The sequence below is a fragment of the Cavia porcellus genome, unplaced genomic scaffold (assembly GCF_034190915.1).
Source record: "Cavia porcellus strain 051 isolate PalLab524CR breed Dunkin Hartley unplaced genomic scaffold, mCavPor4.1 scaffold_12, whole genome shotgun sequence".
Taxonomy (NCBI): domain Eukaryota; kingdom Metazoa; phylum Chordata; class Mammalia; order Rodentia; family Caviidae; genus Cavia; species Cavia porcellus.
Window position 1 is genome coordinate 2,009,013 of NW_026947495.1, and position 121,896 is coordinate 2,130,908.

Sequence of the window (121,896 nt, forward strand, 5' to 3'; positions counted from 1 at the left end):
AACAGAGAGATATAAAATAAAACCATATATGCTTCCTTGGCTTTGTTTTTCAAACTTGAGCACTAAGTGGTAGCATCATAAAATAAACTTCTGTTTGGTTCTATCTCAAAACCTCTATCCATGTATGGAATTTCTCATTTATAATGTGTATTGTTTTCCTTAAACTATTGATTTGTTTTTCTATAGCCTCTTGGAATTCATTGGTATTTTTTGTTTGTTTGTTTGTGCAGGGTCTTCTTATGTAATCCAGACTGTCCTTGAGCTATGTACATCAGATTGAACTCATGACAATCCTGCTTCAGCCTCCCAACTGCTGGAATTATAGGCATGTTCCACCAGCCCCAGTTATCATTGGTATTTTTAGAAACCATTCTTTTGAATTCTTTATCTGATATTTCATATGACTTAATACTCTGGAGTCATTTGCTATGGAATTATGAACTTTTGGAGTTGTAATTTGCCTTTTTATTTTCTTGTGTTTATGTGTTATAATTAGCATAGTGTTGTTTGGAGATATCTTCTATCTTTATGTGAGGCTGTTTTTAGGAAACAGCTTGTTTTTGATGATGTGTTCTTAGATATTCAGTTATTGTGAATTGTTGAGTGGGTTTCATAGAATAGTTTCCCTTGTTGCTTCTTTGGTGGTGATTAGTATATTTTGATGCAGTACACACTTTGTTGGAACCTGAGGATCCTGCTTGCTACTGTATAAGTGTGAGTGAGGTCTTTCTCTTGGACCTGGAAATTATAGTTACTAGAGTATATATGCCATGCCCTCTGCAATTACTACTCTAATCTTGTCAATAATGTGCATTCCAAAAGGATGTAGGACTGACATTTGTGTAGAAACTGCACTCTCATATGTGCAGTTTCTACAACCTTGTTTTCTCTGTCGCCATAGGTGTTGAGGTCCATGATCAGCTCTTCAGACACCTTCTCCCCAACTTCATATCCACTTTGAATCTGGCCATTGGTTTGGGGGTTTTATTTCCTTATTCTCTAAGTTAAATGTTTGCTGAAGTTTGAATGGGACTGGGTTGTACATAGAACCAAGGCGTGCTGCTTTTGACCTGTGCTTAGAGAGTAGCTCAGGAGCAGCATGTTTGTTCAAAGTACTTAAAACTGTTATGCTTGATCTCTAGCACCATGTAGAAAGAGTGAAATGATTAGCAGTAACAACAACAAATAGCAGTGAACCAGATACAGCAAGGAAAAAATCCAAGTTCCAGTTGTGACATCCTAACAGCATCTATAGGAATGGTGTCATAGTCAGGGTTGTACAGAGATCAATAAGAATCAGGACATGGAGTTTATAATATTATTTTTAATAATGGTCACCAGGAATTAACACAAGAAAATGCAGGAAATCTATCCACAACACCAAAGACAAAGAATATTTAGCCAAGAGCCTGAATCCCACAGCAATGTCCCACATGAGTCCAGATGAAGACCCAAAGATCATGACAATGCCTTCCATGAGTCCTATTGGAGGTCCAGAGCTCACAAGAAGGACTCATGCCAGTATCTTACGGATCCATGCTGGGAAGGCCCAAAGGTCAGCAGTGGAAGCCAGAATGTCCATGCCAATGGAGTGAAGGAGCTGTGCTGGTGGGACTAGGGTTCTACTTTGGACCTGAGAAGTCACACTCATAACAAAGACCAGGGCTGATCTAAAAAGCATCACAGCCATCCTCAGTGACATGGAGGCTCCGAGCTCCTCGGATGATAAGCACAGTTGAGTACATGCAAGGAAGCCAGCATGACAAGTTTATCCTGGACACCAAGCAGCACATGTCTTCCCCTCCAGAGCCAGGAAGCAGTGCTTGATGTGAGGGCCAGAGCTTCTCCAGGAAAGTCAATGGCTCAAACAGCAACATGTAGGAGAACCCACAATGCCTCCACACCTCAAGGCCTAGCTTCTCCTTCTCCACGTCTCTATTTATGCTGGCAACTTTCCTCAGGTAGAACATCTACACTCAGCACCATGCTGATGTAATCCAGCTGGCATTAAGTTGACCACCAGTTCTTAATCCATGATAAATGGTAAGGGCAGAAATAATATATTTTAAATAGCGATGAAATTGTTTTTAAGTAAGAGAAGAAAATGGCAGAAGGAAAGCAAAGAAAAAGAAATAAAGCCATTTTTTGTTGAGTCAGGGTCTTGTTATGTACTTCAGACTGGCCTTGAATTCACTACATAGCCAAGGCTGGCCTCAAACTTGTGGCAATCCTCCTGCTCAGACTATAGGAATGCACTACCACATCCAGCTAATGAAATTTAGAATTTAGAATATTCAAAAAACTAAACAAGAAATCAGAAGAAAGGTAGAAAGTGAAGGCCACCCAGGAGGCCAAGGCAAGAAGACCATGAGTTCAAGGTCATTATGGACAATCCTAAGAGACCCTGTCTCAAAACAAAATAAAACAATAAGCATCAGCTTGCCAGCTCAGCTGTGGCCTAGAATCAATCAGTCAATCAATCAATCAATCTCTCTTTCTCTCTCTATCTATCCCCCCTGAAAAAACAACAAAAATCAAAAATTTTAAATAACAAATAAATACAATGAAAGTAAAAGAATGTTGACTTAACTATTAGAAGAAAACAGTAAAAGTACTAAAGGCATGAAAGTATAAAAAGAAAATTTAATATGTATGTAAACTAATCAGCAAATTAATGAAAATGAAATAATCATCTCCTCTGAGGTGGTCAAATGTGTACAAGAGTGGATATTCACTACCTCTGCCAGTCTCTGCTGCTTTTCACACCTTAGACTGTGCATGCCTCAAGGAAATCAAGGCTGAAGGTTTTTACACCTTCCTTTTGTACTGTTCACTTTTGTACTGGAGGGGTTTGGGGCTGGAGCTGACTGGAGAGACTCTTGGCTTCATTGTTCACCAAATTCAGGTTCCACAGAACAGGACGTTCTATGGGCAGGAGTTTGCTTTGAACATATTAGTTCAGTGAACAACAAAGGACAGGCTGATGCCAAGCTATGTTATATGTTTGGGCTTCTAGCTCCCTTTGAGAAGCCAACTCAAAGGGCAAGACAACCAATTGCTCTAGCTAGAGGAGCACAGCAGGTCCCATGCAGTCTATCACCTAAGCTAGGACTTTCCATGGCCCAGTCTTTGCATGCAGTCACATTTGTTTAGCTTCCAGGTCCTCTTCAGCTGCTTCCACTTCCATTTATTATTCTGACCCCAATCTGTACTATATATAGATATATAGATAAAGATATATATTCCTTAGTGGGTCTGCTTTAGTACCAATTCACTGGAACCACACTAAGCCACAAGGTAGTGGCTAGCCATAAGAGTACAGCAATATTGCTGTGATTACCATGGGAAAGGAAAATTTAAGGGTGTTTGCTTCCCAAAGCAGCAAGCTTGCACTTGACCTTCACAAGATAGTTTCCTGCTTAGTTCTCTGAACCTGTAATAACTTCCACTATTTCAGCACTAGATGGTACCCTAAATCCAGGTTTGCCTTCAGTCCATTGTTAATAGGTTGTCACTCCTTTTAGCACTAGGGGCAATCCTAGCCCAAGTTTGTTCCAAGTCTGCAACTAGTGTGTTGTTTCCACATGAACTAGGGGAGGGCCTAATAAGGGTAGTGCTTTCCTGCAAGCCTTTCTCTGGGGCTGGGGTATGCCCAAATGCCTCACACAGTTACTGGCCTAGAGTCAAGTCCTGGGATTTTGCTCAGCTCAGGTCAGAATCAGCATGGAGAGACTAGCCCCAGGCTCCAGGGCCATGCCTGTGGTCACCAATACTGAAGGCTGTGTTACACCCTGAACTTACAGTTCACCAAGGCCAGCACAACACCAGAGAGGGACCAAGACCCACACTGCTATGAGCTGGGTGCTAGTCTCAAGGTACACTCTGGGACCTTGGCCTTGTCCTATCCTTGACCTGCCTAGCCCAGTTTTAGGAAGAATTCTGCTGAGTCAGTTTAGCAAGTATCCCTCTCACTCTTGACATTTGATCAAATTTCTCATCCCTCACCTTTGTAGTACAAGTTTTTGGCCTCTCACACTTCTGAGTTCAGGAATCACAGGCCTGCAAAACTACGCTCAGTTTCTTTCCCTTGGATGTTAAGCTGGGTTGTGTTTGGCTTTGTCCACAGTCCTTAGATGGAAGTCCACACTCACTGCCGTCCCTATTGTGGTACCACGCAGGCCCGATCCTGGGGCTGAGATAGATATGGTACCATTCACAGAGGAAGTGTGCTCTGGGATGAAAGAGCATGAAGTGCAGGTTGCCCCATGCAGCTCCAGTTCAGAGAGACTCATAGCAGCTCTTGGCTCCCTGGACAAGTTGCCAGAACATGGTGAGTTTTGCAGCTTCACGGTGAACAAAATGATAAATGATTCTGTTTTCCCTGTACAAATGAAGTGGTCTGCAGACGTGATTCTTCTCTTTCCTTTACCAAAATCAAGTGACCTTCCCACATTCCCAGAAACAGAAGTGTGGTATTTTGTCCTTAACTTGAGTAACTACTGAGATTTAAATCAGATACCAGTTTCTCCAAGTTTATACTAAGGAATAGAATGGGACCAGTGTAAAAACCCCAGTTACCAGTTCCTGTTGAGGGCATAGAATGATCTGGTTTATTTTAGAACAGGTCAGGCCATTTTGATGAGGTTCCTGAAATCAGATTCCCTACTCAGATCCTCCAGACTGGTAGCCTCACTAGTCACCTAAAGTTCTGGCACCAATGTTCTCACCTTGCACTTAAGTTCCTATGGAATTGGGCAGAGCACCCTGCTGTTTATACCAGGGAAAGGAGGGGACAGTGCTTATAGTAGGTTTCAGAGGAGCTCAGGAAGATTCTGCTCCTAACTGAACTTTTGGCAACCATCATTGTCACCATGTAGATCAGAAAGTAAAATGGCAGGGAAGATAACCTGCTTGGTGGGGCACAGGCTCTTCTTAAGAGTCCAAGAGAGCCACTCTGAATCATTCAGTGGAATGTGTGTCTTGGGTAACAGACTGTAGCAACCATTGTCTCCCCTGGAGCGATTGGCTGTGAAGAAGGGGGCTGGCAGCAGGTCCAGGTGGACCCTGAGGGTCTGAGCTCTGAGACACAAGGGTGCAGTGAGAAAAGGCATGAGGAGAAGAGTACCAGCTGTTGTCCACACCAAGGCTAGAGCAGTACGCTGCTGACCTGTGCAGAGGCTGAGCTAACTGGGAAATCAGGGAACTGTCCGAGCACTGTCAACAGAAGAAATGTCACTTTTGACCCTGAAGTTCCCATATTGAGCTACAGCAATCTCTGCAAAAATTCGTTGGTAGGATGTTTTTTGTTTTATTTGTTTTGTTTTGTGTTGAGTTGAGAGCATCTCAGAAAATCAGAAGGGAACCTTGTGAAGAAACTCACCAGATTAGGTTTAGGAGAAGACCAGCTGTGTATCTCATGAATGGCACCCTTACAATCAGAGTTAATTGTAGCTTGAAAGCTATTGATGATAGATAACAAGGGAGAAAGCCACCCCCATACCCTGCAGAGGAACTGTGTGGAGCATGGGTACTGTGCCATAGCTGGCTCTATTCCAGAAATCTGACACTCTGGGCCCTCAGATACTACCATTTTGTGATCTGTACCAGTCCTTCCTGAACAGGGTTACAGTGAGCTCATGAGTTCCCTGCAGGGACACCCTTGCATCAGGGCTTAGCACTGGCCCACATTCATGGTGGGGTTTTCTAGTCTACCTGAACCCCTGCATTATAGTGTGGGTGTTTACTGTCAGCTCCTCATGCTGCTCTGCCTTCCATTGTGTGCACATGGCCAGGTGAGAGTTTTCATCTTGAAAAGCTTGTTTCTCCCAGGAATCCCAGCCCAGGGCCCTTAGAGCTCCCATCCAAGACAAAGCTGGTGCTGCTTCTTGTCCAGCTCAGGGTATGCATTGGCAGGCTGCAGGCTTGGTTATTGCCATGGTCCCTGATGCCCATGGAGATGACTGGGTTGTGACTTCTGACTGTGCGTCCTGCTGGCTGAGCCATTTGTCTTTCTTCTTGCCTGCCAGCTTCTCTCTCATTATTTCTAAAATGGGATGAACACGTATTTCCTGTGTAAGAGACTAGGAAATCACAATATGATGCAGAACTATCCTTGTCCTTGTTGTGGGTATGGGCTTCTCTGCAGGCAGTGCCCACAGTGCATGTCCAGCTGCCCACTGATGCAGGCACATGTCTTTTCTCTGGGGCTGTAGGATACAGACATCATCACCCTCTGTTCCGGGAGTGGCTGCCCACTGAGGAGCAGGACATGTCTGCCAAGTTGTCTCTGACCAAGCAGCTGAGGTAAGGGGGTGTATGCAGTGCAGGTAGGGGAAGGTGTGAGTCCCTGCAGGGGGCAGCTGGGCTGTGAGAACCAAGAGCTAGCATGGGTCAGGGAGGGCAAGCACATCATAGGCACAGGCTGCAGTTATTCATGAAAGGTTGAGGGAAGAAAGAGGTGGTAACTGTTGGACCGAAATGCTCTGAAGCCCCTACTCTGCACCTTTTCGAGGTGCACTGAGGTCAGCATCACATCATGCAAAACTAAGCAAGACAGTGAGCATGTGTGCGGATTATTGAGGTGGCAGGCTTTGGCATGCTTCCAGCCCTGTCTTGTCCCTCTTCCTCCCTTCACCTCCTACACAGTGATGGTGTGTCCTGCCTTCATTCACAGGAACTGTGCTTCCTGAAGCTGCAGAGCTCGGGATCTGCATGTGACTGAGTTCTACTTGGAGGAACCCAGGTTCTTCTCCAAAAGCCTCTTATCAATGCCCTAGGAGTGCCCTGCATCCCTCTGCAGGCTCCCATTGCTGCTTCCTTCCCTCCTAGACACTCCATGCTCCTTATTTGGAAGCACAATCTGGAACTCTCCGAATTAAATGACAACCTGATTCAAGGGAGAGGACTGTCACTATTAATAAAGAAAAATCTGGAGGTCCACCTGAGCAGAGGTTACCCTGATACCACCGAGGGCTAGGCTACAGACAGCGTTTGCTTGAGGGCTGGTGGGGCAGCTCATCCACAGCCTGGATCCAGGTGAGGAAGCCCAGGCCCTGAATAAAGTCCCAAGCTAGAGAGATTCTACTCACACAGCAGCCTATTTGACAACTCTTTTGGTGCCCCTGTCACTCCTTAGAGATGTGGAAAATTCAGGAGTGCTCCCAGGGGAAGAATGCACAACTAGGATCTCACAGCATCCCAGGGTCCTTTGTCCCTGAGGGAACCTGGCTATGACCTGGGGAGGCCTCATTCTCCTAGTTTTATGGCTGGAAGGGAGATGTGGAGGGCATGTGATTTGAATAAAGATTACTCTGCAGTTTCCCAAACCCCAACCTCATGGCTTCTATTTCCATTTCCATGCCAGCATGGCCCTGGGGTCTGTGATGGGGATGGGGAGCTACTCAGTGCCTGACTGCACATATGTGAATTTGGTTGCAGAGATTCCAGAAGAGGAGGAGGAGGGAATAGAAGAGCCAGCACCGGCCACCAGGTAACTGGATAGTCAGGGCTGGGATTCATATGGGGACCACCCATGAAAGCAGAGCTGAAGGTTGACAGAGCACAACTTGCACAGGCAGGAAGGCATCCTGAAGCTGGCACTCTGAGTCCATTCCCTCAAGCCAGCAGAAGCACCTTTCTATCAGTGTGGGTCTTGTTCCCACACTGGGAACTCATCTCTACCCAAGTATTCTACTCATCTCTACTCATCTCTACCTAAAACAACCTCACCGGTATTTTGAACTCATAAACAGTCCCCTTTCCTGTTTTGTGAAAACATCCTGGCTGAGATTTGGATCTGGTTCTGTATTGTTCCCCTCAGCTCATTGGCAGGAACTTCCTGCTACAAAACCTAAGATGATCAAAAAATCTCAGTTCCCGTGTCTATGGAAAGAGATTTGGGCTTCACAAAGACATGCACACTCCTTTCTCAGCCACAGTGACTGAGCCCACGTAGAAAAGTCATCCAATTCACAGAAAAGTTGAGCTCTGACATGGTCTCTGGGTGTGCTTAGGGTTGTGGTTGTGTCTGTGGTGTTAGAGGCTGGGTCCTCATCAGCTGGTCATCCAGCCCACTTGCTATGCCTCTCTCCTGTCCCTACTGTCTAGGCAGCTACACTCTGCCTTCCTAGGAGGACACATTCATCTTTGACATTTGTGTGCTGTGTTTGTGACCACTCCCTTACATCTCTCCCAGAATGCTTGAAACCTCAGGTCTCATCTTTCTGGGTTTTCTTGTTCCTCATCCAGCAATGTGAGTGCAGACCACCAGCACTGTGATGAGGAGGAAGACATACTTCAGGCCTCCCAAGGCAAAGAGCACAAGACTCTCCCCACTGCCTGTGAGGCTGGTGACAACCAGCAGCCTCCCTGTGCCACTGCAGCCCAGGTGGATGAGGCTGAGGCCTCTTCTCCACAGGCCCTGGGTGAGTCCTGCATTAGTAAGTGAACTACATACATGTGACCCCCATTTCTGTGCATCCAATGCAAACTCAGTGTGACAGACACAGGACATGCAGAGGGGACTGGTTGAAGACACTGTAACAGCTCCCAGCCATCACTAACCCAGTCCTGGCAGGCATCTGTTCATTTGTTCACTTTTGCTTTTGAAGCTGGAACAGCTGTGGTGTCTTGCAGTATTCTTGCAAATTGCTGCTTCTGAGTGCTTTGACCTTCAGTTACTGTACAAGTATCACTGCACTTGATGCACTCACTGGAGATGATGTTAGGGTTCCTCTACTCCCAGCCAGCATCTCTGTCTCTTCTAGCCCTCTCTCCCATGAAAGGTGTCAGTTCCCTGCCATGACATAAACACTGAGGACTGTGCCTGCCAGTATCATGGAGATGCATCTGAGCCTTGGGAGTCTCCCCTTCTTGGATGCCAGCACTGTCTTCTCTGAATGACTCTCAGACTGTAACCTCCTTGACACTCTGTAGAGTCCTCCATGAATAGACTCAGTTAACAGTAACCACAGCCAATCTGGAACCCTCAGGCTCTTCCACTCTCTAAGGAACATGTGTCTTAGGGGACATGAGGGCTCTGCTCCTTAAAGAGTTTGTTACTTCACTTGAGTCTCATCTTGAGATCTCCAGTCAGCTGAGCTCAGGAGTTCTTGATGAGTCTGGTGTTTCGAAGATGATCAGATGGTATGAGGCCAGTTCCCAGGATATCTTTGGGAAGATGCTCACTAAGCTGTGTCCCAGCATGGAGACCGGGACCCTGTGTTGTTCACCTGTCACAGCAGAGTCCATGTCTGTCCAGGGGCTTGGGCAACCATGCCCCCTGACCTGTCACCCAAATTCTCATAGGCTTCCTGCAGCACTGTCTCTGATTGTCATGTTTTTCTTTAAGTATTGACAATTGTGGGCTTGCAGGGTATGAGGCAGAGATGACAAAAACACACCATCCACCACTAATTTTATTTCAGAAGATCAGAATCACCTGGATTTTGAAGATGCCCTGGAGCAGTGGCCACCAGGTAACCATTATATTAACTATGATGATGCTGAGGCCTGCTGTGTAGACCCCACAAAGTCACATCTCTGACACACTTCCTTCACTCCATCTTCCCACCGCAGTGGATATGTTGAAAGGATGCTGGTGCCTTTGTGCTTTTTCCTGGTATGGAATCCTGATTTAACTAATTTCTGAAATACCTGAATATGCTAGAGAGGAACTGTGATGACCATGGGTTTCAGCACTCTTCTGCAGATGGAGATTTGATGCCTGCAAGATGAAACTCAGGGATGTGGAATTTCCCTCTGCACATGGGGACTTGATTCAGTGGCAGGTTTTCATCGGCAGGAAATTTTGTCTACAAGGAACCACTTTTCTCAGAGTTTGAGGTGCAACTGTGCTCAGGAATTCACTTGATACACGTGCAAGTGCACCAAGTCATATATATGTGGGTCTCAAACGCATGGCAGCCTTCTATTCAAAGGGCTTTCTGGGGTGCAATCAGGAAAGTCCTTGGGTATGTCCTGATCACTGACCATCACCCCAATTTCCTTGCATTGGTTTCCCTCTGTCTTTGAACATGCTGTGTTGTCATTTATGGCCATGTCTAGCAGGTGAGCTCTGATGATGTGTTTTATCCTCCTTTCTCCTCTGTGTTTTTCAGGTTTGCCACTGAAAGTTTCACATATTTGAATGCGGAGCCATTTTCAAAATGGAGGTCCATCATCTTTTACTTAAGACAGAATATCAAAGACATGCTGTCTCAGGATTGCCCTGCGAGGCACCCAGGACAAAGCCACCAGAGAAACCATTTGGGGTGGTGCAAGGTGGCCAAGGACTTTGCCAGCCAGCTTGGCCCAGGTGAGGACTGCAGGCTGATCCTGCCTTGATTTCTGTTCACTGTAGTTATAACATTCAAGTAGGGACTCTGTAATGTTCTTTTGGAGGGCTCTGGTCACTCCTGCCATTTCTCTTGGGATCATATGTCATAGAAAATGGTTATGGGTTTTGAGTAACAGGGCCACAACTCCCATACATAAATGACAGAAGGCAGATAGAGGGTGCTGGGCAGGGGGTAGTTTGTGGACACTGTAGGACAGGCTCGTTTCTCCTGTTCTTGGTGAAAAGAAGCAGAGGACTCGATGGGAGCCATGAGGAGATGTGAATCTATTAGCCATCTGGTTCAGGTGCATGACAGGAGTGAGAAGGATGCCAGTCTCTGCGGACCGAGATCAAAGTAAACTTGGCCCAGTACAACTCAGGGTAGGCCTGGACCAACTTCCCCAAATAGGGACAGTGTGTACTAGAGAGCAGGATGTCATCACAGACTGTTTCTGTGAGACAGCACAGAGGTCATTCGGTACTGATCCCCACATCCATCTGAAAATCATGCACACCCATCCGTGTCCTCATGCTGCAGTAGCCACAAGTGATGGGTGCGGTGGCACCATGCAGTAGTCATCTGGACCTTCCTGAATTTGCTTGCAGAGCACCACTCTGATAGAGACAAAGAAGAAAAGGAGACTCAGTCACTGGATCCCAGGTAACAATGTACGGTTAGGTGCCATAAGCAAGTGTGACAAGAGAGGGGTTGCATAAATCTCAAGACCAAGGTTCAGCAGTGCCCACACATGGGACTCTCAAGAGTTAGAATTGCCCACCAGCTGTCATGGCATCCTTGATCCAGCCATAGCCACTTTTTTTTGTCTTTTTCTTTTTTATTGGTACCAGGGATCGAACTCACGACTGCCTGCTTGCAAGGCAGGTGCTTATGCTGCTGAGCTAAATCTGCAGTCCCCAGCCATAGCCACTTTGACTTGTACAAAGTGCTCTATATCCTCTCAGATGATTAGAGAGGGCATGTGCCCAAGAGAACTAAGAAATCTTGGGACCTGCATGCCTTGAAAGATACCTCTTATCCTTGGAAAGGTTAAAGTCAGTGTTCATGCACCTTGTCTTTCTGAACTATGGGCGTGAGCTTATGGACAGAAAGGACAGTAGATAGAACATCCACAGAGAGCCATGTCATGTCTCGGTATTGATGAGAACAGGCTGAGAGGGCCCAAGTTCTCCTGCAGTCACTGCAAAGCCTGTCATCCCTGGACCTAGGCAAATCCCCATTGTTTCTACACTACCCCTGCCATAGTTTTCCCTGGAAATTCCCTGTCCAGCTGCACCTCAGAGGGAGGCTGCTTTCTCTCCTCCTCAGCTGGTTATGTGGAAAGCGGCCTGAGCAGGGGCTGCTCTCTCATACCTGTGACCCTCTTTTGTCTGCTTCTCTGCTGTGCTTCTCTGTCTCTGTCTCCTGCTCTCACTTACATTCACATAGCAGTCAGACAATGCCCAGGTCAGAGAACAGTTTCCTTCATTCTCTGTCTGGAAGGCCCAAGGTATTGGAATTCACCCTGAAGCTTTGATGGAGGCTCACCTAGGAAACTTCATTCTCCTCCAATATAAATTTTTTTTCAAACTGTCCACACCTAATTCCATGTCAGTGCTGATGTACATGATGAAAAAGTGAATGACTTTTCAGAGATATCAGTGGAGGAGCTGTCCTCCCTGGGTTCTGGGCAGCCCTTTTCACCAGCACCACAAGAACATCCTCTGAGCAGAGACATCCCTGCGATTGAGCCTGAAGCAGGATCTCTGCCTGATGACAGCAGTGAGTACCCCATCATCCTGCTGGAAGCGCAGCTCAACTGTCCAGGCTTCTCAGTTCTCAGGGTCTTAGCTGAGAGAGTCCACTAAAGTTCAGCCAGGAGTACCCTTTGGTTGTAGAGGAGGAATAGAAGTCTGGGACCTCAGGAGCTTCACTGAGTTCCTTGTGCCTGGCAGACTGTGTCAGCCTGGGTCTCTCAGTGCGTACCTCACCCCTGCACATGGGCCAGAATGAGGAGAGGGGAGTGCAGCCTTGCAAGGCCCACTGACACCTGTGCTCTGTGGGCTCAGATCTCTACCTGAAGGGGTTCCTGGTGGACTCTAGTCATGTGCCTCTATGGTCTCTCCTAACCAGTCTTCCCCTCTTCTCTGCATATCTGTATGGCTGGAAGCCTCCCCAGGTCTCTGGAGGCGTATTTGTGAAGCTGAGGCTCCCAGCTCCCAGCTGCTGTCCCGCCACACTGCTGCCTTCCCCCAGAGGAGCCCTAGGGCATCCCTTTCCCTGCCACTGCCGAGAATCCATCCTTCTCCCAGCATCAGTGGTATCTCACCTGTCAGGCTTTCATTTCCACCACGTGTCTCATCTCAGAGTTCTGCTTCCTGTCAGCCTCACCTGACAGAGGACAGAACTCCTGTGTGCCATCACCCCAAGTCCCTGTTTTCTTCAGCAAGAGCCCCATGGCCACATCTCTTGCTGGCCTATGTGGAAATAAACCTCAGGTCACTGTTCTTGCCACCCAAGGTCTTTTGATCTTTTTGTCACAGAAATGCTGTGAAATTCTGTTTATATTTACTCACTGCATGAACTATCAGAGACAGGGAAGCTGTGATATCATTCTGTAAATCTGAGTGTCATCAAGTGGAAAGAGCCAGGACACATATGGTTCCATTTCCCCATGTGGCAGCCAACACCTCTTCACTGTATGATTGTACTATTACTGTCCCTGTTCTACAAACATGGAAGAGCGTACAGAGTGTTCTCAGGTTCCAGGCACTTGAAAACAGGAGTTCAGTACACAGTCTGGGCATGTGCTATGTGCAGAGCCTACTTCCATGTAGCTCCATTTCTGGTATCAGTCACGACATCCTCCAGGTATATTATGTGTGATAATATAAACAAAAACTTATAGACAAGGAGATAATACAGAAACCATTGTTCATTTTCTGTTCATTCTAAATACCCTGCAATACTGTCATTCTCTTGAATGGTTTTACATTGTCTTGATATGTTTGATGCTAAGTTCATGAAGTTATACCCAAAGATTTTAAGGGAAGAGACACTATGGTAACTACTATTATGTCGAGATTATCTTGTGGTGAAACACTATTTTGCTTAAGTGGCTGTTTGGACCTGTGCTGTTTTGTTGTTATGCCCTCTTCTTTATCTCAATTGTCCTTTTTATTATCTACTTTTTCATTTTTATCCTTTTAATTAAGGGAAAAATAAATAAATAGCAGGATATATTATAGTAACCCACTTTGATTTCCTATTAACTTGATTTGAAACTCTGTATTGCTCTCACCATCTTGTTTTGACTGATTTTCCTCTATTCTGTTATGCTTGATAGTACCAAGTTTGAAAGTATAGGCAACAACTATGAAGACAATAAGATTCATTGTGACGCCCATTCTGGTTGACTATTACCTTCTTTTGAAGTCCTCTAATGTCTCCAGTGTTTTGGTTTTATTGGTCTTATTCTTTAAATTTAAATTCTTTAAATTGAACTGTTTGTTCAATTTTATTATAATTGATGATATAGGCAATTCTTTTTAACATAACAAGAGGCATTATGGTAACCATTGTTGATCACCTTGTATTTCGTTTTTACATTGTGTATTATGTCCATCCTTTTGATTTGACTGACTCTGTCCTGGTATGTCACATTTGGTTTTACTTTCTTTAAAAAAAAAAAAAGTAATAAGAACTGTGGGAGTAATAAAACCCAAAATGTGTAATTGTCATTGTACAAAAGAAAGGGAAGTTCTCTAAAAGATATAACTGCATATATATTTAAGTGTATAAGATAACCATATTACTGAGTTTTGTTGGATCATTGAACAAAACTGCAGTCTCACTGCTTGAAAGTCCCCTCTATATGCTTTAATTTTGTAACTTCAAAACTGTAACTATTTGGAAGATGATAATATGTAATTAACTAGTGATTTCCTACTGTTTATTTTTTCTGAAATTCTATATAACTTGTACCCTTTTTCTGTTTTTTTTTTCTTTTTTCTGCTTAAATAAAATTTTAAAAAAATACATCAACCCTTAGAACAAATTTACCAAAAGAATGAAGGGAAAGACCCTTATCAACCAAATCAGAAATAAAAAAGGTAAAATCAAAAGGAACTATGCCAAGCTTCACAAGATTAAGTACTTTTAAAACATGCAATTCAATACACTTGAGAATACTAAATAAATGAATACATTCCTTGACACATATGAATTATCCAAACTGAATCACAAGGCGATGTGGCACACACCTGTAATTTCAGCACTTGAAAGGCTGAGGCAGGATTTCTGGGAGTTAAATGTCAGCTTGGGCTACAAAGTGACTTGACAGCTAGCCTCAACCATACAGTGAAACCCTGTCTCAAAAAGGAACAGGAGGGGTAAAAACAATCTGAATTAAGAAGGCAAAAGCCCAGAAAGCTCCAATAAGAGGCCACAAACTCAAGGAATTAATAAAATACCATCAGAGAAGCCCAGAGTTCAAGAGATTCACCACTCAATTGGATAAGAACTTTGGGAAAGATCTAATGGAAAAAGGCCTCAAAGTCCTTCATGAAATTAAAAGGGAAGGATCACTTCCACCCTCATTCCTAGAAGCCAGCATTACCTTCATTCCCAAACCAAAGGTCAAACTGAAAAAGACCACTACAGGCCACTCTCTTTGACACATTCCCTTAGCCTTGATCCTCCCCTGACACAGTGTGACTGTGCTGCGGGCAGCTTGTTTCACTGGGGCTATAAATCCTACAGCCAGGCTCTGGTCATAGCTTCTTCAAACAGCATGGCAGTGAAAACAGGAAATGGGCATGTTGTGAATGTGGTAAAGAGCACAGATGCAAAAGTCCTCAGCAAGATAATGGATAACAGAGGATAATGGCAAACAGAGGATAACAAAGCAGTAAAGCAGATCATACATCAGGACCAAGTACGCATCATCTCAGCAATGTAACGTGGTTCAGCATACATGAATCACTTCATTACATAATGGAGAAGCAAGTACAGAAATCACATGACCACCTCAGTACATGAGTTAGAAGAATGGCAAAACCTGACATCTACTCATGATGGAACCTGGGAGAAATCAGGAATAGACGGATTTTACCTCATCGTGATAGAAGCCACTGATGACAAACCTGGTGACAATAATCATATTCACTGGGGGGGGGGATGAAAAGCCTGTCATAATATCTGCGAAGAGTGTGTTCATGATCACTACAGGCCTGTTCAGTACACTACATGAAAAACCAAGTACGTAGGAATTAATCTGACCAAGGAAGTGAACGTCCTCTAACATAAAAACTACAATTTCCAAAAAATGAGATTAAAGAGCACATTAGAAAACATAAACAGATTCATCATTTCTGAACAGACAGATCCAACATTGTCAAAATGGCTGTTATTACCAAAATGATATCGGGAATAAACACAATCCCAAGGAAAATACCACAGCATTTTTCAAAACACTAGAAAACAAACATCCTAAAAGTTACATAGAACCAAAAGTCACCTAGAACAGGAAAAGTAATCATGGAGAATAAGAGCAAAACAGCAGGCAGCACAATCTTGGATTCTGAGTTATAGGACACAGTCACGGTGAAAAGAACAACATGGTGCTGGCACAAAAACAGGCAAGTAGATCAACTGGATGGTGTAGAGGACACAGAAAGAAACCTAGACACATGCAGCCACTTAATCTCTGACAAATTGACAATTTTTTAAATAAATGGTGCTGGGAATATTAGCTACACACATGCAGAAGACTGAAACTGGACCCTTATTTGTCATCATGCACTACAATTAAAAATAGCTCAAAGAGGTAAATAATAAAAAAATAATTACTCAAAAATGGCAAAACTCTCAAAGTCATTGGCATAGACAAGGATTGTCTGATCACACAGCAGCACAAAAAATGTCATGAAGACTCAATAAATTGGAGTATATCAAATTAAAAGGCTGCTGTACATCAAAGAAAATAATTACAAAATCAAAGAAAAACCTATGGAAGCGCAATGGTTTCAATCTAACAAAGACACATATTCCTAGTTTCTTAAGTATATTAATAACAGAGGACTACAGCTGACAGAATCATTCACATGTACGACTTTTAAAAATGTGAAGTAGAACAAAACAGCAAACACACTAGAAAAAGCAACTCTTTACTTAAAAGACACCCAGAGAGTGAAAATTTCTCTGAAAATGACAGCATCAGGACCCACAGGCTGTCTGAGCTTCCTCTGGAAGCAGCCAGCACATTAACACAGTTGCATCCTGTAAAGCTGCTCCTAGTGGGGAAGACTCTCCTGCAGAGGAGACAGACAACCCAGCAGAAGCCATATGTGGCCTCAGGAGAAAGCTGGCTGTCCTGTCCAGAGACTGAGTCCCTATCCAGCAACTGGCCACAGGCAGCCCCCACGTTGGTGCACTCTCCTCATCTGCCCCTGACAACAAAGTGACACATTTATAGCCTCAGCTTTGGTACCAGTGACCATTTAAATAACAGGCTGGAAATTGCACAAAACTACCAGCTTCCCTGCACACACACGCCACGTAAATACATAAAATGATCTGTAAGTAACCTTTAGAACTGGCTGACAGTCCCCTGTACTGGTCTAAAGCAGGCTAAACACAGCCATGTCATGATTACCTGGTTCCCCCCGGGACAGCAAGGCCATCCTGGGAGTGCCCACTCCCTGCCTGTCTCAGGAGGCTACAAGCTTTCCTAGGGGTTGGGAACTGACCCGACTCCCTCTGTCTTGAGGATGAGGCCCTGACAGGACAGACCCAGGAGCCCAAACACTGCAAACACAAATGTTGGATCCAGGGTCATCACAGGTGAGGGAGGCCTGGGAGCAGCAGCCACAGAGGGCCCCGCGCCCTACCTTGTGGCAGCACTCACCTCCCACCAACCTCTTATCTGTGGAGAGGAAGTGGGAGGAGGACAGGAAGCCAGGACAGCCTGGTCCTCACCACCTCACCAGTGGCTCCTCAGTGTCTTACTCTTCCCAGGGTGACTCCTCAGAGAGGTTGGGAGGCCACTGGGCTCTCTGCAGGGAGAGGCTGGGAGAGCTCAGTGCCCCTTCCCTTCCTGCACCCCACCCCACTTTACTCCCCAGAAGGATGGAGTGGTGGAGAAGCTCAGAGATCTGGGCTGAGCTGAAAAAACCGCCTGTCTGGGCTGCTCCTCCTGGGCTGGAAGTAAGCAGGATTGGGCACTAGCAGAGCCAGAAGGGCTGTGAGGCAGGAAAGAGAGTCTTTGCCCGGGGGAACCTGAGGCCGCCCTGCAGACCCTGGATTCAGGACTGGCCCTTAGCTTGCAGTCTGCTCACCACATACTTCCACAAGTGCTGGGCAACTTCTTCTCCATGGAGGTGGCCTTTTCTGACCCCATGGACCTTTGCCCCACTGGTCCCTCAGCCTGGGTCAGAGGTCAGGGAAGCCAGCAGTGCAGGCTGGCACAGCTCAAGTCACTTCTGGTCTAACAGCCTCACAGCAAAATGGCCTACAAGAACCACACAGTACAAAGGCCCTAGGGCAACCCCAAAAACCACAATGAGTGATGGGCAGGGCCTTGGACACAGAGAAAGGTACAGCACTGCAATAAACAAATGAATGAATAAATATGGAAAAATATGGCCAGGTAATGTCAAATGTCTGTTCTCAGTATTGCTGAGGCTGAGGCAGAAGAATCCTAGAGTGTTGGAGGCCAGCCTGGGCTACAAAGTGAATTCAAGGCCAGCCTCAACTATATGGTATAATTTTATCATGAAATGATTAATAATAAATGAATGAATGAATGAAAGAAACACCAAACCCCCAGGGGGATACAGTCCTAGGAAACATTCACTGACTAACCATTTGTGCTGCTGCATTTCCTTTCCCTAGCTCTCTGGGTCCTGACACCATGTTTTAGTAAGGGCAGCTTTCACAGAACCAGACAGATCCATAGCACAGAAACTCAACTAACAACTAACAAATAGTGATCCACGCTTTAAAACGCATGGACTTCATGGGTATCTACAGACTGTTCCACACGACACCAAGCACCAGCACAAGGAACAGGTTCCAAAACACACCACAACATAGCCCACTGAGCTTGCTTAAACAAATACAAAAGAATGAATTATTTCCTTCTATAACATCAAATTGCAATTGGACTAGAAAAAAAATGGGAAAAAATGAGAAATTCTGCCAAACATGGCAATGAAATAATGCAACCTTGAATAATAAAGTGGTCTCAGGAGAGATCAAGGAAGAAATCAAAGTTTCTAGATTCATATGATAATGTCCTTACAACATATAAAAGCCTGTGATAAAAGCAATCCTAAAGGAGAAGTTCATTGTTGTGATTGTCCATGGTAGAAAAACACAGCAAGCTCAAATATATAACCAAATGATGTACCTGGAAGGGTCTAGAAAAAGAAGAAAAACCCAAATCCAAAGCAAATACCAGGAAAGAGGATAAAGAGAGCAGAAATTAAATACACTTGATCTTAGCCAAAAGGCTGAGAAACAATCAGAAATTAAATAGAGACCAAAAAATACAAAAAAAAAAAAAAAGTGAGTGAAGGAGCAAGCTTTCCAAAAGAATAAACAAAATAGACCAATCCTTAGACCAAATTTACCAAAAGAAGGAAGGGAAAGACTCATATCAATGAAATTAGAAATAAAAAAGGTGAAATCCAAAGGGACTCTGCAAACCTTCAGAGATTAAGTACTTTCAAAACATGTAATTCAATAAATTTAGACTACTGTGAATGAATGCATTTCTTGACACCCATGAATTACCGAACAGAATCACCAGGTGATGTGGAACATGCCTGAATTTGAGCAATTGAAAGGCTGAGGCAGTAGGATCTCTGTGAGTTCCAGGTCAGCTTGGGCTACAAAGTGAGTCCAAAGCCAGCCTGAACTATACAGTGAAACCCTATCTCAAAAACAAAAATGGAAAGAAAAAAATGAAACACCAACAACAGCAACCACAAAAATGCAATCTAAATCAAGAAGGCGAAAGCTCAGAACAGTCTTATGAGAGGCAACAAAATCAAGGAATTAATTTTTTTTAGACTAGTCAAGTGCAGTAGTGAGAAAGGGGGAAAGAGTAGAACAAGGAGTTCAATCTGTACTGACTGTGAACAATCAATTGAGATAACTCACTACCTTCAGACCAGCCTATCAAGGAATTAATTTTAAAAAACCTAACATCTAAAGAGAAGTCCAGGGTTCTATAGATTCAACACTAAATTGGACAAGAACTTCAGGAAGATCAAATGCAAAAATGCCTCAAACTCTGTAATGAGAATAAAAAGGAAGGACCACTTCCAACCTCATTCCTGGAAGCATTACCTTAACTCCCAAACCAGACAAATATCTAACGAAAAAGACTACTTACTGGCCTGCTACCTGTAGGCCAACCTCTTTAGCACATTTCCCCAGGCTTGATCCTCCACTGATTCACTGTGACACTCCTGTTGGGGGTTTGTACCACTTTGGTTTAAGGACTACAGTCATGCATTGGACACACATCCATGTTTCACTAAGGCTTCAAACCACATGGCAGCGAGACATGAATTATGGTCCTACTGTGAATGTATTAACAAACACAGATGCAAAAATTCTCAACAAGATAAAGGCAAACAGCATGTAACAAACTGTAAAACAGATCCTACATAACGACCAAGTAGGCTTCCTACCAGGCATGTAAGGATGGTTCAACAGACACAAATCAATTCATCATGTAATGCAGAAGCAAGTACAAAAATCACAAGCTCATCTCAGTAGATACATAAAAACAATGGCAAAACCGAACATCCACTCAGGAAAAAAAAAAACATGCAAGAAAATGGCTAGAGAAGGACTTTATCTCATTCTGATAAAAGTCACTGATGTTAAACCTGCTGCCAATAATCACATTAAATGGGGAAAAAAATGAAAGCCTTTCTAATAAAATCAGTCAAAAGGTTGTTCACAAGCACTACTCCTGTGCAGTGTGTTATTCAAAATGTTAGCCTGAAAGATCAAGCAAGAGAACCAAATAAAAGGGACACAAATAGGCAAAGAAAATGTCAAATTATCATCATGCACACATGACATGGTCCTTTATACAGAAAAACCAAGAAATTCTCCTCACAAGACTCCTAGAACTGATCATCAAATTCAGCAATGTAGGAGGATACCAAATGAACACACAAAAATCAATCAAACTTCTGTATACCAATAATGAATTCACAGAGAAAGAAATTAGAAAAAGGGTACCATTAGAAATACCATTAAGAAAAACCAAATACTCGGGGCTGGGGATTTAGCTCAGCGGCATAAGCGCCTGCCTTGCAAGCAGGCAGTCATGAGTTTGATCCCTGGTACCGATAAAAACGAAAAAGACCAAAAAAGAAAAAAAGAAAAGAAAAGAAAAACCAAATACTGAGAAATTATTCTAACCAAGGAAGTGAATTCAAACATGGAAAGTACAATATTCTGAAAAATGAGATAAAAAAGGGTATTAGAAAGTAGAAACACACCCATTGTTTCTGAAAAGGCAAAATCAATATTGTCAGAATGGCCATACTATGAAAATGGTTTCAGGAATGAACATAATGCCAAGGAAAATGCCACCACAATCCCACACACTAAAAACCAAACCAAAACAAAACAAAACAGAAAGTTAAAATTTGTGTAGAACCAGAAGAGACCTGGAATGGGAAAAATAATCATGGACAAGAGAAAAGCAGGCGGCATCACAATCTTGGATTTCAAGTTGTATCACAAAATTATAGGGATAAAAAGAGCAAGGAACTCTCATAAAAACAGGCAGTGGATCAGCACGACAGCAGAAAGGACATGGTAAAATCCCTAGACAGATGTCAACCACCCAGTGTTTGAACAATGGGCCCAAAACATAGGCTGTAAGAAAGACAGCCTCTTTACTAAACGGGGTTGGGAACAGTGGATACCCACAGGCAAAGGACTGAAGCTAAACCCTTTCTTTCAACATGTACTACATTAAAATAAAAATGGATTGATGATCTATTGAAACAAAGCTAAAATATTAAATACTTAGTAGATCAAAGACAAAATAAGTGAAACTCTTGGAGTCAGAAGCATAGACAAATACTTTCTGAACACATCAACGGCACAAACAATAACACAAAGAATGCACACACTGGACTGTATCAAATTCAAAGGCTTCTTTAGTGTCCAGTCTATAGGAAATAATTTCAAAGTAAAGAAAAACCTATGGAAGCACAAAAGTTTCCATCTAAAAGAAGATAAACGGAATTTCAATTTTGTAAGTGTATTAGTAACACAGAACTACAATGGACCAAATCATCCACATGGAGCGCTCTACAAAAGTTTCAAGTAGAACAAATAGCATTATTTCCTTAAAGATGCCCCACAATGAAACTTGATCTGAAAACACTGGGTTCAGGACCAGCAGCTGTCTCAGAGTTTCTTCTGAAAGCAGCTCCTAGTCCTCTGCAGGGAGAGGCTCGGAGGGAGAGGGTGAGGCCCCTTGCACCCCTCCCCTTCCCCTGCTGCTCTCCTGGTGCTCAGCCCTGGTCACCACAGGGGCAGAGGTCACAAAGGCCACAGTGTAGACACAGACAGTAATTCATTTCTGCTCTAACCACTGCACAGATACAAAATGGGCTGGAATGCCACTCAGTGCAAAGGCCGTGGGGCAATTCCAGTAACACAAATAGAGATGTGCATGTGAACAGAGGAAAGGGGTTAGTTCACAGAAATAAATGAATGAATAAATAGGGAAAAAGAGGGCCTGGTGTCTGGTTCAAGGCCTGTTCTCAGGGCTGCTGGAGCTGAGCCACAATGCCAGAGAGTTCCAGGCCAGCCTGGGCTACAAAAACAGCTCAGGGCCAGCCTAAACTGCACAGCATAATTCTATCCCAAAAAGAGCAGTCAATTAATAAATGAATGAATAAATAAAATGGAAACACCAATACCCCCAGGGAGCTAGAGATGGGTAGGGCCAGGGACAGAGAGACAGGTAGATCACTGCAACCAACCAGTCAATCCACAAATATGGAAAAATATGCATAGTGGCAAAGCACTGTTCCCAGCACTACTGAGGCTGAGGAAGAAAGATTCCAGAGAGTTCTGGGCCAGCCTGGTATACAAAGATACAAACTGCATTCTAGGCCAGCCTGAACTGCACAGGGAAACCTGGCAGGTGAAAACCAAAATAAATAAATACTTAGAAGAAGCGTTAAGACCCCAGGGGCCTGAACACTGAGTAACAAACCCTGACTAACCCCTGGTGCTGGTGCACTTTCCTTAGCCCATTTCCCTGGCCCTTTCACCACCTCCCATTTACACAAAAAGGACAGAGACTAAAGTTGGAGAAATAAACTCAGACCCAGGACTGAACTCAGAACTCAACCCAGACTCAGGCCCTCTGCAAAGATCAGTATGGTCACTGAGGCTGGGGTGTTGGCTAGCCCTGCTCAGCTCAAGTCTTGGCCCAGCCAGGGTGAGCTGGGTTACTCTAGACATCTGAGTGGTAGCACCACAGACTTCACAGAGGCCACATGGAATCTTGCAGATTCCTTGCTCTGAGGCAAAACATGATACACAGCCCAGTCCCTGCCCTCTGAACAGTCTTCAAGTCTTCCTGCCCTGCAGGTGTCTGTAGAAAGAGCAGGCCCTGTCTGGAGGCCCTGGCCTCCTGCCCTGCCCTGTGTTTATATTCTTTCTCCCCATTGTCCATCTTGGTACTGTAAAAGTCACCATGTCCTAATAAAATCCTCCCTGTCAAACCCTACTAAGGCCAGGGTGAGGATTGGTGGTGGAGCAAGTGCAGAGCATGTGTGAGGTCCAGGGCTGCACCCCCAGCCCTGCAGCATCTGAAGTCCCTGAGGATGAGCTGCCATGCACAAATGCCTCTGTCAGATCTTGTCACAGGAGGTTAGGATCACAGCATTCAGATCAGCTACTTGTGCTACAGCTGCTCCCTCAGTGCCACAAACCCCATACTAAGGACTTTATTTCCAAATTTCTTAGCTGGACATCCTCTCTTGGTCTGTAGAAGTCCCCTTTACCTGAGCCTGTTGGATATGCCTGTGGTGGCTTCTGTTTTTGAGACCAGTTCTTGCTATGCAGTTCAAGCTGGCCTTGAGCTCACTATGTAGCCCAGGCTGGCCTGGAAGTCACAGTTCTCCTTCTATCTCAGTCACACTAGCAAACAGACTGTAGACTTACATCATCATTCTCAGCATGAGAGAACCCTTTTACTCAGTGATGGGGCGGGCACAATGCTAAGCCCCTACTTTTGCACCACTGAGCCATGCTTCCTGGAGCCTACTAAAATTTGTTCAGTGAAATCAAATGCTGTATGTGTATACATGGTAGTTCCATGTACTACCCTCAATATCAGCAGACATGAAGGAAAACCATAGCACTACAGGGTCAGGTGAAGAATGGAAGGAAACAGAGGAGGGTAGCACAGGATAGGCCTGTCCAGGGGCTCACAGTTGAACAGCACATAGGCTGCTGTCCACATCCACTCCAGCCTGGAGCCTCTCCTCCTGTTGCACCCACTTTGGGGTCTCCCTGGAGGATCCATAGTGGCACAATGATGCCCATGTTTTTGCCTGAGATCATCCTGCTGCCTTTCAATTCCCCTGAAGGGTAGGAAGCTCAGCCAGACCCCTGAAGATCACGCTCTGTAGACAGGCTCCAGTCCCAAATTATGGTAGGCAGGAGCACCCCAACTCTGTGTCTATGGCACGGATGATCCTTGCTGAGCTTAAGAATCAGAAGATGTCCAGGAGGCAGGAGACTCTTGGAACTTGCTGCAGACATCATCTGCCACTTTCACATACTGGGTGGACAAGCGCCTGCCAGGGGCAAGTCATCTGGAAGGCCTGAACGGGACTTTACCTGGAATCTTGGTCATTGCAGATAAGAAGAGTACAGATGAGGTCATACTTGGTAAGGATGGGCTAAAATCCTATGACTGGTGTTGTCTTAGAAAGGTAAAACCAGGTGTTTGGTGCATACTTGCAAACGCAGCAATATGGGAGGCTGAGACAAAAGTCCAAGAAAAGGGGATGTGTGGATGGAGCTCAGTATGAACAAAACCAGAGAGAATAAGAGAGGAGAGAGAAGGACAGAAACCCAAAGTCACAGGAGAGTCACAGAGGTGGATAAAATGGTGCCACAGGGCCTGGGGCCTCCAAGACCCTAGAAGCAGGAAGCAGTTTTCTCTAGAACAGCTACAGCCGGGTGGTCCATGATGCTTTGGTTTTATACTTATGTCATCCAGAACTAAGGGACAATGCCTTCCTGTGGGGTACCTGGAGCCTAACAAACCTCAAAGCGTACACTTCCTTGCTGGCTGAGGAACTCAGGCTGTGTCACAGGGTGGCGCGCTCTTCCCTCCATCATTGCATGCAACTTGTCTCCTCCAGGACTTGTGACCCAGGGCAGTTCTCCTGGAGGTGCTGCCCCCAACATTGTGAACTGGCTCTCCGCACTTGGGGTCCAATGCCTGTGCACACACTACTCTATAGGGCACACTGAAAGCAGATGCAAAGTGCCTATCCCCACAAGCAGGAAATGATTTTCTAAACTCTCAGGCAACCTCATTTCTGTCAATAATCTAATGTCCTTCAAGCTTTCTAGGGGTAAGGAAGGGAGACCAAGAGTCATTACACATGAAATCCTCAGAGCACCTGATACCATTGTGAAAATGGTGCAGATGAACTCTGTGCAGTAAGCAGGCCTGAGGATACTGCATTCTGTGGAGTGAGTGAGCACAGTGTAATGCATTTGGGTCTCAAAGGCAAATCATGGTGTAGACAAGGAGGGTAAAGTGGTGTGCAAATGTGCTATGGGGCACAGGTTGAGAATCACAGTTTAAGTGCCAGGTGCGCTGGGCAGAAGTGAAGAGGAGGCACTTTATGCTGGTAACTTGGAGGGTATGCACTGACAAACCAACTCTTAGACACTTGTCAAATGAAGGAGGCCACAGAAGTCTAAACTGTTCTTTAGAGAAATGTGAAATACAGATCTTCCCTGAATTCTGAAACACACACTAATGACATAGAGAAAGAATTGCTAGGCAGACAATCTACAACATATGATAAAGATAACCTAACATGGAGACTCCGATGATCATTGTGTTGGCCAAATAAAGGTGAGTGAAGGTATAAATATATTCTTAGGGTAACTTGAATATGAGCTGCATACCACTTCCTAACCACCAAACAAACCACACAAAAACAGGGATAACATACTCTTAAGAAACACAGTCTAAACCGGGTGTGGTAGCACACTCCTGTAATCCCAGCACTTGGGAGGCCTGAGGCAGGTGGATCATTGCAAGTTCGAGACCAGCCAGGGCTACAAAGGACAGCCTGAACTGCATAGTGAGACCTTTTTTTGTCAAAAAGACAAAAAACAAACAAACAAACAAAAAGAAACACAGTCTACTATATATGGTAAAATCTGGGTCAAAGCAACTGGCCTGGAATATTTTGGAAACTTTATCCACTAAAATGTGCATAAAATTAAAAGACTGTAAAAGTGAATTTTCCAAAAATTCTCATGTGCATATTGAAAAATAGTATCATTATAAAAATTCCTGTTAACCTAACTTAGGAGTAAAATTACAAACTGAGGAGACAAACTGGATGAATATCTGAAGGTTCTGGAGTATTTGTTACATGTCAACTTGCAGGGCCTGTGTGTGGGAAAAACAAAACAAAGCTGGCCCTTGAAATAAAAGTGAAGACTACAAAGGCAGGTGGAACCACCAGCCAGGCCAGGCCAGAGCCAGCAGGGGAACATAGGCCCTGATGGCACCAGTAGCATAGAGAACTTCTTAAGCAGCAGTGAGGACCCAACAGTTGCTAACTTAGTTGAACCAGGGTTGAGCTTCAGCTCACGGACACCCAGAAAAGCAGCAGACAGGTCCCCCACTCTATATCAAATGGTTCTGGAAACCTCCACCTACAGAAAGCCAGTTTCATGCCACAATACCACTCAGAAATGAAACATCTAGGAATCAACCTAATAATGGATATAAACACCTATACATTGAAAACTACACTAGCCAGATAAACAAGTTCTAAGAGGATATCACAACATGGAAAGATATCCCTTGCTGCTCGATAGGAAGAGCCAACATACGAAAAATTGCCATTGTCTAAAAATTGTTACACAAATGTAATGCAATCACAATCCAGGTATCCTATTAACACATTAGCAATTCTCACAGAACTAGAGAACATGTTCTGAAAGTTCATTTGGAACCAGGTAAGACATAAAAAACAATTATGGGCAACAAAGCCAAGTCAGAGACCATCATAATCCATCACTTGAAATTATACTACAAAGCTAATGTGATAAAATTGACATGATATTGAAAAAAAAAAACCAAAATAGACCTGAGGATCAAACTAGGGTTAGAGGTCCTATCAACCACAGCTGTTCTCCTTCTGGGTATCTTCCCAGAAGAATTAAAGGCATCATACCACAGCAAGGTAAGTATTCCCTTATTTATAGCAACACTATTTATACTGGCTAACTCTTGGAAACCAAAATGCCAATCAAACAAAGAATGGATACAAAGATGTGGTCTTTATACACAGTGGAGTACTATTCAGTCATAAAGTATAGAGACTTTGAAATAAATCAGATTTACACGTGTAAACATCATATTGTGTCCCAAGTGTGAGAAGCTGAAAGCGAAAACAAGACCTAAATGTACAGTAGATAATGGGAAATGTACAGTAGATAATGGGAAATGGGAAGAAACTATTCAGAAGTAAAATCTGGGATGATAGAAATGAGAAAAGGAGCAAGTAAAAAAGGGAATATATATATATATATATATATATATATATATATATATATATGTGTGTGTGTGTGTGTGTGTGTGTGTATATGCATATATCAATATAGTTAAGAAGCTTACATCAGTATTCTCTCATAGTTCACTGAAAAGAAAGATTTGTACTAATTTTCTTTGGACAATATTTCATGCCTCTATTTCTCATGTCTCTATTTCCTATTGTGAGTAACTATTTTGAAGATACCAATACACATTAACTATTATTATTCTCATGTTACTCTTGTTTAGAAATTTCCTTTATTTTAACCCTAAAATAAAACTAGGAATGGGTGCAAGTAATTAAAAGAAAAAAGCCAATGAGGTCCCGTCACTGGTTGTGAAAGCAGTTTTCACATGGGGGCTCCCTTGAATCCTGGTGGGATTTTTGTTGTAGATTTGATGGTAAAATGCAGAAGATTAGCTTTATGCCCGATTTCCTTACCTAAGCAGCATCTTTCTTGGATGCAGCAAGAGTGACCTGAGAAAGGGGGAAACAAATGAAAGAACAGTCTTGGTCAGGTCCTGTTGATAGTGGCTGGAGGTTCTGCTCAGTTAGGATCTAGGGAGACAGTGTTGGAGGGCTGGGGCTCAGGAAGCCTTGAGGGAAAGGTGATATCCACAAGGGAGAGGAAACCCTCCTAATCTGCAGTCTCCCCTCTGGTGCAGGACCCTGTGTCCTGGGTTAAGCCATGCATAGCCAGCACCACCAGCCCCTATGCTGATGCTCCTGGGCGAGGCACAGCCAGAGCTTTGCACAGCACTCAGGGAGGGGTGATCTTAGACTCACTGTTGCACATTGAGAAAGAAACTGCTCCAGGTCGGAGAGGGCACTTCCCAGAGACTCAGCTTCTTGTAATTCTGCACGGGATGAAGAGGATGAGTGTAGGGGCAAGCAGAAGCCTGAAGAACCATCGCACACCATCCTCTTCCAGTCCTGCATTTACGGATGAAGCATCAAGGATCATAGGACAGGGGCAGGAAGGAGAGCATTAGGGAACATCACAAAGTCCTACTTGAGAGCCTTGGTGCTGGAGCCCAGGCCTCAGGTGCTTTCCACAAACACAGTGCCAAAGGAGCCAAGCTCTGTTCTGGAGGTCTCATCAGGCCCATGGTTACTGGGGAACTTGGAGAGATGGGAGGAGGAACCCCAAGGCTTCAGAGATTGTTGTTCCAAAGTTGTTTAAGGGAGAATGGACAAAGACATCATTCAGAATGAAAAGAGACGGGGTGGGCAGTGAGTTGAGCCACAGCCCAGCATCCTTTTTTCAGCCCAGCATCCTTGCACTATGTGCACATTGTCACACTGCACAGTCCACCCACATGAGCTCTCACATCTAGACCTCCACATCGCAGAAGATGAGGACATGACAGTGAATGTCACTCTGCTTGCCATCTGTATTGTCCTTGTCCACTATGCTCATTGGAAAGTGTGTCCCTTAGACCTTTAGGCAAAGGGACAAAAGCCATCAACAAAGTTTACACTGAGAGCACTTCCTGAGTGGCTGTTTTCCTACTTCATTGCACTTTCTACAAAGAACTGAGGCCAAAGGCTTATTTGGGGGTTTGCTTAGTAAAACCAGTTGACTCAAAGTAGCTGGGTGTAACATCACAAACCTATAATCCAAGCACTTGAGAGCCTGAGGCTGAGAATCATGAGGGGTTACAGGTCAGCCTGAACTAAAGACTTGGACTGTGTCTTAAAAAGTAAAAATGAAAAGAAGCATGATTTAATTGTAAGTAACACTAAGATGATTTAAGATGTGCAGACGATTGAATCACAGAGGGGTTAAATAAATACAGTGCCCTGTAAACTTCAGAGAGACTCTCAGTTGTGTGTTTAAACCACTTGTCTTAGTGAGCGTCACCAAGGGGCTGCATCACGGGAATTAGAGTCCAGCCTAGGGGTGACCTGCCCTGCACCTCAACATCTCTGACCCAAGGCTCCTTCCATTATGGCCCTCTGGAGTCTCCCTTCCCTCCTATAGTGTCAGGCTAATCCTCCCTGGACCGTCCCACTGCTCTAAGGGGCACCTGTTCTGGGGGTTTCTTCATCTCACTGGTATTGAAAATGGCAGCTCCGCAGCACGGGTCCCACGTTAGTTCATGGAGATGTTCACTTCTATCTCAGGTCAGCACACAGGGGAGCTGCTCTGCAGACTCTCACATGCTCATGGAGGTGGGGAAGGGGACCCACAGAGGGACTCCCAGTGCCCAAGCAGCTTGTGATCCATGTGACTTGAAAGGTCACCAAGTCCTCTCCATCTGGACTGCTGTGCCTTTGTGGTGCCACACAGTGCACTCCTGTGGATAGCAGCTTCACTGAGTCTACTGGGCCCTGATATGGATCCTGGAAACCTAAGTCTCTATTGCAAGCCTGCACTTCTGGGGATGGAGACAATCCTGAATCTAGGCCAGGATTGGGCTCCCATCTGCAGCCATGTGTGCCTTCCCTGTTCCTGACAGGGGCTTTTTCTCATCAATTTAAACTTTCCCTTTATGGGTCCCCACTTAGAGGTAGGGGAGCCTGAGTATGGTCCACAAAGGAGGCCAGGAGGGGGAGATGTGGAGGAGCTGGACAAGCCTAGAAGACAAGGCAGCAAAGGCAAGAAGTGTCTGATGTCAGGGAAAGTAGGCAGACTCTGAGCCTTGACAGATAAGCAGGGCAGACTTCTGCTGTGGTATACTAGGACAGCAGTCAAGGAAAGAGCAGAACTGAGATTGCAATCAGGACATGAAGAATGAATCCCTGGCAGGGGGCAGCCCAGCATGACAGAGTAGCCACAAAACAGAGTTTCCACAGCTGTTGCAGAGCATAGGACGAGGGGCACCATAGGCATTTGGAACGGTGCTAGAGGGATAGTGATCCAGCAGCCACACATGTCATTACCTCTGCATCATAAGTCTGAGAGCCGGGGAATCTACAGCCCATGTTCCCCTGCTGGAACCTTGGATGACTGTCTGCCTCAGGGCAGCAGCAGGCTCAGGGACACTGAGAGATGGAAACCTGTGTGGCAAGTTCTGACTCTGGGGGGACAGCGTGCTCTGTCTCAGGTGGGTTCTTCAATCCAACAGAGGCCTCCAAAATCAGCTCTGAAACACAAGGACAGGACCAGGACCCACTGTTATCCAGAGCCTTCCTGCACCACACACTTCCCCTCAGCAAATAAAGAAAGCAGCCTTGTACAAGGGAACCCTGGGAGAGATGACATCTACAGAGACTAATGCTGGCTTTGCTGTTGAGGATTCCTATATAAACAGTAATGATCAGATGTCATGGAGGCAAAGCACATCAAACTGAAGATCAGGCAAGACAAGGACAAGGAGAGCAATCCACACCTAACAGGAAAAGAAGGACCAGGGAATCTTGGTGGGTGTGTGACGTGATTCGGTGAAGAAAAGGGGAGAAAAACCAGAGAACTTGAAGTGCAGGGAGAACCTTGGAAGAGGAGAATGAGGTCGCCTCATGATGTAAGTATCACGCGAACACAAGTGATTTGTTGTGCAGAGATCACGTCAAGCATCCCCTCTTCACACCCACACTGCTGTCTCATAGAGAAAAGGCTATGCAGAGTGCGCAGGGCAGAGGGTGGCTCTCCCTAAATAGGGACAAAAGGACATGGAAGACAGGGCCTCACAGCTTGGGCCAGGGAAAAGGGAGGCAGTGACTGTGGAACATGCTGCAGGTCATGGGCAATTTCCTGGGCTAACAACCTGGTGACCTCGATGTTGTATCAGAGTCCACCCCCTCATGCATCCATGCAGTGCACTGATTATGGGTGTGACTGCAGCTGAGAACAAGGCAAAGGAAGTATCCATTCATTACCCAGTTGCTGTGGAACTGGATTCATGGATCTCTGGGAGGGGGGACACCAAGTGTGACCCTTAGGATACTTGTCCCTCTCATGAGGATTCTCGTTAGTCCTGTCACTCTTACTTTCACATGGATGGGGGTGACTGTCCTTGGACAGAGGGCTAAGGAAAGGATTCCAGGGCCTTTAGGCCAGTGCTGCAGTGTTCAGGGCATGAATGAGGCAGACTGGGCCTGCTGCACACTGCTCTGGGCCCCTCTGCTGCCCTGCACATCTTCCTCCCACTGAGCTCTTTTCCTGTTTCCTTACAACCTTCTTCAGTCATCTGCCCTGCCTCTGCCTCCCATGTGGGTACATTTCCAGTCTCTCTGCACAGCGCTCTCTCTCCATTGTAGACACCACACCATCAAAGACATCAGCAGGTTGTTTTACTTCTTTCAGGATCCTTTTCCATTTTCTCCAAGGGAGACTCCGTGAGCTGTCCAGGCTCATCTCCACATCCTCACCAAATGAATTGCTTGCCTCAGCTTCCGGAGCAGCTCAGCCTCACCATGCTCATCATCCAAACTCCTGTTCTCACCATGGTCCCTTTCTCATGGCTGACAAGTTTCTCTATGCTACCCACAAAATGACTGTAACCCCTCACCTCGCTTCAGTCACCCTAATTCCTGCCCTCACATGCTCATATAAAGCACTTCCCAGTACTTCCTTACACAGAACTCCTGGACATCGGCTGTCCCTGCATGTGCCCAGGCAAGTACCAGATGGCAACACCATCCGGGTCACTGACTCCCAGGGACATGGGGCTTCAAGTGTCCTCCATGCTTACTGAAGACAGTTTGTTCATCAGCCATCTGAATGTTCTGGACACACAGCAAGATTATGACATGGCTTCGGCTGCACTGAAGATTCAGATGTAGTCAGTCAGCAAACCTCGATATTTAAGGCATTACCAGTGTGAGAAACAGGATGTGAGTTTTGCAGGGATGGAACAGGGTGATGAATGCAAGGATCTCTAAGGACCTGGCACATCCTGCAGCTTCTCCTCCAATGTTCTGTGAGCCCAGCTCACTCACAACCTGACCCTCAGTTGTTACAGCTGAGTTCGGAAAAGCACTTGCTCATGGCCTAACCTGCAAATTCTGAACACTTGTGTAACAGGTGTTAGTTATTTAGACTGAGGAAGGCAAGATAGAAATCTGTTCCCTAGTCCTGAATTCCTTAAAATAGGGTTAGGGTTAGGGTTAGGGTTAGAGTTAGGGTTAGGGTTAGGGTTAGGCAGAGATCCTGCTTCAGGCTCAATCGCAGGGATGTCACTGCTCAGAGGATGTTCTTGTGGTGCTGGTGAAAAGGGCTGCCCAGAACCCAGGGAGGACAGCTCCTCCACTGATATCTCTGAAAAGTCATTCACTTTTTCATCACGTACATCAACACTGACATGGAGTTAGGTGTGGACAGTTTGAAAAAAAATTTATATTGGAGGAGAATGAAGTCTCCTAGGTGAGCCTCCATCAAAGCTTCAGGGTGAATTCCAATACCTTGGGCCTTCCAGACAGAGAATGAAGGAAACAGTTCTCTGACCTGGGCATTGTCTGACTACTATGTGAATGGAAGCGAGAGCAGGAGACAGAGACAGAGAAGCACAGCAGAGAAGCAGACAAAAGAGGGTCACAGGTATGAGAGAGCAGATCCTGCTCAGGCCGCTTTCCACATAACCAGCTAAAGAGGAGAGAAAGCAGCCTCCCTCTGAGGTGCAGCTGGACAGGGAATTTCCAGGGAAAACTATGGCAGGGGTAGTGTAGAAACAATGGGGAATTGCCCAGGTCCAGGGATGACAGGCTTTGCAGTGACTGCAAGAGAACTTGGGCCCTTTCAACCTGTTCTCATCAATACGGAGACGTGACATGGCTCTCTGTGGCCATTCTATCTACTTGTCCTTTCTGTCCATAAACTCCTGCCCATAGTTCAGATAGACAAGGTGCATGGAACACTGACTTTAGCCTTTCAGAGGATAAGAGGTGTCTTTCAAGCTGTGCAGGTCCCAAGACTGCTTAATTCTCTTGGGCACATGCCCTCTCTAAACATCTGAGAGGAAACAGACCACTTTGTAGAAGCCAAAGTGGCTATGGTTGGGTCAAGGATGCCATGAATGCTTGTGGGCAATTCACCTCTTGAGAGTCACATGTGTGGGCACTGCTGACCCTTGGTCTTGATTTACACAATCCCTCTCCTGTCACACTTGCTTATGGCCCCTAACCGTACATTGTTACCTGGAGTCCAGTGACTGAGTCTCCTCTTCTTCTTCCAGGGCATCTTCAAAATCTAGGTGATTCTGATCTTCTGAAATAAAATTAGTGGTAGATGGTGTGTTTTCCTCATCTCTGCCTCATACCTCGCAAGCCCACAATTGTCAATACTTGAAGAAAAACATGACAATCTGAGACAGTGCTGCAGGAAGCCTATGAGAATTTGGGTGACAGGTCAGGGGCATGGTTGCCCAACCCTCTGGACAAACATGGACTCTGCTGTGACAGGTGAACAACACAGGGTCCCATCTCCATGCTGGGACACAGCTTAGTGAGCATCTTCCCAAAGATGTCCCGGGAACTGGCCTCATACCATCTGATCATCTTCGAAACACCAGACTCATCAAGAACTCCTGAGCTCAGCTGACTGGAGATCTCAAGATGAGACTCAAGTGAAGTAACAAACTCTTTAAGGAGCAGAGCCCTCATGTCCCCTAGGACACGTGTTCCTTAGAGAGTGGAAGAGCCTGAGGGTTCCAGATTGGCTGTGGTTACTGTTAACTGAGTCTGTTCATGGAGGACTCTACAGAGTGTCAAGGAGTTTACAGTCTGAGAGTCATTCAGAGAAGACAGTGCTGGCATCCAAGAAGGGGAGACTCCCAAGGCTCAGATGCATCTCCATGATACTGGCAGGCACAGTCCTCAGTGTTTATGTCATGGCAGGGAACTGACACCTTTCATGGGAGAGAGGGCTAGAAGAGACAGAGATGCTGGCTGGGAGTAGAGGAACCCTAACATCATCTCCAGTGAGTGCATCAAGTGCAGTGATACTTGTACAGTAAATAAAAGTCAAAGCACTCAGGAGCAGCAATTTGCAAGAATACTGCAAGACACCACAGCTGTTCCAGCTTCAAAAAGCAAAACTGAACAGATGAACCAAATGGACAAATAACCCAGTTCTGCCAGGAGGTTAGTGATGGCTGGGAGCTGTTACAGGGTCTTCAACCAGTCCCCTCTGCATGTCCTGTGTCTGTCACACTGAGTTTGCATTGGATGCACAGAAATGGGGGTCACATGTATGTAGTTCACTAAGGACTCACCCAGGGCCTGTAGAGAAGGGGCCTCAGCCTCATCCACCTGGGCTGCAGTGGCACATGGAGGCTGCTGGCTGTCACTAGCCTCACAGGCGATGAGGGAAGTCTTTTGCTGTTCACCCTGGGAGGCCTGAAGGATGTCTTCCTCCTCATCACAGTGACAGTTGTCTGCACTCACACTGCTGGATGAGGAACAAGATTAAACTCATAAAGATGAGACCTGACATTGTAAGTGTTCTGGGAGAGATGTAAGGGAGTGGTCAGAAACACAGAGCACACAAATGTCAAAGATGAATGTGTCCTCCTAGGAAGGCAAAGTGCAGCTGCCTAGACAGTAGGGACAGGAGAGATGCAAGGCTGGATGACCAGAAGATGAGGCCCCAGCCTCCAACACCACAGACACAACCACAACCCTGAGCACACACAGAGACAATGTCAGAGCTCAACTTTTCTGTGAATTGGATGACTTTTCTACATGGGCTGTCACTGTGGCTCAGAAAGCAGTGTGCATGTCTTTGTGAAGCCCAAGTCTCTTTCCATAGAGAGAGGAACTGAGATTTTTTTGATCATCTTAGGTTTTGTAGCAGGAAATTCCTACCAATGAGCTGAGGGGAACAATACAGATCCAGAGCCAAATCTCAGCTTGGATGTTTTCACAAAACATCCAGAGGAAAGTGGACTGTTTGAGTTCAAAATACCGGTGAGGTTGTTTAGGTGCACTTGGGTAGAGATAAGTTCCTGGGTACAAGACCCACACTGATAGAAAGGCGCTCCTGCTGGCTTGAAGGAATGGACTCAGGGTGCCAGCTTCAGGATGCCTTCCTGCCTGTGAAGTTGGCCCCTGTCAACCTCCAGCTCTGCTTGCTTGGGACCCATGCCAGTGGTCCCCATATAAGTCCCAGCCCTGACTATCCAGTTACCTGGTGGCTGATGCTGGTTCTTCTATTTCCTCCTCCCCCTCTTTTGGAATCTCTGCAACCAAATTCACATATGTGCAGTCAGGCACTGAGTAGCTCCCCACGCCCATCACAGACCCCAGGGCCACTCTGGCATGGAAATGGAAATACAAGTCATGAGGTTGGGGTTTGGGAAACTTCTATTCTTAGTATAGAGTGATCTTTATTCAAATCAGATGTCCTCCACCATATCTCCATTCCAGCCTTAAAACTGGAAGAATGAGGCCTCCCCAGGTCATAGCCAGGTTCCATCATGGACAAAGGACCCTCGGATGCTGTGAGGTCCTAGTTGTGCATTCTTCCCTTGAGTTCCCTTGGGAGCACCCCTGAACTTTCCTCAGCTCTAGGAGTGACAGGGGCACCAAAAGAGTTGTCAAACAGGCTGCTGTGTGAGTAGAATCTCTCCAGCTGGTGACTTTATTCAGGGCCTGGGCTTCCTCACCTGGGTCCAGGATGTGGATGAGCTGCTCCACCAGCCTGTAGTCCTCAAGCAAATGCTGTCTGTAGCCATGTCCCTGAGTGGTGTCAGGGTAACCTCTGCTCAGGAGGACATCCAGGTTTTTCTTTATTAATAGTGACAGTCCTCTCCCTTGAATCAGGTTGTCATTTAACTCGAAGAGTTCCACGTCATGCTTCCAAATAAGGAGCATGGAGTGTCTAGGAGGGAAGGAAGCAGCAATGTGAGCCTGCAGAGGGGTGCAGGGCACTGACTGAGGTTTCTGGAGACGAACCTGGGTTCCTCCAAGTAGAACTCAGTCACATGTAGATCCCGAGCTCTGCAGCTTCAGGAAGCACAGTTCCTGTGAATGAAGGCAGGACACACCATCACTGTGTAGGAGGTGAAGGGAAGAAGAGGGACAAGACAGGGCTGGAAGCACACCAAAGCCTGCCACCTCAATAATCTGCACACACACTGTCTTGCTTAGTTTTGAACGATGTGATGCTGAACTCAGTACACTTCTAAAAGGTGCAGAGGAGGGGCTTCAGAGCATTATGGTCCACCAGTTATCACCTCTTTTTTCCCCTCAACCTTTCATGAATAACTGCAGCCTGTGCCTATGATGTGCTTGCCCTCCCTGACCAATGCCAGCTCTTGGTTCTCACAGCCCAGCTGCCCCCTGCAGGGACTCACGCCTTCCCCCACCTACACTGCATACACCCCCTTACCTCAGCTTCTCGGTCAGAGACAACTTGGCAGACATGTCCTGCTCCTCAGTGGGCAGCCACTCCCAGAACAGAGGGTGATGATGTCTGTATCCTACAGCCCCAGAGAAAAGACACATGTGCCTGCCTCAGTGGGCAGCTGGACATGCACTGTGGACACTGCCTGCAGAGAAGCCCACACCCACAACAAGGACAAGGATAGTTCTGCATCATATTGTGATTTCCTACTCTCTTACACAGGAAATACGTGTTCATCCCATTTTAGAGATAATGAGAGAGAAGCTGGCAGGCAAGAAGAAAGACAAATGGCTCAGCCAGCAGGACGCACAGTCAGAAGTCACAACCCAGTCATCTCCATGGGCATCAGGGACCATGGCAATAACCAAGCCTGCAGCCTGCCAATGCATACCCTGAGCTGGGCAAGAAGCAGCACCAGCTTTGTCTTGGATGGGAGCTCCAAGGGCCCTGGGCTGGGATTCCTGGGAGAAACAAGCTTCTCAAGATGAAAACTCTCACCTGGCCATGTGCATACAATGGAAGGCAGAGCAACATGAGGAGCTGACAGTAAACACCCACACTGTAATGCAGGGGTTCAGGTAGACTAGAAAACCCCACCATGAATGTGGGCCAGTGCCAAGCCCTGATGCAAGGTGTCCCTGCAGGGAACTCATGAGCTCACTGTAACCCTGTGCAGGAGGGACTGGTACAGATCATAAAATGGTAGTATCTGAGGGCCCAGAGTGCCAGATTTCTGGAACAGAGTCAGCTATGGCACAGTACCCATGCTCCACACAGTTCCTACACAGGGCTAGGGGGTGGCTTTCTCCCTTGTTATCATCAATAGCTTTCAAGCTATAATTAACTCTGATTGGTTTTTTTTTGTTTGTTTGTTTTTTTATTTAAAGAAAAGGAAATGAAAAAAAAATACATGGAGATTTTTTAAAAAGGGTAGAAATAATACTAAATTACAGACAAACAGTAAGAAATTGCCGGTTGATAAGTTACAAATTGTCATCTTCGAAATGGCTGTTCAGGTTATAGAATTAAAGTATTTAGAATGACATTCAAAAAAGTGACCCTACAAACCATTCTGCTCTATGGCCGAACAAAAGCTCCGTAATATGATTATCAGTCCCACCTATTTGTTTTACATCTCTAAGAGGATAAGGTTAACCATATCAAAACAGAACAGAACATTTAAAAAAAATAAAAAACAATTTAAAGAAATACAGATTTCAAAGAAAGTCCACTGGAGATCTACCTTATCTAACTGTCTCTAGCTTCTTACAAATAGTTGTCACTAACTTCACCCACTTTCTATACTTATTGCATATTATAGAACTAATCAAATCATTACAGGATGATGGAGTCTTTTTAGGTCCTCAAGTTCCAAATTAGGGAAGACAATAGCAACTACCATCGCATCTCTCATTCTCTTTGAGATAGCTGTCCCCATCTCTGCATATGCTGAAGTTGAGCTGAAGAAACCAGTCCAGAGTCATTTTAATCAGCAAGCAATAGATTGCTAGAATTTATATTATAATGCTACAAAATAAGCCTCGGGTTTTTCAGGTCTCTTCCTCAGAGTATTTGTTCCTATCCTCTCTGTATTATAGGGAAAACCAAGTCATAACAAGACAGCGAAACAATTTCCTAGATAAACATGCAATGGATAAGACTTATAAAACTATAATATAAATGATCTTCCATAGCTACTATGTTTTCTCTTGTTATTTTCAATAGATTTGTCGACAACACTGGCTTATTATAAGGGTGACATTGATGAAATACACAGCTGGTCTCCTCCCAAACCTAATCTGGTGAATTTCTTCACATGGTTCCCTTGTGATTTTCTGAGATGCTTTCAACTCAACACAAAACAAAACAAATAAAACAAAAAACATCCTACCAATGAATTTTTGCAGAGATTGCTGTAGCTCAATATGGGAACTTCAGGGTCAAAAGTGACATTTCTTCTGTTGACAGTGCTGGAACACAGTTCCCTCATTTCCCAGTTACCTCTGCCTCTGCACAGGTCAGCAGCGTACTGCTCTGGCCTTGGTGTGGACAACAGCTGGTACTCTCCTCCTCATGCCTTCTCTCACTGCAACCTTGTATCTCAGAGCTCAGACCATCAGGGTCCACCTGGACCTGCTGCCAGCCCCCTTCTTGAGAGCCAATGGCTTCAGGGGAGACAGATGGTTGCTATAGTCTGTTACCCATGACACACCTTCCACTGAATGAGTCAGAGTGGCTCTCCTGGAGTTGTAAGAAGAGCCTGTGCCCCACCAAGCAGGTTATCTTCCCTGCCATTCTACTTCCTGGTCTCCATGGTGACAATGATGGCTGCCAAAATTTCAGTTAAGAGCAGAATCTTCCTGAAACCTGCTGTAAGCACTGTCCCATCCTTTCCCTGGGATAAATAGCAGGGTGCTCTGCCCACTGGGATTCCACAGGAACTTCAGTGCAAAGTGAGACCATTGGTGCCAGAACCTTAGGTGACTAGTGAGGCTACCTGTCTGGAGGTTCTGAGGATCTGATTTGAGGAACCTCATCAAAATGGCCTGACTGTTCTAAAAAAAAAAAAGATCATTCTATGCCCTCAACAGGAACTGGTAACTAGGTTTTTACCCTGGTCCCATTCTACTCCTTACTATAAACCTAGAGAAACTGGTAGGGCTAAGTCTCAGTAGTTAACTCAAGTTAGGGATAAAATACCACACTTCTGTTTCTGGGAATGTGGGAAGGTCAATTGATTTAATAAAGGAAAGAGAAGAATCACGTCTGGAGACCACTTCATTTGTACAGGGAAAACAGAATCATTTATCATTTTGTTCACCACGAAGCTGCAAAACTCACCATGTTCTGGCAACTTGTCCAGGGAGCCCAGAGCTGCTATGGGTCTCGCTGAACTGGAGCTGCAGAGGGCAACTGCCCTTCATGCTATTTCATCCCAGAGCACATTTCCTCTGTGAATGGTACCACATGCATCTCAGCCCCTCGGGGCTGCATGGTACCGCCATAGGGACGGCAGTGAGTGTGGACTTCCGTCTAAGGACTGTGGACAAAGCCAAACACAACTGGCTTAACATCCAACGGAAAGAAACTGAGCGTAGTTTTGCAGGCCTGTGATTCCTGAACTCTGAAGTGTGAGACAGGACCATCACTGACACTTCACACAAAACCTGAAATACATAGTGAGACCCTGACTCAAATCGGAACTTACACACAAAACAAAATAATGTGAGACAAAAGTAAAACAGGTTGGCTCAGGATTGAAGAAGGACAGTAAGTACAATGATGAACTCACTTTTGAAAACAAGCTGATCTACAGCTAACAACACTTGCTAATTTCACTGACAAACAATCTAAGTTCAGAGATGAAGGTCTTGCCTGCAGCTCAAGCTCACACTCCTAGGAGCTAGTTGTGCCCAGGGCACCAGGCAACGGTCCACAGTCACAGCAGAGAACTGGAAGGTGCTGATGTCATGGGATGTCAGGGGCCCCTGCCTTCCAAAAGCCCACTGTGCTGATGCACAAGGTCCCCAGTCTCCTCAGAAAGTCACCATTGATGAGGACCTGCCACTAACACACCAGTCCCAAAGGTTGTGTAATCTTGGGCTGATCCCAACCACCTCCTTCCCCAAACCTCAGGTATATTTCTCATTCTTTGCTCTTCTGAATGTGTAATACCATCCAAACAGAAATGGGTGGCTGGGGAGTTTCCTCGCTGTCTCTGTTATTAAAACAGTTTTAGAGGTTTTTATGAAATCCAAATACTAAAGTTAAAAAAGGTAAACACGTAAAACTATCAAGACTTTACATTGAATACTCTCCCTTTTTTCTTCTCTTTGTTTTTTGGAGGCCAGGTCTCGTTACATAGCTAAGGCTGTCCTGGAAATCACTATGTAACCCAGGATGGCCTCAAACTCTCAGAGATCCTACCAGCTCAGCTACCCCAGTGCTGGGATTATAGGTGCACACCTGTATCTCCAACCTAACCCAGCCTTTCTATACCACAAAAATGTGTAGAACATAAGGCATCATACAACACTAACACATTAGGAATTAGCAGGCATTTTTTTCTTTATATTTTTCATCAATATGATCCTGGCTATTACACGCATTTTCTAAGTTGCCACCTTTTTTGTCCTTGGGAAAGCTCTTGTCTTTTCCTACAGTGAACTTTGACATCACTACCACTTAGCCTCCCCCTCTAAGTTAGGTTTCTTGTCATTTTCTTTTCTGATGCCCCTAAATTGTCATTTCTGAACTTCACCTTAGCTCCACAACTTTTTCCACCTATGGACATGAGTAAAATATTTCATGCACCAATCCTTGGGCATTTAGAGTTTCCATTTTGTAGAACATGTGCATAGAGGATGGTATTTCTATGCCCGGATTCAGTCCATTTGGGTAGGGAGCAAAGCATGGCATATCAGATGCTATTACTGGACACTGCTGATGAATGTACGCAACTAACTTGGAGTTGCCAACTATGGCTGAATCCTGTGAGTATAGTGTGGTAAGGGCATGGCCAGGATCCTGGGGGCATGATGAGCCACAGTGCACATGTGTCTTGGGGCCTCGTGACACTGAAGCAGAGACTGAGGAGGGGAAGAGAGCAAGAGGGGATGATGCCCAACCACGCTGTTACTTTCACAACTCCATCTTAAGGTTTGCCAGCCTGGCCTCTCAGCGGAGATGCTCATGTGGGCAGCACCTTCCATTTCAGCTGTCAGACTTCCAGAATCAGGGAGTGATGAACAACCACAGAGCATCCTTGTACAGGTGAAGGAAGGAGGACTGGACCAACACTGAGACAGGGCCTCCTTCACCTCACATGTCTTCCAATTACATCACGAGATGCAGACTCTATGCTAAAATTTAGGGTGTGGTGGGTTCATAATTCCAAGGTTCCACACAATGGTGCCTCAAGCCGGGTCCTTTCCCCTTACAAAGCCCTTCTCTATCATCATGTGCTGATTATATACCCAGTTACGGTTTTTCCTCTGTCACTCACACTGCGATCTGTTTTTTTCCCCTGGATTACAGCCATGTTTCCAGGCAGGCTGAACAGTGCAAGACTCACCTTTCTATAAGGTCAACAGAAGCTACTGGTCCTATTAGTCTTCTGGTATAGGTGGTCATCATGGTGGACATCTGGATATGATGCTTTCTTCAAGGGTCACCAGCACTGCTGAAGGCCACCCAAGTGCTCTCTGTACATCAACACAGTCCCCTTTCTTCCACTGCATCCTGCCTGCTTCACTTTCTCTGTGGCATCTTGACCCTGACAGAGATTAAAGGTCCAGCCTCGAATTATTGAGGCTGTGTAGTTCACGTCTGAATGAAATAACACTGTTACTGAAAATATAAACACTGCTTTAAGAGGATCCCACTGGTGTAAACCAGCAGTGATACATGCATGATGTTCCCATGCATTAGCTTTTATTACCAGGGAAGAAGAGGTACTGACACGCATGGGAGAGTCATGCCCATTCCCAGTGTCACACAGCAGTGACACACATAAATTATGGTCCTGTCATGTAGGGCTTACATTTTCCTCCCAATTTTATTTCAAATTAGAGGATAAAACAAGAATTACAGTTTTAGGAAAAGAGTATATAACTGGCTTTCATATGGGAAGAGATTAGTGAAGCTGAAAAGCTCTACTTCTCAGACAGAGCCAGGAACATCAGGATTACATGGCAAGGATGAAGCTGTTGGTCTCACTAACTGACCTTGCCTCTTCATCCCTCCAGCTGAAGGGACCAGTCAGAGGACACTGACTTGCCATCTCCATCCTCTGACCTGTGCAGAGGGAACAGCTGTTAGCCAACCTAGAGCCCAGAAGCTGCTGATACTCCAAGAGATCACAGTTCCTACCTTCAGACAGGTGATGAAGCTGCTGGGAAACAAGATGAAAAATCAACACAAATCGAGATGCATCCCACCCAACAGTGGCTTGCTTGTCCCAGTGCTTCTCATCTCTTGCTGTTTTCCCTGTCTCACAGCTCTGGGGATGGTAGGGTGACAGCTTCTGTGCCTCTGGATGCACAGTTCCCAGCTGAGGCCTAAGTACCTAGGACAAGAACCGCACTCACTCACTGAAAGCACCAACGTGGCTGCAATCCTCCCTCATCACAAGGATATTTCTGCCCACTTGTCCTGCCACTGGCAGTTTCCTTCAAATGGAGGAAACCATCACCCCCTGAAACCTGGTTCGCCAGGTTGTTCATCACTCCCTGATTCTGGAAGTCTGACAGCTGAAATGGAAGGTGCTGCCCACATGAGCATCTCCGCTGAGAGGCCAGGCTGGCAAACCCCCAGCTTCCATCTGGTCCTTCACTTCTGCTTTCTCAGGGTGGCCCTCAGCTTGGCTCCTGTGAGAGCAGCACACCCCTAGCTGGTGATGTCCACCTGTGAGCTCTGCTGAAAACAGGACCGTGCTCAGGGCCTCATTTGCTGGGTCTCCTTGGCATGAAGCACAGCATGTGTCCTGTTCGCCAGGTTTCATGCTGCCACCCATTCACAGTGCAGGGACAATGCCACGCAGTGTTGAAACTGCTGCTGTTCTAGCTCTCATGGCTTTGGTGTCTTAGGAACTCAACGTAACATCTAAGCTCCCACGATTTAACACAAGATAAGAAAAACGGAGCAATTAGGAAGTACGTGAGAGATGCTGCGTACAAACATTCACCTGCTGCAAGTGGAGGACAGGAGGAGTCTCACTGGTTCAGAGGCAGGAGTCACCTACCCTGCACCTCCCTATGTTAATGGCAGAGCTGCTGAAGGTGTAGTTTCCACCTTCTGCCACCAAGTGATCCCCTCTATGCGGGAACTCGCCTGCTAGGTTTCTGCAGAGAGGGCGGCTCCAAATCCTAATCCATGGAAACAAGATTGGGGATCCATGGTTGCCCTTCCCTCTCTTGGAGTTGTGCTTCCAGGGGACACATAGGTGAGCTCCTGGACCAGGTGCACAAACCCACTGTGGAATCCTTTTTCCTCCTGACTACACTGCTTGGTTCAGGCTGTGCCTGGAAGACTATAGGACATGAGGCATCCTCAGTTTCTCCTCAAGTTTCTCATACAACTTTTCCTCTTCATTTTTGGTTTCCATCTAATCTACCTTTACTGTTTCCATTCCGGGCAAGTTTACTGCTCCACTTGTTTCAAATTTCTTCCATCTGGTCCTTCACTTCTGCTTTCTCAGGGTGGCCCTCAGCTTGGCTCCTGCAAAAGACACACTTCTTTGTCTTGTTTTCAGCCACTGAGTAACCAGAGCCCCTGGAGAATGCTAAGACACTTTGCCCAGACACTCTTCCACCAGTGGACTCCCTAATCTTCCACCCTGCTGGAGCCTCCAGCCCACTACCATCTTCTTCTTGCCACTTTTCACATGCTAGACTTACTACACCCACCCAGGGACAACTCGTTCATGACACAGTCAGAGATCACAATACTGATAGAGGACCACGCAGACCACATGAAGGATAGAAACAAACTCAACTGCATGCTCCTCAGTTTATTTTTCATCAAATGCATGATTTATCCAGACATGGTGGAGCAATCCTGTCATTTCAACACTTGGCAGTCTGAAAAAGGCAGATCGTTCCAAGTTCAAGGCCAGCCAGGATTACATCATGTGTTGAAGGCCTGCTTGAACTATGTATCAAGATTCTGCCTCTAGAAGAAGTGAAAGCATAATATAAACCCTGAGAAAATGCAAAGGATTGCTGAGAGTGGTTGAAGACGACCCCTGTGACTGGTGGGCTAGATCTGAACAGACGAGTGAAGGTTCTACATGAAAAGGGTGAGGTCGTCTCCCATTTTACCTGTGCATTTCAGGCCAATTTGAACAAAATTCTAGGATATTCTATTTCTCTGAGACTGTAGATGAGTGTGCACACACAAGCACTAGCAAGCTGATTTTAAAATGTAATTGGAAATGCAAATGGTGGAGAGTGCCCAGTTAGCTGGAGCAGAGGAGATACTTGGAGGACTTAGCCTTGTAGCTGTGGAGGCCTCACACGGACATATACAAGGGGCTGCATGGGCAAGAAAGGGCTGTGTCATCACAAGCAAAACTAGGAGGTCCTCCCCACTCACCAGCAAAGTGCTTCTGTAGTGCATTAGCACATCCACAGTGCATAGCAAAACCCAGCAGGAGTGCAGAACACAGCTCAGAACCCCACCATCCTGTCATGGCCCACTGACCTTGCAAACTCTCCATGAGGAGCACCTCCTGCACTTACTGGGACAAACACCTCTGCTCTCAATCTGTCCCTGGTTGTGCCCACCCAAGCTGCATGCTCCTCTGGGTTACCACAGTTCTAGCAGGATTTTTCCCAGTCAATAGGATGCCACAACTTCAAAGGCAAAGCCAGGACAGGGATGTAGCTGTGCTGCATAGACCCTGCTTCACAATGTAAAACCTCTTACCAAAACAAAAGCAAGAAAAAAAAAAAGAAAGAAAGAAAGAAAAAAGAAAAGAAAGGAAAAGACAAAGCCTGTCATCCAAAGAAACAACAGTGATCTATGGGTCAGCAATCACTCTATGTGCTTTGCTGCAAGGCTGTGAGGGAACCATTTGGTATCTCCTATGCTGTCCTCAGACTTGGGCAGTGTGATATGGTTGTCACTGCTACCTTTTGTAAACATCTGAAGAACAAGGTCAGGAGCAAAGGACAGTAGGAAAGTCAACTGAGCAAAGGACAGTAGGAAAGCCATCAGGCTGTGCCCTGCAGCTCGTACCAATCTTCTGATATGACAATATGCTGAGTCTGGCAAATGGGATTGCCTGGATCAGGTGTGCAACAAGACACAGGACGATGGAAGCAAGGGCTTCGGAGTCATCAGCCTCTGGTTCTCAAGGCCACTTGTGCTAAGTGTTCGGCATAACTTTCTCTCCTTTTTGAAAGACACTTTCTTTCTGAGTGCTTCTTTAGAGCTTCTTCTCTTTTGACTTGTGCCCTAAAATAAACAGTAATCTTTCACATCTGTTGATTGTCCCAAGTCATTGATTGGGAATATAGGAGCCTGGAAAGCATTGCTGCTCCAGGCCCACACAATAATGGGAATCTCCCAGGCAGCAGGGGCCACTCCCCATCTCCTGATACCCACTGCTGAGCTCTGATTTGGCACCTTGTTGGGGTCTCTGGTAAAGAATGAACTATGAATAAACTATCCCAACACCGATATTCTGTGTAGCTGACTATTTGTGCCTCTTTTTAGGCTGGGCAAAATCCTGTCAGCCATGTTCTCCAAGAATAATTCTATGTTCACTTCACTTAGAGCTCTAAGACATTTTTGGTTCACTGGAGCAAAGATGGTGTAGGTGCCAGGACTTGGCTTGGCTTCTCACCTTGGACATGGCTGTCATTTGTTTCTGAAAAGCATGGCATTCCCTGGCCCCAGCTGCTGCCTCCCAGGAAGCAACAGGCTGTGTCTTCCTATCAAGCCTGTGATGCTTTTCCAGTGAAGTTACAAAGTTCAACTAGGCAAAGCCCTGCACCAGTGAATGTGTTCTCTGCCAATGAGTGGGAGCCAAGGCCAAACTTGGGTTCGGTAGATCTGGATTAGATGAACCTTGTCACCAGGCCCCAATGGAGAAGGTCCTACAGAGCTACTCAGCACAGTGTATCATGTCACATCATGTTCCTGACAGTTGGCAGAGCTTAGTTATCCAAAGAGCCATGTGTGTCCTGGCAGGGACACTGCCTGGCCTGGGCACACAGCTCTGCTGAGTGACTACTCAGGAATCAGACTCAGAGGCCAGGAGAAGCAGTCAGTGGGGCTGGGTGATTTCCTGCAGCCCTGTGAAACTGGTTGCTGTCTCCTCATGGCAGCTAGTAGGGAGAGACTTAGGTTTTAATTGAAATACTTCAGGGGCTGTGCAGGCTGGCCAATGGGACAGTGAGGAGCAAGAGGCTCATGAGAAGTCCTGGCCTGTAGAATTATAGATGGGAAGCAGAGAAGGGCAAGGGAGGAGAACACTGAGGATGTATATGTCCGGGTACCCTGAAGAACCCTATGACTATGACCTTAGAGGGCCAGAGGGACACGGCAGGAGTGGCTAGGCCACCACTTGAGGTGGTGACGATCCTCATTGTTAAAGTGTCATCATAAGGGCAGGTGGTCAGAAAGGAAGAAAGATCCTGTGCTGATGGCTTAGGGCATGCAGGGATGAGCCACCAACCAATGGAGGTATGGGCCCCTCAATCTGCTAAAGGAGGAGAAATAAGGGACTGGCCTGAGAACTCAATCAGAAAGAAATCCGACCTCTAGACTGTAGGAGAACTACCATGTGTCATGAGACTAACAAATGGTGAGACTGACATGTGGTCAATGTAAAGAATGGAGAGACCCACACAGGGAGAGGCCATGGGCAGCTTCAGGTAAGCCCTGACTTCATGAGAGACCCAAGATGCACAAGTGGTGGAGAGTGAGGAAGAGGCCCATATGTTTTAGCATCATGGGTAAGGAATGGTGCATGCTGGATAGAAGGTGGATAGAAGGTAGCAAAGCAACAAGGGACCTTAGAGCATCTTTCTACTCTTTATCTTACTCAGGCTATGTAGGGCAGGTAGCACTCATATCCTTAATCCTAGAACAATGGCACCAGGGGTCAATCCCATTGCCACACATTCACCTATGAAGAAGCCTCACCTATGATCCTGTGAGGCTTTGGGGGACAACCAGACCTAAGCCATAATAGATACCATCTTGAGTAAAGACAGTGCTTCCAGTCTGAAAAGACAGGCTGGCTCACCAACCCAGGGGCTGATCTGGACATCGGGGAGGCAGGGAGGGACATCTAGCTTCTGTGGGATCAGTTGAGACTACAGGGATGGCCTGGCAAGGACAGCGCCCAGGTCAAGGTGCACACAGGTGCTGGTGTCAAGGAGTTTTGGTGCAGTATGCAGTATGGCAGTCTTGCCTGGAGGTCTGGCAGCTGGGACCAGAGGCAGAAAGAGCATTCCTAGTGAAGTTCCATCCCTCTTCCTTCCTACAGGTCTCCTGATTCAATGGGCTCCTTTGCTGGGAGCTGGGCAGAGCAGAGCCCTAGCAGCTGCTCTGAGGAAGGCAGGCCCTGTGCTCGGGGTCAGGGAGGCAGGAGTAGGCAGACTCCACAGCACAGGTTAGGCTCCATGTCCCTGGGGGCACAGGCTTGTCTTCACTGAGCCCCACAGTCCCTCCCCCTGGAGGTCCCTTCTCAAGTTTAATATAGCAGGGATACAGGGGCTCTGCTCTAGGAAGGTCTAGGGCTAGGACCTCCCCCTGCAGGACCAGGACTCCACTCTGCCCTCCTGGCCTCACTCACCACATGCAGACAAGCGTCCCACGGAGACTCAAGGCGGCTGGCTCTGCACCTCTGTACAGCTGGATCCCGGGATCACAGGCTGTTCCTGAGACACCAGAGGTCAGGCCTCCTCCTTGGGGCACCCATACAGCTAGGAGAGTTGAACAGGGACACCGTGTGGGTCAGGGAGGTCCCAGGTGCCTGCGGGACTTAACTGCTCTCTGTACACATTCCTTAGTAGGAACCTGTTGGCCTTCCAACCAGAGAGGGACAGCTAGCAGTGCCTGGGCCAGGACCCCTTCCAAGTAAAGTCCTGACAGTTCACTCCTATGGGCTTTGAACCTCCATCTAACATGGCCGCTAAAGATGTGCGATTGGCCACACTTTATCCAGATTTGTGTGCTAATTGATCCACATCCAAGCCAGCCAATACAATTGTCCCAATTGGGCTAGCAGATGCAAAGTTTCTGCGACTATTGATTTGCGGCTATTGATTGGTCCAAATTCAGTTCGTCTGCTGTGATGGAATTGAAGCCCACTGTGGTCAGGGTAGACGTCTTCCTGGTTGGGTGTGGCCTAAGGAACACCTCAGCGGTCATGGCGGCCTTGATGGACAGCTGCGGCTTCTTGGAAAATGGTGGAAAAGAAAAGGTAAAAATTGAAAAGGGCTGGCTGTTCGGCACAGTTCTTCAGCCTTTGGGAGGTCGGAATGTTAGCCCTGTGTCTCGTCCCTCCCTGTACGTGGGACAGGACAGTTGACTGCTCCGCCGGTGCGAACCCTCTGCGGGGGTCCCTTCGCGGCTGCATCCAGGTCCCCGCACACAGTCTCCAGACTGCGGTCTGCACTGGGGGCACTCGCGTCGGCCCTCGGCTACCGGCTGTAGCTCTGTAGCTCGGAGCGGCGTTTGAGGAGACTTGAACGGGTGCGAGGAAGCATGAAGCACAGCGGCGCCCTTACGGTGCCCGGGGTTTCGGGCAGCGGATCCTTCGCCGTGGGCCACTACGGGCCGAGCGGCTGCTCAGTCGTGCTCCGCCTCCGCGCCCCCTTGGCGCCACTTCTTCCTCCTCCGCGCCTTCTGCGGGTCCGAGCTACTCAGTCTCCCCCTCAGGTCCCAGCCAAGGCGTTGCGTACAAGGGGAAGTGCGGGCGCCTCGCTTGCCACCCAGCACGCGCTGCCTTTTCCCCGCTCTTGATCCCGGGGTGATTTCACAGGATCGAGCGAGGCAGCCTCGGTTCAGAAGACCCACCCTGGCCTTTGCCCGGGCAACGTGGACCCACCAGCCGGCAGCGGACAGACCTAGGCTGTGCAGGCGCTCAAGTAGAGGCCTCGGGTAGCACTCAGCTACCAGGGTCCCTCCAAATCCAGCCCACTTGAACTTTCTGGCACAATGCTCCTCTGGGATCCCTCTAAGAAAAAGCTAGGAGTCTCTCGTCGCCCCCCTTCTGGATACATGAGACCCAGCGCGAGGTGCCCAGGCTGCCTGTGCAGAATATGCCCTGGCAGAAGATGGGAAGACTAGGGTGAGTGCTAACACAACTCTAGTTAATTTCGAGTCAGGGATTGTGAGGGCTCCTGCTTTGGCTTTGTTGCCTAGAATTGTTTTTGTTATTCTAAGTCTCTTCTGTTACCTCATGAATTTTAGGGTTGTTTTTTCTATTTCTGTGAACTTTGCTAATTATATTTTGATTGGAATTATATAAAATCTATGTAACTACTTCGTGAGTATGGCCGTTTTCGCTATGTTGGTGATTCCTACCCAAGAGCAAGGGAGATATATTTCCATTTACTAATGTTCTCTTGAATCTCCTTTTTCAATGTACTTTTTCAGTGTAGAGATCTTTTACTTACTTTGTTAGATTGAGTCCTAAATATTTCATTTTTGTGAGCGCTATTGTGAAAGTGGTTGTTTCGCTAGTTTCTTATAGTGAGTTTGTTATCCATAGGAATGCTATTGATTTTTGAATGTTGACTTTTCATCAAGCTATGTGAATGAATTTGGTTATTAAATCTAGAACTCTTTTGGTGGAGTTTTTAGTATTTTTCTATAGAGAGCCTTTCCTGGACATCGTCATGGTCCAGGAAGTTTATATTTGTAACCCCACGGAAAGGTTACTGGAATTCTAGCAAGTTAATTCTGTTCTACTGCTTCCAGTTGCTGTACACTAGCAAAAAAAGCTTCGTCACCCCGTGTTATGTTTGCCAATGCCCAAGTTATATGACCAAATTACTTGTCAATTCCCTTTGCAAATGCAACCATTTTCTACAGCTGGACACCCTAGGGCACTGACCACATTGTTGTAAAATAACTGTAGTGCCTTCATACTGTTCTGTATGCACCATATTCCTGGGTGACCTGATTGATATGTTAACCATTGTTCCCCTCTACAAAGGACAGATGTTATCTAAAATTAAGTGCTGAAATTAGCTGACAAAGGACTGTAAATTTCTGGGAATCTTCTCTGTCCTCAAGCCAAGGGAAACAAATGTCTTCCTCATTCCTTAGCTGACCAAAGATTGTAATTCCTGCAAAACTTCTCTGTCCTCAAGCAAAAAGAAACAAAGTTCTTCTTAATTGTACTTTCTATAAAAGTCTGTCAAAATTTTGAGCAAGTGACACCTTGCAAACTCCAACTGCACTGTGTCACTGGTGCCAGGATAAATAAACAGCGCTCCTTTTTCTTTAAAAAACACATCTTGCCCCATTTTTTGGACATCATTTTTGGGACTCGTTTTTGGGGTACAACACCAGTCCAACCGACTGTGAGAATAAAAAACACTAAAGCATATCTATAGTTGTGGGGAGCCAAGGGGTTCCTAAGTCTAGGTAGAGTGATGGTTAACCAGAGCAAAGGCCTCCACCAGGGCTGAACCCAGAGGCTTTACTCATTTGTGAAGATGGGGGTGGCCTGAGGATGAGTGATTGTGAGAGTTGCAGAAGGTACATGTTATGAACTGGGCTAGGTAGGTGACCTGAAATCACCTCTGAAATATGCAGAGAGGATATACAGAAACAGTAATCTGTATAACATAGTTAGCAGTAGTATATAATGTTTTGGGGTCAGTGCTTTAGCTCTTTTCTGTAACCTTTTATGCTCTGAGAAATCATAGTATCTTAACTGCAGGTTCTGTCCTTTGGCCTGAGCATGGCTGTCTCTCCCAACCAGCTCACACATGTTTTTTGGGAGTTGTAGGGGTAGGGTAACACTGATCTGTCTCCTTCCTTCAAAGGCTTCATTATCAGCACCTCAGCTAGTTGGATCTGCATTGCTTAAAGCCAATTGAAGGGATAAGGGAGAGTCCCAGTCATCTCTTTACATTATCAATACATGGAAATGGAGCCAGGTTTAACCAAAATGGAGATAATTGCTCTTCTTTGAAGGAGAGTCATCTGGGTTGTCCTCTGCAATTTTCTTTGTAGAATATCATGTCATCTGCAAATAATGATAATTTAAATTATTTCTCACCTATCTTTATTCCTTCTATTTTTATTAAGTTTATTGGTACAATTTAGATATACACACTGGTCAGATTAAACATAGGGAATGTATGCTGATAGGATTATTTCCAAAAGATGAAAAATATTTCCAAAAGATGACAAATATAAAACAAAAAGCGGCCTTTATTCTGAGAACACGGAGAGAGATGACCGGCACCCCCCACCGCTGGCATCCAGAGATCTCTCGGTGGACACGTGGCATGGGGGTATGTAAGTAGCCTTGGTTTGGGGTGGAACCTAAGGCGGGCATTAGGGATGTACAGGTAGCCCATTGGCCCTAGGTTTCGCGTCATAGGTAAATTCCGAGGGGCGGGAAGAAGGCGTCACAGGTAATTCCTAGGGGCAGGGGAGATAGGGGCTTCCTGCTTCCAGTTGAGGCTTTCCTGGCTACAGTGTCCTGTCTGGGCCAAAACCCTTTCATGTCTGTACATAATGTATCCTGTTTCCTTTTTTTTGTTTTGTCTTTCAGTCTCCTCTCTTCTCTTACACTGTTGTTCTTCTCATTTGCAAAGCTTTGTTTCCCTCTCATTCTGTTCTTTTTACCATTTATTCTCCTTCCTTCCTTTCCCTTTCCCCCTGCTAGTTCCCTTTCTTTTGAACAATTTTTCCCATTTCAGTGTCTATGCACTCTGGTCCTTGTTTAACTTTTCAGTGTACATCAAAGACACAATGTGATACTTATACATGTCTGTCTAATTTATTTCACTTAAGAGTATGATCTGCAGGTGCATCCATTTACCTAGGAATGTCTCAAGTTTATCTTTTTATGGCTGAGTAGAAATCCATTGTACAAAAAGACCATACCTTCTTATCCATTCTTCACTTGATTACTGTTTTGGATATTTTTAACATTTAGCTATTACCAAACGTGCTGTGGTGTGATGTTTTTAACTTGCCCAGAAAGAAACACCACAGAAAGATTGCAGGGTAAAATTAGACCTTATTTAATCTAGTTTCTTGGATTCCTATTTTTTTATTTTAAAGAGGAGAAAATTGAGGAAAATAAAACAATAAAACAAATCAAAGCAAACCAGTGTAACAGGATTTCAAAACAATACAAAATCAATAGTAGTCACCACAGTGCCTATTGTTGTCTTTAAAATAGCTGCAGATATCTTCCGCCATAATAAAAATGAAACAGGACAGAATAGAATTAATAAAAATAAAATAGTGAACACAATAAAAGACTTCAAAACAAGATAATAGTAAATCCAAAATGGCTATCGTAGTATATCTTGCTATCTTTCAAGTAGCTGCTCATACAATCGAATATAACAAAATCAAAACAATGAAAATGATACAGGCCTTCAAAAAAAGATAATAGGGAATAAACACTGGTGACTGAAAGGTTTTGGCCCAGACAGGACACTGTAGCCAGGAAAGCCACAACCGGAAGCAGGAAACCCCATCTTGCCCTGCCCCTAGGAAGTTACCTGTGACGCCATCTTCCCGCCCCTGGGAATTTACATATGGCGCCAAACCTAGGACCAATGGGCTACCTGTGTATCCCTAATGCCCGCCTTAGGTTCCACCCCAAACCGAGGCTATTTACAGGCCCCCAAGCCACGTGTCCGCCGGAGAGATCACCGGACGCCAGCGGTGGGGTTGCCGGTCATCTCTCTCCGTGTTCTCAGAATAAAGGCCGCTTTTTATTTTATATTTCTCATCTTTTGTTAATATTTTTCATCTTTTGGAAATAACTATCAGTGACCACCTTCAGAAGGAGATTCTCCCTAGATGCCACACTGCCTACCATGATCCTCTGAATCAATGATCAGCCCATTGGCATAGTGCTGGTTTGCAGGGAGGGCTTGTTGCTTCATGAATTGTTGTATTCTCCCCACACCGATTTCTATGGTTTGTACACCAGTTTGCACTTGCACCAACAGTAGAGAAGGGGTCCTTTTCTCTACAATCTGCCAGCATTTGTTATCAGTTGATATTTTTAAAATTGCTATTTTTCTCAAGTGAGTTGGAATCTCAGCATTGTTTTAATTTGCAACGCTCAAAGGACCTGTGATGTTGAACATTTTTTCATATATTTAATTGCTGTTTGTATTTCTTCCTCTGAGAATTGTATATTCATCCCAGAAGCCCATTTTTTAATTGGGTCTATAATTTTGGGGTAGTCTAACAATTTCCCATTCTTTATGTGTTCTATACAGTTCTGTATAGTAGTCTTTTGAGGAATCACTGGCTAAAATATTTTTCCACTCTGAGGGTTGTCTTTTCACTCTATTGGAAATTTCTTTTGATGGGCAAAAGCTTTTTAATATGATGAGATTCCAGTTGATTCTGTGTAGTATTTCCAGTGGTTATGGGTTTTGTTTGTGAAATTTTTGGCTATAGCTATATCTTCAGTGTCTCAGTGATTCTCTCTTACAGCAGTTTAGTGTTTGTATATTAATATTTAGATTTTTAATCCACTTTGATATTAGTTTAATGCATAGTGATACACATGGGTCTAGTTTTAGTCTTTGGCCTGTGGAAAGGCAGTTTTTCCAAACTATTAAAGAGGGTGTTTCTTTCAGTGAGCATACTTGGGTCCATTTCAAAGATAAGCTGACAGAGTATATTTGGAGTTGTTTCTGGATCTTCTGTTCCATTTCATCCTCAGGTCTGATTTTTTTTCTCAGTATCATTCTGTTTTTGTCACAATGCCTTTGTGGTATAATCTAAGTTAGGGACTCTGATGCTCCCTGCTTTGCCTTTGTTTCCTAGGATTGCTTTTGCTATTCTTGGTCTTTCCTGTGGCAATTGAATTTTAGGATTGTATTCTTTAGTTCTGTAAGCTATGCTGGTGGTATTTTGATTGTGATCGCATTGTCAGTATATTAATTTGGAGATATGGCTATTTCTACTACATTGGATTTTTCGAGGAAAGAGCAAGGATATCTGTTTTCTGATATCCACTTCAACCTCTTTTTCATAGTACTGTAGTTTTCAGTGCATAGATCTTTAACTTTATTAGATTAATTTCTAAGTATTTCATTTTTTTCAATATTATTATCAAGGGTGTTGTTTCCTTAATTTCTCTCTCAGTGCATTTGTTGTTTGTGTACAGAAATGTTGATTTTTGAGAGTTCACTTTGTTTCCAGCTACATTACTGAATTCTGTTGTTGAATGTATGTTTTTTTTTATTTAAAGAGAAAAAAACAAAACAAAACAGTAAAAGGGTACAAGTAATAGAGAATTTCAAAAAAAATACAGTAAGAAATCACTAGTTAACAGATTACATATTGTCATCTTAGAAATGGTTGTTCAAATTATAAAATTAAAGCATACAAAGTGGACATTCAAACAGTGAGATTGCAAACAGTTCTGTTCAATGATCCAATAAAAACTTAGTAATATGGTTTTTGTGTCTTTCACACTTAAATATACATGCAGTTATATCCTTTAGATCACTTTCTTTTCCTCTCTTTTTTTACAATGACAATTACACATTTTGGGTTTTATTACTCCCACAGTTCTTATTACTTTTTTTTAAGAGAATAAAACCAAATGTGACAAAGCAAAACAGAGTCAGTTAGAACAGAAGGATGGACATAGTACATGTAAAAACAGAATACAAGGTGATCAACAATGGTTACCATTATGCCTCTTGCTATCTTAAAAAGAGTTGCCTGTATCATCAGGTAAAATAGAATTGAACAAAATGGAACAAAATCAATAAAATCTAAACATTGGAGACATTACAGGACTTCAAAAGAAGATAATAGTCAAACCAGAATGGGCATCATAGTGATTCTTATTGCCTTCAAAGTGGTTGCCTATACCTTCAAACTTGATACTATCAATCAAAATAGAATAGAGTAAAATCAGTCAAAACAAGATGGGGAGACAGGGGTTCAATCATGTTTTTTTCAAACAAAAAAGTTACTATAATGTATCCCACTATTTTAAAATTTATTTTTCCCTTAATTAAAAAAATAATATAAAAATAAATTAATTTTTTTAAAAAAAGGAAAAAAGGGGGAGATGAGATAAAAGAGGACATAACAACAAAACAACACAGGTCAGCACAGAATAATTTAAGCATCGTAGTGTTTCACCACCAGATAACCTGACATAATAGTAGTTACCATAGGGTCTCTTTCTTTGAAATATTTGAGTATACACTCATATACTATATCATCAAACCTATCAAGACAATGTGAATCCATTCAAGAGAATGAAAGTATTACAGGGTATTTAGAACCAGCTAACAAAACGAACAACGGTTTCTATATTATCTCTTTGCCTATAGAAAGTTTTGTTTATACTATCACATATGTTAAAATACAATAAGATACAACATGTTAAAACCAATGGAAACAGACAAAGAACGGTTTGATGGGACTTCAAAGCAAGATGATAGTAAATCAGCACTAGCTATTATGATGTCTTGTTTTCTTCAAAATAGCTATTCGTACTATCACAGACAATAAAATCAAACAACCCAGATTAAAACCATTCCAATTAATGAGTGAAAACTTTATATGGCTTCAAACCAATATAATTGGGAATCATGATTACCACACACTTTTATGTATTATTATCATTTCGTACACTAGGGAAACTATTTGGTATTTATACATGTGAGTTTGATTTATTTTACTTATGACTATAGTCTCAAGCTGCGTGCATTTATTTATAAATATCTCAATGTAATCATTCTTCATAGCTGAGTAGTACTCCATCATATAAAAATACCACAACTTTTTTATCCATTCCTCAGTTGATGGACACTTAGGTTGTTTCCAAGATCTTGCTATTTCAAATTGTGCTGCTATAAACATGGGTGCACATATATCACTGTGGTATGATGCTTTCATATTCTTCTGGGAATATGCCTAGAAGTGGAATAGTTGGGTCAAATGGGACTTCCAGTAAGAGCTGTCTGAGAAATCTCCAGACTGACCTCCACAATGGTTGCACCAGTCTACGCTCCCACCAACAGTGGAGGAGAGTTCCTTTTCCCCCACAGCCTCTCCAGCATTTGTTGTTGTTGGTTTTCTTGATCTTGGCCATTCTTTCAGGAGTGAGATGAAATCTCAGTGTGGTTTTAATTTGCATTTCTCTAATGACTAATGATGATGAACATTTTTTCATGTATTTATTTGCCATTTGTATTTCTTCATCTGAGAATTGTATATTCATCTCAGATGCCCATTTTTGGATTGGGTCTTTGAATTTTGGGGGGTCTGTTTTTTTTTTTAATTCTTTATATGTTTTAGACAGAAGTTCTTTCTCTGAGGGGCAAATAACTAAGATTTTTTTCCCAGTTTGTGGGTTTTCTTTTCACTATGATGGAGATTTCTTTTGACATGCAGAAACTTTTTAATAAGAGGTGATCCCAGTTATTGATTCTGGGAAGTATTTCCTGTGCAGTTTGATTCCTGTTCAAGAATTCTCTACATATCCTTGTGTCTTCAAGGTTTTTACCCAATTTTTCTTCTAATAGATTTAGTGTTTCTGTTTTAATATTCAGATTTTTGATTCATTTAGATTCTAACAGTACATGGTGATAGGCATGGGTCTAGTTTGAGTTTTCGGCATAGGAGAGCCAGTTTTTCCAACACCATTTATTAAAGAGACTGTCATTCTTCCAGTATACCTGTTTGGCCCCTCTATCAAAGATAAGGTGGCTGAGTGTGTTTGTAGTTGTGGTTGTATCTTGTAATGTATTTCACTGATCTTTGGCTCTGTTGTGGTTCCAGTACCATGTTGATTTTATTACAGTTGCTTTGTAGTGTATCTTCAAGTCAGGGATTGTGATGCCTTCTGCCTTGCCTTTGCTGCTTAGAACTGTCTTTGCTATTCTAGGTCTCTTCTCACTCCAGATGAATTTTAGCAGTGATTTCTCGAGATCTATGAGGTATGTTGATGGTATTTTTTATTGAGATTGCATTGAATCTGTGTAACAGTTTTGAGAGAATGGCCATTTTCACAATATTTATTTTTCCTATCCATGAGCAAGGGATGTCTTTCCATTTTCTGGGATCATTTTCAATGTCATGTTTGAATGTATTATAATTTTCCCTGTATAGGTCTTTCACTTCTTTCATGAGAGTAATTCCTAAATATTTCATTTTTTTGGTTGCTAGTGTGAAAGATGTGCCTTCTTTTATTTCTCTCTCTGTGATTTTCTTGTTAGTGTAAAGGAATGCTTTTGATTTTTGAGCACTGATTTTGTATCCAGCTACATTGCAGAATATATTTATTATATCTAGGAGTCTTTCAATGGAGTTTTGGGGTCTTCTATGTAGAGTATCATGTCATCAGCAAATAATGATAATTTAACTTCTTCTTTTCCTATCTTTACCCCTTTTATTTCTCTCTTGTCTAATTGCTCTGGCTAGTATATCCAGTACTATATTAAATAGGAGCGTTGATAGGGAACATCCTTGTCTTGTGCCTGATTTTAAAGTAAAGGCCTTTAATTTTTGGCTATTTGGTGTGAACCTGGCTGTTGGTTTGTCATAGACAGCCTTTATTATATTGAGGTAAAGACCCATCTATTCCAATTTTCTGCAAGGTTCTTATCATGAATGAGTGTTGGACCTTATCAAAAGCTTTTTCTGCATCTATAGAAATGATCATGTGATTCTTACTTTGGTTTTATTGATGTGGTTGATTACATTTATTGATTTACATGTGTTGAACCATCCCTGCATGCCTGGGATGAATCCCACTTGGTCATGGTGTATAATCCTCTTGATGATTTGCTGCATCCTATCTGCCAATATTTTATTGAGGATTTTTACATCTGTGTTCATTAGGGAGACTGGTCTGTAGTTCTCTTTTTCACTTGGGTCCTTCTCAGGTTTTTGTACTAGAGTAATATTTGCTTCCAGGAACAACTTAGAAAGGATTGCTTCCCTTTCCATTTCATTGAAGAGTTTGAGGAGTGTAGGCATTAGGTCTTCTTTGTATTTCTTGTAGAATTCTGTAGTGAATCCGTCTGGGCCTGGGCTCTTCTTTATAGGTAGAGACTTAATTACATTTTCAATTTCATTAATAGAAATTGGGTTATTGAGTAGTTTTACATCTTCTTGACCCTAGCGTTGGTACTCATATACTTCTAGGAATCTGTCTATTTCTTCTGTGCTATCAAATCTTTGAGAGTAGAGGTTTTCGAAATAGGTGTTGATGATCTTCTGTATTTCTATAGAGTCTGGAGTGATTTCACCTTTTTCATTCCTTATTGCATGAATTTGAGCTTTTTCTTCCCCTTTTTCTACAAGGTTGGCTAGTGGCTTATTGATTTTATTTTTTCTTTCAAAGAACGAACTCTTTGATTCATTGATTTTTTTTGGATTGTTTTCTTAGTCTCTATTGCATTGATTTCTGCTCTGATTTTTATAATTTCTTCTCTTCTTTTGGCTTTGGTCTTGACTTGCTCTTCTTTTTCTAGATGTTTGAGGTATAACATCAGGTTATTTATTTATATTCCTTCTGTTTTCCTGATGTGGGAGCTCAGTGCAATAAATTTTCCTCTGAGGACAGCGTTCATTGCATTCCACAGATTCCGGTAAATTATATTTGTGTTTTCATTTGTTTGTAGGTATTGTTTAATTTCTTCTTTAACTTCCTCTGTGAACCACTAATTACTCAAGAGTATGTTATTCAGTTTCCATGTGTTTGTGGGGTTTTTGCCATATCTTTTATCATTAATTACTAATTTCATAGCGCTATGATCTGATATCATGCAGGGGATGATTTCAACTCTTTTGCATTTCTTTAAATATGTTCTGTGAGTTAATATATGGTCTGTTTTAGAGAATGATCCATGTACTGCTGAGAAGAATGTGTTTTCTGTTGTTGTTGGGCAGAATACTCCATATATGTCTATCAATTCCATTTGTTCACAGGTGTGATTCAGTTCTTTGCTCATTTTCTGTCTTGTTGATCTGTCCATTGGTGTCAATGGTGTGTTAAAATCTCCTGTTATAATTGTATTACTGCCAATTTGGTTTTTCTTTTCTGATATTACTTGTTTTATATAACTGGGTGCTTTGCAATTTGGTGCATATATATTTAAGATAGTTATCTCTTCCTCTTGAAGTTTTCCCATAACCAGTATGTAGTGACCTGCTTTATCTCTTCTGATCATTATTGGGTTGAAGTTCACATTGTCTGTAAACAGAATAGCTACCCCCACTTTTTGGGGGGATTCCTGTTGCATGAAGTATTGTTTTCCATCCTTTGACTTTCAGTCTGTGAGTATCCTTTTGGGTTAGATGGGTTTCTTGTAGACAGCATATGGTTGGATTTTGTTTCTTGATCCATTCTGCCAGTCTATTTCTTTTAATTAGGGCATTGAGACCATTTACATTAATGGTTATAACTGTTATATATTGGTTTATTGGTGACATGTTAGGTTTCTGCTGTTGCATCTTTATCTTACTGTTGTATTTAATTGTCTGCTTTGTTAAGTGGTTTTTTTTCCTTAAGTGTTATCTAGACTGTCTTTCAGTATTCTTGGCAGGATTGGCTTGGTGATCATGAACTTCTTCAGCTGTTCTTTGTCGTGGAAGTATCTTATTTTTCCATCGATTTTGAAGGACAGTTTTCAGGGTACATCAGTGTAGGTTGCAAATCATTTTCCTTTAGGGTCTGAAATACTTCACTCCATGCTCTTCTTGCCTTTATTGTTTGTGTTGAGAAGTCTGCTGTGATTCTGATAGGTTTTCCTTTATAGGTGATTTGTCTTTTCTCTCTGACAGCTTTTGTTCGATTTCTGGAATGGTGATTATCATATGTCTGGGTGCAGTTTTATTTTGGTTATGGCTATTTGGAGTTCTATATGCCTCATTGATCCTGATATCAGTTTCCAATTTCATGTTTGGGAAGTTTTCGGCAATTACTTCTCTAAATATCCTCTTGACATCCTTTGTATTGTCTCCTTCTTTTTCATTTATCCCTATCAACCTTATGTTGTTTTTCTTTGCATCATCTTGCAGGTGTTGAATTGTTATTTCTTGATTTTTGTTATTTTTAAAAGATCTTTCCTGTTCACTGGCTGCAATCTTGTCTTCAAGGTCTGAAATTCTATCTTAGCATTCATTCAGGTGGTTTTTACAACTTTCAATGGAGTTTTTGATTTCCTGTATATCTCTTTGCATCTGTTTTATATATTGTTTGTTTCTTATATTGTTCATCCAGAGATTCTATCTTTTTGTTTAGTTCCTCCAATTTTTTAGCTGTGTCTTCTTTAGATATGTTCAGCATCTCCTTCATTTCTTTTATTATTTCTTCTTTTACCTGATAGATTATTTCTTGTTTGAATTCCTTTAAAGCTTCCCAAGCTGCTTCTTTATTTCGGTTACTATTGTTTCAGGTATTTCAGGTATATTGCATGTATTTTCTTCTATGTACATGGCTCCTAGGCTTTCTTGGGATGGGTTGGATGTTTGAGATTGCATTTTGGTCTTTCATTTTGTCATTTTCCTATATTACTGTGTTTTAAGTGATGTTCCAGAGTTTCCCCTGTTCGTGTTGTAAATTGACTCTTATGTCCTGGGCTCTTGGGGCTCCTCTGGTAGTAGCTCCCTCCTTGGGCAGCGGATTCGCTGGATTAAAAGAGGCTTGCCAGGCTCCTCTCAGGTAGACCTAAAGCCTCCTTAATTTGCACAGTTTCCCCTTCTGGTAGCAAAGCTCCCCTGAGGGATAGAAGGCCACCTGGTGTGGTCCAGGCAATTCCAATTCCTGTTAAGCCCAGTATAGTGTGGCTGGAAGCCCAGTGGGCCCCCAACCCTCTAGAGCAAGGATCTCATAATCTCCCAGGGATTGGATGTTTTGTAACAATCCAGCACCTTGGATGGCAAAACTCCCCAGGCTTATAGAAGGTTCCCTTATGGCCTAAGTAGGCCTCAAACCTCCTCAGCAGCACTGCTCCTTCCTCCAGGCAGTGGCAGTAGTGCTGGTGCTCTCCAGATCAAAAGAAGGTCGCAGGCGAGGTCAGAGCAGGTTTCAGCAGCTTGGCCCAGCTCCCTCCTTCCAGCCAGCAGCTGTGGGTGTGCTCCTTGGCCAGATGAGGCAGCAGGCGGACCTGAGTCCCCTCTGCTGGGCTGGGCCCTCTCCTTCCAGCTGGCAGTGGTGGTAGTGTGCTCCCCGGGCGGGAGAGGCTGCAGGCAGGGCTGGACCGGAGTCCCCTCCGCTCGGCTGGGCCCTCACTTTCCAGCTGGCAGCGGTGGTAGTCTGCCTTTATACTCTTATAAAAATGTTATTTTTGAGATACTAACCTTTAGCTGCATACACCTAAGATAAAATGACTTTCCTATGTGTTATGTATAATGACATCATGGGAGTATAAATAAATTCAGGTCACTGAATATTTCAGGCCCAAATTGAAGGTGCAAACTCAAAGAATGTACTTAATGAAACCCCAAACGGTACCTCTCACAGCCAAAAGCATATTTATATTTGAATGCTTGTCCAACTCAAGATAAGTTTTCAGACTGGAAAAACTGTCTCCATTCCTTGGGATGTAGAGGGTTAACCTTGAAAAGAGAGTACTAGTCCAATAATAAGCATGTCCGTCCAGAATGGCAACAAACAACAACAAAAAAGCAGCACTGTAATCCTCCTTTGTCATCTACATACACCTGAAGTGGAATAGACTGGGTGGAGCCAAAGTTGGTCTGTTAGCTCGGCTTCCCTGCAGCACAAGCTGTCAGAAGTGACTTGTGACCCTTTGCAGTACATTATTCCAGTACACTGTTCCTTATGTCATAGTCCAATACACTATTCCTAATAGTGCAGTACACTATTCCTTATGTCATAGACTGGGTGGAGCTAAAGTTGGTCTGTTAGCTTGGCTTCCCTGCAGCATAAGCTGTCAGAAGGGACTTGTGATCCTTTGCATTACACTATTCCAGATGCCTCCCATGGAGAGTGGGTGCCAGGTCAGTGGATAAAAGTTAGGGCAGACCCATAGGGACTAGATTCATGGCTTGTTTTAAAACTCATAAAGGTCTGGATACTTCCTACACACCTGTCCTGCATTACAGTTCCTTCTTCAAGGCCACCAGTATTTCCATTGGCCCCTGCACCTGTATCAAATTATACAGGGTCCTCAATGATACATCTGGTTAATGGTACTTATAGGTCCTTCAAGATGTAAACCCAATTTAGGCAAAGACTGTTGGTTCTGTGTCTGTGTTTCAGTCCCTACCTATCACAATAATTCTTTTTAAAATTATTTTTATTTTAAAGAGTTTAAGGTAAAAGAGGACATAACAAAGCAGATCAGAACAGAACAATTTAAACAACACAGTATTTCACCACAAGACAACCCAATATAAGAGTAACTACCAAATGTCTCTTTCCTTGAGTAGTTGAGCATACCTTCATACACAATAACATCAAACATAAGAAAATAGTATCAAACCATTAAAGATAATGAAAGTATTACAGGGCATTCAGAACCAAATAAACAAAAATGAACAATGGTTACTAAATTATCTTATTGTTCATAAAAAATTTGTTTATACTATAACACATAAGAAAATCCAATAATATGAAACATGATAAAACCAATGGAAACAGAAGAACAAAAGTACAGAAGGACTTCAAAACAAGATGATATTAAATCAGCACTGGCTAGTATAATGTTTTGTTTTCTTCAAAATAGATGTTCATAACATCTCAAATAATAAAATCAAACAACCCAGGTTAAAACCATTCCAACTAATGAATGGCAACATTATAAGGCTTCAAAGCAATGTAATGGGGAGTCATGATTACCATAAAATCTTATGTACACTTACCATTTCTTACACTAGAGAAACTATATGGTATTTATACATGTGAATTGGATTTATTTCACTTATGAGTATGGTCTCAAGTTGCATCCATTTATTAATATCTCAATGTGGTCATTTTATAGCTTAGTAGTACTCCATTGTATAAAATACCACAACTTTTTTATCCATTCCTCAGTTGATGGACACTTAGGTTGTTTTCAAGATCTGGCTACTACAAATTGTGCTGTTATAAACATGGGAGCACGTATATCACTGTGGTGTGATGTTTTCAGTTCTTCTGGAAATATGCCTCCAAGCAGAATAGCTGGATCAAATGGGACTTCCAATCCCAGTTTTTTAGAAATCTCCAGACTGACCTCCACAAAGGTTGTATCAGTGTACACTCCCACCAACAGTGCAGGAGAGTTCCTTTTTCCTCACAGCCTCTCCAGCATTTCTTGTTGGTAGTTTTCTTGATCGTGGCCATTCTTTTTGGAGTGAGGTGGAATATCAGTGGTTTTAATTTGTATTTCTCTAATGACTAATGATGATGAACATTTTTTCATGTATTTATATTCTATTTGTATTTCTTCATCTGAAGTGTGTATTCATCTAAGATGCCCTTTTTTGGACTGGGTCTTGGAATTTTGGGGTCTGAGTTTTTTTAATTCTTTATATGTTTTAGACAGAAGTCCTTTGTCTGATGGACAGTTCACTAAAATTTTTCCCAGTTTGTGAGTTTTCTTTTCACTATGCTGGAGATTTCTTTTGACATCCAGAAACTCTTTAACAAGACATGATCCCAGTTATTGATTCTGAGAAGTTTTTCCCATGCGGTTTGATTTCTGTTCATGAATTCTCTACCTACGCCTATGTCTTCAAGATTTTTATCCAATTTGTCTTCCAATAGATTTAGTGTTTCATTTTAATATTCAGATTTTTTATTCATTTAGATTCTAATTTAGTACATGGTGATAGGCATGGGTCTAGTTTTAGTTTTCAGCATATGGAGAGCCAGTGTTTCCAGCACCATTTATTAAAGAGACTGTCATTTTTCCAGTGAAAATATTTGGCCTCTTTATCAAAAATAAGGTGGTTGAGTGTTTATAGTTGTGGTTGTATCTTGTAATCTATTCCACTGATCTTCAGATCTGTTTTTATTCCAGTACCATGTTGATTTTATTACAGTCACTTTGTAGTATAACTTCAAGTCAGGGATTGTGATGCCTCCTGCCTTGCCTTTGCTGCTTAGAATTGCCTTTGCTATGTTATGTCTCTTCAGGTTCCAGATGAATTTTAGGAGTGATTTCTCTAAATCTATGAGGTATGGTTGATGGTATTTTCATTAGGATTGCATTGAATGTATATAACAGTTTTGGTAGAATGGCCATTTTCACATTATTTATTCTTCCTATCCATGAACAAGGAATGTCTTTCCATTTTCTGAGATCCTCTACAATTTCTTTTTCAGAGTATTATACTTTTCCCTGTACAGATCTTTTACTTCTTTAGTGAGATTAATTCTTTCTTTTTTGTGTGAGATTAATTCTTATTTCATTTTTTGGATGCTAGTGTGAAGGTATGAAGGATGTGTCTTCTCTTATTTCTCTCTCCGTAATTTTGTTTTTAGTGAGTAGAAATGCTATTGATTTTTGACTATTGATATTGTATCCAGCCACATTGCTGAATTTATTTATTATATCTAGGGGATTTTCAATGGAGTTTTGGGGGTCTTCTATATAGAGTATCATGTCATCTGCGCATAATGGTAATTTAACTCCCTCTTTTTCTATCTTTACCTCTTTTATTTCTCTCTCTTGTCTAGTTGCTCTGGCTAGTATTTCCAGTACTATGTTGAATAGGAGTGGTGATAAGGGACATCCTTGTCTTGTGCCTGATTTTAAGGTAAAGGCATTCAGGTTTTGGCCATTTAATATGATGCTGGCTGTTGGTTTGTCATAGATGGCCTTTATCATATTGAGGTAAAGGCCATCAGTTCCAATTTTCTGTAAGATTCTTATCATGAATGAGTGTTGGACCTTATCAAGAGCTTTTCTTGCATTTATAGAAATGATCATGTGATTCTTTTGGCTCTTATTGATATGGTGAATTACATTTATTGATTTGTGTATGTTAAGCCATCTCTGCGTGCCTGGGATGAATCCCACTTGGTCGTGGTGTATAATCTTCCTAACGATTTGTTGCATTGTTTGCCAATATTTTATTGACAATTTTTGCATCTGTGTTCATTAGGGAGATTGGCCTGTAGTTCTCTTTTTCAGTTGCGTCTTTCTAAGGTTTTGGTACTAGAGTAATATTTGCATCCAGGAATGAATTAGGAAGAATTGCTCCTCTTTCAATTTCATTGAAGAGTTTGAGGAGTGTTGGCATTAAGTCTTCTTTGAATTTTCTTTTAGAGTTCTGCAGTGAATCCATCTGGGCCTGTGTTCTTCTTTGTAGGTAAGGACTTAATTACATTTTCCATTTCATTTATGGAATTTGGGTTATTCAGCAGTTTTACATCTTCTTGAGCCAGCTTTAGTACTTCTTATGTTTCTAGGAATTTGTCCATTTCTTCTGTGTTATTGAAACTATGAGAGTAGATATTTTCAAAATAGGTGTTGCTGATCTTCTGTATTTCCACAGAGTCTTTAGTGATTTCACCTTCTTCATTCCTTATTGCATGAATTTGAGCTTTTTCTTCCATTTTTTTAAATAAGGTTGGCTAGGGGCTTATCAATTTTTTTTATTCTTTCAAAGAACCAACTCTTTGATTCTTTGATTCTTTGGAATGCTTTCTTAGTCTCTATTGCATTAATTTCTGCTCTAATTTTTATAATTTCTTCTCTTCTTTTGGCTTTGGTCATGACTTGCTCTTCTTTGTCTAAATGTTTGAGGTGTAGCATCAGATGTTTTATTTGTACTCATTCTGTTTTCCTGATGTGGGAACTCAGTGCAATAAATTTTCCTCTGAGGACTGCTTTCATTGCATCCCACAGACTCCAGTAAGTTGTATTTTATTTTTGTTTGCTTGTAGGTATTGTTTAATTTATTCTTTAATTTCCCCCTGTGACCCACTGATTGCTTGAATGTATTATTCAATTTCCATGTGTTTGTGGGGTTTTTGCAGTTTCTTTTATCATTAACTTCTAGTTTCAGGATGCTATTATCTGATAAGATGCGTGGGATAATTTCAATTCTTTTGCATTTATTTCAATATATTCTGTGGGCTAGTATATGGTCTACTTTAGAGAATGTCCCGTGTACTCCTAATAAGAATGTCTATTCTGATGTTGTTGGATAACACTCTGTATATGTCTGTTAGGTTCATTTGTTCACATGTGTGATTCAGTTTTGTTATTTCACTGCTGATTTTCTGTCTGATTGATCTGACCCTTGGTGTCAGTGGTGTGTTAAGTCTCCTGTTATAATTGTCTTATTGCTTATTTGATTTTTCATTTCTCTTAATATTTGCTTTGTATAACTGGGTGCTTTGGAAATTTGTGCACAGATATTTAAGAATGTTATCTCTTCTTCTTGACATTTTCCCTTAACTAGTTGGTAGTGACCTTCTTTATCTCTTAGGATCATTTTTGGTCTGTAGTTCACATTGTCTTCAAATAAATAGCTACCCCCACTTTTTTTTTATCTTTGATTTTCTATCTTTGACTTTCAATCTGTGAGTTTCCTTTTGGGTTAGATGGGTTTCTTGTATTCAGCCTATGTTTGGATGTTGTTTCTTGATCCATTTTGCCAATCTGTTTCTTTTAATTGGTGAATTGAGACCATTTACATTAATGGTTATAACTGTTATATATTGGGTTTTTGTTGACATGTTATCTTTCTGCTGTTGCATCTTTATCATTCCATTCTGTTAATTTATCTGCCTTGCTTAGTTATTTTTTCCTATATGTATCTATACTGTCTTTCAGTATTCTTTGCAGGCTTGGTTTGGTGATCATGAAGTTCTTTAGCTGTTCTTTGTCATGGAAGTATCTTATTCTCCATCTCCATTTTAAAGGACAGTTTTGCAGGATACATCAGTGTAAGTTGGAAATCATTTTCCTTTAGGATCTGAAATACTTCACTCCATGCTCTTCTTGATTCCACTGTCTGTGTTTTGAAGTCAGGTGTCTAGCAACTTAGGCACGGTGGCCATTGTGTACCAGATCTCTAAGAAGGACAGGTTCCCTAGGAAGAGTTACATGTGTGTCTGGAGTGTGGAGTTCATCAGAACAATGAAGATGATTAGGGTGTTTCCCATGAGGGAGAGCAGGTACACAGTGAGGAGGTAACAAAGAGTGTGAGCTGCAGGGAGGGAGAGCCCAGGAATCTCAGGAGAATGAACTCGTCACTGCAGTTTGGTTTACTCCATTCATACCTCATCTGTCCTGATCTAGAAAGAACCATCAAATGAAGGAAGATGACCAAGGACTTGAGCATGGAAAATTCTTAATCATTTGTTAAGATTATCAGTTATTGGGTCTGGGGATTTATCTTAGCAGCATAAGTGCCTGCCTTGGAAGCAGGCGGATCCCTGGTACCGGTAAAAAGGAAAAAGACAAAAAAAGATTATCAGTGATCTTTGATCATGCAAAATAATGGATGTCAATAATGTTTCTGACCTTTGTCTAAACATTTTATGTGCATTATCTCATTTGATTTTCAAAAGAATTCTCCAACGTAACATTCTCATAATCCATATTTTGCAGGTGGAGGGACCCAGGAAGCAGATTGTTTTTCCCCAGTTGCACCAGGTTACATGGTGTTACTGGAGTTTTCAACTCAGGATGACTGACTTGAAATATGCACCTGATGTATGAATACCTGTGCTTCTATCAGAGCCTGACACGGTGAGCCTCCTCCATATCTAGGATTCAGATGGTGACTGAGAAATCAGAGATGACTAAGGTCATGGAGAGCCATCCTCTGCTCTACTCATCCCCTGTTGAGAGAAATTCTTTCCTGCATTTCACTTTCATGGTTCCTCATTTCAGACATCAGCTGAGATGGGAGGTGGACTGGTGCGAGTAAACACTACTTGCTGAACATAAATTGGAAGGCAGAAATGAAATCCATATGTAAGCTAGTTTCTGAAAACTATATTTCCTAATCTTTGGCTTGATTTTGGAATCATTGAATCGACTTGTTTCCCCGCACTGTTTAGAAACCATTAGACAAGTACTCTTAAAAATAAGTCCACAATCCCATGTTTAGAGAAACAGGGATCCCCATGGGATACCCATAGGCTTTATTACCAAAGCACCCAGATAAGTGTAGAAACAAAGTTATGATAGCCCAAGCAAAACTGTCTTTGCATACTAAAATACACTTTGAAAATTAGGCAAAATATCTATTGTGGACATGCAGACTTACTATGTTCAGAATCACAATAAAACAACATGAGAATAAACTGGGAAGGCAGCTGAGCTTCCGTCTATGAACTCTTAGATCCTTGCTTTAAGTCTTTTCGCAGTGTGAGTCCTAAACTGTCACACAGGTGAGCATAGTGTAATGTGTTGATGTCGATGTGGTCTGCAGTGCACATGTGACATGGCAAAGAAGTTTTCAAGTCACAGGCCTTGGACATTGTCAGTCACATGGTTCAGAGTAGTGAGGAATGTTAGCATGGATAGGAGAATTTTGTTTCTTGTGTAAATCAATATTGTGAGATAATCCTGTAATTAGGCTTTAGCCATAACACTATGACTAATAAAAATCAAATGACACTTACTGATCTCTATTACACAATTCACATTATCTTGAAAGCCATGAATAAGTCTGTAATGTTTGGAAATATTTTTGAAAAAAACAGATGAAATAATTTTAAAAGGTATACTTCTATTTATGTACTTGATTTCTTTGAAAAATTGACAATTATGATACTCCTGTAAGTCCAAAGACCCAAAGTATCTCCTTTTGTTATTATGAGCAGGATATTCCATAATACTTTTCTTTTTAATTAGCAAAATTCAGTCATTTGAAAAATCAAAACTCAAGTTTGTAGACACAGTTGTGTGGATGACACCATTTAAAGAAGAACAATCTCTTTTCCTAACACAGACTATGAGAGTCTAACTCTTCCTGGGGCAATTCTTCTACATTCTTCACTTATCTGTACACTCAGAAAGAAGCTTCTGTGGTTTCAATGTAGAGACTATTACCTGTCCTCCACAGCACAGATGTCAAAGGATTGCTATTTGACATTAACAGCCTTTCCCAATCAGAGAAGCATCTCCATGTAGTTATGTAACCTACTCTACTCGTATCCTAAAGAGAAATGTAGGAAAATTTCACCAGACATGCTCACACTCTGAATCCTATTTTGTTAAATTTCTGAAATGTCTTATTAACTAAAGATTCCCTTAGTTTTTCCTCTCAGCAAAGCTGTAGATTGCAACATACTGGATTCAACTGCGGCACAAAGAAGAGGAGACCTTGCTGTGTTACTGGCACCGTGCAGCACCTATAACATAAATACATGTTTAATTTTTTTCCTTTGTTCTTTTTTACCCCATGGCCAGGATGTAGAGAAAAGAAGGCAGCGATTTCCCTGGTGAGAAGTAGTACAATTTCATCAGCCTGGAGCCTTCGGGGACTGCCTTCTATCTGGGGACACACACAGGGGTTCCCTGAGGACTTCCTGTGGAGAGGGCCTGAGTCCTTTCCCTCAGGAGAAAGGGAACACTGAGGTAAGCTTTAGCAGTGTCAGCACAGGAACCAGAGATCACGTCCCAGGTGGCTTCATTAGCTTCTGCTGCAGGTTATAACAAGCCTTAAATAGGACTGCAAATTTTTCCTTTGCTATTTCTGCCACCAAAAGTTTTGTCACAAAATCATTTGCTTTAACCTACAAAGTATAAACTAGGTTAAAATAGAAGGTTTTCCTGTAAAATAACGCCCCAGAGCAACAGAAATAATCCCTGGAATGTCACCCTTTATAAAACATGTGACTGTGTTCTTGTGTATTTGAGGGAAACAGTGATTCCATGGGCCAGAGAGAAGGACTTGAGCCATTCCAAAAGGGGACCCAGAGCATCTTCATAGGTAGGAAAGGCTGAAATTCCCATACTGAGAATGATATATAAAACCCTTGTTATTGAATAAGGTCGATTCAGGTGACTGCCACACGTGTACAGTTCTAAGAATGTTTGTAAAAATAGTTTGACTTTTTAAACTATTGAAATTACTCAAGATTCTACTTTTTACTTTTTAATTTTAATTAAATTAATTTTAATTAATTATTTTACTTTTTTACTTTTACTTTCAATTTTTAATTTTATTTTTATTATGCATAGACAGATTTTACTTGTACACACTTGTGGAGTTGAAAGTGAACATTTTTATAAACACTAACTAAAGGAAGCTTACCAAAATGTTTGTCACTTTGAATCTTGAGGACAGCACATGAAGCGGTTTCCTTTAAATATTCAAGGGTGCAGTCACTGTGCCTTTGCAATCCTAGCCAGGCTGTGTAATGGTCCTTGCTGGCTGTGCTCCAGCCACTGCTCCCAGCATCTGGTCACTGCCCCTCTACCCTGCGCTCTGTGGGTTCTACCTAGGAGTGAGAATAAGAGGTTCTTGAAGACTTGTTTAGCTCATTTCACATCTCAGATTCTACCTGTGATGTCGTGAATCACAGGAATTCTACTGTAAAGTCTACTATCATCCCACCACACACACCTCCAGGGGCCCCACGCTTTTCCCGCACATGCTTGGGCACCTCCCTTACCTGGCTGCTGTGGGACTGCCTGCAAGTAATGCATCTGTGTTCACATGTGCGGGTGCTTCCAGCTGCTTTTTCTCTTTGCTGCCTTAGCTTGCACAAGGACAACTTTTCTTTACCTTTCCACCAGTGCTCAGCTGGGATGGAGGGGAGACATACACAGAGAGATAGGGAGGGAGGGATGAAGGCAGGGAGGGAGAGAGAGTGACAGAGACAGAGAGAAAGAGCTAGCTTCTCAGTGTGGTTTCAGCTCAGAGATACTCATGAATAGTGAGGTTGGCTACATTTTCAACCACACCTGTGTTTATTGGGGCAGCATTGTATGACATCTGCATTATCCCTGGTCATTTTCTTCAGTCTGGTTTGTGGTCTATCAGAAGCTAAAATAAATTTAACTAGGTGTTGATTAGTGTTCTGGAGTACAGCTTTCTCTACTTTTATACTTGTAATCTGTTTCTGTCCTAATGTGCAGTATACATTAATATAGAAAATATGACTGATACTGACAGTCTGGGACTTTTAATTGCTGGGTTAGACAACTGTTATTTAAAAAATATTGGTATGGTTGAATTAATAACCATTGTTTTTGTTGCTACCTAATGATTGACCTAGTTCATTTGGTTTCTTCTTGTCCTCCTCCACCTCCTCCTCCTCCTTCTTCTTTTTAAGACAGGGTCTCACTGTGCAGTTGAAGCTGATCTTGAACTCACTTTGTAGCCCAGGTTGGCCTTGAACTCACAGTAATCCTCCTGCCTCAGCCTTCCAATCCCAAGATTACAGGAGTATGCCAGCACATCCAGCACCATATCTTTTCATTTTCCTTTTTCCTTCTAGTAATCTTTAGCATGTTATTCATTTTCCTTCCTGTAGGTACATACACATATACACACATATCTCAATTACTTCCTCTATCATTTATGATCTCTAATTTAATGTATTCATAGTAGTCATTATTAAGTATATTACTGTTATTTTTATTATTTTGAAAAATAGTCATGTGGAATGTCTATTGAAAAAAAGTAAGATGTTATTTTGTTTTTATTCATTTTCTGATGATCTTTTGATTAGCTTTGAATTTCTGATTTTTATTGCTTTAGAATGAACTTTCTTTTTATTTGGGGTAGATAGAATAGGTTATAATCAAATTGTAACAGGAGTACAGAGTACTACATCTATTGACACTAAGACGGTATTCCTAAGAGTGAAGTTTATACTTGTAATATACACACTATAGAACAGAGCAGGATTAAAAATAAAGAAATTTAATGATGTACATTGAGGTTCTTGAAAGAAGAACAACCCAAATCCAAAGGTATTAAAAGAAAGGAAACTATAAAGGTCAGAGTGTAATAGTTGAAATTGAGACCAAAACCATCAATAAAAATATTTATCAAATAAAAGACCTGTTTCATAGGAAAAACAGAAAAACACTTATCCATAGTTACCAAAAGAAGCAAAAAGATACTCAATGCTTCGAGAAGTGAAAAAGATGAATCACAACAGGTATTCCCTACATCCAGAAGATTGTTAGCAACTGCTTTGAAAATTGTAGTCCAATAAATGGGAAGACTTTGAAGGAATGTGCAGGTTGCAGGACATGAAATTTACCAAGATCAAACTAGAAGATGTTAAAATATTGAACAGCCCAACAAAAGGCCTTAAAACCTAAGCACTAAAACACACTGCTTACTAAGAAAAGCTCAGGACCCTACAGATTCAACCCTGGATTCCTTTAAGAACCTTGGGAAAGATCTAATATCTAAACTTTTCAAACTCTTAAAGACACAGAAAAGGAAGGAGTACTGCCAGCTCATTCCTGGACGCTACCATTACTTTGACTCTAAAACCAGATAACTCAGAAAAAAATAGAATACAGGCCAATTATTCCAATGAACATAAATGCAAATATCCTCAGCAGGATACTGACAGAGTATGCAAAGAATCATTACAAATTATATATCATAAACAAATAGGCTTCATTCCAAGGATTAAAGGATGGTTCAGTATATGCAAAGCAATAAATGTAATATATCACAAAAACAGATGCAGAGGCAGAAATCCAGTGATCATGTCAATAGACCAGAAGCAACCTTTGACAAAATCCAGTATCCATTTCTGATAAAATCCCAGAAGACAATTGGTGTAGAAGGAATTTAATTCAGTATGATCAAAGCAATTTATGGCAAACTTACTGGCAACATCACATTAGCTCAAGAAAAACTGGAAGTTCATTCTGTAAGATCAGAAAACAAGTAATAATAACCACTATCACCACTCGGAAAATGAAAGAAATAATTCTGTGTAGGCAAGAAAGAAGTTAGATTATCATCATTTTTAGGTGACTTGATCTTCTACATGAAAGATTCCCAAAATTCTACCAGAATTCTCCTCAGTTTAATACATAAACTCAACAAGATAGCATGATATATGACCAATACTTTAAAATAAATAGAATTACTAGATACTGTTTTTGAACCCATCAAAAGTAGTAACAAAGCAGTGGAACTCAAAGTAGCATTAAGACACATTAAATCTTTACATAGATATTAATCTAAGAAGTGAATGGTATCTGTAGCAAACCCTGTAATACTGTGAAAAAAGACTGCAGGGGATGCTATTGAATACAAATTTTTCCTGTATAAGGAGAACTGGCATTGTCAAAATGATTGAAACTATCAAAATTGAGGTGCCAATTTAACTGAGTCCCTCCCAAAATACTAAGAGCTTTCCACACAGAGCCAAAGAAAACAGTCCTAAAATTCATGTAGAATCAGAGCAGAGAAAAGAGCAAAAGCAAACTTGAGTAACAGGAGCAAAGAGACATCACAATCCCATGATTCCAATTATATTTGAAAACTACAGGGAAAAGTGCAGCACAGTCTGGGGCAAAAACACACATGTGAAAGAATGAAGCACAGTAGAAGACGCAGAAGTAGCCCTGGGCACATTCGGCCATTTGCCCTGTGATGAAGGGACTGGAGACAGAGCGGAGGAGCAGTCCTGTCACCCGCAAATGGTTCTGGGGAACCTGGCGACACACATGCAGAAGATGGAGCCCTTTCTCTCATATCATACTAAAAAATACCACAGACACAGACACCAACGTGGAAGCACACAATCAGCTGGGAAATAAAATAATTAAAACCATCAGAAGACATAGTCATAGATAAGGACTTTCTGAATGGAAACTCACTTGTAGAGGGAAAAATTTAAAAATGGGATTATATGAAATTATAAATTTTGCATGATAACAGAAACAACCATTTGAATGAAAATGAGCTACAGATTAAGAAATAATTTCACCAGCTGATCAGCATCAGCTAATCAGCTAATATACAAAATATATGATATAGATAGCTGAAAATATTAGATAACCAAAAATAAAACATCATAAAAACAAACAATTCAAATAAATGAACAGTGAGTAGATCGGGAAAAACAGTAAATAAATTAATAAAAAGCTCAATTTCATTGACCATGAAAGAAAAGAATGAGATTCCATTTTACCCCAGAAAGAACAACAATCAGTAAATCAAATAATAGCAAAAACTAAAGAGGTTGTGGGACAACAGGAAGATTTCTATATTGCTGATAGAAATGTAAACTTGTCGCATCTAGGGAATCTGGGTTTGTAGACCCTTCAAAAAAAACAAAACAAAAAAAAAAAAAACAGAAATACTATTGACCCAACTATTCTCCTTTCTAGGTATCTCTCTGAACAAGTGATGACATCATATAAAAATGCTAAATGCAAACCCAGGATTCTAGCAGCACAATGTGCAATGACTAAGTCTTGGAAACAGCCATAGCCCATTAACAGGCAGACGGCTAAAGCCGCTGCTTCACCTATAAACTGAAAGGGTATCATGGAGCTGGGAAGAAAGGTGAATTTCAGTCATTTGTGCAGGAACAGAGGAATCCTGGAACCATGATATCCAGTGAAATAATCAGACACACAGTAAAATGATTTTATAATTTCTCTTACATCAGGATACCAAGTTATAGATAATTGAAAGATAAAAATAAAATGTTTAGAGTGGGAAATGGAGGAAGATTCTGTGCAAATGAGAAGGGAATTGAGAGATGGAGGGGAGGCAGAAAAGAGGAGGAACAATAGGCAGAGTTAGGACGAGTGATTCCCATGTACCAAAGCCACAAGGAATGTAAGCATTACGTACGGCAGACGTGTACTAACAAGTATATTGTGAAGGTTTACCTTTACCCCATATTCAACTGATTAGTACAATTTCTAATTCATATATGTGAATATAGCTTTATATGAACAGCAATGTATCATTTAAACAAAAAATATTGTTTTAACAGGACTAATTATGAAAGTGGGAGCTTGATATTGTAAAGTCATCCTTTAAGAAAGACTTTTAGTTTTGAGAAATAACTTTCCAATATTAGGAAAGTTGTAATCTGAAACTTCTATACAAAATATACTACTTGTCTACAATATTACAGAGATACATATAAAAATGTGCCAGCAGCCAGCACTGCTGAGAATCCAAACATGCTCCTGCTGGTCTCCCTGTGGTTCTAGCTCTAAAAACAGATGCACTGGTCAGAAGCTTTGGAGCGAGTCTTGAGATTCTAGAATATGTGTCTCTTACGCTGCACTTCCAGTTAGCCACCAGCAAATGTGACTTTATTTGTACTTCATCAGGTTAATTTTATTATTCTTTGGCTATTAGGAATATAACATCCATGAAAATGTTGCTCTAAAATTATTTAATTTACACATCAAATCATAAACCAACTTATAGTTTCAAAAGGTTAAATTAGGTGTTCAGAAAATAAATAATAAAAGCTGTACAACAAAATATTATAAATCATTTTAGAGATATTTATTAACAACACATTATTTTAAAAAGAATTATGTGCTGTGCACACATTAACAGAAATATCATTTTTCATGAAAAATAAATACATTTCCCAAATTAAAAATATTTGTTTGACATTTGAAAGTCATGACATTAAAGATAAGTAAAAAAGTAAATATAAACACTTTCTACTGTTTAAAAATATGTTCATGAATCCACCTGAAAAGGTAAATATTTTCAGTTCAGATCAAAGATCTACTTTGGATATTTCTTATGAATAAAACTAATACACACAACAAAATATGACAACATGACATAAAAATGACACTTGAGGACACATTGCACATATAACATGCAAGTGGATCTCTATGAAATATCAAGCATGTAGTAAATGTACTAATTATATGATTTAACTCATTTCTAAGATAACAGATTAGCATAATCCATAATTTCACAAAATCTCAAAGCAGCTGTTGAGGTGAGCTGCTGTTAGAAGTGTAGAAATGTGTAACTATTTTGAGAATTGATTCACTTTTCTAGTAAACATTTCATGCCCTTCTTTTAGGGCCAGTAATGGAATGTCCAAACTTATACCACATATTATTCAAACAATGTAAATGTTTAAAAAGAATTTATTAAATTTGGAAATCACTCAAAAACTTATAAAAGTTTTCTTTATCTACACTGATATCCCAGTTGGTGTCAAAATGTGTTTAAATGTATTGTTAAAATTGTGAAATCAACTTGTGTGTAAATGCCTTCTGAATAACATATCTATTGTCTCTGTTCTAGTTTAGGAATGCCTTCCAAATATTTCTCTAATTTTGTAACCACAGTTTAATTAGATATGATTCGGCTCTCCTGAGGCCTTTTCCCTGGGGGATTATTAATACTTTTCTTAGTACATGTGTGCAGCACACAGTGTTGGAGGTAGAGAATGTACGTTTCTTGGAGCTTTGTACACTGGAGACTCAGGTTTGCAATCAGGGTCTCATTGTGACGCAGTCTTGTGAAGATCTCCATCTCCACAGTGTTACAGACTCTATCCCAGTTGGCTTAGCTGTGTCCCACTCAAGGCAAAGTGACCATTAGGATTACAACGTTTTTCTAGTCTGTGGAAGCCACAGACTTCACAGGTTCCTAAAGTAAACTGAGTTTCCATAGCAAATCATTGAGATAAAGTGTATGAAAGACCAAAGATTTTCTGTTGCAGATCTTTAAGTTGAAAGTGGAGCTGGAAGCTCAGACTTCCCTTTGTAAACTCCTAACACCCCCATGGCTCCAGCTGTGCGCTGGAAGAAACAAGCCAGTTAAACACTTGCAGTGAGCAAAGAGGGAGGCAGCTTAGTGATATCTTAGTCACTGTAATCCAAGATCTAGTGAGTTACAATTTAGGAGATGGATTTTGGAAAAAAAATTCCTACTGTTAATAAGCTGGAATTTCATATAGGATAGTAAAACACTGGTTTGAAAAATTTCATTCATTTTGGATTAGTTTACATGTAATTTTATATTCTGATATAAAGTTAAAGGTTAGAGAGATACTGACACTGTATGCCATACATTTCACATTTTCAAATTACAGTTATTTTGAGTATAGTTGCTGTTGAGAAATCATTTTCCAGCTACAGTTCTGGCACAGGATTATTACCTAGAATAAAACTATCAAGAAGAAAGTAAATAACCCAGTTAAGCAAAGTACAGTAACTAGAAACGCATTTCTCAAAAGCAGCACGAGATAGGAATATGCACATAAAAAGTGAACAGTAGCTTTAAACTTCAGAGAAAAGGCAGTCAGTGCCACACAGAGCCTCCATTTGCCACTCACAGCAGTGGCCATCAAGAATTCCTAGAGGTAATTCTTTTTTTTTTTTTTTTTTTTTTTGGGGGGGGGTGTTAAATAGCTGACTTTATCAATGTTTTTGGAACATTGAACACAGCTGTTTGCAGTCTCCCTGTTTGAATGTCCACCTTGTGTTCTTTGATACTGTGATTTGAGGAACTATTTTCAAGAAAATAGTGTGTAATCTACTAGCAGGTAATTTCTTACTGTTATGGATTTTTGTTTTGTTTTGTTTTGTTTTGTTTTGTAGTTCTGTATTGCGTGTACCCTTACGCCGCTTTGGTTTGTTTTGTGTTTTTCTCTTTTTCCTCTTAAACAAAAAAAAAAAAAAAAGAATTCCTAGAGGTGTGTGAGCGTGGGGGGCTGAGTGGGAAAAGAACCCGCATCCTCCAGGGAAGGAAAAAATATATCCACAATGGGCATCAGTGTGGAGTTTCCCAAAAAACCTAAAAGTAGAGCTACTATTTAGTCTCTTTGTGTTATTCCTCAGCATAGTTTTGAAAGAATTAAAAACCTTTTAAAAGAATTAAATGCCTATAGCAATAGTAGCACAGTAGTAAGCTAAGCTATTGAAACAGTGCCGATGATCACAAACAGATGAATGGAAAAGGACTATGTAGTTTCAGGGGAGTTTGTTTTCAGTGGAGGGTTTGGTTTTGTTGAGTGAGAGTCTATCTATGTAGTTCAGGCTGAACTCAACTCATCAGCTGAGGCTGGCCTCAACCTCACAATGATCCTCCTGCCTCAGCCTCCTGAATGCTGGGATTACATACATGCATCACAAAGTCTAGAAACAAAGGAATATTTTTAAGCCATATAGAAGAATGAAATCTTGATGTTTGCAAGAAAATGGAAAGGTTTTAATAGATTTTTAGTACATGTTTTCAGCGCATAATATTTACATTTCTTATGTGGAGGTGGTGCATCCACATAACTCTGCTTAATTCCTTTTTCACTTCTTTTCCTCCCTCCACTTCTTAATCTCTCTCTCATTTGAGGAGATCTGTTCCCCTCCTTCTTGTTACCTATCTGTATTTTGTTCTTCACTTGTACTTTCAGTTTCTAGTACAAGGGAATCTATGCTATGTCTAAGCTTGTGCATCTGGCTTATTTCACGTAACATGATGGTCTCCAGCTGCACCCAACCCCTGCTCACAACATGAATTCATCTTTCTTAGTGCAGAGCAGTGTTCCATGGTGTGTAAGTACCACACCTTTTATCCTTCTGTCTGTCGATGGACACAGGGGCAGCTTCCCAGGTAGCATGTGAGGTAAAACAAATGAAGCTTAGGCACATAATTCAAAAGAAAATGTAAAATAACTAGAGAAAAAAGAGAAGCCATCACGGAAAAGTGACAGAAAGATTATCACAGATGAGAAAGGGGTCAGAGGAAGAGGGGCAGGAACATGGGGGATAAGGAGGGTGAAGATCCCAGCATGGTAGGTATATGTGCTCTCCAGCTGCCACAAAACTACTTTGCTGAACAAACAACACACACACACACACATGAATTTTAAAAATCACTAATAATCCTCCAGTGAGAATGATGTACTGAGTAGACACTGTGTTATGTATTTCAAGTATTCCAAAACGTTTAACTAAAATAATAAACATCGCCATCTGTAAAAACCGCTGATCTTTTTCCATTGTTTCATAAATACAGATCTTGCATAAAATCATAATTGTCTAAAATCTTGGTTTTCAGGATTTCATCCACTGACCAGCTCAGCTAGGATCCCATCACACTTCAAACTCCTATCAGGACTTGGGGTGAGGTGCTGAATCCCTCGATCCTCTACCCACACTGTGTAGGAACCCACTGGAGGAGCAACCTCAAAATCCTTCTAAACTGTGGGGATTCCCATCCCTTTTCTTTCTACACTACACTGAATTAATGGAAATTATCAATTTTTCCATTCACATAGATCAGTAACATGACAGTAGAAAACTAACAGTTCCTTCCTGTTTTCTTTCTTTAAAGGAGGAAAGTTATTTTTGCTCAACACACTGTCTGGATGATTGACAGAAATCTAAGAGACAAACACCTGCTTCAAAATACTAAAGATTCCATTTTATTAATTTGTGTCTAATAGTTTTTACTTTTTTGTTCTTCAGTCGTGGTTTTACTATTTTAAAAGCCAGTTCATTGATTTATAGTTTCACATCATCCAGAAAAAAACCCTGATTATGTGACTTTTCTAATGAAGTTAACTGGCCCAGTTTATGCCATGAGTAACCATCATCCAGGATTCAGTCAAGCTGGGGGCATTGTGTATGCTTGGTGTTTCTTAAGTGCATGCGTTTGTGAGGTACAAATGGTTACATTTCAGCGAGAGCATGATGAAGAAAAACTGCTTCATTACAAAAGATTGTTGAGGCCAAAGGTTAGGTTAAAGTTAGGAAAATATTTAACTTTAGCATGTGAGACTAACCCAGCCTCTTTTCCATCTGTGAATGCATTGTGGTCAGGAGTCTTGTGTTACTAATCTTTCTGCATTTGTGATATTGTAATTATACATTCAGAAACAGAGAAAATGTACAATAGTGCTTCAGTAGGATTTACAACAGACTGAAAGGGCAAAGATTGTCATGTCAAATATTATCATTCGGATAATGAGATTTCCAGTACTTGTCATTAGGAGGTTTTAGCATTAAACCAGTTTGTTCATTTCTGTTGATTTCTCAAAACATCCATGTCTGCAGTCAAGAAAAATGCTTCTCTTGTTAGTAATTTCCTGAAAGCCTTCTTAACTTCCTTGTTCCTCAGGGTGTAGATGAGAGGGTTTACCAGAGAGTGACCACACAGTAGAACATGGAGACCACTTTTCTGATGGTGAAGTTGTACTTGGCTGGAGGGCGGATGTAGGCAAAGATAATGGTGCCATAGTAGATGGTGACTATGGTCAGGTGGGAGGCACAGGTGGAGAAAGTCTTCTTCCAAGCCTCTCGGGAAGACAGCCTGACCGCAGTGGCCACAATATTGCCGTAAGAGCTTAGAATCACAACTGAGGTGTATGTGTAGTCCAGGGCTTCTATGAAGAACATGTCTGAGCAGAAGAGTTTGAAAATGGGGTCTGAGTCACAGAAGAAATGATCTTCTGAGGGCCACAAAAGTTTGGGTGAGAGACAAATATAGTGGGTAGGACAGGAGCAAAGCCTCCAACCCAGGACCCAGCTGAAAACTTGAGGCAGATCTGAGCATACCAGTCATAGGCCATTGCGGCCAGCAGAATGCATTCTGTGGCTCCCGTGGAAGTAGTATTGGGTAATACATCCAGGAACAGAGATGGTGATGACTGTGGAGAGGCAGGTGTCTAGCAACTTAGGCACGATGGTCTTGGTGTACCAGATCTCTAAGAAGGATAGGTTCCCTAGGAAGATGTACATGGGTGTCTGGAGTTTAGATTCCATGAGAACAATGAAGATAATGAGGGTGTTTCCATGAGGAAGAGCAGGTACACAGTGAGAAAGGTGACAAAGAGCATGAGCTGCAGGGAGTGTGAGAGCATGAGAATCCCAGGAGAATGAACTCTGTCACTGTGGTTTGGTTTGCTCCATCCAATACCTCATCTGACCGGATGCTGAAGGATTCAGTAATACCAGATGGTCACAGATGGCCAAGGAGGTAAAAAAAAATTGAGCGTTTTAATTTATTTATTGCCCAATAATGGAAAGTAATGTGCCTCAAAATCATAATCTGTATTTGTCTCACCACCTGACATAAATCATCATATTTGATTTTAACATAATTCTCCAATAAAAATATTCTCATAATCCACACTGTATAATAAAGGAGCTAAGGAAGCAAGTAATTTTTCCATCATTGATCAGGTTTAGCAGTGCTGCTGGGTACTGAGCCAATAGTTACAGTGGGTTTTTCTGTAACAGCAAGGCCTGGCACTTCAAGGCAGACATGTGCCTAACTCCAGAGGTTTGTGAGGCGTTAGAGATGCTGCAGGTCCAGGAGAGAGCACTTGGTCCTTCTCTGCTCTGCAGATCCCTGTAGTGAGACTTCTATCTGCAAATTTAACTTCATGGTCCCTCGGTTATACCATCAACTGAGGCTTGCTGGGTATTGATGGGCATTAACCCTGAATGCAAAGCACAAAACAGAATTGGAAATCACAATATATATCATTTTAAAACTAAAGTTTCACATTTTGGGCTTAATTTTGCAATCATTGCATCCACTTGTTTTCTTTACTGGTTAAAAACAGTTATCTAAGAACATTTTACAAGATGGCAGGCATCTTTAGAGAAATGATTCCCAGTGAGTGTCTTCATGTCCTTTTGTGACAATATATGCATGTAAGTATTAAGTAAAAAAATCATGCAGCTATATAGCATGTTGTTGCCAAGGTAGGATGTATTTTAAAATTACACAAAGATCTGCTGTAATGGCACAGACTTGAAGGCTTCTGTTACCCAGTGCCAAAGCAGACAACTGAACAATGAAATCTGCTGGGTTTCCCAGTGTAAACTTCTTCTAAATCTCCATGCAGCTCTTAAGTCACCCAACTCTACTGCAGTTGCACACACAGGATTCAGCCTCGGTGCCCACACTGCCTTTGGTGCACAACTGACACAGTGGAGAATGTTCCAAGATGCAGACCTTGGAAACCATGAGTCCATGTTCTGCATTGCTAAGCAGCATTCATGTGGATGATGGTACTTTGTCTCCTACATGAACCTATAAATGATAATTTCCAGGCAACGTTACGCCTTGGTTACACTCATACAACTAATAAAAGATAAATTTCTCAGTGCACTCCAGATTTCCAAAATTTTGAAAGATATGAAAAATGTGTAATTTAAGAAATTGCATCATTTATGTGAAATAATAATCTAATGTTTAAAAGGGTTTTTCTATTTTTGCTCTTCAAAATAGCATTAATATTTATGATTTGCATATAAGGCCAAAGGTACATTGTTAGTCTGAAAGTGACAATCCATGGCCATTTTGTCTTTTCATTATGAAAAAGAGAAACGTTTCTTTTCAGTAAAAGAACACAACTAGATTGTGAAAACAAAATCAGCTTATAGTCGCCACCTTCTTAAAAAATATTAGCATTTTCTAATTTTCTCTTCAGTCACAAAAAGATTTCACATTTTTGCGTTACACATAATATTAAAAAAGATTGAGAAACGACAAAATAAATTTTATTCTAATTAAATTAATACTCAGATATAAAGTGCAACTGCCCTCTGAGATTATTACCAGCTTTGTGGTTTGAGTTTGCTACCTGGTATTCCCCCTACACCCCTTGTGAGTTCTGAAGGACCCAGCCTCCCACTAAGAATTCTCCATTCAAAAGAGCTCTTCTGTGTGGTCCCTGAACCACTCCCAACCCCAAGCACACTATGGAGCCAGGCAGGAAAACCTCCTCTTGTGTACTCACTTTTTGTGTTTTGCTTTGTCAGTGTTTGGAAACATATTCTTGTTAGTTAAATATTCGCTTGATTCTTTTCAGCAAAGATATGGATTGAAATCCGCTGAGTTCAGCCAGCTCTTCAGCAGGAACAGATGTCTTCTCCCTGCTGGCTTCCTGCTGACCAGGCAGCAGGAACACTGTGGTAAACATGGAAGACTTCGAGTATATTGAGTCATCCGCTGTTCCTGTGGCCATGTGGAGGGAGAGTTAAGGGCCCATGATGAAAACTCTTATGATTCCATCAGCGTAGAGTCTGAGGGGGTGCTATTCAACTGGGGACATCTTCCTGACAACCCAAGGACTTCCTTCTGGTGAGGTTGGTGTGAGCTCTCTTCAGGAGGAGGAGGAGAGGCCAGGGAAGCTTAGAAATGTCACCACAGGGAATGAAGGGGACTGCGTCCTGTGTGGCTTCATTAGCTGCCTCTACTGGTGATGCTCACTCCGAAGTACAGGAATGCAAAATTGTCCTTTGATATTTCAGCCACCAAGGTATTGTCACTGAATCATACCCTCTCAAGGTCACAGAATAAGCTGGGTTAGAGTTCCAAGGTCTTCCTGCAAGGTCACAAAACTACAGGACAGCAGACATCATCGGGGAATTTCCACACTTTAACTATGAGCACAGAAGCATCTATAGCAGAGAAAAAGACCCAGGCATTTTTTAAAAATTTTATTTAAAAGGAAAAAGAGAAAAACCAAAACAAAGCGGTGTAAGGGTACATGTAATACAGAACTACAAAAAAAAAAAAAAAAACAGCAAGAAATCACCAGGTAATAGATGACACATTACCATCTTAGAGATACTTGCTCAAGTCACAGTATCAAAGCATACAAAGTGGACATTCAAACAGTGAGACTGCAAACAGTTGTATTCAATGATCCAACCAAAAAACATTAATAGGTCAGCTATTTAACACCCCTAAACACACTTGCTGTTGTATCTTTTAGAGCACTTTTTTTCCTTCTCTTTTTACAACAAAATTTACACATTTTGGGTTTTATTACTCCTTAGTTCTTATTACTTTTTGGGGGGGGAATAAAGTCAAATATGGCAAAACAAAGCTGTCAGTCAAAACCAAGGATATACATAGCACATGATGCAAAAACAGTACAAGGTTATCAACAATGGTTACCATAATGTCTCTTGTTTCCTTAAAAAGAATTGTCTATCTCATTAGGTATTATAAAGTTGAAGAAAACAGTAGAGAACAAGACTAATAAAACTTAAGCATTGTAAACATTACAGGAATTCCAAAGGAGACAATAGTCAAACCAGAATGGGCATCTTAGTGAATCTTGCCTTCAAAGTAGTTGCCTATACCCTCAAACTTGATACTACCATACAGAATGGAACAGAGTCTAATCAGTCAAAACAAGATAGTGGGAATATTACAGGACTTCAAAACAAGTTAATAGGAAATCAAAAAAGGTTACTATTATATATGCTGCTAATTTTTTAATTTTTCTCCTTAATTAAAAAAAACCACAAAAAAATAACTAAATAATTTTTTTTAATGAATAGGGGAGAGTTTGAGATAAAAGAGGACATAACAATATAACAATACAGGTCAAAGCATGACTGTTTCAGCAACCTAGTGCTTCACCACCAAATAACCTAACTTAATACTAGTTACCATAGTGTCTGTCTTTCTCCTTGAAATATTTGAATAAAACTTCATATACTATAGCTTCAAATATTTCCATATCAAGAAGCCCAGAATAAAGCCTTTCCAATTAATAAGTGAAAACTTTATAAGGCTTCAAGGCCTCATAATGGGGAATCATGAATAACACGTATATTTATATATATTTGAAGCATTACTTACATTAGGGAAACTATTCAGTATTCACACATGTGAGATTGATTTATTTCACTTATGAGTATGGTCTCAAGCTGTGCCCATTTGTTGATAAATATCTCAATGTGATCCTTCTTTATAGCTGAGTAATACTCCATTGTATAGAAATACCACAACTCTTTTATCCATTCCTCAGTTGATGGATACTTGTGTTGTTTCCAAGATCTGGCAATTACAAATTGTGCTGCTATAAACATAGGTGCACATATATCACTGTGGTATGATGCTTTCAGTTCTTCTGGGAATATGCCTAGAAGTGGAATAGCTGGAATAAATGGGATTTCCAATCCCAACTTTTTTTTAAAATTTTATTTAAGAGGAAAAAGAGAGAAACACAAAACAAAACAAAGCAGTATAAGGGTACACATAATACAGAACTACAAAAAAAAACAGTAAAAAAATCACCTGTTATAGATTACATATTATCATCTTAGAAATAGTTGCTCAAATCACAGTATCAAAGAATACAAAGTTTGAATGTCCAATCCCAACTTTTTGAGAAATCTCCAGACAGGCCTCCACAAAGGCTGTACCAGTCTACACTCCCACCAACAGTGCAGGAGAGTTCCTTTTTCCCCACAGCCTCTCCAACATTTGTTGTTGTTGGTTTTCCTGATCCTGGCCATTCTTTCAGGAGTGAGATGGTATCTCAGTGTGGTTTTAATTTGCATTTCTCTAATGACCAATGATGATGAACATTTTTTCATGTATTTATTTGCCATTTGCATTTCTTCATCTGAGAATTGCATATTCATCTCAGATGCCCATTTTTGGATTGGATCTTTGAATTTTGGAGGTCTGAGTTTTTTTTAATTCTTTATATGTTTTAGACAAGAGTCTCTTGTCTGAGACAGAGTTCACTAAAATCTTTTCCCAGTTTGTGGGTTTTCTTTTCACTATGCTGGAGATTTCTTTTGACATGCAGAAACTTTTTAATAAGAAGTGGTCCCAGTTATTGATTCTGGGAAGTATTTCCTGTGTGGTTTGAGTCCTGTTCATGAATTCTCTACCTACTCCTATGTCTCCAAGGTTTCTACCCAATTTGTCTTCCAATAGATTTAGTGTTTCTGTTTTAATATTCAGATCTTTGACCCATTTAGATTTTAATTTAGTACATGGTGATAGACATGGGTCTAGCTTTAGTTTTCAGCAAATGGAGAGCCAGTTTTTCCAGCACCATTTATTAAAGAGACTGTCGTTCTTCCAATGAACCTGCTTGGCTCCTTTATCAAAGATAAGGTGGTTGAGTAAGTTTGTAGTTGTGGTTGTATCTTCTAATCTATTCCATTGATCTTCAGCTCTGTTTTGATTCCTATACCATGTTGTTTTTACTACTGTTGCTTTGTAGTATAACTCCAAGTCAGGGATTGTGATGCCTCCTGCTTTGTCTTTGCTGCTTAGAATTGCCTTTGCGATTCTAGGTCTCTTCTGGTTCCAGATGAAATTTAGGAGTGATTTCTCTAGATCTGTAAGGTATGTTGATGATATTTCTATTGGGATTGCATTGAATCTGTATAAGAGTTTTGGGAGAATGGCCATCTTCACAATGTTTGTTCTTCCTATCCATGAGCAAGGGATGTCTTTCCATTTTCTGAGATCATCCTCAATTTCCTTTTTCAGTGTATTATAATTTTCACTGTATAAGTCTTTCACTTGTTTTGTAAGAGTAATTCCTAAATATTTCATTTTTTTGCTTGCTAATGTGAATAGTCCAGTTTCTCTTATTTCCCTCTCTGTGATTTTGTTGTTCGTGTATAGGAATGCTATTGATTTCTGAGTATTGATTTTGTATCCAGCCACATTACTGAATTTATTTATTGTATCTAAGTCTTTCAATGGAGTTTTGGGGGTATTCTATGTAGAGTATCATGTCATCTGCAAACAATGATAATTTAACTTCTTTTCCTATCTTTACCCCTTTTATTTCTCTTTCTTGCCTAATTGCTCTGGCTAGTACTTCCAGTACTATATTAAATAGGAGTGGTGATAAAGGACATCCTTGTCTTGTGCCTGACTTTAAAGTAAAGGTTTTCAATTTTTGGCCATTTAGTATGATGCTGGCTGTTGGTTTGTCATAAATGGCCTTTATTATATTGAGGTAAAGACCATCTCTTCCAATTTTCTGTGAAGTTCTTATCATGAATAGATGTTGGAACTTATCGAAGGCTTTTTCTGCATCTATAGAAATGATCATGTGATTCTTATTTTTGGCTTTATTGATATGGTGGATTACATTTATTGGTTTGCGTATGTTGAACCATTCTTGCATTCCTGGGATGAATCCCACTTGGTCATGGTGTATAATCTTCTTGATGATTTGCTGCATCCTATTTGCCAATATTTTATTAAGGATTTTTGCATCTGTGTTCATTAGGGAGATCGGTCTATAGTTCTCTTTTTTAGTTGGGTCTTTCTCAGGTTTTGGTACTAGAGTAATATTTGCTTCCAGGAATGACTTAGGAAGGATTGCTTCCCTTTCAATTTCATTGAATAGTTTGAGGAGTGTCGGCATTAGGTCTTCTTTGTATTGCTTGTAGAATTCTGCAGTGAATCCATCTGCGCCTGGGCTCTTCTTGGTGGGTAAGGACTTAATTACATTTTCAATTTCATTAGCAGAGATTGGGTTATTGAACAGTTTTACATCCTCTTGATCTAGCTTTGATACTTCATATGTTTCTAAGAATTTGTCTATTTATTCTGTGTTATCAAACTTTTGAGAGTAGAGGTTTTTGAAATAGGTGTTGATGATCTCCTGTATTTCTATTGGGTCTGTAGTGATTTCACCTTTTTCATTTCTTATTGCATGAATTTGAGCTTTTTCTTCCCTTTTTTAAATAAGGTTGGCTTGGGGCTTATCAATTTTATTTATTCTTTCAAAGGACCAACTCTTTAATTCATTGATTCTTTGGATTGTTTTCTTAGTCTCTATTGCATTGATTTCTGCTCTGATTTTTATAATTTCCTCTCTTCTTTTGGCTTTGGACTTGACTTGCTCTTCTCTTTCTAGCTGTTTGAGGTGTAGCATCAATTATTGCTTTGTATTCGTTCTGTTTTCCTGATGTGGGAACTCAGTGCAATAAATTTTCCTCTGAGGACGGCTTTCATTGCATCCCACAAATTCCGGTAAGTTGTATCTGCATTTTCATTTTCTTTTAGGTATTGTTTAATTTCCTCTTTAATTTCTTTTGTGACCCACTGATTACTCAAGAGTGTGTTATTCAGTTTCCATGTGTTTGCGGGACTTTTGCAGTGTCTTTTATCATTAATTTCTAATTTCAGAGCGCTATGATCCGATAACATGCAAGGGATGATTTCAACTCTTTTGCATTTGTTTAAATATGTTCTGTGAGCTAATATATGGTCTATTTTAGAGAATGATCCATGTACTGCTGAGAAGAATGTGTATTCTGATGTTGTTGGGTGGAACATTCTGTATATGTCTATCAAACCCATTTGTTCACAGGTATGATTCAGTTGTGTTATTTCTTTGCTCATTTTCTGTCTGGTTGATCTGTCCCTTGGTGTCAATGGCGTATAAAGGTCTCCTGTAACAATTGTGTTAGTGATAATTTGAGTTTTCATTTCTGTTAATAATTGTTTTATATAACTGGGTGCTCTGGAGTTTGTTGCGTGTATATTTAAGATAGTTATCTCTTCCTCTTGGAGTTTTCCCCTTACGAGTATGTAGTGACCTTCTTTGTCCTTTATGGTCATTGTTGGTTTAAAGTTCACATTGTCTGCAAACAGAATGGCTACTCCTGCCTTTTTTTGGATTCCTGCTGCATGAAGAATTGTTTTGCATCCTTTGTCTTTCAGTCTGTGAGTATCCTTCTGGGTTAGATGGGTTTCCTGTAAAAGCATATGGTTGGATTTTGTTTCTTGATCCATTCTGCTAGTCTGTTTCTTTTGATTGGTGCATTGAGACCATTTACATTAATGGTTATTACTGTTAAATGCTGGTTAATTGTAGGAATGTTATCTCTCTGCTGTTGCATCTTTATCTTTCTGTTCTGTTTAATTATTTGCTTTGCTTAGTGGTTTTTTTCCTTTGTGTATCTAAACTGTCTTTCAATATTTTTTGCAGGGTTTGTTTGGTGTTCATGAAGTTTTTCAGCTGTTCTTTGTCATGGAAGTATCGTATTTCACCATCAATTTTGAATGATAGTTTTGCAGGATACATCAGTCTAGTTTGGAAATCATTTTGCTTTAGGATCTGGAATACTTCACTCCATGCTCTTCTTGACTTTATTGTTTGTGCTGAGAAGTCTGCTGTGATTCTGATAGGTTTTCCTTTATAAGTGATCTGTCTTTTCTCTCTGACAGCTTTTAATAATCTATTCTTGTGTTGGATTTCTGGGATGGTGATTATTTTATGTCTGGGTGTAGTTTGGTTTTGGTTATGACTGTTTGGAGTTCTATATGCTTCACTGATCCTGATGTCAGTTTCTGATCTCATGCTTGGGAAATTTTCAGCTATTACTTCTCTAAATATCCTCTTGAAATCCTTTATGTTGTCTCCTTTTCATTAATCCCTATCATTCTTATGTTATTCTTCTTTGCATCATCTTGCAGTTGTTGAATTGTTGTTTCCTGATTCCTTGTTATTTTTAAAAGATCTTTCCTGTTCACTAGCTGCAATCCTGTCTTCAAGGTCTGAAATTCTATCTTCACTTTCATTAAGGTGGTTTTTACAACTTTCAGTGGAGTTTTTTATTTCCTGTATATCTCTGTGCATCTGCATTATGTATTCTGTTTGTTTCTTATATTGCTCGTCTAGGGATTGTATCTTTTTGTTTAGTTCCTCCAATTTTTTATCTTTGTTTTCTTTAGATATATTCAGAATCTCTTTCATTTCTTTTATCATTTCTTCTTTAATCTGGGAGATTATTTCGAGTTTGAATTTCTTTAAAGCTTCCTGAATTTGCTTGTCAATTTCAGTAGCTATTGTGTCCGATATTTGAGGTGGATGGCATATATTTTCTTCTATATACATTGCTCCTAGGGTTTCTTGAGATGGGCTGGAGGTATGAGTTTGTAATTTGGTCTTTCGTTTTGTCATTTTCCTATATTTCTGTGTTTCAAGTGTTATTTGAAAGCTTCCTCAGGATCTATTGAAAATCCCCTTCTATGTTTGCAGCTAGTGAGACTGTGGCACCACGCTACCCGGCGCCACTGGGCCTGCAGAACCAGTGGCCCTCCTCTGCTTGCTCAGAACTCTGCAGTTCCAGACAAGCTGGGCCTCAGGGACACTGTGCGCCCACCTTCCCCTTGGAAGCTCCACAGCTCTCCAATCGCAGCCGGGTTATGGTACTCACCACAGGCCACGGTGCCTCAGGAACCTGCGATCCCTCCCTGCTTGCTGAGATATCCACAGTCCTCCAGACACACGGGGAGGCCAATGCAGGCGCCCCAGATCCTCCCAGCCCCTCCTCTGCACACCGATGGCTAGGCACAGCAGTCCGAAACAGGCTGGGCTCGGGGGATAGTGTGGGCCCGCCCACCCGTCAGAAGCTCAGCAATTCTCCAAGTGCAGCCGGGATGGGGAGGCGGATGTAGAGGCCTCAAACCCACTTCTCCACTTCACTTCACCCGGAATCCTGCAGGGTCTGGAACAGTCTGAGATTTGGGCAGTGTGCTGAGCACTCACCACAGGCCGCGGTGCCTCAGGAACCTGTGATCCCTCCCTGCTTGCTGAGATATCCACAGTCCTCCAGACACACAGGGAGGCCGATGCAGGCACCCCCTGGGTTTGGAAATATTGATAGAATTTTCCTCAGCACGCTAGAAAAGCAAGAGCAAACAATGAAAAAATGAATATGGAAAAGGGAAAAGACCCTTATTGCTGGTAGGTAGTGCAAGCCACCCTCCATGCAGGCAAAGATGCCACGAGATTTTATTCAATTTGCCAAGGGGTAGAGTTTGAAGGGGCGGGCAGAGTGACGTATTGACAGTTGATTGGGGGAATGTTGGTGCACGCGCAAAAAGCAAGAAGTTCAATTTCCGGGTTTGAAATAAGGCGGTCTTCGGTGTTGAAGGGAGGCTTCTCCAGCGCCAAGTTGGGCCGGATCTGTCTGAGCCTGGCTGAGCTTCCTAGGAGCAGAATCCATCAATATCAGATTGCAAGTAATGGGAATTCTCCAGAAAAAAAGAGAATAGCAGGGAGGGAGGTAGATGTTAAAAATGGGCAGTGAACATTCTGGAACTGCAGGCCTTGCACGCGGAGGTGAAGGACCAGAGTCCACACAAACCGATGTGGGGACAGCGTGCAGGGGCTGTGAAGCTGCACTGGAGCCCTGACGGACGGTTTAAAGGCCGCAAGTGGTGAGAAACGGTCCACGTGCTCCCTGTTTATTACCCAGTCACCTCGGGCATCTGTTGGAAAGTCTGAACGACGTCATGTGTTCCTAGGGGTGACGGTGACCCCAGAGTGTGCACCAGGACACTAAACATAAATTTCCTTTCTAAAGAAATTCATTACTGAATTTTGGGGAGAGGTGGGTGTAGCCCAGAGTAGATAGATCATATACTTAGAAATGTACAAGGTACTATATTTTATCCTCAATACCAGGAAAAAAAGGAATATTTATTTCAATAAAAAGTGGTGTCTTTTTCATCTATTTTTTCATCCACTGTTATTTCCTTTATCTACCTCTATCTTCCTGGGACAAATCATTGTCTCTCTTCATTCCATATTCAATGCCATCTTTTAAAAATATTTTTCATCTAAATTGTTTATCTGTGGAGTCACAGCAAATTCTATGAATAGACCAACTGTAAATAACTATATTCTGAGTTTCTAAATAAATCTAAATGCTCTATAAATATTTTGTGGTGATAGTTCTTACCAATCAAGTCAGCCCTTTCTGTGTGTTAGTACAACCTGTTTTTTATTTTTTCAATCTGTTTTTTTACTTTTTAATTCTTTATAAAATGATGCTAAGTTGCTAGCTGTACTTTCTTTTCCTTTATATATTAATATATTTTGATACTAATAATTGTATATATTCATGTAGCATCATGAGCTATTTTGATTTTTTATATAATGTGAAGTTCAAATCAAGGTAGGCTTATCTATCTCCTAAACATTTATTATTTCTTCATTGTGCAAATATTAGAAAGTCCTCCTTCTCAGATATTAGAATTGTCCATTACCATTACCTTTTTCCAACAATGTGGATGAAGCTGAAATTTATTTTTTAAGTAAAATTATCCATTCATTAAAATATAAACACTACATAAACTCATGTGGTATGTGCAGTGAGCTGAGCTTATGAAAGTCTAGAGGTGAATGTTGGTTCCTGGGGTCTGAGGATGGTATGGAGTAGAGAGTGGTTGGTTAACTGGTTCTGCTTTATGAGATAGGAACAGGAATTTCTGATGTTCTGTTAAATAGGAATGTGACTATAACAGATAATGCTAATGTATTGTTCAGTTACAATGTTTATTTTATTTCTTAATTTCTATCATATGAACATCTATATATATATTTTATACATATAGATATATCTATATATGTAGACATATAAAAGATGTATGTCATTTATATAATTTTATCATTATATGTTTCACAGAAAAATCTTGAAATACCATTGTTGAAAAATGCTCATACTTTTTCATGTTTATTGAATGAAATGTATCTTCCAACAGAAAATTATGTAACTTGGTTCCATTACAGTCTCTTTAATAAGCAACATGCACTTTATATTTCAAGTGTACTCATTCTGCTACACTTGTGTGAAATTCTCTGCATGTTTTGAATATGCATATCATTTTAAAATTACAGGAAAATTAGCATATATCAACTCAATTCTTAAAAGTTTACCATTTTTTCACCTTGTGCAAAGCAATTTAACCCAATATATTGAATCCTGGAAGGTACCCAGAATTTTATTAACAATTTTAAATTGGCTGTAAAATATTTACCTCCTAAGTTGGAAGATCAGTGATGCTAAGAAACTTATGGAACCATGGTCCAGAAACTCCATGGGCCAAGCTTCTTTGACTTGTATTTCATATTTTTTCTTGCTTATCTTTTTTCCAAATAGACCTATACATATCTGTTTATTATCAATTTTGTACCCACAGCTAGTCATTCTGGGCAATAAAATCTTTCAGACACACTGCAGGTCATTCAATTTTTAAACTTCCAATTCAGGTGCAGTTGTCTGACTTTCCTGGGGCTTTTTGTTGTTGTTATTTTTAGCGTCTTTAAGGAAACATTGGAATTGCTTAGCAGTACGATGCCTTCGATACCATTTAGCGACAGCTCCTCCTTTAATTTTCCTTACTTTCCCATTGCACTGCTTGTTCTCCACTGCTTTCTGTGCCTCCACTGACCCATGTGAGAATGAACTCCAGCTCTGAAGACTTCTCAGCTCTGTGCACAGAAGTGATTTTATGAGGCACACTAGCTCGTAACAGGACTTCCCTGAGAAAAAGCACAGGCTGGTACAGCTGGTCCGGTCTCCTGGTCTTTGTCAGTGTCAATACCTTCTCCATCAGTTTGAGCTGAAAAGAGTATAGAGTTGCTCTGTGGAAAAGGAAACATCTACAAAGCAGTAGAGTTAAGATTCAGCCTACAATTCTTCCTAAGATTCCATTTTGTCTGTGTTTTGTATTTTTTCTAAGTGACCACCAACAGAAGGATAAATTTTTATTTTGTTATACTGCCTCACTTTTTGTGAAAACCAAACCCACAATGTCTCAAGTGTCTGTATTCATCACAAGAGGCTAAATTGAATAATATTCCACATTGTGAAGATGGATTTTCTGAACATCCTGTTTAGGCTTCTGCATATCCATCTCGTGTAAGCAGTACTTGAAAATGTCAGGTTTTCTTACAATAAAAAAATCTTGCACTTAGGACTAGAGTGCAGCTTAGTAGAAGAGTTCTTGCCAAACATTTGTAAGGCACTAGGTTAGATCACCGGCACACACACACACACACACACACTCACACAGCATTTAACGGTTGATATACTGAGTGGTTGGCACTGCACCTAAAACGATGCACATCACTAAGATATATACAGTGTGCATTAAGTAAGTCACAAGTTTATCCGTATCATGAAATCTTATGAAGTTCCTTTTAGTATGTGATTAATAAAGTTTGCTGATTCCAAATGCATTCTAGTAAATAAAAGTTCATATGATACTGCAGAGAAGAAAGGAATGATGCTGATTATGACAGCTCCTGCAGAGGGATGCTGAAGGACAGTGTGTATTCAGACAAAAAATTCTGGAGCTGAGAAGTGGAGGAGCTGAGAGTACAGGAGAGAAAACTGAGGCAAGAAGACCAGCAGAGGTTAGCAGTGTTCACTGAGTATAAGCATTTGCCTAAGTGTGTGACATCTACTGAAAATGGAAGTTCCCACCTCCAAAAAGTAAACAAACAAGCAGGCACAGAGTTACAGATGAAAATGACATGCAAAACAAATCATGCTGACACCATCACATTCACCATATACATGTGTAGAAACAGAACGTGCAACACATGTCCATGAGAGAGCTTGCTCATGCCTTTCAGAGACACTCAAAAGTATATCTGAGAAAAACTGCATTAATGTGTATATTTTAAATCATTTACTGTTTTCCAGTTCAACATTGTGAAGTTCTTATGTTACAGATTCTCATTTTGACTCTACCTCCAATCTCTATTCTCTTATCTTCCTGTCTCACTCAGTGGCTATATCTGGTTCTGTCTGTGTCTCTCAGATTTCAGTACAGACTCCAAACTGTCCTCACATTTCAAGTTCTCTTGCCTGACCTTCCACAGGCTTGGAATGCTGAACTGGGCCACCAGGCCCTATTGGTCAGGAAGAAACAGCTCCATGAAACCCATGCACCAGCTTAAGTGTCTCAGGATGTTTCCCTTATCGGAAACAACGTTGCTTTTCTGTACTCTTACCCTGAAATCACCTGAGCTCGCACTCTGACTCTATTGCCAACACTGTGTTCCCAGTCCAGTGTGATGATACCCCTGAAACTTTTAAAATTTTGACCCCTCACAGGGTTGTCTTAGAGTAAGGTAATCCTTAAACTCCCTCAGCCATTTACAGGTACAGTGATAATTTCTTGAAATTAATCTCTAAACACAAACTGGTCACCTTTTCTTTTGTGAAACTTGCAACATGCTCCAGTGTTACTTAGCAGCCACTATTTCTAGATACGTTCTGCTTTTCTTTCTGAATTATTTTGTATTCATTGTTAAGCTAGGTCCATTGTTAAGCTAGGTTCATTGTTAAGCACAGTCCTTATGTGCTGTTAAATGAGAACATTTTATACACAGGGGAAGTCATCAGCTTCCACAAGATAACAGCATGAAGAGATAGAGCAGGTCCAGGGGAGCAGCTTCGGATGGCTCCTGAACTGACACATCCTTTTTACTAATGCAGCACCCGCCTCTAGAGCTTCACACACGTTGTTCCATTTAGTCCTAGAGCTTCAAGAAATACACTAAGAACATTGTTCTATTTTCACCCAAGCTATAAAGGGATGGAACACAAATTAACATGAAAAATCATGTCACTATTTAATAGAGAATAGAAGAATTCCTAATACATAACTTGTTAATAAAATGTGGTTCCATCACTTCTGGCTGAACTCAGAGGCAAATATCTTAAGTATTTCAAAATGCAGTGCTCCCTCTGTCTTACTTTCTGTAGGTCTTCAACAAGACACTCTTCCCCCCAAGGCAGCTGACAGCATTTAAATTTCCAGGGTAAATTCACCACACAGTTTTACTGAGTCTTCTGTGGTTTAACTCTGTGAATCCTCCAAGGCATTCAGTCCCTTGTCTTTAATTAAAGAACTCTGCTGTCATTCATTTTTTTCCTAGGGTTTCATAGAAGTCAATTTCAAACTTGAAAATATAACTCAATATTTAATATTAACAAGAAATTAATTTAATTTATTGATAAATAATACAGACTTCCTATTTTTGCTTGTATCAGCTGGTATGTACATACATGAAAAGCTCCATTTTTACTCCTCTTTTTAATGTTTTACGTTTCCAGACTCTATAACTCCGTAAGCATAGGACAAGCCAGGCAGTTGCAGTTCTGTTTCCTAATTAAACACTTCCCAGTGCTCTGCCTTCCTTACCTGTTAGGATAGCTCTGTGAGGACTCACCAATTTCTTTCACATTGGCAGATCAGGTGGTATCAGGCCGGCTGCCATGAACTTGCTTTCAGCACGTGGAACTCTGGGGCATTGGTCAAGTCTTCTGCTTTGGAAAGCTTGGTTGTTTGTGGCCCCTGATTCTCTTCCTTTTCTGACTCTGCTAACAGTTGTCTTATTGTTTTTTTCAAATACTGTGGGGCAATAGGAAGAATAAGATGTGCTCTGCACAGGCAGCAAACACCCACAGTGAATGTGACCATTAAATATTACATATGAGCTAAGAGTAATAATTACAAGAATGAAAATGGGAAAGTGGGATTTAGAGATGAAGAGAGGTAGGTGGATGAGAGGGAAGGAGATTATAAAAAGGAGCATGCTGTGTTACATATAGTACTTACTTGGCAAGATGACTGTAAACCTCATGCATGGCAGTAATACTACACTAATACTGCAAAGTCTGTGCACAGGAAAAGGACCCCTGTGCTTCCTGACGCTCTTACACCAGTCAACACAACTCGTCAGGCTACAAGTGTGTGCACGCATTTTCACACACAGCTATTGTACAAGTGGAATTTTAAGTTTGTTTTTCCTGATGCGATGATTGACGTTTTCTTGCAGCCCATAATAATATTTTTACCTTTTAATATGTAATTTCTCATTTCTCAAACATTATATTGTTACATATTATGACTTGGGTTCAAGATACCAATATTATTCCACAGAGTTCTTTGTGTTTTATGATGTTTTCACTAAGAAAGATTCATAAAAATGGCTTGTAGATTGATACACAGATGACAGCCAGAGACTAGAGGAATATATATATGGAGATGATAGCTAGATGATAGATGAATGATACCTAGATAGATAGACTTACTTTAGGGAAATTAACTGGATCAATAGAACATGGCAGAAACAACATGCTGGTTTATAAAGCCAGTTCATAAATATACCATTTTGGGGGCACACTTGTTTTTGAATATTTCAACCATACCATTATTACAAGATTCCTTCCCTGAAGTGTTGATTATGTGAGGAGAAACAAAGTAACACATGAACTGACTGGAGAGACAGAAAAAGAGGGAATATAGCTTCCAGCTCCATGAGAACCCACCCATTTAGGGATCTGTGAAAATACAGATACTCAGTCAGCTCTGTGCTCAGCCCTCTGAAGGAGCACCCTCTACATTTACACTTCCCAAAAGTCACCACTGCAGGAGGGGCTCACCTCAGCTCCAGCCCAGGGACTTAGTGACTTGGGAGACTATGGCGATCCTGGACAAAGTTTTCAGCTTTGATCCCCGGTACTGAGCAGGGAAAATGAGAGGTAAAAAGATTTCCATACTACTTCAGGCACCCAAGAGTGTTTGGTGGAATTGGTGTGCAGCAATAGACAACTAGAACTCGAGTATTTACTCATGAGCTGCACGGGCTCCTCTTAACCATACTTTAGTTTTCTACTCACTTGCAGGAATCCTGAAATCCTATTTGCATCCAGCTGGATGACTATTTCCAGGAGTTAAAGTGTTGGTGCCCTATTTAAGTTTCCTGCTGAAACAGCTTTAATGCAGTAACATCAACAGATGTGACCTTTGGGTGCTTGGTCATTAAGGCACAGGGAGGTGGCCCTCAGCCATGGAATGAGCACACCTCCTTAAAGGGGCTCCAGGATGAAAGGGGCCCTTTTGTAATTTCTGCCCTCAGAGGATGGGAAATTCCAGTTCTCTGGAGAGCACACGGGCTACCACCAGGAAAGCAGAGACCTAGCTGGCATGGGACTCCAAGCTTCTGGGCACTTGGCCTGGACTCCCAGCCACCACCATGAGAAATGAACCTCTTCAGATAGTGAATTCCCCAGTCTTTGGCATTTTGCTGTGCTAACACAAAGAGGATAGGGATGAACTTGTTACCTGTTTATTGGGGGGAGAGGAATATTTTGAAATTTTTGTGCAATTTGTATATGCAATGTTGTCTAGCTTTAGAGATTACTTGTAAATGACTTAGGTATTCTTAGGTATTTATTTAAAATCTTCAGTCTCTGCACAATATTAATTTACACAGGTGTAGAAAAACATCCATTTTCGTATTATAAGCAACTTTAGTGTTACATGTATAAAATTTTGTACATTTTCAAATATTTCAGAGTCTGTTTCATTAAACCATTCTAAGAAATATTTCAGATTTATTCATAATAATTTTTTTACAATGAGCTCAAAAACTATTTCCATAGTGGCATTTTCTATGTTTTAATCCCCTTTGGTATGTTGTTTTTTTATTAAACTGAATGACACTTCAGAATAACTAATCTTTTCTTTATTGATCCAATCTTTTCTTTATTGATAAATTTTAAGTTTTCAATTAAATCAGCTCATTCTGGGGTATTCAGAAGTTTTATTTCTTCTTGATCTAGCTTTGGTAATCCTTATGTTTCTAGGAATCTGTCCACTTCCTCTGTATTTTTTCCATTGATGTATGTAAAGATTTTCGAAATAGGTGTTGAAGATCTTCTCAATTGCTACTGGATCTGTAGTAATATCACACTTTTCATTCCTCATTGCATGAATTTGAATTTTTCCTTTCCTTTTTCTTCATAAAGTTGGCTAGGAGGTTATCAGGTTTTTTATTCTTTCAAAGAACCAACTCTCATTCATTAATTCTTCATATTATTTTCTTAGTCTCAATTGAATTAAATTCTACTCTGATCTTTATAATTTCCTCCCTTCTATGAGAGTTAGTCTTTACTTACTCTTCTTTTTCACCTAGAAGCTTGAGGTGCAGCATTAGGTTGTTTATTTGTGCTTGTTCTGTTTTCCTGATATGACTATTACTGCTATCCAAATCCTTCTTAGGACTGCTTTCATTGTGTCCCACAAGTTCTAGTATGTTATATATGCATTATTTGAATTGTAGATATTGATTAATTTCTTCTTTAATTTTACCTAATACCCACTGGTTGTTCAGAAGAGTGTTATTTTATTTTCATATATTTCCATATTTTTTACAACTTCTTTTGCTATTATTTTTCCAGTGTCAGAGCACTATTTTCAGATAATATGCATGGGATAATTTCCGTCCCTTTACATTTACTTAAGTATGTTTTATGGGCTAATATATTGCCTATTTCAGAGAATGTCCCAAGTGCTACTGAGAAGTCACCTGAATTTTGCTTATAGACCAATTGTATGAGTCCTATATTCTTTTTTTTTTTTTTTTAATTTTTATTTAAGGAGAAAAGAAAAGAAAGAAAAAAAACAGTGAAGGGGTACAAGTTATACAGATTTACAGAATAAAAAAATGCGCAGTAGAAAATCACTAGTTAATGGATTACATATTGCCATCTTAGAAATAATTGTTCAAGTCACAAAATTAAAGCTTGTAGAGTGGACATTCCAACAATGATACTGCAAACAGTTCTGTTCAATGATCCAATAAAACTCTGTGATATCATTTTCTATCTTATACTTTTAAATATACATGCAGTTATATAGTTTAGAGCACTTTCTTTTCCTCTCTTTTGTACAGTGACTATTACACATTTTGGGTTTCATTGCTCCCACGGTTCTTGTTGCTTTTTTGGAAGAGAGTAAAACCAAATGTGACATAACAGAACAGAATCGGTCAAGTCAAAAGGGTGGACATAATAGATAATATAAAAACATAATACAAGGTGATCAACAATGGTTACCATAATGCCTCCCGCTATTTCTAATAGAATTGCCTATATCATTAGTTGTAATACAATTGAACAAAACCGTAAAGAATAAAACCGACAAAACCAAAACATTGGAGATATTGTAGGTCTTCAAAAGTAGATAAAAGTCAACGAGAATGGGCGTTATAATGAATCTCATTATCTTCTCAGATGATGCCTAAACTTTCGAACCTGATACTATCCAGCAAAACAGAATATAGGAACCTCAGTCAAAAACAAGATGGTGAGAGTAATACAGGGCTTCAAATCGAGATAATAGAAAGTCAAAGTGGGTTACTATATTATATCCTGCTATATTTTTCCCTGTAATTAAATGGATAAAAATAAAAAAGTAAATAATGGAGTGGAGATTGAGAAAAAAGAGGGCGTAACAGCGAAACAGGGCAGATCAAAACATAACCATTTAAGCAGAATAGTGTTTCACCACCAGCTAATCCTGACCCAAAAATAGTTACCATATTGACTCCCTCCCTGAAGTCCTTGAGTACAACTTCATATACTGTAGCATTAAGTATATCAAAACAATGTAAATCCATTTAAGAGAATGACAGCATTATAGAGTATTTAGAATCGACTAACAGAAAATGAACAATGGTCTCTGTATAATCTCCTTGTCTTTAAAAGGTTTTTCCTTATACTATCGTACATAGCAAAATCCAATAAGATACAACCTGTTTAGACCATTGGAGACAGAAGAATAAAAGCTAGATGAGACTTCAAAACAAGATGGTACTAAATCAGCATTACCTATTAAGATGTCATTTTCTCCAAAAAAAGCTGTTCCTATCATCCAATCTTCTCTGTCTCATTTCTGTTGAGCTCTTTTTCTGTCAGTAGCTGTCAGTTTGTCTTCTTCGTTTTGTTCTCTGCTCTATTCGTTGTGGCCTCCCCGCCCCTATTTCTGGGTTCTTTGTATTTTTCTTTTTTTAGAATATCCTGCAATACTTTCTGTAGGGTTGAATTGGTGGTTGCAAATTCCCCCAGTTCCTCTTTATCTTGGAAGCACCTCGTTTTTCCATCAATTTCCAGGGACAGTTGTGCAGGATATCTCAATCTTGGCTGTAGATTATTATCTTTCAAAGCTTGAATTATTTCTCCCCATGCTCTTCGTGATTTGATGGTTTGTGAAGAGAAATCTGCTGTAATTTTGATGGGTCTTCCCTTGTAAGTGATCTGTTTCTTGTCTCTTACAGCTTTTAATATTCTGTTCTTGTATTGAATTTCTGGAATTTTTATTATTATATGCCTGGGTGTTTCTCTGTTAGGGTTGTAGGTAGCTGGGGTCCTGTATGCCTCATACATTTGAGTATCTTTACCTTTTGCTAAATTAGGAAAATTCTCCTGGATTATTTCTGTGAGTAGCTTTTGTAGTTCACTTGTTTGTGTCCCTACTTCTTCTTTTATGTTCTTAATCCTTAAGTTATGGCTCCTCTTATCATCTTCTTGTCTTTGTATTATTGCTGTGTGTTTCTTTGTTATTTTTAAGAAGTTTTTCATTTCATTCTCCCATGTTTCAAGTCTGCCCTCCAATTCAGATAGTCTGTCCTTAGTTTCTTTCAAGCTGTTATGCCAGTCTTGGGTAGACTTCTTGATTTCTTGATAGTCCCTTTGTACCTGCTTCACATACTCAATGCTTTCTCTGTTTTCTCCGTCAAGCAATTCTCCTCTCTTTTTCTGTTCTTCCACTCCACCATCTGCTTTTTCCTGGGTGGTGCTTAGCATTTCTCTAACTATTCTGCATACTTCTAGCTTCAGGTCATTGATAACTTCATTCCTGAATTGGTCTATGAGGCTCTCTAAATGGCGCTTAATGTATATTGGTACAGTGTCCACTATTGCCTGATTCTCAGGATTGGGGGTCGAGGAGCCTTTTTTGTTGCTTCCCTTCCCCATATTTTCTGTTCCTTATAAAATGTAATCTTACACAGGAGGCCCGGCTTCCCTGCCTGTCAGCCACAGCTTGATCAAATTGCGCTGGCTAGTTGTTCCCGCTCACCGCTGCGCCCCAGGGAGTTGCGGAGGAGGCAGCCTACGCGGAAGTCGGTCGCTCCTCTGGGCCACCGTCAGGCTCTGGGATCTGGGTTAGGGGACTCTGGAGAACATGGCGGACAGACAACAGCAACTACTGAACGCTCTCTAAAGGCTCGGCTCAGAGGCCAGGAATGATGCGGACTAAGGAGATACGAACCAGTAGAGATATGCTCTGCTGACTCAGGAACGAACTGGGCTGAGAGAATCCAACTTGGAATACAGTCCTGGCGCTAAAATAGGAACAGAAAAATCTCGGTGTGGAGGCTCGACTCCGCGCCATTGGAAACCGCGGTTTGGATTTCCCGCCGGCCCGGCGGCCGGCTATCTCCACAGCGGCTCGGCAAGGAGAGACGTGACCGCCGAGCTCTGGGAACGGGAGCCTGGGAACGGAGTCGGAAACGCGACGGACAGGGAGGAAGGCTGACTGGCGGCGAGGTGAGCGAGGAACTGACTCCCTACCGCAGTTTGACTCCAGCGGAGGATTTTCTGGGCGCGGGCAGTCCTGTAAGAGCAGGGCGCGGTGGCAAATGCAACCGCACGTTTCCCTCTCGGACGGAATTGGTGAAAGGTGCCTGGCCGGAGGGACGCTGCTGGCGGACTCCCTAGGCTGGCCTAACCCAGAGTCCTATATTCTTTGTAGGCTGACTAGCCTAGGAGTATTAATGTGAAATAACCCTTAGCTCATATTGTTGCTACTGCTTAAGTCTATTCCAGGCTGTTACACCACCTGTCTATAGTATGTACCAGTAGGACCCTCCTGTGCACCATGCGTCTTGTAAGCCCAGTTAGCTTCCTCTTTGTGGTGCTGAGATATTTTGGGTATGCGTGAGAGGTGGCCAAGGCTCTCCTTGACTGCTGAGGTAGTCTGGGTGCTGGGGAGCAGTGATCCCCTCGGCTGATGAGGTCTTTTTGTTGCAGAAGAAGAGCGACCAAGGCTCCCCTAGGCTGCAGAGGTTGCCCACAAGTGATTTAAGAAATGTGAAAGTGTAGTAATTCACTTAATTTTTGTTATTTCTTGTAAAATATATATGTGATCCTATGAAGGGAAAACAGTCCTTTAATTTTACTTGAATGATTGTACATTAATATTTATTATATTTTTATTCTTGCCATAATCGGTAAAACATGACTTTAAACAATGTTATTTATTAGAAGAGATTTAGGTTCACAAAGATATTACTCATACTACAGACAGTTGTAAATATCCATCATGCTCAATATCCTGCACTAAGCAAATCTTGCTCTACAGTCACACATTTATTACAAAGAAGACACAATGACATGATTTTCACTCATACAAGTGCATTTGTTCCTGCTATAACCAAATACTTTAGTTTTGGTGGTTTTCTTCCTACCTGGGATGGATCTCATGGATTCATAATTTCCATATAGGTGCTGCGTTGCTGAGCTTATCTCTGGCTCACCAAATACTTACATTGAGAAATGTGTAAATGAAACAGGCAAGCAGCTCACAGGTTTGGAGACTAAAAGCCCAAGACTGGAGAGCCCTGTCATCTTTTCCTATGGCCATCCTTGGCAGCATCACAGTGTGTCTGATGGTTTCATGATGGGTGTGTACGTAAGAGGCAAGATCACATTGTGAGACAGAAAGAAGAAAGAAGTAAGGTATAGACTTATTTTCAACTTGCTGTCATTAGGAATACATTTCTTAACAAAACAGCACTTATTCCTTCTGAGTGAAGCGTTAACCTACCTGATCACCTCTCACTAGCCTTCAATTTCGTCAAATTCTGAGACAAAGCTTCCAACATGGGCACCTTTGAGGGGTGCATTGCTGTCATATCTAAACCACAGTACTAAAGTCCAAGTTATTTTCTCTTTTCTTCTTGATGTCAGTCAGCCTCTACTGTTAAAACATTTATGATCATATGTATTTCTTTTATCTCACAAAATATTTTACTATGCTGTAAATCTATCAAATCAAAAAATTGGCCATTTGTATACCTTCACAGTTTTGTATTTTTCAGATTGTCATAATTCAAATTAAGCAGTATATAGCTATCTAAAGGTCGATTAATTTCATTTACTAAAAAGTATTTGAGTTTCTGCATGTGCATTCATATCTTCATAGGTAATTTCTCTTTAGTGGTAAGTACATTTGAGTAAAAGCTCCACATTTTATTTATTCATTGAGCTACTGAAGAACAGTTCTTTATTTCCAAGTTTAGTAATTATGAACAGAGTCACTGTAAAAATCCAGGTGAACATTTACCTGAAAGCATTAAATCTTTAGCTCAACTGGAACTTGTGAAATTCATCATGTTGTTGTATAAGTAGGCTTTGTTCTGTACAAATTTATAAAGGTGCCATCCAAAGAAGCTGTTCATTTTACACTCAATTAGCAAAAATTTGAAAGTTCCTGACACTCATTAGTATTCCCCATCATTCAGAGTTTTCATAAATTTTAGGGCTTAAGTCCTGATAATTAATTGATAGTGAAGCCTCATTAGTTTTTATTTGAAATTTTCTAATGTCATGTCGTGATAAATATTTTCATAAACTTATTTATCTTTTTTATGTCTTTGTTTTGTGTATGACAGTCATTTGTTGAGTTGTTTATTATTATTTAACTTTTAATTATTTGTATTTTGTACATAACCATTCTTTTAGATTAGTATTTTGCCTCTGTAATTTTGGTATTTGTTTTGGATTTTCATTCTGTTGACAGTCTTTTGTAGATATCAAATTATTAATTTTAATGAAAATGAGCAGATTCACTTTTTCATCCTTAATTTATGCACTTTAATATTTAATATTTTAAAAGTTATGTAAAGTATTATCCAAATTACCTTTCATGATATGTTCCTTAAATTTTCATAGTTTTACATTTTATTTTAGTTCTGTGGTTCATTTTATATGTCTGTTCATAAAGATCATAAAGTCCATGTTTACGTCCTGTTTCTGGTATGCAAATACTGTTGCAGCATGATTAGTTAAGGAGAATCTGTATTTTTATGTAAGGTTTCCTCTGTTAAAATATGTTGAAAATATATATGCATGTTTAAATCAGTTGATTATACTTACATCTCTCTATTTGTGTATTTTTTCAGCAGTAACACATTGATCTTAATAGCATCTTCTTATCATGAACATGGGATAACATTTGTTCATTTACATTTTATTTTTAGCCCTTCTTCCTTTGTTTTTCTTCTATTTTCATTATTTTCTTGTATTATTAATGTGTATCTTTTATTAGATTTTTACCTAAGTATTACAGTCCAACATATGCTAATGGAATTCGTACTGTGATTTAGTTTCACATTCTACTTTCTTACCAGTGCCATGCAGGAAAGTAATTGCACATGTATATGCTATGTATCCTGCAATGTTGTTTTATAATTTATTATGTCTAAGAGAAAATTTGTCTTTCATGGGTTTTTTTTGCATTTCTATATAGAAATAATAACATCTGTAATCAAAACTTCTATTTCTGTCTTAATGTATTTTCTTTCTTTCTTTCTTTCTTTCTTTCTTTCTTTTTCTGCACTAGTAAAATTTTTAGAACAATGATAACAAGGTGAGGAGAGATGTCTTTGCATTCTTCTTACAGTTTTACATGTAGCTGTCTGATGCACACTGATTTGATTGGTCACAGGGTGACAGATTACAGAATGTAATTTCAGTCTTCTGTAAGTGAATCTTCAGTTTCCTATCAACATCTGCTAAAGAGGAAATTTTTTCTCTAGTATATTTTGGCTATTTTTTTAAAAAATCAGAGCATGGGAGGTGGATGCATTTATTCCACGTGTCTGCTTCTGTGCGAGTGCCTATTGTGTTGCTGTTACTGCTGATGCATTTCAGTGCAGTTGGACATCTGCTTTGGTGATGCCTCAGCATATTCCCACCCTCAGGATAGCTTTAACTGTTCCACAATTTTTCAGATTCCAAATGATTTAGAGAGTTTTTTCCTCTGAGCAGTAATTTTCACAGTTTATTAAGAATTGCATTACATCTCTGGATTCTGTTGGATAATATAGTAATTTTAACAATATTAATTTTATCAATCCAAGAATAAGGTACATTCTTTCATTTTCTAAATTCCTCTTCATTTCTTCACAGCTCTGTAATTTTTTTAGAGGCTTTTCACATTAATGGTTAAGCTTATTATATGTTTAATTTTTTGAAGTTATTGTCAATGGAATTGTCTTGATTTATTTGTTGATGAGTTCATTATTGTTGTGCAAGACTATTGTTGATTTTTATATGGATTTTATATTCTACAACTTTATTTAAATTGCTTATCAGATATGAAGTTCTCCTGGTAGTTTTTATGTCTTCCATGCAAAGAATTATATGATTTTCAAATAGGAATAATTTGACAATTTTCTTTTTATAATTTGTGTTAGCACACATTTGTAGTAGATAAAATTACATTCATAGTGGAAAATTGTTATATGTACATAAGATATCCAAAATTGTTTCCTTTTCCTTCTATCCCTCTTTTATTTTATCAGCTTCAGATTCATTTATTTTCTTATGAGTCACTATAAGTTTAATTCTCAAATATACAGATTAATGACACGTTATTTGGACAAAATATACTAAAGAAAATCTCTTTTAACCTTTATATCTACACTTACAGATTTTTGTTTTGAGTGATTTTTCCAATCTGTATGTTCCTGGCCTAGTTGTGAATATATATATTTAGTATCTGTATATATGTTTATTAAATATTCATGTGTAATGCATGTATATCTTCCATATAGTACTGACTTCATTGTGTAAAACTGAACTGTTCTTTAATCTCTAAATTCTTTCAAAATATTTTATCTCTTTGTTTCTACATGTCACCTTATTTTGGATGGCTTTTAAAAATTCAATGCCTTACCTCAGATTTTATTTGAAGTTTATCATTCTGCTTTTAAGTACATACTAGCAGCAGCTTCTTGTATTTCTCCAAACTTCAATCAAAACTGGCACTAAATTGAATTCATTGACCCCTTCCCCTCATCCTTATTTAGAGCCTTATAATCAGGTTCCACCCACCTCTTCTCCTGAACCCACTTTTCCCATTTGTATTTCTCCTGTTTAATATATATTAATAATTTCTTTATTATATGTGAGATATAGCAGAATCATAGTGTCTTTTTCACCCATAAATTACAAGTTTTCATTATCTTTTAAAAATTTTTATTTAAAGAGAATAAAATCAAACCAAATAAAAGAGAATAAAGCCAATCAAAACAAATCAGTGTGACACAGGACTTCAAAACAATAGGAAATCAACCATGGTTATGATAATGCCTCATCTTGTCTTCAAAATAGCTACAGATACCTTCAGACACAGAACAGAATAGAACCAATAAAAACAAAACAATGAATACAATAAAGGACTTCAAAACAAGACAATAGTAAATTCAAAATGGCTACCATAATATATCTTGCTATCTTGTTATCTTTGAAATAGTTGCCCATGCTATCAGATATAACAAAATCAAACAAAACAAAATAGAATAAAATCAAATCAAACAAAACAATGAGAATGATATAGGACTTCAAAAGAAGATAATAGGCAATTAATAATGGCTACCACCTTCAGAAGGAGATTCCCCCGTAGATGCCACACTACGTACTACCATCCTTTGAATTGATGATCAGACTACCAGCCCTAGACCTGCAAAGTCAGTGCAACACCAAAGGCATGAAATTGCATTTCACCTCAATACTTATCATCGCAGCCTGTTTCTCCCTGATAAGCTGGTTGCTTACTCGGTGTGTGTGTAGTGGTGTTTGGCTCTTTTATCCCCCCCATCCTGCATGCCAGAAGGGCATGATTTAAATCATCCTGCACATGATTCACAGAGAAGGCTTGCTTCTTGGTGATTTTTTGTTCCTTTCTTCTGCAGTCTACGAATGGCACTGACTCACTGGAGAAAGCTGAGGTCGGGCTGTACCCCCAGTGGCCCATAAATGGTACTGATTCACAGGGAGGACTTGCTTTTTGGTGACTTCCTGTTTTCTACCTCTGCATCCCACAAATGGGAACCACCAGATTATTTGTTCTATGAGTTGATCATTTTCAGGTATAATGTCATGTTACTGGAAATTATAGACTAGAAAATGTTAAATTGCTGTACATTAAAACACACAAGTGAATGAGGTACTGTGAAGGACATCTCATGTTTAGGGGTTTTTTTTGAAATTATACATTTCTGCACCCTGTGGTTATGAATATTTATTGATAATTGTAATGTGAATGGTATTTTCAATTTAAGGCTTTTTGTGTAAACTAGAACACTTTTATAAAGACTATTAGTAAATTTTATGTGTTGAATTTTGTCCGTTAAATATTAACAGTTAATCAGTAACAGATTCTATAGCAATAATAATTAGGCCATTTATTCTGCAGATTTTCCCTTCCCTAACACCTTCAGGAAGGCTCTGCTGACTTCTCTGTTGCACAGGCTGTAGATGAGGGGATTCAGCATGGGTGTTAGGATGGTGTAGCAGGCAGACACCATCTTGTCCTTGGTTGGGGACCGCTCAGATGTGGGCCTCATGTAGATGAACATCACTGCTCCATAGTACATGCCCACCACCATGAGGAGCAGGTGGCAAAAGCTTTGTGGTGCCTCTCCCCAGATCCCATGCAGATGATAGCCAGAATAACACGAGTGTAGGAAGCAGTGATGATTGCTATGGGGAAGACAAACATAATCACACAGCAGAGAAATATCATCCTTTCAAATGTCTTGGTGTCCGTGCATGAGATAGTGAATAAGGCAGGGACATCACAGAAAAAGTGGGGTATTTCCCGGGACCCATAGTAGGAGAAAGTCAGTGACTGCAACATCAATTATTCCATCACTAGAGCCAAGAATCCAGGAGGAAGCTGCCATGAGACCACAGATTTTCTGGCTCATGAGGACTGGGTACCTTAGAGGCAGGCAAATGGCAGCATAGCAGTCATAGGCCATCGCAGCCAGCAGGAAACACTCAGCTCCAAGCAGGGACACATGGAAGAAGATCTGGGCTCCACAGCCTGCCAGAGAGATAGACTTCTTGCCAGACAGGAAGTTGACAGCCATTTTAGGGACAATGGTGCAGATGAGCATGAGGTCCATGAGGGAGACCTGGCTGAGGAGGAAGTACATGGATATGCGCAGCTGGGCATCCAGGTAGATGAGCAGAACCATAGCTGTGTTTCCCACGCAGGCCACGGTGAAGATGGCCAGGACCAGGGTGAAGAGGAAGGTGTGGGTGGGGCTGTGATCAAAGATTCCCATGAGGATGAAGTCAGAGTTGAATGTCAAATTTTCCCAGGCCATGGTGAATATTTTTACTGTGGAGACACAACTTTTAAGAATTGACAGGCATAGATTATGGAAATGACAAAGATTTCCCTCTTACATATATATGCCAAAAAATTATTTATGCGTAGGAAAATTGTGACTCTGGCTCTCAAAATTTTATTTGTAAATGAGCACATAAGGTTTACTTTCAGCTGACATAAGCTTAAATCCAGTTACATAGCTAACAAGAAAAGCAAGTTTCCTAGTAGAACTCTGAGTTTTATCAAGTCATATAATGCAGTTTGTATAATGAGTCCACTAAAACATTTTAACAGTCTCCTTTCTAGTGGATGACAAAGAAAACTAACAGAAGAAAGTGCTCATTGTGACTAAGTTTCCAATTTTTTTCAGCTTCCACTCAGTTTGATCTAATGAGACACACCATATTAATAGGGCCTGATGCAGGAAAGCTGCTCACTTTGTGGTGGCCAAGAAGCAGATGTCAGAGAGAACCAAGGGAGTCTTTAAAAATCATGGGCTTGTGCCCCAGACCCCTTCCTACATCCCAAAGCCACCTCCTAGTACACAAGAGGCCAGTCCAGTGAGAGATTCAGTGCCCCATCCTCTTAGCACTTGCCAGAGGCCTAGCCTCTAATGCATGTACCACTTAGAGGACATTTTAGATGCAAACCATACAGTAGCTGGATAATACATTCATAATCATACTAATATTATTAAAATACTCCTGCATTTCTGGGTATCCTATGACTTTTCCACATTTCCTTTGGAACTGAACATACCATATCATCATCATCATAATAATAATAAAATTATAACTCGAACAAATTTAGAGGAAAAGAGAAATAGATGAAGTAAAATAAGATGTTTAGGTGAAATATCAGGTAAGCAGAGAATGTGAGCTCCCAGCCTCAGAAGTGTGTTATCTGACATGTGTTTCTTCTACCTGTGAGTCATGAAGGCAGAAGACCCTCACCAAGATGTTTCTTCTCATTCCATGGCTAAATCCAATATATCTGTGAGATAAGCTAGTGGACCAGCTTTCCCTGAAGATTCTGGTTCCAGAGGATACTAATTTAGACTTCCACAGATTATTTGTCTCTGTATTCAGATAATTAGGAGTTTTTCTAAGGCTCACATTCCTCTCTGTCAGTTGGGATGTGGATAATATCCATATTAAAAGGAGTTACAAAGAATTAATGAAATCACGAAGTATTCAAAACATTATTTTGTACATTTCTTAATTTGTACATTTCTTAAGAAATGAAATATTGTTGGAGGTAATAAAATGTTTTTTATCTAGAATATTATAATATCTAGAAATATCACTTTTTCCGTTTCTTTTCCAAAGTACATTGTAAGAGTATTTCAGGGGGAGCTGGGTGGATCTCGGTGCTAGGACACATGCTTACTATTAGAAAGAACTTGGGTTTGTCTTCATCACTAATAATAAAAATGAATATCATCTTGATTAATGTAGCATCTTCTTTATTCTCTATTTTATTTCTTTTATGTGCCTCTATTTCAAAGACAAATCATTGGTTTCATTCATTTATTGTCCACTGGCATCTTTTAACAAATGTTTTGTTTTCCCTGATTATTTATCTGTGCAGCAATCACAAATTTTGTGACCACACCAACAATGCAGTTGTAACTCATTACATGTTGAGTCCCTCATCCATTGCTCTATAAAAGACTTTTTGTGGTTTCAGTACTTAAAACAAACTAAGCTCCTATTATGTAGATAAGTTTAACCTGTGCTGGTTAATTTTTCAGTAGGTATACTGTCAAACCTTTAGAAACCTTGCTAACCTGCTAACTGTATTTTTATTTTCATTACTTTTACTGTCATATATCTCTTTTTAATTGACAAACAATAAGGCTGTGGTGTAGATCACTAGTAGAGTGTTTGCCTAGCCCATATTGGGCCCAGGGTTAAATTTCAAATTCACAAAGAATGCATTTACATAGAGATACAATAAAGGAAGAGGTGGTGTAGTGTTAGATCTCTGCACCTACAACAATGAACATCATTACTCTACTCATTTTGTATTAAGTTTATCACAAGTCTGTCCATACCATGAATTTTACTAATCCTTTCTACTATGGGTTAATAGCCTTTGTTTATTCTACCACATTATGATGAGTTACTACTTTAGCTAAATAGTTCAGTCGACCTTGATTAATCAGAGGATATAATACTGTCATAGTGATACTCTGAGGGAAGGGAACTCTGAGCTAGTGAGGTGGGGAGGAGAAGAAAGGCATGGTGCTGGCAGCTCACGGCAGCAGGGTGCCGAAGGACACTTTGCTGTGAAAGAACATATGTTGGAGTGGAGCAGAGGCTGAGAGGATAAAGGGAAGAGGAATGAGCTAGCAGCATTGGCAAGGTGCTGATTTGGATTACTGAGTCCCCGTTCCTGCTCAGACAGGCAACACTGCACATTTGCTCTCTCACCATCAAAGATTAAAAACCAAAACAAACAAACAAGCCAGACATAAGGTCACAGATAAAGGTGGCTTGCAAAACGACTGGTGCAGAAAGTTTGGCATTCCCCAAATGCACGCCTGTGAAGAGAGCGCTCACACATGCTGACAAGAAGGGCTGCTCATGCCTTTTAGAGAGGCTCAGAAGCCTTTGAGCCAGAGGACTCCCCATCTGCACCCTAGAGATTATGAACAGAGCACCCCACATTCTTCAGTCCACCTGCTGTGTGGCTTCCGTCTTCTCCCAAGGCCCCAGTAGATCGATCACTCCACCCCTTGCAAACACTGTCGTCTCAAGTTTTCCATGGCAGACCATTGACTTGCCAATTTTGTTCATGAGGTGTTTTGGAGAGATTTGCAAGCATCTGCATATTTCAACTCATTTGTTCTGTTTCCCAGTCAACCCTGTGAACTTCTTATGCATCTTACAGATTTTCATTCTCTCCCTCTCCCCGTACTGGCCAGCTTGCTACATCTCCAAACTGGCCTCAAATTTACAGTTCCCCTGCCTCAGCCTCCCACACATGGCCTTGTAAGCTAGCATCATCAGGCCTCACTGATATTAAAATGCTCCATGATGTCCAAGTGTGAACTGGGCTTCTCAGAAGTCTTTCTTTAATTGAAACGGTGTTGCTCTTCTGCAGCCCTTTAAATCATGGCTCCGTTTCCCACACATAGAGCGTGTATGTGTACACACACACACACACACACACACACACACACACACCTTACTCTGTTTCTTTCTCTATTCTGTGGATATCAAACTGCACACATCAAACTCAGAGAAGACACATGGCTTCTATTCCTGTTCTACAGGAATTCCAAACACCTAAACCTTCAGACAGTGCCCTGTTACCACCCTAATGAGGTAATGCCTCTGAGATTTTTTTTTCTTCATCTCTCACAGGGTGGTCTTAAAAATGGGATAAGTTGATTCTTAGAATCACTCATAAAATCATGTGTATCATGGTATAAGTTATCAAAATGCTGATACTCAAGTCTAGCTGACACTCATCTAGTCACTTTTTGAAAATTCCACAAAACTCCCCACTGTTCCTAAGTAGCAAATATGCTGAGAAAGTTCTGTTTTTCTTCCTTGATTGTTGGTTTTTATGCTTAATGCATATATACTTTCTCTCCATGCTATTGAACAGTGGAAGTTTACACACAGGGGAAGCCACCAGATGCTTAAGAAGGTGGAAAGTGTGACAAATAGACCATATCCACTACACAGGCATTATTTCATTTAACCATAAAACTGTAATTAATGTAAAAGCATACCATCGAATTTATTAACGACTATCAAGGGGTGGGTTGCAGATCAGTGAGGACAAACATGTGACTATCTGGAGAAATTTAAAACACCAAAATTTCCCATACATTACTTTTAAATGCAACATGGTTCCCTTACTTTCTGGTTGACTCCAGAATGCCCACAGCACCTAAGTATTTTGGGATGCCTTCCTCAGCATCTCTCGAAGTCTCACCCACCTGAATGTCTTCAGTGGAACCTGCTCCTTGCAGTACAGCTGAGAATGTTTAAGTTTCCAGCAGATCTTCACAGCCCAAGTTTACTAAGTTGCATGTGATTTAATTTCTAAATCCCCCAGGGATCTCCTATCCCTTGTCTTCAATTATAATAGTGCTCTGTGCTATCATCACTTTTTCTCCTAGGAATTCATGTAAGTTACTTTCAAACTTGAAAATATAACTCAATATTTAAACTATAAAATGAGTTGTTTTATTGATTAATAATACAAAAACTGTTTTCTTTTGTCTCCTGGTTTATTCATATACTAGGACTCCATGTTAACTCCCCTTAAAACCTCATATTTTCAAACTGTCTGTAACACCATAAACTGACGGGGAAATCAGGCACTTGGACTTCTCATTTTCAGCTTAAGTACACACCTCAAAGTGTTGCCATATTTACCTGTAAACATAACTCTGTCGAAGCTCAGCAGTGATTTTCACGCTGGCAGATCAGTAGTATCATTTGGGTCGCCATTAACTCACTCCTCCACATGTGAGCCTGAGGCACGCAGGCCAGTCCTGCTGTGGCAAGCTTGCCTTCTGTGGGTCCTGATTCCACTCCTTTTCTGATTCTACCAGTCATCTTACTGCTATCTTCAAGTTCTGTTATAAAGTACACAGCATGGGGCTGGGGATTTAGCTCAGCGGCATAAGTGCCTGCCATGCAAGCAGGCGGTCGTGAGTTCAATCCCCGGTACCGATAAAAAGGAAAAAGACAAAAAAATAAATAAATAAAGTACACAGCAAAAAGACTCACATGTCCTGGCTTACACCACTCCACATAATGCTCCTGACAGCACATGTGTGCATGCATTTTCACACACAGCTGTGTGCAAGTAGGAGTTTGTTTATAGCTATGTGGTGGTCAAGCTTTCTTTGAAATATGTAATAGTATTTTTTACCTTTTAATATGTTATTTTTTTCTCACATATTTATTATTATATATTATAACTTGGGCTTCCACATCACACTAGTGTCCCACAGATACCTTTGTGACTTAACATTTTTCCAAAATAAGACATTTAAAAAATATCTTACCTAGATATATTGATAGAGTGATAATAGCTAGATAACAGATGTATACACCTATTATAGGTATGTTATAGGTGTATATATAGATGCTGGATTGATAGACATACTATGACAACATGGTTTGGACCACTAAAGCATGGCAAAAACAATCCTTTAAGCTGTCCAAAGCCAGTCACTTAATATAATGTGTTTTGGCCAAAACACAGTTTTGGATAGTTCAACTAACCCATATAAAACTTAATTGTATGAAGCTTTGACGGTGTGAGGTAAAATGAATTAGCCACACGAATTTACTGTGTGTGTGTGAGGAAGAGAGAAAGAGAGAGACAGAGAGAGAGAGAGACAGAGAGACAGAGAGACAGAGAAGAGAGAGAATGAGAAACTCCTTCAGAACCCATTCAAGGATCAGCCCAAATATAACCACAGATCAGCCCTGTGCTCAGCCCTCCAGATGCGCCCTTTATAAACGTAACAGTCTCAGAAAACATGCGTCCAGGAGAATCTCACGCTCTGGCCCAGTCTGGGCAACGGACAGCTAGGATCTTGATAGTTCTGAGCCTGCCTATCCATGAACTGGGAATAAACTTTTATTTGCTCACTTCATTTTTGTGTATCTTGAGTTTTGTCATTTTCTTATATGGATGTTTATATTTTGCTAGATTTTTACCTAAGTATTGTATTTTGATTTATATTAATGAAAATGATACTGTGGTTTTAATTTCAAATTCTACTGGTTTATTGGTACTATCTAGAAACAAATTGTAATCTTGAAATTATAAATTACTGAATACAGTAGAATTTTGTCTTTGTGCTTGTTCTCCATGTATTTTTATATAGATATAATATCTGTGATTAGAACCCTTATTTTTCTTCCTTCCAGAATGCTTAACTTTATTTAATTTTATTGCCTACTTACATTGGTGAAAAGTTTCAGAATAATGATAGTACAAAGAAATGAGAGCTAGTTTTTTCATCAGAACACAAGATTCTCAATGCTTTGCATATTATCTTTACCAAGTTGCAATCCCTCTGTTCCTTGTTTACTGAAAGTATTTAAATTAATTAATGTTCAATTTTGTCAGTTTACTTCATATGTGTTAATGTGTCCATGTATATTTTGGTAACCAGGTAAGAGAATAAAATACCTAGTTTAATTTTTAAAATGCTAATCCAGTTTTGTTTGAAAAAAAATGTTCTATACCCTCATTGTATAAAATTTTTAAACATTGAGGTTCTTGAATTTGCTAATATTTTGTGAATATTACTCTTAACATTCATGAGATTCTGATTTTACTTTTTCTATTTTTTAATTAATTAAATGTATTGGTACCTTTTAGATGCACATGATGTTCACATTCATCTCAGGAAATTTATACTTGCAAATGATATATCTTGATTCTTTTTTCCCATTTCCCAACTCTCCTTTCAATCCCTCTTCTCTTCCTTATTTGCAAGAGATTTGTTTCCAATTTTTCCTTCTTTCTTCATTTTTTCCTTTTCTCTTCCTTCTTTTCCTCTCCCTCCTTCCCAGTTTTCCTTCCTATTTGAACATTTTCTTCCTATTTCACAATATCTATTACATATTTTGGTCTTTAAAGTATTTTTAATACCCAATGGTTTCCTGGAACTAGAGTAATTTTTTAGAGTAAATCAGTTAATAATTATGCTTCATATTTATATCTTCTAGAAGGGTGTATACAGAATTGGTAAAATTTCTTCCTCAAATACATGGGAAAATTCATTATTTATTTGGCTTCATACTTAATGTTTGAAAAGTTATTACCTATCATCTTATTTTTGTAATAAATACAGACAATTTCAAATTGATATGAGTTCTTTATTCTTTTATATTATGGAATAATGACATTTGTGTTTGGAAATTGGCTCATGCATAAAACATATCTAGTTCACCTTCAATCCCTCTAATCACAGTTACCTGTTTTACCCCTTCCTTGTACCCATTTTCTTATTTTGAAGAGTGAATTTCTAGTTTTGTTTCTTGGTCCTCTGTTTTATTAATTTATTAGTATTTTAGACTTTTCAAACATAAGCAAAAGTATAATTGACTCTGAGTCTGACTTAGAATAATCATGCTGTTTCATACTTTTAGAAATGACAGAATTCATTCTTATTTATTGGTGAAAATATAGTATTGTGTGTATACATAAAATTTTCAGCCAGGGACTTAGCTCAGTGGCTTAAGCACATGCTTGGCAGGTGCAAGGTTGTGCTTTCGATTCGTGGTACCAAAAAATATATATATATTCTCTTTTCTTTGATCTGTTGGCACACATCTAGTCTATTTCATAAGTTAATCTACTGTGAATTGCTGCTGTAATTAGGATGTGCATGCCTCACTATGGTTTGTTACCTTTCATCCTTTGTGGATGTGCCCAGTACTTAGGTTAAAGCAAATTTCTGTTTTCAGATTTTGAAGAATCTCCATACTTAACCCATCATGGGTGCATTAGTTCAATTTTCAGCAACAGTAAGAGGATTTTTCTCTATATATATGGAAATAAATGTGCAGCATCATGGAATAACTCACTGTCTGTTGTAGAAAAATTCAGTTTCGCACGCAATAATTTTGTGTTTCAGTGATAGTATGGTCTTATAAGTGTCTGGATAACTTTCTGCATAATTAGCTTCATTGATTGTTGTAACAAGATGATCACTGTCACAGGGTCAAACTCATGGAAATTATTGGCTCACTGTAAATAAAATTACTATATGTTAAAAACACACCATAGAATGGGCTACTGTTATGGGGCTGTATATCTTGTGAGATAATACTTAATATTTTTAAAAGTCTATAGCTCTATACTTCCTCATACTACAAATACTTAACTTGTAACAACACACTGAATTTTACAAAAAAATCAAATATTTATCCAACAGATGTGTATGTTATTGGATGGCGTGATGGCCAATGATTTTTTCCAGGCTTTTGGTGTCAGGAAGTGGATAGGGCCAGCCAACAAATGTAGAAATTCAATGTGTGCATGTGTTTAAAAAAAGAAATGAAAAAGAAAAATAAAGAAAGACAAAGAAGTAAAAGAGCACTGAAGAATAGAAGAAGAAGCAGTAGGAGAAGGAGTAAGAAGAGGAGGAGGAAGAGTTATGACTAGAAAAAAAGATACACCCTATAGGCAGAAGGGGTCATGAAAAAACCAAGAGGACAGTGCCTGTCAAGACGTTGGCTTCTGCCTTCTACACGTGCTTTTGACCTCAGATCCAGGCCATCAGAAACTCTCTGTGCAGTCATCTCATCTGTGATTTGCAAGAGGTCCATTGTTAAAAGCTCACTCCCTGTTGTCCAACCTGTTTACCATGCCTGAATCTCTTGCTCATGTGTACAGTTATTAAATTTTGACTCTTTTGGTATAAACCATAACTTTTTCAGTGCAAATGTGAAAACATTTTGGGTGCTGAATTGTGTTGGTTATAGTTTCAAATTTAATCAGTAAGCAGACTCTACAACAATGAAAATTAAAATTAGACCATTTGTTCTGCAGACTTCCCCTTCCCTAACACCTTCATGAAGGCTCTGCTGACTTCTCTGTAGCACAGGCTGTAGATGAGGGGATTCAGCATGGGTGTCAGGATGGTGTAGAAGGCAGACACATCTTGTCCCAGGTGAGGGACCGTTCAGATTTAAGCCTCATGTAGATGAACATCGCAGCTCCATAGTACATGCCCACCACCGTGAGGTGAGAGATGCACGTGGCAAAATATTTGTGGCGACTCTCCCGGATCCCATGTGGATGACAGCCAGAATAACGTGAGTATAGGAAGCAATGATGATTGTTACAGGGAAGAAAGCATAATTATGCAGCAGAAAAACATTATTTGTTCAAATGTCTTGGTGTCTGTGCATGAGAGTGTGAGCAAGGCAGGGACTTCACAGAAAAAGTGGGGTATTTCCCAGAACCCACAGTAGGAGAAGGTCAGTGCAACTATAATAACAATTATACCATCAGTGGAACCAAGAATCCAGGAGGAAGCTGCCAAAGGGCCACAGATTTTCTGGTTCATGAGGACTGGGTACCTCAGAGGGTGGCAAATAGCAGCATAGCACTCATAGGCCATTGCAGCCAGCAGGAAAAACTCAGCTCCAGAAATAGACACACAGAAGATCTGGATCCTACAGCCTGGACTTCCTACCAGACAGGAAGTTGACAGCCATCTTGGGCACAGTGGTGCAGATGAGCATGAGGTCCATGAGAGAGAGCTGGCTGAGGAGGAAGTACATGGGTGTGTGCAGCTGGGCATCCAGGTAGATGAGCAGAACCATGGCTGTGTTCCCCACGCAGTCCACTGTGAAAATGGTGAGGACCAGTGTGAAGAGGAAGGTGTGGGTGGGGCTGTTATCAAAAATTCCCAGCAGGATGAAGTCAGAGTTGAAGGTCTAATTCTCCCAGGCCATGGTGAATGGAGTTACTGTGGAGAGAATGTGTAACAAGTGTGTAAAATTATGTCATAGAAATATTGTGTTTTTTCATTTATTTTTATTTCTCAGACCACTATGTCTCAAGAAGTACCTGTAAATCAGGAAGACATTTATAAAGATACAGACTTGTTCTTTTATTTATAGATGATTGATCATGATCCTAGTGTTTGGGTTGAAGTGGTTTTTAAATGTGAATTGCTTATTTAACAGACAAAGTAGGTTTTGTGACAATAGGTGGGAAATTTTCCAAAGTTATAAAATCCCCGTTATGGGACAAGTTAAATCAAGTGGTATCATTGTTAGTACTTTCACAGTTTCCTAATCATCATCTAATTCATAAATTTTGAGAAAGCAGTTTCATTTTCCTTGGAATCCTTTTATCCAATTTCTCCACATTCACTCTATTTTACTTGTGAATTTTTTCTGCCAAGTATAAAGGGCAGTGATTACCAGTGGAAAGAAGACAAAATTAGACAAATTCCAAGAATTTGAGAAATCAGCAGTCAGAAACCACTGAGCAATAATATTACTAGTAATGAAGATTTGTCACAGCAGGGGGATGTTATCGTGGGGTGACTTTGAGCCACTGGTACAGGACACCTTTCTGGAGAGTTCTTCTAAGGAGAGGGCTGGGGCACAGTGTCAGAGCCTGTGAGTGGGACACATGTCACATGTCACACATACACATTTCACATGTTGCACCACCCCATGGTGTTTTTCTTACTCGTAAACTTTCCCGACCTGGTTACAACATCCCAAACACATGTCCTACATGTCACAAGTGTGATATGTGGCATTTGTCATACATGTCACGTCACGCGTGTGACATGTAACATATGTGTAATGTGTCACACATGTGACATGTCCCACATGTGACATGTGACATATGACATGCGTCACACGTCACATTTCACAAGTGTGACATGTGATACGTGTGTGATATATGACATGTGTCCCACTAGCCACATGACACACGTGGGACATGTCACTTGTGTCACACATCACACGTCACATGTGGGACATGTGACACATGACACATGTGTGACACACATATCGTGACATGTGACACATGTGATACATGTCAAATGTCATATGTTGCATGTGTTACACATGTCACATATCACAGGTGTTTCATTTTACATGTGTCACACATATCACATGTCACACATGTGTGACACATATCAGAAAGGGCTGAAGAGGCAGTTGAAATGTAAGATTGTGAAAAACATCACAGGGTGGTGCGCATCGGGATGGTCCCAAAGAGCTGTTAACATGTAAGAGTGAGAGAAATATCATGGGGTTGTGTGCATTGGGAGGGTCTGAAATAGGCAATGGAAATGTAGGATTATGAAAGGCACCATGGAGTGGTTCACATTGCAAGGTTCCAAAACAGGCAGTGGAACTGTCGGTTTCTAAAAACCTCACGGGGTGGTACACATAGGGATGTCTGAACCAGATCAGAAAAAACTAGGAGTGAAAAAAAGACCACTTGGTCACGCGCATTGGGATGTTGTGAATCAGGCAGGAAAAATATACGAGTGAGAAAAAATATACGAGTGAGAAAGACACCACATGGTGTTGTGCATCAGAAGGGTCTGAAACAGGCCGGAAAGTGTACCAGTGAGAAAAACCCCACGGGTTGGTGCAAACTGTGACATGTGATATGTGACACTTGTCACATGTCACACATCTGATATTTGACATGTGACAGGTATGACACATGTCACGTCACATGTGTTTCATTTTACATGTGTCACACATGTCACATGTCACACATGTGTGACATGCATCAAAAGGGTCTGAAGCAGGCAGTGGAAATGTAGGATTGTGAAAAAATCACGGGGGTGGTGCGCATAGGGAAGGTCTCAAACAGGCCATTAATAGGTCGGAGTGAGAGAAACATCACAGTTTGGTACGCATCGGGAGGGTCTGAAATGCGCAGTGGAAATTTAGGATTGAGGAAAGCACCATGGGGTGGTTCGCATTGGACGGTTCCAAAACAGGCAGTGGAAATGTAGGTTTCTAAAAACATCACGGGGTGGTGTGCATAAGGAAGTCTGAACCAGATCGGGAGGAGTGAGGAGTGAGAGGAGTGAGGAGTGTAGGAGTGAGAAAAAGACCACTGGGTGGTGCGCTTTGGGATGTTGTGAACCAGGCCGGGAAAATGTACCAGTGAGAAAAACACCATGGAGTGGTGCAACATGTGACATGTAACATGTGTGACACATGTCACATGTGTGACATGTGACATGTGAAATGTCACATGTGTGACATGTGACATGTGAAATGTGTGACACATGTCACCTGTCATACGTCTGATATTTGACATGTAACAGTTATGACATGTCACATGTCACACATGTGACATGTGTGACAATTATCATCTACATTTTGAAAAAGGGATTTAGGGATTCCTGCACAGTACCTCCTAGAAGAAAACCCATAACAGAAAAATACCCATGGTGTAGAGGGATCCACAGCGACGGTGAGCAAGTAAGAGGCAGTTTCCAGACGAAGAACTGTCGCAATCAGCAAGTATTAGGAAGACTCGAGCATGGCCTCAGTGAGGATTGTCCTCCTGGCTTTTGCTTTGTCTTGTTTCTGAGAGGAGCCCTGGCACAGAATGAGAGTCTGCACCTTCAACTCTGACTTCATCCTGCAGAAGGCTTTTCCTGCCAATCATCCAATACAGAAACGAGAAAGTAAGGATCCACGGAAAAACAGGTTTATGCAGCATGCACTAAGGTTACCCAAACAAGAGTGATTCTTTCTGGGTAAGCATTATTACAGGAAAAGCATTTGTAAGACAATTTCAAACTGACTAAACATTTAGGATACACTGCCTGAGTTGAAATTTTGAGTAATACTCGTGGAATCGATGAGAACTGAACAAGTAGGAGGTGTGAGGTAATCATGTGCTGGAAGTCTCCATTGTCATTTATTCATGGGAGAGTGGAGGAGACTGTGACACATGTCACATGTCACACGTGTGACAATAGACGTGTGACATGTGTGACACATGTAAAATGAAATACATGCCATATCACGTGTTACATGTATATCAGATATGTGACATGTCACATGTCACACGTGTGAAGCGTGACATGTTTCACACATGTCACATGTCGCATATCAGATGTGTGACATGTCACATCTGTCACATATCACATTTCACATGTGTAACCTGTGACATGTTTCACACATGTCACATGTTGCACTAACCCGTGGGGTTTTTCTCACTGGTACATTTTCCTGTCCGATTTCAGACCCTTCTAATGCACAACACATGTGGTCTTTTTCTCATATTTTTCCTGCCTGATTCACAACATTCCAAAGCACACCACCAAGTGGTCTTTTTATCACTCCTAGATTTTCCCGATTTCGTTCAGACTTCCCTTATGTGCACCACCTCATGATGTTTTTTAGAAACCTACATTTGCACTACCTGTTATGGAACCTTCCTATGCAAACCGCCCCATGGTGCTTTTCTCAATGCTACATTTCCACTGCCTATTTCAGACAGTCCCGATGCACACCAACCCATGATATTGCCATCACTCCTACATGTTAATGGCCTG

The 121,896-nt window shown here is 41.0% G+C and overlaps 2 pseudogenes; both read right to left on the reverse strand.

Moving 5' to 3' along the window:
* Positions 1–80,057: 80,057 nt before the first annotated feature.
* LOC100734762 (olfactory receptor 10A4-like) lies at positions 80,058–93,182 on the reverse strand (annotated as a pseudogene).
* A 14,722-nt stretch (positions 93,183–107,904) lies between these two features.
* LOC106025415 (olfactory receptor 2M3-like) lies at positions 107,905–108,834 on the reverse strand (annotated as a pseudogene).
* Positions 108,835–121,896: the final 13,062 nt, after the last annotated feature.